General features: G+C 47.1%; 1 long non-coding RNA gene across 1 annotated transcript; it reads left to right on the top strand.

Annotated features, from left to right (window-relative positions):
• The first annotated feature begins 48,538 nt into the window (after positions 1-48,538).
• Positions 48,539-140,808, top strand: LOC138473791 (uncharacterized). The gene is made up of 3 exons (XR_011268917.1): positions 48,539-48,712; positions 140,271-140,356; positions 140,447-140,808. It is a non-coding gene; the product is annotated as an uncharacterized lncRNA (long non-coding RNA).
• The last annotated feature ends 3,371 nt before the right edge of the window (positions 140,809-144,179 follow it).

The following is a 144,179-nucleotide window of genomic DNA, read 5'->3' as shown; positions in this document are numbered from 1 at the left end:
CCATTACAACCTGCCTGTTCTGGCTGGTATAAATCACCTATATGTATGACTTTTTCCTGCCCTGACTGGGACCTAATCAAAATCCTGCAGGGATGATGATGATAAATGAGAACCAAGCCACAGTTGATGACATTTAGCAAATGTAGAACGCGGGGAAGAGATGCCATGTCTGAATGCTCCCTCTTGCAGTAGGTACGAACTAGGTATCAGCTCCCCTTGCCTCTAGGTGCCTCTGGCCCTTGATCTGCCCATTTTCCACTAGTTTAGGAGCACCTTTCTGGCCCAGGAAATCAGGAGTTCTACTCACAGTATTTACTCCCTTTCTCGCCTCCTTCTCAATCTTCCTCGTTCCACTGGTTGTCTCTCTGTGCCTCTTCCTCTCCCCACACCTATCCCCTCTCTTCTCTCTCTCTGATGTATCTTCTCAACCTCACTCACTCTAGATGTTTCACCATCCCTCCTCTCCTTCCTCTCTCTACTTTTCTCTTCCTCCTTACCTCCTCTTCCTCACTTACCTGCATTTGCCTCCTCTCACCTCTTGATTGTGCCTTCGTTTAAACTCTTCCAGGCATTGTAATTGGGCCAAAGAGTCCCATGAGTCGCACGAAAGATGTCTAGTAATAAAAAGCTGCCTTTTTATTGGGGGAAACTTTAGCAAAGTACAGCTTCCTCATGTGTGTTTGCTTCTGCTGTTGCGCTAGGCTGCTGCCCTGTGCACAGACAGATGTAAGGGATGTGCACCCTACTGACGTCAGGCAGCCCTTCCTTCATAGATGCCTGACCTTATTGCTGAATTCCTCTGTTTGTGTGACTGAAATGACTGTGAACTCCCCTGTCTCAAGGTGTGGCCGATTTGTGGTGGATCCCAGAAATATAAGTTTGCAAGTGTCCCTTCCACTGTCATCTGGGATTCCCTCATGAGAAGCATTTCCTTTACTCAACATGGTCTTCCTCTCCGAATATATGTCCTATTTCATGCATCATGGAGAGGGTTTTTGGCGTCATGCAGTACATGATACCCAAGGCTAGGGAAGGGATGGAGGACCTAGGATGTCCACTCTGTACCACCTCTCAGGCCAGTATCACAGTGCGTGCATCCATCCCTGGCCTTCAGGGTGTTCGAAACCCTATCTGCTTGCCCCTTAAATGTGGGTTTGTCACAGACCTTATCTACGGATAATTGGTGAAAACGAGTAGGCGGGATAGGGTTGTTTGACAGAATTACTGAGGGCTAAGAAGTGAATAGTAGTATGCAAAGGCAAGTGTAGTGTGAGAACTGGTGATGGGTTGGAAATAGTAGGATTAAAATGTCAATGGTTGGAATTAAAGGCGGGTGCAGTGTTAGAACAGCAGTGTGAGGATGTGGTAGGGTTGAGAAAGGAAATAAGGTAAATGGATGCAAGGGAACTGTCAGAGAAAGGACAGAGGTGAGACGTGATAGTAGTACTGCAGAGCGATAGTATTCCACAGCTGAGAATGGATTGGTGGTGGTTGGAGGAGATTTTCGTATTCCAAGTAGTGCAGGGTGGGTGAGTGGTAAGGACTGAGAACTAAATCGTTGGAGGCGGAGGGAAGTTGTTAATATTAGGTGAGATAGGGGCAGTGAAAAGTGTGAAGAGTGTGGGTGAATTGCAATCAGGTCTTAGATAAGGCTATGCCGTGGCTACGTGGGTACGTAATGTTGGCGAAAGGAATGGTGGATTTAAGTAGAGCATTACAGATGTGTTCAGGTGTTGAAGGGGTATGCATTACCTAAAATGTTTTGTGCAAAAGGGAATACAGCCTGAGGTCACAGATGTCCTGAAGAACACAAAAACTCTCAAAGACTGTTCAAGGGTTTTTATTCGTATTCTTAATGGGATTCCACTAATGGCCATCATTTTTTCTATTTTTCTCCCTTGTCGTCCCATGGGTATCTGTAGAATGATTTGAATTTTAAAAAAGGAATAGTATATTTCTTCAAATTTCAGCTGTTTTTTATTTTATTTTATTTTATTGGTTTCAATAAAAACCTTTAAAATGTTACACAAAACGCACAACATAAACACAAACAAACATCCCTCCCATCCCATCGTCCAATAATAGACCTACCACCCAGTAAGAACAATCCATCTTCTCCTCTTCTTAAAGTTAATTCATACTCAGATTGATTTTACAAGTTTAGCCTAGCTTCACAGCTAAAGATGTTAACGGCATTATTAGTTTCATGTCAGTGTCGTTATACATTCTCAACCACCACTCCTCCGCACACAAAGAAGGATGGCCCTCGCTCCATCGACCCAAATAAATTGATCTCACGTCTTTGAGTTTAGGGCAGAACAGCACCAAGTGTTTGAGTGACTCAACTTTATTATCACAAAGCCGGCAAGAAAGGTTCAAGCCTACATTACATGTCCATGTACTTGTCCGCTCTTTAGTTTTCAGAGCATTTAAGCGAAACAGCATGAAAGGTATTTGCGCTTTGGGATTCAGGAACAGATGTATATATTTTTGTAGAACATTGAAACCTCTTGCCTCAGCGGGAGACTTTCCCATCACTCTCGCTGCAGATCTCTCGGCACACGTGGACTCCCAATATGCTCGCCAGATCTTCAATTTCGCCACAGTTGGATTGGAATGAAGAGTTTCCAGCTTGATGTCATACTCTAGTAGAAGCATTTCGCAGCGTTTTACCCACAGTGAAACCATGTCCGCTCTATTCATTGGAGCGTTATGAAGAATTTGAAATTGAAAAATGTTCTCACTCACTCGTGATTTCCGAAATAGGGCCAACAAATTCCAACTGATGCGTGCATGCAAAGAAATTAGAGCCAAATCATACCTTATACAGGCTGTTGGTATGCCATTTGGTAAGCTTAAAGCTTTAGACCAAAAGATGTTCTCTAGCGATGCCCAGTGAGTATACGAACAACCCAGAGCATTTTCTGCTCCGTAAGTTAGAATAGGTTTTGTTCGTAAAAATTTCGTAATGGTCTCAGTGAGAACTTTCCAAATCTTCTGTGCAAAAGTAGAGCCTGACATGCTAATTGACCGCTTTCCTCTTTGATTCTATGGTCCACGGGCCATCATAAATGCTAGAATTCAACGTCATGCCAAGATATTTTACGCTTTTCGCAATACGTAATGAGTCATGGCCTAACATCCATACAAACTTTGAGACTTTTGCATGTTGTGGAGCAGTTAGGTTATTGAAAACCAGGATTTCGCTTTTGGCTTCATTAATCTTCAGTTTGTTCAGGGTCACGTATTTTTGGACTGCCTCGAGTTTTCATTGTAAACCAATCGGGGTTATGTCTAGAATGACCAAATCATCTGCGTAAAGTACCCAGCTGACGTGTGACAAATGGAGTTTTGGTGGAAATGCTGGCACCGAGTTTATTGCAGCACCAATATCTGAAATGAAAAGACTGAAGATTGTAACCGCCAATGGGCACCCCTGTTTTACCCCCTTGTTTGTCTTGATCGAAGCAGATAGGTTACCCATTTGATCCAAGCGGACTCTGATTGAAGTTTCCATGTGCAACTCTTTAATAGCCTCTAACAAACCAGCCGGGGAACACCACAAGCCCAGCTTTTGCCAGAGTATCTCCCGGCCTATCGTATCGAATGCACACAAAAAATCAACAAAAGCAAGATATACTTTAGTGTTAGTGCGTAATGCTTCCATCTTCAGGAGATTCAGGATTAGCAAATTCAAAGAACATCAGACGTTTTTCACAAAACCTGCTTGTCTTTCATCAACTCGTTTTGCTGATTGGGCCCATTTGGTCCATTTTTTTTTTTTTTGTTTAAACTTCTTTTTATTATAAAGCGTGGCAGCAAAACACAGGCGAACAGCGTCAGGCAGTTACAGTATGAAAACAGTGTACATAAAGTAGGTGCGCAGAGGTTACTACACATGGTGAAACAATAAAAAAAAACACAGTCACAGCGTGGAGAGGGCAACAGGAAACTATGATAGGGGTGAGGACCCAAACTGGTGGGGGGAAGCGGGAGGGGGGGAGGCATCCGGTGTCTCGACAAGGTCAGACATGTAGGAGCGGAACCTGAGCCAAATGTTTCTAGGTCTGGAGTGGGTGGGTTGCATGTGGGACCAGGCTTCCTCAGAATCAGAGGCCCACGTGACCGCTCTCAGCCATTGGGCGTGTGTGGGAGGTGAGGGGCGAAGCCAGCAGAGCAGGATGGAGCACACCGCGAGAAGCAGGCAGAGACCAGCTAGTTTCTTGGAATCACGGGGGAGGCCTGGGAGGTCGTGAAAAAGGCATACCACCGGGGAGAGAGCAATGGGGTGGTCAATCACAGCGGATACTGTCGAACACACATCCTCCCAAAATTGTGAGAGGCGGGGGCAGGACCAGATCATGTGAATATAGTCGGCATCATCCCGGCCGCATCTGGGGCAGCTGGCAGGGTGATCACCGGACATACAATGTAGTCTGATCGGGGTGTGGTGAAACCTGTGAAGCACTTTGAATTGAATGAGTTTAAACCGGGAGTTGAAGGAAACACGATGTGTGCGTTCGCATAGGTGTGCCCAGCGTTCATCCGACAACTCAAAACCGAGGTCTGCCTCCCAAGCGCGTTTCAGTTTAGCGAAGTCTGGGACAGATCTGGATTGTAGCATAGTATATAACCTAGAGATCTTACCCCTCGTGGGGCTGGGGGAGAAGAGCTCCTCAATGGCAGGGTCGTCTGGTGGCAATGCAGGGAACATTTGGTAATTACGCTTAAGGGTCCTACGAAGGGATGTATATTGGAGCCATACACACTGGTCGCTTCTCGAGGGCAAGGGGAGATCGGGCCACTCAACGAATACACCCTGGTCAAACACGTCACGTAGCAGCTCGTAGCCCGCGTCCGCCCAGCGGCGAACCGTGCCCGGTGGAACCCGCGGGACCCCAGGGAGAAAATTCCAAAGAGGGAGATTACCGTGGAAGGCATAGGTAGTTCCCGTCAGCTTCCACATTTTAGCCAGTGCGATGGCTGTGCAGGCGACCGGGCTCTGTGAGTCCTGTACCAAGGGAGCGGGTTGTAACACCAAGGAGCGGATGTCCCGGTCATATACCGCAAGCCTCTCAAGTCGGACATGCGGGGGGGGATCCGTAGTATTAAACCAGTAAGAAGTATATTGGATTTGGGACACCAGCCAGTATTTAAGAAAGTCAGGGGCACCGAAGCCCCCGTTAGACATGGGAGTGGAAAGGGTACCGGTTTTAAGGCGAACCGCACCCGAGTGCCAAAGGAAGGAATTCACGGTGCGGGTCAAGTCGCGAAAGAAGCCCACCCCTGGCCACAAGGGTATGTTGGTGAACCTGTAAAGCAACTGGGGCAACACCACCATTTTCAGCAGAGCTATCCTGCCAGCCAAAGAAATCGGGAGTTTATCCCAGACCTGGATCTTAGCTGTCAAGTGTGTGAGACACTTCTGATAGTTTTCCTGGAAGGTCAGCACCCGCTGGCGCGTCACCACTGTCCCCAAGTAGGTAAATGTGGATTGGGCCCATGTGAAACCGAGGGTGTCTGGGGGAGGAGAAGTGCATTCCGTGAGCGGGAAAAGAGTGGATTTCGAGCAATTCACTTTAAGGCCCGAAATTCGACCAAACCGAATGATGTCCTCTAGTATAGGGGGTAAGTTGGTGGAAGGAGAGCGCACAAACAACAAAGCGTCATCCGCATAGAGGGACACTATGTCCGTCTGTCCCGCAGAGCGGAGGCCCCTATGAGCGTGGAGTTGGCGGAGCATGTCGGCAAAAGGCTCGATTGCTATAGCGAAGACCAGGGGGGAGAAGGGGCACCCCTGTCTCGTCCCTCTGGCGATCTTAAAAAGGGGGGAGCAACAGTCGCCGGTGTGGACCCTGGCAACCGGAGCAGAGTAAAGCAGTCTGATCCAGGAGAGAAAGGAGGGGCCGAATTTGCAACCATCGAGGACCCGCCACAGATACCTCCATGAAACTGAGTCGAACGCCTTTTGCATGTCAAGGGTAGCAGCCACTGCGTGCGTCTCGGGGCTGATTCTGTTGATAATGTTGAATAGACGCCTCAGGTTCAGGGAGGTAGAGCGACCCGGGATAAAACCAGCCTGGTCAGGGTGGATGATAGATGGTAGGAAGGGAGCCAGCCGGACAGCCAGAGCCTTGGCGTATATCTTGACATCGCAATTTATAAGTGAGAGCGGGCGATATGAACCGCACTGCGAAGGGGGTTTACCAGATTTAAGTAGTACTGTGATTGTAGCCTCACGGAGTGAAGGGGGGAGTACCCCGGCCTCCACGGACTCCTCCCAAAGAGCCAGCAAATGGGGGAGCAGTTGTGACTTGAAATGTTTGTAAAATTCGACTGGGATACCGTCCGAGCCAGGGGCGCGGTCCGAAGATATGTAAATCAATAGCGTCTGACAGCTCCTCCCGCGTGAGAGGGGAGTCGAGGGAACCCGCGGTCTCCGCAGACAAAGTTGACAGAGGAAGGGCATCGAGAAAGGAGCTGATCTCCACCACCGATACCTCATCAGTGTTGGAATATAGGGTTTCGTAGAATGTGAAAAATTCCCTGTTGACATCCTGTGAAGAGACAGCCATAGAGCCATCAGGCCTCTCAACCCCAAGGATGTGTGGGGACCCCGTCTCGTGCCGGATCAACCGAGCCAGAAATCGGCCGGGGCGCTCACCCTCCCCATACCTCCTTGCCATGCCAGGGTTATCCAAGAACCTCTGCTCACGGTCCGCAAGGGAACGGAACTTGTCCAATTTCATCCCGATGTCAGCCAGGTTGCCCAGGGAAGAGTGAAGTGAGCATGTAGCTTCCAGGGTTGAAAGTCTAGATTCGCTGGTGGCAAGGTCTCTACGGATCGACTTAAGGACCCCATTCTCCTTGGACAACGCAATCCCTCTAATATAAACCTTGAAGGACTCCCACAGAGTGGCCTGAGACGTTACTGAGCCCGTGTTGGTCTCGAAGAACTCCTCAATCGACAGCTCGAGCTCGGAGCAGAACTCCGGGTCCAGTAAGGAGAGGGGTTTCAATTTCCAGTAGCGGGTACGGGCGGGATCGAGACCCCAGTCGACGGTGACGGTAACAGGAGAGTGGTCAGACAGGGTTCTGGGAAGGATCATTAACTGTGATACATTCTTAACCAATTCGTTAGAGATCACCCATCTATCGAAGCGAGAATAGGAATCATGAACAGATGAGTAGAAAGAGAAGATGCGGGAATCCGGGTAGAAGAATCTCCATGCATCCACCATGGCCAGATGGGGTAGGGAAGACAGTGCAGCGTAAACTGCCCTGGAGAGGCGACGGGGCCTGGAGCCTGATCTATCGAGAGCTACATCGAAGATCGTGTTGAAGTCTCCACCCCAAAGGATTGGAACAAGGGGAAAGCCATCGAGAAGGGAGGTGACCTGCACATAAAATTCTGGGTCATCCAGATTAGGGCCATAGATGTTCAGAAGAACCACTTCCTTGTGGTGTAGCATGGCATGGAGCAGTACATATCTGCCTTGGGGGTCGATTGTCGAGGAAATGAGGGTAAAATGGAGGCTCTTGTGAATGAGGGTCATGACTCCCCGGCTTTGAGTGGAGTAGTCGGTGAAAAACCTATGGGGGCCCCAGGATTTGGCGAAACGCATGCATTGTTCGGAACGGGCATGAGTCTCTTGTAAAAAGGCCGCTTGTAAAAAGTGGCGCTCGGCCTGCAACTGGAGCTGCCTCATCTTTCTGTAATTACCCAGTCCCCGTACGTTCCAGCTCATAAAGGTCAGGGCACTCTCAATCACAGTGTGGTGGCGTTTGGGATGAGAAGAATGTCAATGACCAAAGGGTCGGATTCGCGGTCCTACGACACCAGTTCCAGAGTGCCTCAGCACAGTCCGCCTTCGCTGCCAGCGCTAACGTTTCAATAACAAAAACCCCAACATGACCCACCCCCACCCACACCCCCCCCCAAACAGAGGGATGACAAGCCCAACTCCTTGCAGACAAAACCAAAACAAAGGCATCAGCGCCTGGGGGCCTGTGGGCCTGACTGGCCGTATCGCTCCGGGTTGCAGCAGAGCAAGTAGAACATAAGATGCCCACAATAGAAGTCACATGTAGCTTGGGCAAAGTACTCGCACATGGCGATCCGGGAGGACTCTGTTAGTTGAACTGAACAAGCAGGCTACGGGATGAAGGATCAGCGTGGCCCCGGAGCAGGAAGGCGGAAGGGCCCGGGCGCCCCCCGTCGGGAACCTAGGATAACTGCTGAATCGAGGTCAGAGGAGAAGGATCAGCCAGGGAAGTGTTCGTCAATGAATTTGGAGGCCTCCTCTGGAATCGTGAAGAACAACACCTGGTTGGCATGCTCTATGTGGAGCTTGGCAGGATAGAGCATAGCATATTTGATTGAGTGGTCTCGCAGCCTGCGTTTCACCGCCTGGAAGGTCTTGCGTTCCCGCTGGACGGCCGTTGAGAAGTCCGGGTAAAGATGAATCCTTGCGCCACCCAGTAATAGCTCGCCTTTGTGTCTTGCGGCCCTGAGGAGGGCGTCACGGTCGCGGTAGTTCAGCACACGAGCTATGATGGGCCGAGGTGGGGCGCCAGGCTTAGGTTTAGCCACCAGAGCGCGGTGTTCCCGCTCAATTGCGAAGTGTGGGGAAAGCTCGGGCTCGTCGAGGAGCGACAGCAGTGTGCGCTGAACAAAGTCCTCCATTGGCTCATGGATTTCATCCTCGGGAACCCCGATAATGCGGAGATTGTTGCACCTCGAGCGGGATTCCAAATCTTCGTTTTTCTTTTCCACCTCGAGGACACGGTTGGAGAGAGCGGCAACCTCGGAACGTAGGGCCCCCAGCGCATCCTCAGCGGAGCCGACCCGCGTCTCAACCTCCGATGCCCGGCTGTCAGTCCTCTCAATGTGGGCCTTGATAGAAGATATAGTGCCGTTCATATCGTCTAATTTTGAGTGAAGAGCAGTGAAACCCTCCCGTATAAAGTCCATCATATTTTGGGACTCCGGGCCTGCGTCGGACGGGGCAGTAGGGGCCTGCTCGGTAGCCTACCCAGGTGATCTCACCGCAGCCTTCGCGAACATGTTGATGGAGCTCTGCTTCCTCGCGCCCCCTTTGGTCATCCTGGCAGTATCGGAGGTCGAGGAAGAGGAAGGGGGAGATATAAGAACTTGATATTAGTGTGAGGACCGCTCCCCAGATCACCAGGACCGATGCCTGCACAGGGTCAGTGCAGGCGTGGGGCAACTAGTGGGCTCACCAACAGCCCGGGTGGTGAGGAGTAGAAGAGGCTATGACCCCTCAGGGGCTGGTGGGCAGATGTCGTAGAAATTGGTGGCGAGGGGAGACCGCAGGAGGGGGGCTGGAGGGCCGCCCGTGTCAGGCCAAGCGTGACCAGGCAATGAAAGACACAGTGGCAGGTGTGGTGCTCCAGTTGAGCCCGTGGGGGCATTAGTGTTATGTGTGCCACGACTCTGCAGCTCCAGGACGCAGACAACAACAGGGTGTGTTGCCGTGGAGAATGTACCGAGGTCTGGCGGGTCTCGGTGTTCGGGGCCCCCCAATCGGCCTCAGGTGGGGTCAGCAATGTCAGCAGGCAGGCGGGACCCAGGCAGGCGTGGGGGGGTCAGTACCGCATCAGGCCCAGCGACGGCGCCGGCCCGTGTGCAGGGAGCCCACTCACGAAACAGGAGAGAGAGTGAGTCCCTGGTCAGGGGCCGCAGTAGCCAGGCACACCCCCCTCACACGCCCCCTACCTTTGAGAACTCCGGTGTCGTCGTCTGATGGAGTGGAGGAGCGGCAGGGGGGGAGGGGAGGGAAAGCGGGAGCCAGGTCCGCCACCGGAGCGCCTCGGGTTATGGCTCGAGGGCCCGAAGCCGGCCGGAGCCGGGGGGGCCGCCGGATGAGGTGGAGGGGCCGGCAGTCACCGACGATCCGGGTCGGGACGTGTAGAGGTGCGGAGAGAGGCCCGGCCGGCCGCGATGGTCCGGTGCGCCTCGCCGGGCGGGCGCCCCTCCCCCAAGGCGGCCCGCGGCGCCACGGCTTCAGGTGGATAGGAGAGCTGATTCCGCCGGAGCCGTAGGGCGGGGAGAGCGGGAGGCCACAGCCGCAGTCAGGGGAAGGAGGCGCAGCCCCGTCCTCGGGGCACGCAGAGGCTCCAGACTTCGCACAGCCACAGCGGTAAGGCTCACGGATGATTGGAGGTGGCCCTGCAGGGTCACATGCAGCGACGGGCGGTGTTAATCAGGATCGATCGCTCTGCCAGTCAGGAGCGAGACGTTCAAGCGGCCATCTTGTTTCAGCGCAACAGCGCCCCCCTGGTCCATTTTTTTTTAAGCACAGACGCATAGATCCTGTCCAGAACATCGAGCAATGCCACCGGTCGATTTTTTTTTTTGGGGAGGTTCTGTCACCTTTCTTAAAGATTGGGTCAATTATACTAGATTTCCATGAAGCGGGCGTCTGTTGGTACAGATTAATTCGCTCGAAGAGTTCGAGACACAGGTCAGCCCAGAGATTAGGTAGCTGTTTGATTGTGAAGTTGGTCAGCCCATCAGGGCCGGGGGCCCTGGAGCTTTTTGCCTTTATTATAATGTCTCGAATTTCCTCTCTCGAGAACATTAAGTCCCACGGTAATGCCTCGAGCACAGATGGTAAACTGCTGTTGTTGTTCTTACTGTATAATATCTCGAAGTGAGACGCCCACTCCAACTCAGTTACCAGGCAATCTTGCAAAGCACTCTGCGGTGCTTCCATATTATTTATAATGCGCCAAAACACCCCACTGTTCTTATTTTTTAGTGTCTTCAACATTGCCTCAGCATCTTGCTGTTGCAGAAGATGTTTGTGACCCTTTATCCAGTTTTTGTAACCTTGTTTCGACACTTGGTTTATTGACAATCTTTCCCCCGGTGGCCCTTGATTATTTTGACAAATCTCAGCCTGCATCACTCTCTTACGCTGCATAACCTTTAGATCAAAACAGTGTGTCTTTCGAAACGACAAATGTTTTAGACCAATGTTTTTTTATTTAAACTGGGATAATAATGAGGCATATTCAACCTCCCGAGGTTCAGACTTGAATTGATTACAAAAATGAGCCACCTCATATTCATCCAGCCTCAGTCTTAGTCGATTTGCTTCAACCTGAACCTTTGTTGACCATTTACAACCTGGGCCAGGTTTGAGCGCTAAGAATTTCAGTTGCAACATTTCATGATCGCTGTTCTTCATTGCAAGGACTTTCAAAGATTTCACACGTGCATGCAGTGTGTCAGATATAAAAATATAATCAATCGTTGATGCTTGGTCGTAACGTTGCCACGTTGGCTTTGAAGGTATGTCGCCTTGAATACAGCCGTTTAACATCACTAGACCTTGTGCATTTAGTTCTTCCATCCAATTCTTTGCTAGTAGGGCTTTGTCTGGTTTCTGGGGCTTAAAATAATCAATATTCAGATCTCCACATATTATTATTCCCGCCCTTTGTGTTGATTCATGCAGGTTATCAATAATCTTTGTTACTTGATCAATGAAAGAATAAGTACCTGCACGACAATGATTCCAATACAGGTTTATCACCTGAATCACATCCTCTTCGTTCTTCAAGAGATTGATCTTACCTATCTCTGAGACTTGAATGTACGGTGTGTAATTGGTAGATTTTATTAGGCGGTAGCCTGAGGAACGCTTGATCATAGTTAGAAGGCCTGCCATTGGCCGACCCTTCTCTGCCTTGAGTGCAGGATTCAGGGCACATTCAAATTCTGAGGTGACAGGAGTCTCGCTCATCCATGTTTCTTGGAGACAAACAAGATGGATATCTTGCAGCCAGTCATTATTTAGTAAGTGGGGAAATCCACACGTGCTCCATGAGGCAAAGGTGCACACTTGCCCAGCTCCATCCGTCAGGCATTAGCTTCTGGGTTTGTTGTTCAACGATTTCGCGAGCCAGTTCCAGTCACGATTGTGTTCTTTAGACGTTGGGCTGCTTGACAGAACAGTTAAACTGATTCATATACATTTACATTAGCTCAAGTTGCCTGGCGGGATCCCAAGCTATAAGGACAACTCATGGAAACTAGTCACTTAACAAAGCAAACTACCACCCCCTTCCTTTGGTACCCCCCACCCTGGTCTATCCCCCAGTGGTACTGCTTTGGCAGAAGAAAGCAACGGGGACTGGCGCCTTGCTCCAATGGGGGGACATAGTTGGAAAAGGCAGAGGTGCTGATTTCAATAGAACTGCCTGGTGCTAAACGTTGCCTTGTAGCAACCCCAAACAATCCAATGGCCGCTCCGCGGTCCCTCAGTTCAACGTAGATGGTGTCATAAGGGTCTCGCCCCTTATATTGAGTTCTTGTCCAACTTAATATATCCTCTCGGATCAGGGAGGAGCAACCACACACCGTTCCTAGCCAATGGGTACACTTGTTGATAAATGAATCCCTTGATGAGTCAAGCTAGTTACAATCACCTCTGGGGACTCACGCAGAAATATCTGCCCCCCCCAACAGCACCCTCCCGTGTTTTCACACTTCATGCCTTGGTTGCACTGGAATCTCGGGCCTCTAGGACTGGGGTTGTTGGGGCAAATGCATGTTGGGCATGAGCAACCCCTCCACCCTGGGTGAAAACCCAGGATGAACTTCTTGCCCCCCCCCAGTCAGCCTGCCCCTGCACAGCCCATGATGGAAGTTGGGCTGGCAGCTGATTTGGAATTTCAGCACGAGAGCTGTTGTTCATTTGTAACAATGGCCCCTTCTTTGACTGGGGAATACGATTATGAATGGGGAAATTTTGGCTTGGAGCGCTTGCCAGGGTGCTGGATTGTTCCTCAACTGCTAGCCGGGGCGCCTTTGTGTTGTCGTCCAGGCTTGGCTGACTCTTACCCATCGCAGCAGGCCCCCGCAGCCGGCTAAAATACTCAAAAGCATGTTCTTTATGGCTTCCAATTCATTTAGGACAAAGCTGCATTTGCACTTGCACTCCATTTGAGGGTCTTCATATGACAGGGCCAGGGTGGGGGTAGGCCGCAGTTCAGTGAGGGCTAATTTGCAGGTATGCATCACACTTGATTGGAGGCTGTTTACTAAGCATGTTGCCTGCCCCTTGACTTTATGGTGTTTAAGATCACTGAGGACTTGGAGATCTTTGGGGTCTTCAGGATCCCTTAATAACCTTATAGGTGGGATGAGCTTAAATGGCATAGTACCTTCCCCCTGCAGCCTTTTATGGAGTGGGGTTGGGCTGAACACTACTTTCTGGGTTACAACATCTCCATCCGAGTTAAATATAGTAGAGTTAGCAGCACCTCGCTGCAGGACAGGGGATGGCAAAGCTGTGGTGATGGCAGGAGCAGTGACAGTAGCAGCAGCAATGGCAAGGGCTGTGGCTGAGAAGGTGAAGACAGAATGCTCATGTCCCCCTAGATTAGCCTTTTGTAGGTCAAGTCCACCTCTGTTGGATATATCCTCCAACGGTGCACTAAATGTAGCAGGGCCAGCCACGGGGCAATCAGCAGCACAACCCTGTATACCCTGAGTGTTTAAGCAACTGCCACTTCTGCCACTCCTGGTGCTGTTGTCAATGAATGAATTACCCACGTCCCTCAGTTCCAGGGACCTTTCACCCCATGACGTCCAGGGTGCTTCCAAGAAAGTGGTTAATTTCTCTTATGAGTTGATAAGCGTCACCTGTGAGCTTAATCAGGCTGTGGGCCTGAGCCCTGGTAATAGCAGAGGCCACCCCCGATTCAGGGGGCAACACCTCCCTCTTCCGGCTGACAGTTAAACATATCCTCTTGGGATTATTAAGCACTGGAAAGCTTTGGAGGAGTGGTGGGGGGAGCCAGTCGTGGACTCATTTGAGTCATGGCTAGTATGCTGAGGTAAATCAAATAAATGGAGTGGTGGGTACAACGAGTTGGCAGTTCAGCAATAGTTCAGTAGATCAATAATTCAATAGTTCAGTACAAGCAGAGCAGGCTGTTTAAAATATCCCCTGCTGTGCCCCCCTACACCCCTCTGAAACAACACCTCACCTTGACTGCTGGACAACACCTCACCTTGACTGCTGGAGTCCTTCTCTACGTTAATGGGCGGACTCTGTGGATACTGAACCCCTCCCCCCCTGCAGGTGCCTAACACCCTGTGGGAGCCCAACAACAGCACATTTGACCCTCGCAGGCTTCACCCAGGTGGCCCGGGGCTGCGGCAGAAGAAGGCGTTGGAGCGTGGTCCCAGTAAATCCCGGTATGGTGGCCCTCCTGGGCAAAAAGCAATGGTGTGCGAGGGTGGGAGCGGGAGCTCAACACCAGCAGGCCTCACCCTGACAGGCCGGGGCTACGGCGGAAGAAGGCATTGGGGGCATGGCCCCAGTAGATCCCGATATTGCAGCCCTCCTGGGCAAAAAGCAATGACGTACAATGGCGAGAATGGGAGCCCAACATCCGCACTCTTGACCCCCACAGGCTTCCATTTGGTGCCAATTATAGTGAACAAGGGGAGAAGGGGGTGTGGAGGAACCCCCAGTACCCTTGTTCACTATAAAGGCATCAAGGGTTGTGGGGGTGTCCCTCACTCCCGATACAATAAAGGTATTTAAAAAAGAAAAAAAGGACCCTGCAGCGCTGGTTCCCACCAACGTATGTCAGGGGAACCAGCGTCACAGAGGGATGGAGGAACCCGCAGCACACAACTCAGTGTGCCACCAACAAGTAAGTAGGAGGATGGGTGGGGGCAACTGTGATTTAGCCATGTCAGAATTTCGAATTCGGGATTGCTGCATTCAGCAATTTTGAATTCGAAATTTGGGCATTCAGTTAAATCATGGACAACCCTTCCCATGGGCTCCCTCCACCCTAGCCTTGCCTTCCCTAATCCCCAAGATGATGGTCACTAGAAATCGGTAGACCCTACTCTCTAATGTCTTCCTTGCTATGGATTAAGGATTAAAGGTTGGACCCTTATCGGTCTTTCACCCTCCGGGACTTCCAAAGTGCAGCCTAAGGTTTCCCCAGATATCAAATGAGGCTGTTAAGATTGTTGCAAACTCGAACATTGTGCTACTTTCAGTCTCCCCTGAATTCACTCAATCACTCACTGTCTCTTTCCTTCTGCTGTTCACCTGTCTCTCCCTCCATTCTTCACATACTCTCTTTCTCCTTCTCCTCTCACCTTTCTCCTCCCCCTTTCCTTGCCTTTCACTACACCACTCCCCTCACCTCTTATTACAACCCTCTCCTCACCTCAAGCTACTCCCATCTTCTCACCTCTCACAGTAGTAGAAGGAGGCCCCTTTTGTCTCATGTTGAATTTTGACAGCTGGTTATGCCCCCTCTTTCCGGTCTGAGTTCCCTCCCCCTTTTGGTGTGCTTTGATATACACTTAACATAAATTTGATATAAAAATGATATCAACAATGTTTGATATTGATTTTATATGGAATGTATATTTTTATAGGAAGTGTTTTCTAATTTAAACTAGTTTTGATATAAGTGAATTTACATTTTATATAAAATCTATATAACAATGGGAACAGTACTCGACTATGTTGCTTGTTCGAGCGCTGAGAGCGAAGTGAGCTCTAAAGGCAAGGACAGTGAATCTAGGGTTTTGCAAAGTGATGCCTTGATGATGTCACTGAGGGGTCCAGTCCTGGGGTGATAGGAAGCGGATATACATTTTATATCAAATTGATAAGCCTCCCAACATTTTTGATAGCAATTTTATTGAACCCCAATATTTTGTATATACTTTTTATAAAGTTTAAGAACCCTCGGAATGGTTGATATACATTTTCATCTAAAAGGACGGCCCTAGGTCTATGATGGTGTGGGGGTAGGGGCTTACAACCCAGATACATAGCCGTTGTGGTAGGCCTGGGAAACACAGGCGCTCTTTCAGCTTTCCAAGGGCTATTGAGGAAATTATGATTCTGTGATTAAAAACATAGAAACTGTTTCTCTAAAAATTGTTGACCCTGTTACTATCCAGCGTTACACTTCTGAATAAAATAACATTTTCTTTAAATCAACAAGCGATGTGTGTTATTATACAAAATAAACAGGACCATGTAATAATGAAGCAGACCATTTTATGAATTGTAAAAATATGTTATTTATAAAAAGATATATTGAATACAGAAAGGAAACAATTACTTACAATCAGTTTAATGCAGAGAGGAAAAGTATTTAATGCAGAGGAAAAATAAACATGCACATTCAAACACTCAACTCGCAGACTCTCAGCTAGGACAGGTGCAACGCCTGTCTGCCCTAGATGATTTAGAGGTGGAGACTTGACAGGGGCGCTGTGGAATACTTATGTGGTGGGCAAGAGATTAACACCAAAATATTTAATAGCCATAGGGATGCATCAATTTCCATGGTGCCAGCGTTCTTTTATTAAACACAGCATTGAGCATCATTTGTAGAGTGATGGTGCTAATTTCCCACTTTTATCACACACTATACTAAGGTGTGTAACGATGAAAGACTGTGGGGTGTTAAACGCGGCTTCCTGTAGAAAGGATTGCACCAGATCTTTGAAACTGTCAAAATTTATAGCAGCAGTATTGCTAACATTCAGTGTTATACCTTTCACCTTCATACTGACCATCCCTAGAGATGTGTGATAGGTGTATGTTTTGGGACCCGCGGATACAAACTCCAAAATGTATTAACCGGCAGCTAGCTCCGAAGTTAGAGCCCCTATATAATCGCCATTGGGCAGGTTGACATCCCCGGGACGGCTGACAAAAATAACGCTATCAGTATCGTGGTACAAAACCTGCTCTTGCAATTCATCCATCACAGCAAACAGTTTTAAGTGAGTGCGAGCGTCTGTGAACGCTAAATATATTAGTGTTATTTGATGTGGTTGGATATTCCACGGCATAGCACCAGCACAGACAAGCTGTTTCATCGTCTATGAACATGCAGCTGCTCACATCGTAAAAATGATCAAATAGATAGGCATGGAGCACATCAGGGTCCGTTACGATGGTCGTGTTGGGCAAATAACTCTTTGTGCATAGTTACCCACAGCAAATTAAGGCATAGTTTTGCCAAAAACCACTGAGCGGGGTTGTCCTCTATGTGTTCCATATGCATGCGTACGCCCTGGTGTTTAAAATAATCATCTATGTAGGCCTGTTTAGTGGCATCACCCACCATCCAACAGGGAAGCCAGAGTCTTCCTGGTTCTGCTGTAGGAACATGCAGACATGATCACAGACGAGATCAAGGGTGATTGTTTTAAAATGCCATATTTCGTGTAGGTGCCCCAGGCGATATCCCTGTTTCAAAGCTGTCTGTAACTATATCGTACACCAAGTCCCTGTCAGCCTTTGCTCTTCATCCATGTGACCGCACCATGTCTGTTTTAGCTGAACGCATGTATGGCAGAGTGAAAACATTAGTTTACCATCACATCTATAGGGTAAGATGAGTATGTAAAGACCTTGCGGTGGGTAGACCTTGCACCTGATTAGATGGAAATACTGGTCTGTAACACCAAAATTCCTACAGATAATTTCCGGTGTCCCACAGGATAAGGTTTGTCATTATTCACAGAGGGGTATAGACTGGTAAAATCTAGGTAGTGTGTTTGCTCACCCTCTGAGATGTGATGATGTTACTTTAAAGCTTTCATGCGGCCGCCGTATAACGCATCTCGGGGGTATGCGGGGTTGGGCAGATCCCTCTCCTTAAGAAAACGGTACACATCAAGATTGTTCTGAACCATCGCACACCACTCATGTTCCCATATACTGATGATGCAAACACTACAGCTAGTTAGGAAATTCTGTTTCAACAGGGTGCGTCTATGTAGCTGTTCATAAGTAGTCCCCATTAAAGTATTGAAACCCCCCAGCGAGGTAACAATCAGGAAAGCAGCCGCTGAATTTGTGTGCTGTTTCTACCCCCTGAACCACTGCATAGCCATCTAACCACCGCCACCAGTTAGGTCGTGTTGTATAGAGATGTTTTCGGTCTCTGAGATGTATAAGAGCCATTGAATTGATACAGTGGAATAGCTTTTCTGTCGCCCATGATATGAATCCTGGGGGAACAGCGCAATTGTTTTGGGTTTTAGATATAGCTGTCTGTAGATCTGCATACAGCAACTAGCCAATGGAGTGCTTTGGAAAGGATCGATGTATGACATGTGTACCCCACCCTTTATAGGTGTTTCACGACAAGTAATTTGAATGATCCCGTCCCTGAACAAATTACAAGCCTGTCTCAAAATGTTGACATCTTCTTGGCAGTAGGCCCTTAACTCCTGGCGAAAGTCAAACACTCTGTGTTCATTCACCTTGTTTCACACCATGAACTGATCTTTTTTGCTAGGCATCATGTATGAACGCTGTACTGGTCCAGGGGTGGAATCAGACCTATGTAGGCCTGGCTAGCTACCGTGTTGAAAAGATGTGGAAAGAAACTCTTTGAACCAGGGAAACAAAAAGCTCTTGGGAGTTTGCTGAGTTTCATTGGTAAAAAGTTCAAGGAGTCAATCAAGCGTATCTGTAGAGATACCACAAAGACGACAGCCATAAGCTTAGCACCCTGGGTGATAAGCTTTACTTTCATTTTTACCCGAGCCAATTGTCGCAACACAAAGTATCCATTATAGGATTTGGAATTATGTGCTAAAAAGGTATAACCTGTGAATTTGCCTGTTATAAAAGTGCTAACAAAGGCCGCCACACACAAGTCACTTTTAAATTCCCAACAGCCGTCAATGGTTAGATGTCTGGCTTAGATATAGTTGGGTTGGTGGGTGACATTCCCTTGGTGGGCCTCCATGTCATACACTATGTAGTGCTCATTTTTATTTTGAGGTCTACCGGCCCTCATTTAATACGTGTTCAGCTGTGTTGACAATGGAAACTCTGCACACTGCACACACACTACAGATTATTCCTTTACAGTTATAACTCTCAGGGAGACATTATTTGCAGGCGGTGAAGTCAATGCACAGTTTGCACATGGCCGACCCCAATGCCGCTTTCTGAATGTGTGTGTTTAGACAGACCTGGGAACCCATGAACACGTGACACTGGGGACATTTTGCACTTTCTTCTTTAAGCGTTTAAAATTCCTTAAAAACATGCTACAGTGATACTGACAACTGTGTTTGTTTGTTCGTGGAAATGTGGTGGCAGTGCTGACAGAGATTTTTAGCCCCTATAAAACCTTTTAGATTGATGACACTGTAGAAATGGTTGTTCTGGTTAAAACATACAAAGTCTTTTTAGCGGAAAATACCAGCACACCCCATTGTTAAAGTAGAGTATCTTGATGGGTCTATCAAAATACTTTTTGAAGAAATTCAGCTGTCCAAACCCTACAGGAGTGTCCTTCAGGAGCCCCAGCTCTTTGTGTACTTGCAGAGCTTTTGCATGTTTATCGGCATCTGTTATGCTCCATGGTTCGATTAAACCTATGAGACTACCATCTGCATTTGGATTTTATAATGTGGTTGTGCAGAATTTTGTTTAAAGGTTTATAAGCACTGCTGGAATGAGGTCTGACAACTAGCTCCACGATTCTTAGTGTTGAAAACCACAGGATCTCAGTCTTACTCTGCAGAAGTCTCTGCAAATTCTCCACAAATTGCAAAATGCAGAAAGTATCACAAGGGGATCGCCTTGTAAACAAGGGTCTGTTTGATATGATATGATTGATATGATATGATATGACATTTATAGCATGCCTAGACACAAGTGTTTCAAGGCGTGATGAGGGAAGGGGGGATCAAAGGGAGGACAAGACAACGATCTTACTAGGACAAGTGACATTGAGATTGTGCAAGTGCAGGGGCAAGGGAAAGAGAAAAGTGCCAGGGGAAGGGGAGGAGGAGCAAGTGAAAGACATATGTTTCAAAACATTGAAAGACAAGAAGTGTGGCAGTGCAGGGGTTAGGTGCAGACAACAAGTGTTAGATAAGTGCAGGTACGGGGACTGTAGAGTTGCAGATACAGCCCCCAAGTGCAGGGTTGCCAACAGGCAGTGCAGGTGTGGGAGGGCAGGGACCTGGGCCGATTGTTCAGAGAGTAGCCAGGTAACCAGTGCAGTATCAGACAGGAGATCGCAGGAAATAGGAAGAGAGGAGGCAGAGGCAAAGAGGAAAGACTTGAGCTACTTCCGGAACCAGAGATGGTTCTGCTCAAGTTTCAGAGAGGCCGGGAGTCTGTGCCAGAGGGAGGCACCAGCCAAAGAGAGAGATTAGCCCCCACCTCACTGCTTCAAAAGTGACTGACCCTCAGGGAGTTGGAGGTGAAGGGGTGAAGAGCTCGGGTAGGAAGATACTTCTGAAGAGAAAGCTGGAGATATTTTGGTGCCAGGCCCCAGAGGGCCTTGTGGACAATACAAAGGGTCTTGAAATTGATCCTTGCAGCCACTGAGCGTCAATGAAGAGATTTCAGTGCTGGAGAGATACCATCCCTGGGCTTGTGGCCAAGGACAAGTCTCACAGTCCTGTTCTGGATGAGTTGCAGGGGATGGAGAGTAGAGCAAGGCAGATTTAAACAGAGACTGTTACAGTAGTCAAGCCTAGAGAGAACCAGAGCTCTGGAGACAGTTAACTTCTGGGGGAAGGAGAGGAAAAGAAGAATACCTCTAAGGGGGTGTATTTGGTAGTTTGACTTCTTAGAGACATTGGAAATGTGAGGACAGAAGGAGACTGTGTAGTGGAAGATAACCCTGAGGTTCTTAGCCTCACAGGTGGGCGCAGGAAGAGGGCAAAGGGAGGCCGTCCATAGAGTGGCAGGGAAGAGGGGTGCAGGTGTGCCGACGAGGAGGATCTCCATCTTACTAGCATTCAGGCAGAGATCATTGACGGCACACCACTCCTGGATTGCAGACAGACAATCAGGGATGAGAGAAGGAGAAGAGGCGGTAGAGGGGAGCCTGAAAGTGAACTCAGTGTCATCTGCATAGCACTGGAAGTTGGAACAGAGAGAAGCAATGTGGTGGGCCAGAGGTGCCAGATATTGGTTGAACAACCAGGGAGAAAGGTTAGACCCCTGGGGAACACCACAGGTGAAGAGAGGGATAGAGGAGAGTTTAAACTCTCAGCCTCCATGCTTATTTGAACAAAATCAATATTCATAATGCTCCATGGCTGAGAATGTTTTATAACTTCTTTGATAGAGCTGCACCTTGTCCAAATAAATTGGGGCCTCTGGTGTCTGTGGGGTTGTTGTCGGCGGTGTGCTAGGCCGATCGCATTTGGATGTAACCAAGTAGGCCTTTATTAAGATTTTAAATATCAGACACCTCTGAGCTTGGGACCTGGCCCATTTTAAGTTTTGAGCTGGGTCTTTAGGACTCCGCTGAAATGAATATCCACCCCCACGCTGAACAATCACTTTGTCTGTGTCAATGTCTGTGACAATTGTTGTGTTTCTAATTTCACCAGCTCCTATGGGGCATAGAGGGATGTGTGCTTGGTCATGATTCGTTAGTTACTAGTTATGACTAACTCTTTGCACCTGTCTGATATGTTTGATATTTGGGATATTCCCTCAGCAGGAATTGACATTAGAGTAGCTGAGTTAGGACCCACTATCACTGTACTAGGACCAGGGGGTGGCTGGGGGTTATCGGTTGCGGTATGATTTTCAGAATGTGTGCGGTCTTTAGGGGTTAGTGTGCAGTTGTCAACTTCTTGAGACGTGTCTAGTGCAGTGGCAGGCTGCACCCCTGTGGATGTTTCACAAGATGCATTACAAGACAAACCTGTGACTGGTGTGTTGGGCTCAACAACTGCCCTGTTGGCTTGCAGGTATCGGTAATTGGCCCTATGGCTGTACCACAAGTTGCTGCTGTTAAGGCAACATTATCACCCCTCAAATGTTTTATTCGTGTAAACAACCTCTTCATAAGCACTGTGAACTATAGATTGTAAAATCTCTTTCTTTTTGCAGTACGGTTTTAAACTTTTGACAAGGGCATGCATTTATTTGTAACTTTGTTTTAAAGTGGGTTATTTTTTTTCTTGTTCTTTTGAATAACCAATACACACCTACATGTAACCGTAGTAATATTATTGGGGTTGACAGCATTTCAAATGTTAATGTCACCAGCATTGTGACCCATCCCTGCATCATGACCACCACCAGTCACAGTATCTGCATTGACACCCATACATGCACCTGTTTTACTCCACATGTTACTAACACCTAGCTCATGAAAATCAAATACAGACACTATCACATAACCCTGTTGTTCATTTGTACCAACAGTATCACTAGCCAGAATTGTGAGGGGATCGTTAGGATGTTTTTCAATGGCTGTATCGCTGCTAGTGTGCGCTGTTGCTGCAAGCTCAGGGGGGACATAGGCCTGCGGTTGAACACTTACCACCTGGTTATTTGCAATATTATCCCCTTCCCTTTCAAGCATACACTTACATAATTGTATAATTGCTTATTTATAACATGCTTAATACCAATGAGGTTTCTAAGCGCAGACCTGTGATTCGAACCTGTGTTGCTCTGCGTTGTCTTGCTTCCGAGACGAGTGCGTTTCCACTGAGCTATACTACGCGTTCCATCAACAACCCCAACACTCAGGGTAATTCATAGAATTCAGCGCACAAGTAGCGCACGCGGCTGGCGCACAGCGTGCGTGTGCGATAGCCTGCGCCAGCCGCGTGCGCCAAAACCGAATCCGGCGCACAGCGTATTCATGGATTTTAGCTTCCCCAGGCAGCCGTGGCGCACAGTGGCGCAGCGACTCGCTGCAGCGCCAGTTACGCCCCCAGGAACGCCCCTTGCGCTGGGAAATCTCATAAAAATCCCAAACCAGCGCAAGGGGCTGCGCTAACCCTGGACCATCACGGCAAGTGGCCCATGCGATTTTCAAGGGTGCGCGGGAAGTTTCACACGTCAAATCCCAGGCTACGTCCATTTCAGGGGTGCGCGGGAAGTTTCACACGCGAAAAGCTAGGCTACGGGAATTGCAGGGGTGCGCGGGAAGTCCCACACGCGAAAAGCCAGGGTACGTCCATTACAGGGGTGCGCGGGAAGTTTCACACGCGAAAAGCTAGGCTACGGGAATTCCAGGGGTGCACGGGAAGTCCCACACGCGAAAAGCCAGGGTACGTCCATTACAGGGGTGCGCGTGAAGTTTCACACGCGAAAAGCTAGGCTACGGGAATTCCAGGGGTGCGCGGGAAGTCCCACACGCGAAAAGCCAGGGTACGTCCATTACAGGGGTGCGCGGGAAGTTTCACACGCGAAAAGCTAGGCTACGGGAATTCCAGGGGTGCGCGGGAAGTCCCACACGCGAAAAGCCAGGGTACGTCCATTACAGGGGTGCGCGTGAAGTTTCACACGCGAAAAGCTAGGCTACGGGAATTGCAGGGGTGCGCGGGAAGTCCCACATGCGAAAAGCCAGGGTACGTCCATTACAGGGGTGCGCGGGAAGTTTCACACGCGAAAAGCTAGGCTACGGGAATACCAGGGGTGCGCGGGAAGTCCCACACGCGAAAAGCCAGGGTACGTCCATTACAGGGGTTCGCGGGAAGTTTCACACGCGAAAAGCTAGGCTACGGGAATACCAGGGGTGCGCGGGAAGTCCCACACGCGAAAAGCCAGGGTACGTCCATTACAGGGGTGCGCGGGAAGTTTCACACACGAAAAGCTAGGCTACGGGAATTCCAGGGGTGCGCGGGAAGTCCCACACGCGAAAAGCCAGGGTACGTCCATTACAGGGGTGCGCGTGAAGTTTCACACGCGAAAAGCTAGGCTACGGGAATTGCAGGGGTGCGCGGGAAGTCCCACACGCGAAAAGCCAGGGTACGTCCATTACAGGGGTGCGCGGGAAGTTTCACACGCGAAAAGCTAGGCTACGGGAATACCAGGGGTGCGCGGGAAGTCCCACACGCGAAAAGCCAGGGTACGTCCATTACAGGGGTTCGCGGGAAGTTTCACACTCGAAAAGCTAGGCTACGGGAATACCAGGGGTGCGCGGGAAGTCCCACACGCGAAAAGCCAGGGTACGTCCATTACAGGGGTGCGCGGGAAGTTTCACACGCGAAAAGCTAGGCTACGGTAATTCCAGGGGTGCGCGGGAAGTCCCACACGCGAAAAGCCAGGGTACGTCCATTACAGGGGTGCGCGGGGAAGTTTCACACGCGAAATCCCAGGCTACTTCCATTTCAGGGGTGCGCGGGAACGTTTCACACGCGAAATCCCAGGCTACGTCCATTTCAGGGGGGCGTGGATAGTTGAACACGCTACTCCGATCGTTGGGTCTTCACAGGTCTTCCCTGTACAGCCTCCACGTCCCCTGCATGCAGTCCACACCACAGGGGATTACCCTGCACACCTGCTCATGACTCCCACCCCCCAGCAGTCATGGGGCACCCTCCACCAGGCCCCCACCCATGTCTCCCACCACCCCCACCCCCCAGCACTGTGGGGCACCTGCCAGCAGGCCCCCACTTATGTCCCACTCATGTCTCCCACCAACCCCACCCCCCAGCAGTCATGGGGCACCCTCCACCAGGCCCCCACCCATGTCCCACTCATGCCTCCCACCACCCCCACCCCCCAGCACTGTGGGGCACCTGCCAGCAGGCCCCCACTTATGTCCCACTCATGTCTCCCACCAACCCCACCCCCCAGCAGTCATGGGGCACCCTCCACCAGGCCCCCACCCATGTCCCACTCATGCCTCCCACCACCCCCACCCCCCAGCACTGTGGGGCACCTGCCAGCAGGCCCCCACTTATGTCCCACTCATGCCTCCCACCACCCCCACCCCCCCAGCACTGTGGGGCACCTGCCAGCAGGCCCCCACTTATGTCCCACTCATGTCTCCCACCAACCCCACCCCCCAGCAGTCATGGGGCACCCTCCACCAGGCCCCCACCCATGTCCCACTCATGCCTCCCACCACCCCCACCCCCCAGCACTGTGGGGCACCTGCCAGCAGGCCCCCACTTATGTCCCACTCATGTCTCCCACCAACCCCACCCCCCAGCAGTCATGGGGCACCCTCCACCAGGCCCCCACCCATGTCCCACTCATGCCTCCCACCACCCCCACCCCCCAGCACTGTGGGGCACCTGCCAGCAGGCCCCCACTTATGTCCCACTCATGTCTCCCACCAACCCCACCCCCCAGCAGTCATGGGGCACCCTCCACCAGGCCCCCACCCATGTCCCACTCATGCCTCCCACCACCCCCACCCCCCAGCACTGTGGGGCACCTGCCAGCAGGCCCCCACTTATGTCCCACTCATGTCTCCCACCACACCCACCCCCCAGCACTGTGGGGCACCTGCCAGCAGGCCCCCACTTATGTCCCACTCATGCCTCCCACCACACCCACCCCCCAGCACTGTGGGGCACCTGCCAGCAGGCCCCCACTTATGTCCCACTCATGCCTCCCACCACACCCACCCCCCAGCAGTCATGGGGCACCCTCCACCAGGCCCCCACTTATGTCCCACTCATGCCTCCCACCACACCCACCCCCCAGCACTGTGGGGCACCTGCCAGCAGGCCCCCACTTATGTCCCAATCATGCATCCCACCACACCCACCCCCCAGCAGTCATGGGGCACCCTCCACCAGGCCCCCACTTATGTCCCACTCATGCCTCCCACCACCCCCACCCCCCAGCACTGTGGGGCACCTGCCAGCAGGCCCCCACCCATGTCCCACTCATGCCTCCCACCACACCCACCCCCCAGCACTGTGGGGCACCTGCCAGCAGGCCCCCACTTATGTCCCACTCATGTCTCCCACCAACCCCACCCCCAGCAGTCATGGGGCACCCTCCACCAGGCCCCCACCCATGTCCCACTCATGCCTCCCACCACCCCCACCCCCCAGCACTGTGGGGCACCTGCCAGCAGGCCCCCACTTATGTCCCACTCATGTCTCCCACCAACCCCACCCCCCAGCAGTCATGGGGCACCCTCCACCAGGCCCCCACCCATGTCCCACTCATGCCTCCCACCACCCCCACCCCCCAGCACTGTGGGGCACCTGCCAGCAGGCCCCCACTTATGTCCCACTCATGTCTCCCACCACCCCCACCCCCCAGCACTGTGGGGCACCTGCCAGCAGGCCCCCACCCATGTCCCACTCATGCCTCCCACCACACCCACCCCCCAGCACTGTGGGGCACCTGCCAGCAGGCCCCCACTTATGTCCCACTCATGTCTCCCACCAACCCCACCCCCCAGTAGTCATGGGGCACCCTCCACCAGGCCCACACAGATGTTCCCCTGCCAATAGGAAATCACAATACAGATCCCAGGATCCCATGGGCAACCACATCCCACCCCATGTCACCCCAGTCCATACACACATCCAAGGTACACATCCATTCAAAAATCAAATACCCATTACATGATACATAACCAATGAGCAGTATGCGCATGAGTCCAAGTCCGTCAGACTCACACAATGGCAACACATGACTGTGAAAACCCAGATTGTGACAGTCAACAAACCAATGAGAGAAGTCCACACAATAGAATCAAAAGAACAATGTATTAAAATGTAAGAAGGAAAAAAAAAGAAACACCTAAATGAATACACAAAGTAACAGGTAAAAAACAAAAAAAATCTAATGAAAGGTGAAATCCAAAAGAACGGGTGCAAAGTCAATCAAATGGAAATCAAAATCAAACACATTGCCCCATGGTCCAAATAATAAAATCGAAAATATCCACAAACTATGTACAAAGATGATTGTCCGGGTCCAATATCCCTAAAAACCATAAAATGAAACCTACCCAAAACCTAACTAATGCTAACTATATACAAAAAACGTGGGCCATTGTCCAATCAACCCAAATAATAAATAAAAATAAAGGAAACCTACTATCTACATAACTATATACAAAGGCGGCGGGCCAGTCCTGCGGCTCACTGAGAGATGTTATGGGCCAGGGCATCATCGAACTCCCTTTCTATCTCCCCGAGGCGTTCATCCTCAATGGCCCCGAGGGCCCGCAGGGCTGACGCAGTGTCCACCTCCAAGCCCCTGCGGATCTCCTCGAGGCACTCGGCACGCCTCAGGGCCCTCTGCATGGAGTCCACCGCCCTGACCATAGCGAGCCGCCCCTCTTCTGCCCGCCGCCTCTCCGCATCTATTGCGTGGCCTAACCGCTGCCACACGGAAGACACATTCTGTCCAGGGTCCTCCTGCCCTCCAGCCGATGGCTGCCCCTCCGATGTTGATGGCCCCGAGCCATGACGCCTCCCACGTCGCTGCCGCTGCCTCTGCAGCCACTGCCTCTGCCAGCACGACGGCATCCAGGCTGATGGTATCCACCGACGCCGTCGTGCACGTGCCCTGCCTGATGATGCCGGCACATCCTCCACCTGCAGGGGTCCAGTTGCCATGGTGTCCACACCAGCTGGACCACCGACTCCCGACTGTGGCAGGGATGGGATCCCCACTGAGCCGGCTGCATTGGTCGGGGCAGGTCCACAGGGGGCCCTGGTGTCAACTGGGCCGGAAGACGGCAAGGAGAACGACCGGCGCATACTTTCCACAGAGGAGGAGATGCCCGACACATTGGCCATCACCTGCAGAAAACCCGCGGCAATGGCAGATCCCAACTGGGCCACGTCGGCACGGTGCTCTTCGTGATGATGTGCGTGCTCCTCCCGGGAAGCACGCACGTCATCACGAATGACCCCCGTGCGCAACGCGACCCCAATCAGGACCTTTTCCATGCGCCCACGGGTCCCCTCGTCCGCAGGTGGAGGGGAGTCAGATGACATAGACACCCCCTCCACCTGCGGACGGGCCTGGGACGGGGCATCCATGCTTGTGCATGGTGGTGCACTCACAGGGTCAGGGACAGCGACATGCACAGGCACCTCCACGGCGACCTGTGCTGCCTCCTGCCCCTGGCCCTGGACTGCACCACTTGCACCAGCAGGGATGCCCCCACCAGGCCTCAGGTGTGCCTCAGTCTCGGCCGCCTCCTCCTCTGTAGAAACCACCAACCTGGATGGCTCCTTGCCCTCTTCCGCTGTAGCTGGCCCCTGTGGGGGCTCACCCACCCCTTCCGCCGCAGCCGTGGGGGCATCCCCGCCGTCTACCTCCACAGCGCCGTCTCTGCCCTCTCCATCACTAGCCGCTGCATAGAGGGAGACATAGAACACAAGCATCAGGGCACTGTACAATGGTCCCCTACACAGGAAGCAATATCAGATGACTGGCAATGGTAAAGTACACTTCTATCATGTCCCTCCACAACACATGGGTCAGGCAATACACACACGCAACACCCATGGTCCATGGCATGCACATCAACATACATGTCCACTGCACTCTTCTAAAGTACGATGTCATGGAACTCACATGCATCATTGGTCATGCAAATCACACGCACACACTTCACCTCTGTCACATCCATGTGGCCTCGTACATCACAAACACAGTGGATACAAGGATGATTAGGCAGCATCAGTGAATCTGTACAGTGTCACAGACATGTGTCATGCATCCATGCCATTCAAAAGTCACAGACATGCAGGTCAAGCACACCGACCTCGACACCATACATGTACCTGGCATCAGCATCCATCCCTCACCCACACCCATGTCCACGAACATACACTTGCATGCTCACATGTGTCCAATCTGCATAGGCCTCCTCAGGTTGCATAGCAACACATACAACAACCATGTGATCCACAAATTACTGGTCGCACATGCATCGCCATGACAACACTGCACACATACATGCCTACAAGGCCCATTCCACACATACAGCATCACACAACCAGCACACTGCAACATGCACTGTCTCACACAGCAATGCCTGCACACTTACCGCTCAACTCCAGACGGGTCTCCCTCTCAAGGACCTGGGACTGGAGCGCTGGGTGTATGCGTGCCAGGACCCTCATTTGGATCGAACTCATGTGGCCCCGGCCCCCCTCCACGAGGCGCCGGGCCTTTGAGAGGGTCCTGGACCTGCAGTCCTCCCAACGCTTCCTGACATGTCGGTTGTCGCGGACTGCCACCCCCTCCGCGTTGATGGCAGTCACGATGTCGTCCCAGATCCGAGTCCGTCCTTCATAGTTGGTGCGGCTACTTCCGAAGAGGGCATCATACTGCCCCAGGACTCGCTCCACCAGGACCCCAACCTCGGTGACACTGAAGCTGGGGCCCCTCTGCCTCTCTGGCTCGGGGTTGCCAGTGGTGCCAGATGTTTCAGTGCCCTACATGGCAACCCCAGAGGCAGGAGTGGGTGGGCAACTTGGTCCTGGGGCTGGGCTGTGGAGTGGTGTTCTTCCAGTCGGGAGTCTTCAGTTCCAGCAGGGGTGGACACAGCAACTGTACGCCTGCAGATGGCTGATGTGCAGGCACCAAATGGCAGGGCACGGTGGCAGCAGGCAGGCAGGCAGGCAGCAGCAGATGGCACGTGGGAGGCTGCTCGGGGCACTGGGGGGCAGTAACTCGGCCTTCTGGGCAGGAGCGTGGTCTTCCGTGTGTGAACGCGTGGCCAGCTTGATACGGAGTGAATTGGCACGTGAAAATCATGCACGTCTGCGTGGAATCCGAGGAAAGGCCCTCAGCGCGTAAGCACGTCAGCACGCGTACGCGATTTCATTGGTCCAAAGGGCCAGGCGCGTAAGCGCGCCTATGACGCACGGGTGTTTCCCAACCCACGTGAAAAAAATACACGTGCCGCGCGAGCGCGTCAGCACGCGTACCCGATTTCATTGGTCCAAAGGGCCAGGCGCGTAAGCGCGCCTATGACGCACGGGTGTTTCCCAACCCACGTGAAATAAATACACGTGCCGCGCGAGCGCTTCAGCACGCGTACCCGATTTCATTGGTCCAAAGGCACACAGCGAGTAATCGCATATTCAACAGCGCGCGTGAAAAACGCCCGGTTACCATTTACATCTGAATACAATTACAATATTAATAACGTACATTTAACCTGGTAAACCTCGAGCATGTAGTCACACACGCTCGGCCACGACACGTGCAAAATTACAACAGGCAATACGGAAAGACGTACGCCTGCAGGAAGCAGGCGTACGTGACCCGGCACGTCTAAATATTCACGTGAAAACATCCTACAAGCTCAGTGCAAAGATGAACATACCGTTCCTAGCAGCAGTGGCTGTGGGTTACCAAAGGAGGAGGAGGAGGAGAGTCAGGGCCAGAATTTTCTCACCCAGAACCAGCCTTTTCGGGATGCCTGATGACCAGGTGTATGGGAGGTACAGGTTTCCAGCACACATCATACTGGACCTGGTCAGTGAGTGGGAGGATGACCTCACATCACCCACCCTGTGCTCCCAAGCACTCAGCCCCCTGCAGAAGGTCCTGAATGTACTGCACTTCTTGGGCACTGGATCTTTTCAGCGGACAAGTGCCATAGTGGGTGGTGTGTCACAGGCCACGCAGTCACGCTGTCTACACCAGGTCTTGAACATCATCACTGCACGGCCATCAGTCCGCAGGCACATATATCTCCCCAGGACTCCTGCAGAAAGGCGGGCGTGCATCCAGGAATTCTATGGTGTGGCTCAATTCCCCAAAGTGCTTGGTGCAATTGACTGCACCCATGTGGCTCTACGTCCCCCCAGGGCAACAGAGCACATCTATAGAAACCGCAAGCACTGGCATTCCATCAACGTGCAAGTTGTATGCAATGCCAAGGGAATCATCACATCAGTATATGCCAACTATCCCGGGTCCACCCACGACAGTTTCATCTACAGAATGTCTACCCTAAGCCGGGACCTAGAGGCTGGCTGGCATGGAGATACATGGCTGCTTGGTGAGCATGAATGCCACTGCACATGCATGCATGTCAGATACAGGGTCATGTCACAACACCACTAATGATACCCATTACCACCTCCGCAGGGGACAGTGCCTACCCTATCAGCCCCCACATGATGACCCCAATCCGGAACCCCACCACGCCACCCGAGGTAAGGTACAACACAGCCCACTTTGCAACACGGGGCATAGTGGAGCGCACATTCGGAGTGCTGAAGTCACGCTTTCGCTCCCTTGACCGTTCTGGCGGGCAGCTGTTATATGCTCCCCCACTAGTGTGCAGGATCATAGTGGCAGCATGTGTCCTGCACAACGTTGCAACACGCCGGGGCCTGCCCGTGGACATGGTGGTGCCCCCACATCCACAACTACATGCACGCCCGCTGCGCATGGGAGGGGAAAGGGCACGGGGGGAGGCAGCCCGTACGCAACTGGTGGCCAACTTCTTCACCTAGGAATCACAGTGCTGGCTAGTGCACACTGCTCTGGCACATACCATCTGACGATCAATGATGACACTACCTGACAATGTCACAAAATTTCTTGACAATAAACTGTCAGAAACACATCAGCCTGAGATTGTTAACATGGAAGTGTCACTATGTGTGCACCCCTACCTACACATACACCAGCAATGCATAACTATGAAAAGACACAACTCCATTCATCAAATATGCATTGGCACAGGCGAATTGCTACATGACAACATTGCCATGTCACCCAATCCCTTCACAGTCCCGCCACAGAGGACACCATGTCATGGTATGTGAGAGCAAACAAACTGACCCTCACAACATGACACCGGTGTCACAAATTGCAGTGCCCCAAATGGAACATAGCCGCACTTGAACAGCTAACCGTGATGGAGGCACTACTACACACCTGTGTAAGAGTCATTTCAATCAAATTACACACCAACCCACCCTGAAGCCCACCAAAACAAGACACAATGCATGTAATCAATGGTAGTCTCAATACCTGATTGTGCTGGTATGTCCACACCGTCCAGATGTACAGTGATGGCGCCACGCAAAAGTGTCACTGCACATCTACCAACATGTAGTCTGACTCCAGAGAGTATGCCCGTGTGAAGAACTGTGTGAAATACCTGCAAAACATGAGTAACATATGTAAGTTGAGGCACATATCAAACCATCATGCATAGTTAGGTGCAACAACAATGTACACTATGAATGTCTACACAGTATTGACTATGGACTGCCCAACAGCTCATGGGAGTCCAATGTCACCGTGTAATTTGCTGTCACTTGGGCACACCCTTTGCAAGCCCATGGAAACGGAAGCAGGAGGGGTGTGGATGTCAGGTACCCAAGCATCGAAACCAAACTCAGGACAAGCCTGCATGTGCCCAGCCACAATACAGTGTATGCCCAGGTACCCACACAAGGCAACACACTTGAAAAAGAAAAATATGATAAGAAAAAATGGCCATGAAAGGGCCGGCGGGGAGGGGGGGGCCACCTATGAGGTCCGAGGACAGGATGCACGCCACAATCCACCTGTGTGGATCATGGGAAATAAAAACACCCCATAGGCTTGTGGCCCACACGGCTACTCTGTTGTGGGAGATGAGTCGCTATCGCTCTGGCCAGACCCTGCAGCTGACTCAGGAGGTGGGGGAGCTGCCTCAGAAGATGGTGTGACAATGGGAGGCAGCCCACGCAAAGCCCGAGTTTGCTCCTCCATGGCTGCAAGCAGGCGGGTCTGGAAGGTCTGGTTCTGGATTATAATCATGCGGAGGTCCCCATGCAGTAACTTCCGGGATGACCTGACCTCCGCACGAGTTGCCTGCATCTCGGCCGAGAGCGTCCGTGTCAGACGCTCCAGCTGCTCCTCTGTCCTTCTATGGGATGAAGCCTCAAGCTCTAACAGGGTCGACCTGAGGTGATAGAATTCTTCCCTCAGGCCTTCCCTGTGGCGTTCGGACTCCATGGAAAGTGATTCCCGCAGAGTCGCCAGTCCCGCCCGCCTGTCCATGTTGGACGCCAACATGTCCTCCCTGTGTGCCTGGCAGATGGACTCTGTAGCCTGCTCCAGTCGCTCCATCAGCCTTTCTGGGGGGACAATGGAAGTTGCCACCCTATCCATGGCCTGTGCAATCATCTCGGATGATGCTGCCTGTTGGGTGGCCATACCGTAGATGGATTGCTCCCAAGCGGTATTGCCAGGTGGCATACGGCCACCACGTTGGCGGGCACCACACCTGCCTGGGGCAAGGCGGACTGCGCCTTGCTGTGCCGGCAAAGCCTCAGGCTGCAGGACTGCATTCCCTCTCTGATCTACAGCCCCAGGAACAGGATCAGAGATTGTGTCGTGTGGCCCTGCATCCGTAACCACCGGAGGCTGAGCTGCCGACACTGACATCCCCATTGAGGGCAATAACCCGGCTGCAGGTGGGTCAGACAGAGGAGATTCTCTCCCAAGAACACTCACCTGCGACTGCACATAGGTGTCATCCTCCGAGTCTACACCTGAATACTGCTCGGGGGAGGAACCCCCAGAGACACCCCTCGACAGCACGACCTGCAGCACTTGTGGGTTTTCACCCACAAACACACCACGTCCCTCACTTGTGGAAGGTCGGCCCGGGTTGCCCTCCTGGGACGGCTCCACCACCACATCCCCAGCATCAACAAGTGCGTTGTCCCCTGCAAAGACATGAAAGAGAGAAATGGAAACAGGCATTAGCACCATGGCATACAACAAGGGCTGATGAACAACAGAGCCAGTAGTTCAATGACACATGTCCCACATGACTGGGAAACCTCCTATGCATTCACCATCACTGGGTCTGGAGGGGAGGCTCAGGGCACACAATGATGACACAGAGAATGGAGAGCAACGCCTGCTCCCCATGCTGCCTAGCACTGGCATCACACATTGGCCGGTGATTGCCATGTCAAATGCACATGCCATCACACACATGGCATGTGACATAGCCACCAAGTGAAGAGGGAGAGGAGGGCAACTAATTTGGATTTTGGCCACTCTGGTCCTGACATTGCTTCATCACATCAAGAAGTTAACATGTTGGACATGGAACTGCTAGTCCCAATTGGCCACGATGCACAGTGCCTTGTCAACATTAACAAAATGCAGTAAACAATGAGATTCCACCTCCCCATCACCTGTAATGGATTCATATAGCATTCGTGAAGCACCTGTACAGAAATGTATGAAGGTACAGCGGAGCACTGAGGGGTGGTGGGGCAGAAGGGGATGCCATTCAACAATCCTACTGGTGCTGGTGTCATTCATGTAACGCAAGTGCAGAGGTGGGTGGCACAATGAAGTGCAAGGGAAAGTTGCGGCTGGAAGTGCTGTACAAGGTAAGTAGGACTTAACGTCGAGGGCAGATGGTGGTAGGCGCAGACAAGTGCTGGGGGGGTGGCCTATAGGGGTACAGAGACAGTCATGCAGTGCTGTGGGCTCGGAGGGGACAGGGGAGGTACACACTGCATCTGGCTCAGCAAGGTCCTTGCAGATTTCAATGTGTCCTGCAGAGTTGTCAGATGCCGCAGATATGTGCCCTTGGATTGGGGCTCTCATCTTGGTGAGAAGGGTGAGACGCTATTGCCTTTGGAGCAGGCGGCAGGCCAGTTTGCCAGAGGATGAGCATGATGCAGGCCATTTCCTCTCTGCCACCCGGCACCTGTGTTTTGGGTTCACAAGATCCGAGTCATGCCAGGAGTCAGCATTGGCATGGGGCTTCAGGCGGATTGTCATGACCGTGGCAAAGACATCCAGTGTACCTGACATAGAGTTGAGCATGGAGTGGGCCCTGTCAGGATGGGAGTGAGCCTAAGGGGGAGCTGGATGGGGGGGAGATTTTGGCAGCATAAGCCTCGACTGACACACACTTCATGGGTTGGAATACCAAGAAGGTGTGTGACAGTGGTGAGGGTGGCTTTGCCTGTGGGGTGGTGAGGGTGAGGTGGGAGGAGAGGAGAAAGTGATCACTCCAGGAGAGAGGAGTGCAGAGAGGGATGGAGAGGGGAAGGTCAGATGAGATCAGAGCATCAAGAGTGTGCCCTGCAGAATGAGTAGGGACAGACGGGAGTTTAGAGGGTGATATGGAGTTGCTGAGGTCACGGAAAAGTCACGTGGGGGGGACAACAAGCATGCAGGTGGATGCGTACATCACCAAGGAAGAGGATTTCAGTGTCTGGGGACATGAGTGAGGAGGAGAGGTGAGGCCACTCAGAAAGGAAGTAGTACATTTGACCAGTTTTCCGATACACAGTACGCACAGTTTGTGAATGTCGAGGTGAGATGGAGAGAGACGTCACACAAGCCATTCCAGAGGGGAGTAGGTCTACGTAGGAGTGACAGTGGCAGGAATACCCTCAGGGAAGGCAAGGGCACACCCCCCCCTGCACAGTAGTGCCGGGCCAAGGAGAGGATCTCCTGAACGTCAGGTAGGAGTGTGTCAAAGATGCAGACAGAGCTGGCCGTCAGACATGTTTCCATGAGACCAAGGATGTCAAGGTGCATTACCTCATGTAAGTGACATATATTGGAGGAATGCCTGATGCAGCGGCAGAGTAAGGAGTGCAAATGTGGAGGAGGTTGACAGCCTTGTAGGACTTACGGGGAGTGCTACAGATCAGAGGTGCAGCATGTGTAGGAGTTGGAGTGGGAGGCGGAGAAGGATCATGGGAGGGTGCAGGGAGGCAGTGCAGGATAGATGAGGAGAGAGGAGGGGGGACAGCAGGAGAGGAAAGGAAGTTGATGAGATGTGGGTAGCATTTGTCAAGGAGAATAAGGTTGGCCTGAGGGCCTTGGACTGAGATGCTCCCATTACCATACACATCAATTGTGGCCTCTGAGGATTGGAAGGAGGCCAAGAGTACACCCCAACGGGTCACACCATTGATGGTGGAAGAGGAGCAAGGAGAGAGGACTGGGACCATGTGAAGGGTCCATGGGACAGGCAAAGGCATGTATGAGCAGATGTCAGTGAGAGTTAACCTTGAGTAGGCTCAGATGTACTTGTCAGCAATAGGGTGGGTCGCATTGGAGGGCAGGGTGCCCTCATTTGACTGTTTGCAAGCAGGTGTCGTGAGTAGGGCACGATGGTCTGAACAGTAGAAGTCAGGGAAGATAGACCATGAAGAGCAGCATGGAGTGTGAGGGAATGGGGCTTGAAACCAGACGGAACAAGAGCACACAGGTAGGAGGTGGGTGTCAAGGCAAATTCCAGAGTATGACAGCATGTTGAGTGCCATGCATATACAGAGGACGCATTAGCATGTGTTATCATTGCATGTCAGGCATGTGACGATGGAACTTGAATGGCTGGGGGAAAGTGTAGGAATGGTATGTAAGACATAAGATGAATAGACAGGGGAGAATGAGCAACAATGTCGTGACAAAATGACAATTCAAGGGGAACTTCCATGGTGTAGGGCCATATGTGCACTGTTGGCAGTAGGGATAGTGCTGTGGGCACATGGTGTTGCACTGAACATACTGGATGAGGCACATGGGTGACACTATCAACTCTGCCACACACCCCCTTGACAGGCACCCAACATGAAGGCTTCGCACACACACCATGCACATGGATATAACACACATGCATGTGCACTCACCGGATGATGCCTCGTAATCAGGGAGATCTCCCACACCTTGGAGTTGTCCCTCGGTGACGTAGGATCCAGCTACGGACTCGTGTGGTGTGAGTTCTATTTCCTGTGCTGGGGACCCACCTCCAGTCACCAAGGTTGCGGCATGACTTGAGGCCAGCTTATCCTTTGCCCTGCGCTTAAGGTCATTCCAGCGCTTCTGGCAATCACTAGCTGTGCGCCTCACTACTCCAAGGGCACTTATTTTGTCAGCAATGGTCTGCCAGTGTGCCTGGCGTCTGGCATGTGTGGTCTTGGACCCTGCAACGATGACCATTTCCCTATCATGGTCTGACACATACTGAACAAGTGCATTCAGTTCGGCGTCTGTGAAGCTGGGCTTCCTTGATGGGCCGGACTGTGCAGCCGTGCCTGGGGCATCAGCCTGTGCCGGACGTGCACTCTTCCTCTTCCGCTTGGAAGGGGTGGGGGATCCAGAGTGTCCTACGCCGCTGTGGACACTAGGGGCAGGAGCCGTGGTGGACTCAGTACTGGGTGTGTGGGATTGCACACTCAGCATGGGAGTAGGTGCAGGCATTGGGGGTAGAGGGATAGGGTCAGGCCTGATCTGAGGTGCATGAACTAGGACCGACACAGTCTTGGCAGGGTGTATGAGAGGTGGGGTGGATGGAGCCACACCCTGCCCACGGGGGGCAGCAGATGACCTATCTGGCATAGATGCGCGTGTCCTGATGACACCAATGTGCACCGGTGCACGTGCAGTGGACCTGCTGACCTGGATGTCAGCGATGGAGTCACCCTCGGACAGGTCTGGTGCCACAATGGGCTGGTCCAACAAGGGCTGATCAGGGTTGGTATCAGCCACATGACCCTCAACCTGGGGGGGGGTGAGGGGGGGGGCATGGGTGTCCCTGACTGGTCCTCCAGACTGGGGGGGACAGGGGCACCCTGCAAGTCACAACCACGTCCCCTAGTGGATCCTCCACGGCCACCACGTGTGGCTCGGCCACCTTTGCCACCCTTACGGCTTGCACGCCTCCCAACCATGGCACTGATGTTATTGTGCGTATGGGAGTGGGTGTGCACAATTGTCCTGGGCAATTGGGTGTCAAAGGGGTTGGGTACCAGATGGTATTCGTACCCTAGTGCAGTGGCAAGGCTATATGACACCCCTGGGGAAAGATGACGGGTCACGCAATGCACAGGCACCCCAAAAAAGTTAAGGAACGTGCACGATACCCCTCCTAGACCACGTGTGCGTATAAAAAACCCTGCACTACGCTGTGGCATCCAGTAACACAAGAATGAACGTATGCGTGTCACACGCAGCCTAGATTGACCTCTGAAGAGGTACGTGACACACGGGGCAAGCACAGATGATAGATGCGTGCGCAACTCACCGTCTGCCAGGGAGAAATGCGTCAAAAAGACGCGCGTGTGCGCGTTGGCAACACCCCCGCCAAAAGAAGAATGGGACGCTGTCTGAGGAGACAGGACAACAGTAGAAGGGAACGCTGTGTGAGGAAACAGGCCCAGGAAAAAGAGCAAAAGAGAAAAAGCTGTCAGAGGTAACAGGGAGTACGGCCTTTGAACGCCGTGAAGTAAATCGCGTGTCAACTGACAAGAAGTACAGAATACACCAACTCGCTCTCCACGAAAAGCACGTACAAGGAAATGGCGTTCTACATGTACCTTTTATGCAGGCCCACAGGTCCTGCGTCACTTCCACGTGTAGGCGCTGAAGGGCCAGCCTCCAATCACATGCATTGACACTGGCTTGTGTTTCTTTCACGCGGGATGGGAAACGGCCGTGTCATGGTTGCGCTTACGCGTCTGGCCCTTTGGACCAATGAGATCGCGTACGCGTGCTGACGCGCTCGTGCGGGAGGTTTATTTTTTCACGCGGGTTGGGAAACGGCCGTGCGTTGTAGACACGCTTACGCGCCTGGCCCTTTGGACCAATCACGCGGGTTGGGAAACGGCCGTGCGTTATAGACGCGCTTACGCGCCTGGCCCTTTGGACCAATCACGCGGGTTGGGAAACGGCCGTGCGTTATAGACGCGCTTACGCGCCTGGCCCTTTGGACCAATGAAATCGCGTACGCGTGCTGATGTGCTTACGCGGCCTTTCCTCGGATTCCACGCAGACGTGCATGATTTTCACGTGCCAATTCACTCCGTATCAAGCTGGCCACGCGTTCACACACGGAAGACCACGCTCCTGCCCCGAAGGCCGGAATCCTGCCCCCCAGAGCCCCGAGCACGCTCCCACCTGCCATCTGCTGCTGCCTGACTGCCTGCTGCCAACGTGCCCTGCTGTTTGCTGCCTGCACATCAGCCAGGGGTGCAGTTGCTGTGACCACCCCTGCTGGAACCAAAGACTCCCGACAGCCGTACCATCGCTCCACAGCCCAGCCCCAGGACCCAGTTGCCCACCCACTCCTGCCTCTGGGGTTGCCATGTCAGGGAGCACAACATCTGGCACGACTGGCAACCCCCGGCCAGGGAGGCAGAGGGGCACCAGCTTCAGTGCCACCGAAGTTGGTGTCCTGGTGGAGCGAGTCCTGGGGCAGTATGATGCCCTCTACGGACGGATGCGCCTCGACAAGGAAGGACGGACCAGGATCTGGACGGACATTGTGACTGCCATCAACGCAGAGGGGGTGGCAGTCCGAGAATTCCATCAAGTCAAGAAGCGCTGGGAGGACTACAGGTCCAGGACCCTGAACAAGGCCCGGCGCCTCGTGAAGGCAGTGGATGCCAAGGGGCGGTGGGGCCACTTGTCGCAAGATGAACTTCGGGTCCTGGAACGCATATCCCCAGCGCTCCATGTCCAGGTCCTTGGGAGGCAGACCAGTCTGGAGTCGAGCGGTGAGTGTACATGTATACTGATTGTAAGCTGTGTGTGTGGTGGTGTGCCAGGAGTGTGCATGTTGCACATGTCTTTGTGTGGCCATGTATAAATGTGTGTGTGCAGGGCTGTGAGACAAGCACATGTGTGCCTGTGATGTGTGAGACAAGGATGGTGCATGTGTGTGTGTGTGTGTGCTTGCAGTGCAAATGCTTGTGTGTGGGCACATGTGTTTGACTGTGCATGTGAGTTGGCATGCTTGTGGTGTGACACATGGATGTTGATTCCAGGTGCATTAGTCTGCAGCGTGTGCGTGTGTGTAGTTGTGAAGAGTGCAACAGTGTTGCTACATGGATGCAGGTGACACTGTCATGTTGGAGAGTGAATTGCAAATGTGACATGGATGTTCATCTCATGACTGACAGTTTGCGGAGTGGTACACATGCTTGGATGTGTGCTTTGCATGTGTGCATGTGTATTTGAGTCCGTGTGTATCATGTGATGTGTGGCTCACCTTTGTCTGCTCATGCTGCTGTATGTGAATGTATGTAGCGGGCTGTAGCAATATGGCTGTTGAATGACTCATGTGTGTGCGTTGAGGAGACAAGTGTGTTGGGGATTGTGATGCCAGGTCTGGAGTATGACAATGCCACTCTTGTACAACTGTTATGTGTGTGAGTCAATTGTACAGTGTCCTGATGCCTGTCTCCTGTCTCTCCCTGCCTGCAGCGTCATCTGATGTGGAGGGCGGAGAAGGTGCTGTGGAGCACAGCAGCAGGGATGCCACCGCCAGCCGGAGACGCAAGGCCCGGCTCCCCTCCCCTGTTGTCATCTCGTCGGGGAGTGAGGAGTCCGGTGCTGTGTACCAGGTCGCAGCTGCCGAGGGGAGGTCCAGGAGGCGCAGGAGGAAGTTGGACTCCTCGGCAGCAGAAGGGGCAGCTGAGACCCCACAGGGTTCCGCGGCGGAAGATGGCAGGGAGTCATCCAGGTTGGTGGTGGGTTTGGTGGAGGAGGAGGCCGTGCAAGGGACTGAGATGGGGTCTGGAGGTGGGCATTCCACTGGTGCTAGTGGTGCAGCACAGGGGCAGGGACAGGAGGCAGCACAGGCCGCCGCGGAGGTGCCTGTGTGTAATCCTGTCCCCGGTCCTGTGTCTGCATCATCTTGCACCAGCAGGGTTGCCCACGTCCGGACCCATTCTCAGGGAGACCAGGCTGTGTTCCTCCATACACTGGGCCTTGTTCCGACCCCCTCCTCACCTGAACCCCCTATGCGCCAGTCGTCCTCCGTGCCATCTTCCTACCCACCTGTCACCTGGGTGCCCTGTGGAGCTGCCTCTGACGATGGGGCCAGGCTGGTGGAGGACACATCCCTACCCCAGTCGGGAGTCGTGAGTCCAGCAGGGCTGGCCACCGCAACAACAGCACCCCAAACAATGGAGGATGTGCAGGCAGCAGGTGTCAGGGCACCGGCACCAGCACGTCAGCAGCAGGAGGAAGAAGGTGGGAGCCTTGATGGCTCGGGGCCATCACCATCAGAGGGGCAGGCATCAGCCGGAGGGCAGGAGGACCCTGGACGTCAAGTGGCTTCCGTGTGGCAGCGGTTGGGCCATGCCATAGATGCGGAGCGGCGGCGGGCGGAAGAGGCGCGGCTCGCTATGGTCAGGGCGGAGAACTCCATGCGGAGGGCCCTGAGGCGGGCCGAGTGCCTCGAGGCCATCCGCAGGGAGTTGGAGGTGGGTACATCGGCGTCCCTGCGGACCCTCGGGGCTGTGGAACGGGGCCGCCTCCGGGACATCGAGCGGGAGTTCGATGATGCCCTGGCCCGGAACAACAATCAGTGAGCCGCAGGACTTGCCCGCCGCCTTTGTATATAGTTCTGTAGTTTAGTTGTAGTTAGGTTTCCTTTGTTTTAATGTTATTATTTGGTTGCCAAAGGACAATGCACCACATTTTTGTATATAGACATTTTCTTACTTAGTGTAAATAGTTAGGTTTCATTTATTAGGGCTCATGGACCCGGATCATCATGTTGATAGTTTGAGGGATGTTAATATTTGTTTTAATTTTTCACATGAGGCAATGTGTTTCTTCTTTCATTTGTACTTGGATTTAATTTTGGACTTTGACTTTGGACCCCTATTTTACTTTATTTTTGTTAATTAGTGTTCCTGATTTTTTTGGTTGTACTTTTTTATTATTTAGTTTGCATTGCATGTTTATTGTTATTTTGGACATTCACTTGCAACATCTGTGTGTGACAGACATGTGTTCATTCATATGATTTACATTGGGTGTGTCACATGTCATTGTGTTTGATATGTGGGTGGATGGGATAGTTGTTTGGGAATTCTTGCAGGGCAGACTGTCCATTACGGTCATGATTGTGTGGGGTTGTGACCCAGGTGAAGGTGGACATGGATGGTACATGGGTGGGGGCCTTCTGGTAGGTGCCCCTGACTGCGGGGGGGGGTGGGGGTGGTGGTAGACATGGGTGGGGGCCTGCTGGAAGGTGCCCCTGACTGCGGGGGGGGGTGGGGGTGGTGGTAGACATGGGTGGGGGCCTGCTGGAAGGTGCCCCTGACTGCTGGGGGGGTGGGGGTGGTGGTAGACATGGGTGGGGGCCTGCTGGAAGGTGCCCCTGACTGCTGGGGGGGTGGGGGTGGTGGTATACATGGGTGGGGGCCTGCTGGAAGGTGCCCCTGACTGCGGGGGGGTGGGGGTGGTGGTAGACATGGGTGGGGGCCTGCTGGAAGGTGCCCCTGACTGCGGGGGGGTGGGGGTGGTGGTAGACATGGGTGGGGGCCTTCTGGCAGGTCCCCCTGACTGCGGGGGGGGGGTGGGGGTGGTGGTAGACATGGGTGGGGGCCTGCTGGAAGGTGCCCCTGACTGCGGGGGGGGGGTGGGGGTGGTGGTAGACATGGGTGGGGGCCTGCTGGAAGGTGCCCCTGACTGCTGGGGGGGTGGGGGTGGTGGTAGACATGGGTGGGGGCCTGCTGGAAGGTGCCCCTGACTGCTGGGGGGGTGGGGGTGGTGGTAGACATGGGTGGGGGCCTGCTGGAAGGTGCCCCTGACTGCTGGGGGGTGGGGGTGGTGGTAGACATGGGTGGGGGCCTTCTGGTAGGTGCCCCTGACTGCTGGGGGGTGGGGGTGGTGGTAGACATGGGTGGGGGCCTGCTGGAAGGTGCCCCTGACTGCTGGGGGGTGGGGGTGGTGGTAGACATGGGTGGGGGCCTTCTGGCAGGTGCCCCTGACTGCGGGGGGGGGGTGGGGGTGGTGGTAGACATGGGTGGGGGCCTGCTGGAAGGTGCCCCTGACTGCTGGGGGGGTGGGGGTGGTGGTAGACATGGATGGGGGCCTGCTGGAAGGTGCCCCTGACTGCTGGGGGGGTGGGGGGGTGGTAGACATGGGTGGGGGCCTGCTGGAAGGTGCCCCTGACTGCTGGGGGGGTGGGGGTGGTGGTAGACATGGGTGGGGGCCTTCTGGTAGGTGCCCCTGACTGCTGGGGGGATGGGGGTGGTGGTAGACATGGGTGGGGGCCTTCTGGCAGGTGCCCCTGACTGCGGGGGGGTGGGGGTGGTGGGAGGCATGAGCAGGTGTGCAGGGTAGTCCCCTGTGGTGTGGGTTGCATGCAGGGGACGTGGAGGGTGTGAATGGAACACCTGTGAGGACCCACCCAGCAGAGCCGCGTGTGAAACTTCCCGCGCACCCCTGTAAATGACGTACCCTAGTTTTTCGCGTGTAGGATTTCACGCGCACCCCTGGAATTCCCGTAGCCTAGCTTTTCGCGTGTGAAACTTCCCGCGCACCCCTGTAATTGACGTACCCTGGCTTTTCGCATGTGGAACTTCACACGCACCCCTGATATCGACGTGGCCAGGGCAATCGCGTGTGGGACTTCCCCGCACCCCGGGATACACGTACCCAGGGCAATCGCGCGAGTGACTTCTCGCGCAACCCGTTGTACACACACGCGCGAATTGTTGAACAGTGGGTGTCCGTGTTAATGGCGTACACCTTTGCACCTCATTTGTCCTTTGGGGTCACGGTATGGCCCATTGCTGTATGTGGGTGGTATTTGTTGGCGCAGGTTTTGGCGCACTTTCGTTAAGTGCGTCGGGACGCTACCGCCTGCTTACTTGTGGCGTACGTTTTTGGGCCTGTGCGCTGGTTTGATCGAGCGCTGTTTTGCCCTGTTCGAATCCATGAATACGTGTTGCCGGAGAGCATGTGGGCGTTCCGCGCACTTGCCTCCTGTACTTCCCCGTGCTGCCCACATTCTTCCCCATTCCGAGTGTTGTGCCCCATTTTATTCCCCATTCCGAGTGTCCCGCCTACTTTAGAGCTGTGCGCTGCGCTCGGAGTGATAGCGCAGTGGCCGTGGCGCACGCCGTTGGTTGACCTGTGCGCCGGCGTGCGCCGCGCACTTTTTCAGCGCACGTCCTATGCTTTTCTTACGCACGGACTTCCATGAATCGACGTGCGCTGGTTTCCCTGCGCTTTTCGCTATTTTTCGGCGCAGCGCACGTATAGGCCCCTCTGCGCCGGAATTTTCGGCGCACATTTATTCCATGAATCGGCCTGACTGTGTTCTGTAAGGAACTCATGATGGCAACAGTAAAGACAGACACAAGTGATCACAGTTCAAGGGTGTATTGAACTATAAAGGCAGGGTGGAAAAACGCCTAACCTAAACCTAAATCTAAGATGGGAGCAAGCATCGGCCATCAAATGAAAAATAAGGCTGTCCTTGTGGTGTTGTGTCAAAATGAAAGGGCCTATACCAAGGAAACCTATTGCCAATTCCTTACAGCTAATTACAGAAAAGAGTGTGGGATAGGATATTCAAAATAAAGAAGAGAGTGTTCACAAATAATAAGTCAAGATGTGATTGCCTCGAGGTCTCCCTTCCCCACGTTTTTTCACAGGACAAGGTGGGACTTTGGAGTACAGTACACGCTAAAGCCTTCCCAGCATGAGCTAACAGTTCTGTATCAACTATCAGGTTCTTTGATGGTTAAGTCTCTTTATAATGAAAAGTCTCCAGCCTTCGATGCCTGATACTCTCAACAAACAAACACAAACAGCCTGATTCATGGAATTATTTGCGTGAAAAACGCAGGTTGGCGCGCCTTTCTGCCCAAAAATCTCCATACCTCAGACAGGATTTACGGGCAGAAAAGCAGGCAAATCTGCGTTTTTCACACAAATAATTCCATGAATCAGGCTGAGTGTTCTGTTCTATGAACACTTTGGGTGATGGCTTCACACTTGGGTCCCCCTCTTCTGGGAGCTAACCCTGCAGACGTATTCAACAAATTAACAAGACAGTTCCTTTCTCAGTGAACTTTGGGTGATAACTTTCCATCCCTGGATCTCCCTCAGCTGGGTTCGGACCCCAGAAGACAAGGGGGACACTTCCCTTCCCCTTGTCTTGAAATGATTCTCGCTTGCACAAATCCTAATGTCTTTTTACACAGGTTTCGGCCTTTGTCCCTGGTTGTCAGCTTCCCTCTGCTGGGATCACTCTCGCTGACTTTTGGTTGCCAGCTTCCCTCTGCCAGGTTTGCTCTCGCCAACGTTTGTAACACACTGTTCATATAATCCCATAGAGTTTCCTGCGTGAGCACCCATGTGGTGCCGGACTACTCTGTATCTGGTTTTCCCCCTCTTTCTTGATAGTATCCTTTTGCTTTTCAAAGTTCAATTTAGCCTTCGACTACTTTTCATTCAACACAGTTCGGTTTCTTATCGACATTCCCCTTGACTCACCGGCTGTGATGAACTGCTGGACTTTCTGATGTCTTGGTGTCAAGGTTTGTAAAACAGAGACCAGTGTCTCTCCCCAGCTTGGTAATCAGCAGAGGAGGGTTTCGCATATGTAGTGCTTATGCGCAAAAAGAGCTAAAAACAACATAGTGCCGGTGTGCGGCGTTTTAGGACATTCACTTCCATTGCCGCGATGAAAGCCTACATTTTCGTGGAGAAGAGAATAGTTATTGTGTTGTCCATTGAAGGACGAGCCAGAAAGAGAGTCGGAGCGCTCTGCGGGTGCAGTGATTTGGGGCACTGGGAACGAAGGCAAGGAAGGGAAGCTGGGTTTTTCCACTTCTAGCTGGATTTTTCCACTCTTTGCTCCTTGTGCTTGTGGTCTGCTCTTCTGTGAAGGGCAGTCATAACCAAGAGGGACGGGTGTCCCCCATAAAGACAAGAGGTATTCCTCTTGGGAAGGCAGATAGAATCTGGACCCCTGGGTGATGCAGTCTCTCTGAGAGGGAGGACGCTCCGCTCCTGACCCCGTTAGCACAAGTGAATTCTCTGCCGACCTGCTCTCGGACTAAGCAGTGAAGGTGTCTTCTGCAAATATTATAACGGTGATGCATTTTCTTTATGTTTATGTATAAATGATTATATGTTATGTGCTAATTAAATGTGTACGTATAAGGTGTGAATAAAGGGCCTATAAAGCGCCATTTCCATTGTTTATAACTATTGATTTAAGTGTACTTTCTTGCTTGTCTGAGTCCAATAACTTGTTTTGTTGGGGCCTGGGGGAACGTAAGTATGAGATCCCTCCATGTGACCGAGCAAATTCAAACAGCATACCAGGCACAACTGTTGCAATACACGTTGGCTATTGTTCGCTGACTTATCCTTCCCTCTGTGGAGGTTCCACGGGCCTTGGTAGGAAAGGGCAAGGTCGACTCTCTCATTGTCTCCCTCTTGGTGTGCACCGTCTTTCTCCTTCTCTTGAACTGCCGTGTTAAATTAGCTCTTTCGTCGTGTGGTCTGTGTTTAGTTATGGGTTTGGGGTTATAAATAACCACTCAGGAGCCTTGTTAGGTTTAGGTATCTTTAGTAAGTCTACAGGAACACAGGTAAGTACATTAGGAATAATACAGGATAAATTCATAGGATAGAAGCACCCACCGGTCCCCCTGTGCCAAGCTTAAGTTTCCAACTGGCAATAAAGGAACACAGGCACTCACATCCAAACATTCCAACCAGAACACTCCATATCAAACATTCCAGACTCAGGCACACATACATACAGGGAATAGCCACATAGTCAGGATAGGTAAAACACAACACATCTCCCCCATACATAACCATGCAATCAAATGAAGAAAACAGAAGGAACAGTGTTACTAACATGTATGTATATAAAAAAAACGATCCTTCTAAACATCCATCCAGCAAACTGCTCCTAGCATAAAGCTATCCCCTACCAAGTCCTTAGAGTACCTGCCAATTGGCTAACACACTTCCAAAACAATCACTAGAACCATAACAGGCCTTTTATGGAACTCGCTACAAGGGAACCAGCCCGCAATCTCATACACAACCATTACCACCTACATCACAACAATAACCCTGCATCATCATTCACCAACAACAAGTTGTGCTAACACAATCTACAGGGTTCACCCTACTATCTGCCTAAAGCGTACTATTTCAACTCCACTATGGGCGTCCTCAAAACACCCTCTAGAGAAACCAATGCTCACAACTGAGCATATTACCGATAACCTCCACACCACCACTCCAGGCACCATGCCTGAGCTACTAACCTGAGCTACCAGATGCTCACCATTGAACATCCCATGCTCACCCTAGAGCAACCAATGCTCAAACTAGTGACCTCTACTCCACCACTCCAGGCACCATGCCTGAGCTACTAACCTGAGCTACCAAATGCTCACCATTGAACATCCCATGCTCACCCTAGAGCAACCAATGCTTACACTAGTGACCTCCTCTCCACCACTCCAGGCACCATACCTGAGCTACTAAATGCTCACCATTGAGCATCCCATGCTCACCATTGAGCAACCACAACTCGCACTAGTAACCACCACTCCACCACTCCAGGCACCATAATTGAGCTACTTAATGCTCACCATTGAACATACTACCACATTCCGCCAAAACACTTTGCTTCAAAACACTGGCAATTGCATCCCGCAACACTTTGCGCACTCATCAGCAATACCAATTAACATTTAGCATTGCACTTATACATTGCTCGCTACATAACAGTTGCAACCACTCATACACATTCCCATAACCAACAATTGAACTAATACAGCATTGAATTTACTTGAATTGTAAAACATTTTCAAGTTACACCATGAAAGAGTCTCAAAGTTCATGTTCGAAAAGTCCAAATTGGAACATACCTCTGGAAAAAAAATTATTGGGTTAATGGTGGCATAGCATGACTGAACATTACTCATAAATGTAGTAGGTCCACATTTTGGCATCCTCACTCTCACACACTTTAAAACACTATGTTGAAAAGTGCCTGAGGAGAGATGGTCAGGTTAATGCAAAAAAAAACATAACCGTACATTTCATTGAATGCAGTAGGTCCACCAAATGTTACATTACTTCTAAATGTGCTAAGTCCAGATAATCTTCGAGAAAAAAAAACTTGCCAAAACAACATTGGCACCATGAAATAAAACCTATTGCCACCACAAAACACCACTCAACTTGGCACTGTACCACTAAATAACTTCAAACTTGCCACCATTAAAGCCATCACACGCTAAATACAACAGCAATACATAACCTGGGAACCACTTCCCATAACCTCAAATAAAACTGCAATTCTACTAGCAACAAACGTGTTTTCACATAGTAAAATAAAACAAATAATGGCATCAATTAATGTGACACATTAATTCTCTTCGTAGACTAACAAACAGAATTGTTGCCACTGTCCACCATTAATTGGGTCCACAGATGACCTGAGTACAGCCGCTTGTTGGCTGCACCAACCTGTGACAACGAAATAAACATTTACACAATACATTTGAGGTGTATGTCATGACATTACAACGTCCGTTAGTCTTCACAAATCCAAATGGATAAGCATAACAGTACATGTAATGCTTAACACGGCAGCCGCATAACCCATGTTGTTTAAAAAAAACAATAACAGAATTAACATAGACACAGGGCACTCTGTAGTTCAAAAGACCCTGTACACGAGCTGTTAACTAGACATTCTCACTGTTTTTACTCTGATGATACTGAACGTGTTATTTTCTCTTTCTTTGCAGATCCGAACAAAACGTCTCTTTTCTTTTTTTTTTTTTTAAAGCAGCAGACGTCTTGAGCACGTTGGAAAACACTTTTCCTTTCACTTCCTGGTAATACGCAATTTCAGTGGAACTTTGAGCACGTTGAACATGCACGTTGAACGGTTCTTTACTCGGAACTCCCAGTCCTTTGCTGTGACGTAGCTTCCAATGCTACAGCTTGCAGGAACGTTCAAATAACATTCTATCACAGCCGGGATCGCCAATACTCCACGGATGCTTCTGACGTCACCATTGCAGAGGAGAACACAGGGTTGAGCACATCTCCCAGCCCCAACCGTCACCAGTGCCAGCAAGGCAGGGATCCCACAAAAACACCGACAGGCTGTCAACACGCACACACTGCAATTAGAGGCTGCTCCACAGGTAAAACCATCAGCATCTCTTCTGCCTTGATACATTGCACCCTCTCTACATTGTCGCAATGTTTTAATGCTGGCCACATTAATCCTTGATATCGCCCCCGGCCCCTTGTACTCTGTCTCCATTGACCGCTGCTCACTCCAAAGGGCAATTTAACAAACGCTGACAGACGTGCAGTGCTGCCCTGCAAAATCACTGAGTTGAGCCTTTCACTCATCCATACAGGCGCAGCGCGCTTACCTTGGGTGCCAGGGGGGTGGTGGATGCCTCTGTGGTTACTGCTCCTTGCTGATGGGCAACTTCCTTGCCCCTTTTGTGTCCTGGTAACAGTCCTTGTGTGTACTGCTTGGTTCCTTGTTCCTTTTCTGTTGCTGCTCCCTTCAGTTTCCAACAATCCTCGTCGCCAATGTTAAGTTATGGCTTTGGGGTTATAAATAACCACTCAGGAGCCTTGTTAGGTTTAGGTATCTTTAGTAAGTCCACAGGAACACAGGTAAGTACATTAGGAATAATACAGGATAAGTTCATAGGATAGAAGCACCCACTGGTCCCCCTGTGCCAAGCTTAAGTTTCCAACTGGCAATAAAGGAACACAGGCACTCACATCCAAACATTCCAACCAGAACACTCCATACCAAACATTCCAGACTCAGGCACACATACATACAGGGAATAGCCACATAGTCAGGATAGGTAAAACACAACAGTCTGCCTTGCTCATCCTGTGCTCTTGTGCCACACCTTTTATCACTGTCGGAAAATGAAAGAGCCATCAGGCGTGTGTGATTCCGTTCAATTGCCTAAATATGCCTAACCCTCGTTTTGGGACACGTCTGGTAAATGGCTCTGGTGTTAGTCCATTGTCTTTCTTGTTGTGCAAAAGTGTGTGGATAAAGGGAGTGCAGTGTTTTGGAATAAGGTGTTGAAAGAAGAGGGATACCGCAGCTCGCCCATCGGTGTCCCACTCCCCAAAGACCCCCCATCCAGGTGATCCTTCCTCACTGCTCCATCCCCAGGAACCGGATCCTATAGAGATGGCCGTGACCTGTCCACCTGGATGACAGGTCCCAGGGGGACTAACTAGGGAGATGTTTCTCACAGTTCTTCCCCATCATTGTGCACACTCACCCCTTGAGTACCAACAGATGCAATATGAATAACCCCAACACTGTATTCCTCCTCATCATTGTGCACACACCCCTCTTGAGTACCAACAGACGCAATATTAACAACCCCAACACTGTGCTCCACCCCATCCTTGTGCACACTCCCCTCTTGAGCAGTAGCAGGAGTATTATTAATAATGTCCACATCTTGAGTGTGAACAGTTTCACTGCCAACGTTGACAATGCCAGCATCCTTAAGAAACACATCAAGGGCTGTATAACAATTAGTAGACATATTGTCTGAAAACTCTAGGGGCAGTGGTGTGCCCTGCAAAGTGGTCATCTAACTCCTTTGAAGTGTTAATATGTATAACAGCAGTATCACCCACCACCACCACCTGTGTGCCTTCCTGTAGAGACGGTGCAATATCTCCCTGTTGGATAGATGGAGAATGAACAGATGAGTTGTCAACAGGGTTCATTGGTGCATTAGCTAGGTTATCTAAAACATTGACAACGGCGGAGCTGTCGCTATTATTATCGACTTCAAAGCTACCAACAGCTACACTCTCAGAAATAGTTAATGGTGCAATGCCTTCATTGTCGCTAATCACAACCACGCGCTTGTGACACCCCCTAGCTGTACACAGTTGATTGCAGTAAACACCCCTTCTGCTCAGGTGTAACACCCCAGACCCATCCCTTGGGACTATTTTTCTTGAGCCACAATTGGGACTCACAACCCTGTGGCTGTCCTACAACATTGGGTTTGTTCTCAACATTGTGTCGTAACTTTTGCTGCATCCAGAATTTATATTGTCACACCCACTCTCCCACTTCAATGCTTGTCTGGCCTGTGGTTGTACACTTTTAAAGCAGGTTTTCACCCCCAAACCAGCAGGGGGTTTTCCTAAAGCTGCTGATAATGCAGGGGCCCTGACCCCATCCAAGCCAAAGTGGTTTGGTGGTTTAAGGATCCAGGAATATCCACTAGGACCCTTATTCATGCTGGGGGTAGAGGGGCAACTCCATGGACAGGGTTTGAAACCAGCCTGCCCCCTATGCCGCTCCAGAGTTGTCGATGTGTGCTACTCCAATTGCCTGGCTCTTGGCGCTGGTAGAACACATAAGGGTGGCTTGTCCCACAGAACCCCTGTTAGGCATCCATTTGCCAGGCAATTTCCAAGATATCCAATATGGGTACAGCACAGACACCATAATACCTTGATTGGGTATTCAATACTATTCTGCCACTCATTGTGGCCCCCAATCCAGCCATCCCCATTCCAGTGTGTGAAGAAAGGTTGTGCTGCATTGCCCTGCCAATCCGGCAGGCCTTGCAAGAGGCTTCAAGCCATCACTCCCCATTGCTGATCTGGTAAAAACATGCAGCTCACCAGAGCACCCAGGGCGGGGTGCATCAACCAGACGAATCTGCATGAATCCAATGTGTGACGCTTGTTGGTTGCCACAGGTCATTTTTTCAGAAGCTACTGGCTGTGCCATCCACTTGTTGGAAGACATGGTGGTTATAAGTAGAAAGAACATGGAACCAGAATAGAACATTTTTTACACAAAAACAGTCCTCCATCAATAGACGGCACAGCCCCAAACATCTAATCCCGGTGTAACACCTCAATGCATGGCTGCTTTAAAAGATGTAAAGCTGTGGACCAACACTCTGTGCTTCCCTTGCAGGCGCAGCATAGACACATTTTGTTTTGTGCCACTCTGTATGCAGAATAAAATAAAATGTAACACCTACCTGGAAGGACAAAACGAATCTGGCACAATCTAAAACATGCACTGGCACAGAAGCCACCTTTTACACATCCCCAAACATATTAAGTAAGACTCACCTCCCTGAGCATTTTCATCAACTCTAGTACTTTGTCCCATTACATCGCGGCTATACCATTTGCGCAACATATGTGATCTTTGTCAAAAACTCAAATACTCTTGTCACATTGCACGCTAAGAATATTTCATCAACTTTATCAGCGTTGTGTTGCTAAAACACTGCATTGGGCACATGCAATTACGCTGCATCACAAAAAGTCAAGTATCCCAAAAGTGCAGTTGGGATTTATTTAATGTTTAATTTAATGTTTGGAATGGCTATAAGGGTGGGGTCCAAGCTTTATTATTGAAGTGTCTGAATGTGTGAGTCTCTGATTGATTGTATGAGTTTCTGATTGATTGGGTGAGTGTCTTATTGATTGTGTGAGTGTCTGATTGATTGTATGAGTGGCTGATTGATTGTGTGAGTGTCTGATTGATTGTATGAGTGGCTCATTGATTGTGTGAGTGTCTGATTGAATGTGTGAGTGCCTGATTGATTGTGTGAATATCTCATTATTTGTGTGAGTGTCTGATTGAATGTATGAGTGTGTGATTGATTGTGTGAGTGTCTGATTGATTGTGTGAGTATCTGATTTATTGTATGAGTGATTGATTGTATGAGTGTCTGATTGATTACGTGAGTGTCTGATTGATTGTGAAGCAGCGCTATAAACACTAAACACTTACAAAACCCTGTACACAGTTTCAACTTCTTCCAAAGCGTTGTAGTCAAACTCTCAAAAACAACACACATAAACAGAAATCGAATCTGATGCTATTGACATCTATGCGCTAACCTAGCCGACATTCATAACCACAAACCATTCTATGTAAACTATACATTTTGAAACATGTCATTGAAAACACATAGTTGCTTAGTTGAAAATGTGTAGAAAGGGCCTCTCTCAAGGCATGAGTCAGAAAGGTTAGAAAAATATAAAACCAATGAATAAAAGTATTGAAATACCCCTCAAACTCACCTTTTTGTTGTTGTTGAAATAAAACTCTGAATAGACAGCAGGCCCAGCTTCCAATTAAAAGGCTTTTCAGGGGTTCTTCTAGTGTCCACAGGCCCACAATCAAATCCAGCCATGAACCACAGTACCCCACAGAGTTGCAATCAAGTGCCTCAGGTCAATTAGCCGGTGTTCGCACGGGTGCATCAATCCAGGGCTCTGACACTGTGGTTGACAGCACCCCATTCTGGAGTCAGAAGGGTCATTTTAAAGGGGTGAGAACACATACCTTTTCTGTCCAGGGTTTGTAACAAATCTAAATTTTGCTGTTTCTGATGTCCAGGCTGTTTCCTAGGGGCCAGTGCCATTATTAGTATCAACACACACAGATTTTGTGAACTCATGTATGGGTTTAGTAACACATCTAATGTTAGCTGTTGCCTGTGTCCAGGCTGATCCTGGGGGTCACTGTCATTTTTCTTATCAACAGAAGCAAGAATTAGCGAGTGTCATTGTAGCTTGGGAATAGTTTGCTTCCTGTATCCTTATAGCAACATCTAAAATTAAGTTCAGCCTGCAGATGCTTCCTGTGCCGGACTTCAGTGATAGGTTAAAAATAGCCTTGCTTACTTTAATTAGTTTTCGTTGGTAGACATGTATTAACATGGGTGGTTTGTTTATACACCTGGCACAAACACCCTGTATTCCGGAGAGCTAAATATAAAGCCCACCTGTGCTTTTTGCTGATGTGGATAGAATGCTGCTCTGTGTGTCAGAACATTCCTAGGATTCCCCAGGCCTTGTCGTAGATATAAAACCCCTGCAGAGTTGAATTGCGGCTCTTTGGAGGTGCATAGAGGGACACATGTATGCCTAACACGAGATGCTGTAGACCCCTTAGAAATAATAGTTTGACTTTTGTACAGGCTCTGGGAAGCACACTTTACTTATAAAGTAAACTGCTTTTCATTATTTACACTCTATATCAAAGCCAGTTCAAATAAGATTGCTATACATTTTTATATCAAAACTGATATCAAGGGGTGTGGCCAGCAGCGAGGCAATGCTGACGTGAGTCCACACAGCTCGGCGGGCTGCCAAACAATCCTGCTACATCCAACCTGTTTCCAGAGTACAATTGAATGAATAAAGCATTGTGCTGTGACACGACTACCTAGAGCACAATTCTGGCAACTTTTGGGGCTCTGAAAGGCTGTTATCCGGCTCCCGGTGAGTCGAACCGCGGGTGGGGAAGAAAAGCCAAGATGGCCACAGTGTGACGCCTGAAGACACAGCACTGGCCGACTGTCACAGCAGGTGATTGATGCGAATGGCTGGGAGTGAGGACCCACTCCCGCACCACTGAGCGGAGCCCATATCGGGTGTGCCCCCCTAATGAAATCTGAAAGAGGAGCGATCCAACGACCAACTCCGAACAACAGCGGTAACGACTAACGGCTCGGCAGAGGGCGGAACTGTGGACCTGTCCCTCGGAGCTCCTGTGCATTTCTGACAACAAAAGACTGAGTTCCGGGTCACACCCGATGGTCACACTGCCTGGTGTGCTGTGCGGAGCGATGTGGAGTGACGCTGGAGCTGATCGCCTCCGGAAAGAAGCACTGGAGCACTGTGAGGACTGCAGACGGCTGCCACCTGTAATATCTGTGCTACGGGCAGCAGAAGCCAGTGACACAGAAGCACACCACAGGGAATATCGCTCCATCCATCTTGGTGAACCCTACTGTACTGGGAACTGCAGCAGTCACACCAATCGAACACACGGCCCGCAGACCCTGAGGTATGGGATGAACATGCATGCTGGGTGAACACGCAGCACCCGATAGAATCCAAAGGCGGTGCTGGGGCACGTGGCGTAAGGTGAGGCACTCCCTGAGGCAACAGACGGAGCCTTCTTGCCCATGTCAAACACCATGCTGGGGCCTCGCGAGACGCCATCACTGGCCATTAACATACGCAGCTAACAGGGCAACAACGAATAGGCTGGGGAGTGGCAAGACCAGCGGCAGATGCGGAAGGAACACAATACAACCACTTAGCCTCTGAGCCTATGAGACCCATAACACTCTAGAACAGGAGAGACCTAAGACCCGCAGCTCACAATATTATAGCGGTCTACGGCCGATGCCAAAGAGGCACGGGAGCTGGGAGCAAGCGGGGTGGTGTCTCTACCAATACCCGCCCTGAACTCATAGCCAGCTACTGTGGAGTCCTCACGCGGGAGGAACAGAGAAAAGTGAGGTACAGAGGAAAAGTGTGTCCCCTTGCAGACTCTAGGAAACAACACGCTGCAAACCCGAGGCAGGATACCCTATGTGAACAGCTAAGACCACACAAAGGAGGAAGACCAGCTGCCGGAGATCTGCAGCCTGACTAGCATGCATACGCAAACCGCAATCCCAGACGGCGGCGGGACAAGTGTCTCGCCTGACCTCCTTGCATACCATGGGCAAAGACAAGCAGAAGAAATTCACGACCCAGAGCAGGATTGACCAATTCACAGTGCAACCAGTGCCCAATCGGGAAGTACCAGACCCAGACAACAACACGGCCAACATGGATACAGCGATATCCCTAAAAGATGTCATGGCTGCCATAGCGGACTCACGCACGTCAATGGAGCAGAAAATGGATAGAATAAGTGTAGATGTCTCACTCCTCCGGCATGACTTGCAGAAATTGTCCTCCCACATGGGAGAAGCTGAACAACGCATCGCTGGAACTGAAGATGCGATACAGGAACTGAATCAACAAATGGAGGGCATCAAGGCAAAAATTAAAACAATGGAGGAAAGAGTGGATGAAGGAGAAGGACGGTCATGACATAACAATGTCAGGATCCTAGGAGTACCGGAAAACAAAGAAGGTCCAAGTATGGAACTCTTTCTCGAACAATGGATCACTGACATGTTCGAACCAGACTCCTTCTCAAAGTTTTTCTCTATCGAAAGAGCACATCGAATGCCCACGGGCAAACCAATCCCTGAGGCCCCACCCTGCACTATAATTGCTAAGCTGCTCAATTATAGGGACCGGGACGCACTGCTGCAACAGTCGAGAGAAAAAGGCACGCTAACCTATAACGGATCCAAGATTGCCCTCTTTCCCAACTACACACGGGAAGTACAGAAAGCCAGACAATCATTTGATCAGCTCAAAAGGCAACTGCAAGGTTGGAACGTTAAATATGGTCTGTTATTTCCCAATCTACCATAAGGACACAATGGTCCACTTTACTGACCCAAAGGAGGTGTGGGAATGGGCAGAGCTTCCCATCGACGGTGACTGGACAACAGCGCGAAACAACAGGCATGGGAACCAACGTGCTCGCCCAGATCAGAGACCACCCCCACCACAGCCAAGAGACGCCGAGCCCCCTGGTGCAGCGGGTGAATTAATAGACATAGGCCTCAGCCGCATGCTGCGGACTGAGTGCCCCTCCCACCGCATGAGACGCTACCCAGTTGGCCAACAGTATGCTAGACAATGTGCATACAGCACTGTGCACTGCTGCAGAGGAATGAAACGACCAAATAAATGGCGGCCCCACAGAGTTAGTTGTTTATAAACCAGGTTTGTTGTGTCGTGTGCCTCAGAAAGAAAGAACTGTGGTGCAGGGCCAAGCAGAGCCTCTGCTAAGGCTAGGGTGTTAACAATGTAATGTTCGTAGTCAGGAACAAATAGATAGTTGTCTTCCGACTACAGTTTGGGTGACAGATGCTTCAAGTTGGAAAGCAGTATAGGGTGGGGGTGGGGGAAGGGCAAGGTTGTGTTACTTTCAATCTCAAATTGTATGTTGAATGTTGGGATGATTGGAGGGTTATACTGAGACATGCACGGATTCGGTCAGAACTCAGTGTACACGCACACTCATAGATTGGCACTGAACAGAGACTCGCACTGCCGGCAGCTGCCTTACACAAGAGATCTGTTATTCACACTCAAGACCACCAAATGTCTACACGTAACACGAGGACCCGGGTCCTAAAAGTGATGACCTGGAATGTGAATGGGCTGGGGAGCAGTATAAAGAGGAGACTAGTGTTACAATTTTTAAACAGACACGCCGTGGATGTGGTCTTCCTAACAGAAACCCACCTGGCAGGCACATACAACACCCTCTTTGGACAACCTAACTACTGAATAGCGATACAAGCAGGATTCACGATGGGCTCAAGAGGGGTGCTTATACTTATACACAAGAGACTCCCATTCACCCTGTCGAAGGTAACACAGGATACAGGAGGTAGGTTCATATATGTTACAGGTACACTGTGCGACAAACCGATCTCTCTGTTGGTGGTCTACTCCACACCCACATTACTAACCACACTGATAAAAGATATATCACCACTATTGGTTGAGGATATGTCTGAGATCCTGATTTTGGGAGGGGACTTTAATGAGGTTCTGGACGTAACCCAAGACCACACACACCTATAAGGCAGAGACCCCAACACACGTACTAAATTGCCAACATTCGTCATTTGGACTTCGCGATGTGTGGCGAGATCTACACCCAAGCGATAGAGAATACTAATTTCACTCCGGGGCACACGCTTCACTATCACGATTGGACTACTTTTTTCTACAGGCACCCATGATACATATGGCCACACAGGCACACTTCCTACCAAGGGGCATTTCAGACCACTCCCCACTGTTTATATGGATAGAAACCTCCAAACCATCACCTCCACCATTGTGGCGTTTGAACAGTTACTATCTGGGCTTTCTGGAGCTAACTGAACGCATGCAAACCACAAGCAAAACATACTTTGAGCTGAATGTAGGGTCAGTGGAATGCCCCATAACACTCTGGGAGGCTTACAAACCAGTGCCCCGTGGAGAGATTATCTCCTGGACCACGGTGCACAAAAAAGCACACCTAAAAGCAGTGGAAGAGGTGGAAGAGGTAGTTAAACAAGCTGAAAGAGCCCATCTTGCTGTAAGCGATATTCAATCAACACTACAGCTAAGTCAATGCCTAGTCTGGGATGCTGAGGAAAACCCTTATTGATGTATTTTTATGTCCAGTGCAGTACTCTGGATGACAACCCTTGTATAACATCCCCCCCTCTTAGAATCCCCCTGACCCCACTGAGCCAAGAAATAGGTTTGTTTTGCAAATTTAAAAGGTTTATTTGGGCAATTCAACAATATATATCTATCACACTTTATAAATAAATTGATAACTGATATCACACTTCAGAATATGACCGTGATCAACAATGGATAATGTTACAGGGGTACACTGATTTGGTTACTTAGGAGTAGTATAGAGGATGAGGTAGCTGAAAATGCTGGATGGTTTCAATGACATGCAAGGTGGAATAAAATGCAGTACAGAAATAACTTGTTATGATTTTAGCAAAAGGTAATATGATCACTTTTTCTTTTGACAATTCACTCCCCCCCTATGCAATACAAGAAATGGAAGGAGAGCACACAGTCTTCACGAATCCCAACAAATCACACTTTATAATGCAATACACAGTTCCAGTTCCTCCAGCAAGCTTAGAGAAAACAGGGATGAGTTTGAAACACAGGCAAATTACTTTAATGTGGTTTGCAGGGAAGTGAAAAGGTGCTAAAATTGCTTTTAATTCCCTCTAGAGGTTCAGGGTGAGTGAGATATGCTTGTTGGTATTAGTTCAGGCTCACTTTAGCAATGCTCTATGAGTTATTACCAAGTTGCAAATGGATTATAACAAAAGAAAGAATGGAGCTGCTATTTTGACAAGTGGAGAAATTTAGCCAAAATCGCAAATTCGTTGGAAAGCCTAGAATGACAGCTTTAAAATAAAAGTTACATTTCGTTCCTAGCCCAAACGGTTCCAGAGATACGGACGATTTAATAAAGGTAGATTTTCGGATTTAAAGTAAAACACAAAATGAGAGGTGACAGCTTGCAGCTGCAGAATTGACAGGTGACATTTGTGCAGCTTTAAAAATGACAGATGACACGATTTCTAGGAGGCTGTTCTACTTAGGTTAAAATAGTTTGGATTAGATTATTTTAAGTAAGAGATTGGTTCTGCACAGTTCTGCTAGGTACTCACAATATCAATTTGAAATAGGCCTCGTCACGGTCTGGTCAGGTTGGACGGGACTTCCGGCGGGTGGTTCTGAAGTCCCGGCTATCTGGGTCAGCTCTGCTCTCTGGGTCTTTCAAGCACCGGATCTGCTCACAAGGGTCTGGTTTGTGGTTCTCTCGGGTTCCGGATACAGCACTGCTTTCTGAATAGTGCTACAGGTATTTGCAAAAATTCTTGGCAAAAATTCAAACAGCTCGCCCAGCTGTTGAATAGTTTGGTTGGTTTTGAGGCCTGCTGAAGAGGATTCAGCTGGTGGATTCAGGCCTCTCTGCTACAAATTCTGGAGTTAATTTCTGCTACAGGTTCTGGAGATTGATGGATTTGAAGTCTGGATCTCTGGATGTGAAGTCGTCGGTCAGCATGCCCCGCAGCAAATGGAATTGAATGTCTCTACCTGTCCCAGCAGTCTCTTTTTATGTTTTTGGAAAATGGGTGTGTGCCTGGGCCTAGCTAAGCCTGCCCCTCTCTACTTTTCATTGGCCCAATTCTCCCCTCTCCCATTATTGGGGGAAGGAAATGGATTGTCATCATGATGAGGTCTGTTTATGGGTCAGAGGATCCTCCCCTGGTCAATTTGCACACAAATCTATTTCTGACCCAAATACATATTTATCTATGTACCATTTTTCTAATATTATAGGTCCAGTTAACATATTTTCTGTAGCACCAAACCATCCGATCCCTGTCTTTGTACGATGTCGTGTCCACTGATGATAGAATTCTCCCTTTTTCATCCAGATAACGACCTCTAAACCTTTCCAGATTTTACACAAATGTGCACCAGGGATATGGGTTACAGATGATAAAGTGTCAGATTTTTAACATGCATACATTTGGAGTAACAACCTTTTTTTCCGCTACTATCCCCAGGAACATACCACAGGGTCCTAACACCTCTTAAAATGTGCACAGAAAAATCACAAGAATAATGATATTATTTATATAATTTTGACAGGTCCGTACTATGAATTATCCATCTTTTTAAAAGTATGCCCTACATGGTGGAATAACTGGTTTATCCACTTCCCCCAAGCTCAGCTGCTAGCAGAGGCACTGCCCCTCCCAGTTTCCCCCAGGAGGAATCCACTTTACGGCCCCCCCAATATAACATTTGCCTGAGTCCAGGACAGGCTTTTGTTCAACCTCCTGCGATGCCCCTCGCCTAATATAATCAGAGAGGTGTCAACTCCTTTTGGTGGGGAAGCAGGATGCAGCTAGGCCTGGGAAGAGTGGCTGAGCAGGTTTCTCCTGTCGGGGGTAGTTGTCAGGCAGAATCCAGTTTCATTAAGCCAGGTTTCAGCTAAATGTCACTTTTTGTTCCCAGTTTAAATCCAACTTACAATTTTTACATATGCATTAAATAATTACTTCCTTCAAGTCATTTCAGAATAAAGTTTTACATTGTATCCACCTCTTAGCAAGTCTTTCCTTGGCTTGGTTTTGTTTCATTTGTTCAGTTTTACACAAAAGTCTGGTGGTTTTAAAATGCCGGCTTTCTGATAGTGGTGAGTACCGGTATTGCAACCATTTTTGGGATTAAGAAAATGAATTCCCCACAGTTCTGAGTTGCTTTTTGGCAATCAGCATTGCCATTCCCAATGGTTTAAGGCTACTGTGTGTGTAGCCCAATGGTGGTTTTAGGCAGTGCCCTCCTGTGCTCACAACATAGGCAAAAATGGGTGGCAGCCTATTCTTCATGTTTTCCCTGTGCACTCTCTGGGGAGTTCTGGCCATCATGATGTTTTCCATGCCAGTACTGCACAGTTTTATGGTAGGGCTTGGATGCATGGGTAAAAACATTCCACAAGCCCCCCCTCTTGCGATGCCCATTCTGTCCTTTGACTGATGGAACTCGCAAGATCTGGGATGTTCACCTCCTCTTCTTCCAATTCCATAGATGGCACAGTTCAGCATCTTTTCCTCCCTCCAGTCGATCAATCAGTTCTCCTTGCTGGTCCTGATGGGAGGATTGGGTGGTACCCCGGGCCCCTCAGGTCTCTGCTCCCGGTCCCCGGTCGTCCCCCTTGGTCAGTCTCCATGGTTTCATCTCTCCTAGGATGATAAAGCAAAGCGGCAATACACATTCCTAGACATTTCTTCCCCACCATTGATATGGTGGGGTGGCATATACATCTTATAGTCAAAACATTTGCGTTCTTATTTTAACCAAAACAAGATATTTATTTTCCAAATCATAATATTTTAGAGACTATATGTGGGATATTTTAGTGTTGGAATTGAATTACTCTGGAGCGGTCCTCTCTGGTATTGCAGAGGACTCCTCCAGTTGTTGCAGAGTATGTCTGGGATGGCAACACTTTAGCTGATTTATATGGACCCACTTATCTTCCCCCTCTGCCAAACTGCCTTTGGGGATGCGGATCTTGTAGGCCACACGGGAGATTTTGTCTATAATTTCAAACGGTCCCTTCCATGTAGGCAAACATTTTCACTGTTTGGCCTGGTTCCTTTGGAAATTGTATAGATAGACCCGATCCCCCACAGTATATTCCTTCCTGGTGGTCTTCAGGTCGTAGTGGGTTTTCATGTTATCAGCTGATCTTTCTAGATTCCGCTGAGCATAGGCAAAAGCATGCTGAAGGTGTTTCCTTAAATTCTCCACATACTCATGAGTTGTGGAGGCATTTATCAGTGTCTGCTCTTGAGTCCTGTAGAGCAAATGCTGGGGAAGCACCATCTTTCATCCAGTCATCAACTCAAACGGTGACATTTTAGTTGCAGATGAAGGGGTAGATCTGATGGCCATTAGGACCAGAGGTAATCGGATATCCCAACTTGGCCCAGAATCTGCCACAAACTTTTTTAATATGCTCACAATTGTTCGGTTGTATCACTCCACTGCTCCAGAAGAAGCTGGCCGTTAAGCAATGTGTAGCTTCCTTTTAACCCCCAGTATCTCCCACATCTTTGTCATTACTGGTGAAGTGGCTACCTCTGTCTGACTCAATCCTTTGAGGTAGACTAAAACGGGAAAAGATGTGGTTAATCACCAGGGCAGCTGCTGTTTCTGCCTTGCAATTTGGGGCTGGGAGACATTCCACCCTCTTGGTAAACAAGCATGTAACGGTCAACATGTACTTGTTTCCTCTAGACGAGCGGATTACAGGGCCTACAAAGTCGATTTGCAAATCTGACCATGGCAGTGTCATCCCCCTCTTTTGGAGAGGCGCACGGTGTGTGAGGGATGATGGCTGAAATTGTGCACACACAAGACACCCCTTCAAGTATTGGTCGAGGTCCTGCCCCATGTGTGGCCAGTATGCAACCTCTCTTAAGATTTCCAGTGTTGTGTGAAACCCCCTATGACCGGCGGTGGCCGCATCATGGGCGTGACTTAACATCAGGCTTCCGAATGAGGTTGGAACCACCCACTGATCGTGGCCAGCTTTGGATTTCCTTACCAGCAAACCGTCTTGGATTCGGAACATTTTTGTACATTTCATCAACACTCTTAGGTCCTCTTTCCCAATGTAATCGGTATCCGTCAGGGGAAAGTTCTCAGGGTCCTCAAGGTGTTGGTAAAACTTACCAATAATTGGATCCCCCTTCTGAGCTGTAATTAAATCAGCATCAGGGGTCTCCTTACTCCATTGTGCAGTTGAAAGATCATTGTGAGCATTGGTCTGGGACCTAGTGATGGAAGTGACCTGGATTTCCCCCAACAGGGACTCTATTTCTATTAGATCCCCTTGGATGGCCCCGGTTTTGGCCAGCTGATCAGCTAAGTCATTTCCAGTTTTGTCTGGTCCCTCTACTTTGAAATGACCCTTGATCTTTTTCCAGTAGATGGTCATCCCATTCAATGTGACCAGATCATCTATGTTTTGGATTAACTTCCCATGTTTCAGGGGTTTGTTATTAGCACATAACATGCCTCTGGTTTTCCAATTAACCAGGTGCTCCACGAACCCGTTCCGTACATAACCCGAATCGGTGATTATGACCAGTTTGTGGAGTTGATGTTGGACAGCAGTGAGGATGGCCTGATGCACAGCCATCAACTCTGCCACCTGACTACTTCGGGGACCAATTTTGTATCCAGCGGAGGGTTCTGGAAACTTCTTCACCCAGGCATTCCCTACGCCGGCCACCAGTTCTTTCTCCCCGTTGTGGTCAACATGGTACAAGCATCCATCCACATAGACAGTGGGCATTCCCTCACACTTGTCTTCTTCAAAGACTTTGTGGGGGGAATTAAGGTATGCCTCCATGTTGTCCTTGATTTTTAGACTTTCGTCCTCGAGACAGTTTTCTCTGGCACAATCATGCAAGTCAGCCATACCTTGAGCGAGGGGACTCTTCTTGTTTTGGTCATATCTGACCTCCACAGGAAAGCCTTGCATTGACAGAATCCAGGAAGTAATTCGGGAATTACTCACATTTCCGGCCCGGATTCTGTCACTTTGGAGATATTGCAGAGGCTGGTGTGGAGTCTCCACTATGATGTGTTCCTCCTGGATAAACGGGCGGTAATTCTTCAATGCCCACACCGTTGCCAGGAGTGCCTTCTCACAATCGTTGAATTTTTCCTCCACAGAGGATAAAGTTTAGCTCGCATAGGAGATTATTTTATTGACCTTGTCATGCTTTTGGTATAATACTGCCGTCAAGCTCAAGCACGTATTAGAGAACTCTGTCTCCAGGAAGAACTCCTTGTTTCTGACAGGGTAAGCTAGGCAATGCGCTTGTGAGAGGCTTCTTTTGAGTTGTCTTACTGCCTCAGATTGTTCTGGACCCCATTCCCACTTGACCCCCCCTTCAAGAGATGAATCAGGGGTCTGGTGATCTCTGCGTAGCCCTCACTGAACTTTCTGCTGTAATTGGTCAGTCCAAGGAGGCTCCTTAGTTCCCGCAGAGTTGCGGGATCCTTCAGTTTCTGAAGTGCTTCCACTTTCTTTTCTTGGGGACAGAGACCCTGAGGAGTAATCTCATGCCCCAAGAAATGAACACGGGTTCTACACCACTGTGCTTTCTGGAAGGAAAGTTTTGCTCCGGCGGCCCTCAACTGTGTCAGAACATAACGGATCTCCGCTATGTGTTCCTCCACAGATGAACTTTTGATGAGGACATCATCTACATAAGCCAGGTTACCCCTCGCACCCAGGTCGGGCATGGCCTTATGTAAGAAAATGTTGAATTCATTGCCGGAGTTGAGGTATCCGAAGGGAGTACGGGTCCAGGTGTACTGCTGGCCCCTAAAGCTAAAAGCCAGTTTGTATTGGTCCTCCCTACTGACAGGCACGGTCCAGTATCCATTGGTCAGGTCTATTGCAGTGAATACTTGTGACCCTTGAATCTGGGCCAGCCCATGGTCAATGTAGGGCAGAGGCCATCGGGAAGTATGGACCCGTTTGTTGAGCTCCCTAAGGTCGGCACAGAGTTTCCACTGGCCGTTTGGCTTCAATATTCCCAGCACCGGATTATTGAAGGTGCTGTGTACTGGACGGATTATTCCCCGGGACTCAAGGTTCTTAATTATTTCAGTAAGGGACTCCATGGATGCGAGAGGCAAACGATATTGCTTCACAAACACTGGAGTCATTCCAGGGTCCGTGGGAATTGTTGTGGTGTGGATGTCGGTGCGACCACAGTCATATGAGTCTACCGCAAAGAGATCTTGGAAATCCAAGAAAACCTGTTTCAACTTTTGCTTCTGTTCCAGAGTCACACAGGCATCAGCTAGGTTGACTCTCTCTTCCACCATCTGCCTGAAGCCTGGAAAGACTTCTGGTTTGGCTATCTCAGCGGCCTCCTCCAGCTGGGTGGAGAAGTACCTGGTCAGAGTGCTGATTTGGACTGGAGGCTTCAGGTGGGAGAGGCAGCCCTCATGGACCTGGAAAATCACCTCATCCCTCCTGAAGTCACAAGTCACATCTTCCTTACCATAAGGGCAAGAAGTGTACACCAGGAAGTTCCCCCCATGCCAGGTGAAAATCCTGTCTGGTGTTGTATTGTCCTCACTGTCACTGTCAAAACAGTCCTTGGGGATCGGTCCTAACAGTTCATTTCCTAAATCAATGGAGAAATGTCGGTCATCAACCGCCATTCCAATAATGGTGCCTGCGGCTAGAGTAATACTCTTTAAGTCGCTGTTATCTACCTCTAATGGAATGGTGTCATGTTCTATGTTGACTAATGGTGTTGGGTTTACCCCCAACCCTTGCTGTTGGAGAGAAGCATTCAGATGTATATAAGCATCAGGGTTTTTCAATTTTTGTCCTCTTTTAACTTTCACTTCCAGGGAGAATTGTCGGGTCCTTTCTGGGATGGTGACTTCCTCTTTGAGCTGAATTTCAACTGCATAAGGTAGCAATTTGAGCTGACCTAAATGCTTTTTCCGGATCATCAAAGCCCATGGGATTATCTGCTAATCGGGATCAAGCTTTGAAGTTTATTAGGTCCAAACTAATGGCAAAGCGATTGACAATGTCATTGCCTAAGTAAAAGGCGGCAGTGACGTCTCGCACGACCCAACAATTATGGACTATGCTCCTGTTGCCAATGGAGATTTTGAGCATACACCTGCTTGGCAGGAGATGTTTGGAATTAGGTGCTTCCAGGTCCATTTCCCATTTGTCTATCAGTTTGAATGTGGGAATGGCTGGATCTTTTGGGAGTTGGCGAAACATGGCTTCGCTGATGTAGCTCTTACCGTTGTTCACACACACTCGAGTGAGAACAGAGTCCTTCCCCTCATTTAACTGAACAGGGATGAACAACTGATCTCCAATTTGCTGAATATCAGCCAGGCTCTGAGCTGATTTCACATCTTTCTGGACTATAGAAGTGGGAGTGTCTGATTGTGGATTGGTAAAGAATTTCAGAGTGTTTCCTTCCAGTGTGGAATACCACCTTAAACTGGAAGGAAGGTTGATTTTCAGAAATAGAGAGGACCCCCCACCACCAGTCTGTTGTCCTACTGCTATTACTGTCACGTCTGGAATTTGGTTGTTCTGGAAGTGAAATTCTACTTGGTCAGATTTTTGTTCAACCATGTGGCAGGTGCCGTTTAAACTAACATGATTGACACTCTGTTTTAATTTTATTAGTCTGGGTCCAGAGGACCTTGTTTCGCAATCTATTAGGGGTGACAACCTTCTCAGGAGGTCATTCCCTAGTAAACAAGGGATGTCCTCTGGAGTCACTACTATGACCGGGTGCTTCACCTTGTGTCGCCCAATTTTGATGTCCAAATCTGCAGTCCCCTCGACAGGAATTTCCTTCCCGTCAAAGTTCTGCAGTTGTCCAGGGAGAGAGGAATACGGTAATTACCCCCCTTCCTGCATTTAGTTCATCAAAGGCCCTTTTGGACAGAAGGGTAGCTTGGGATCCAGTGTCCACCAGTGCCAAAATTGTACCCTGCCCCTGTACTTGTACCGGGGCATAATTTCTTCCCTCCTTTTCCTCAATGGGGCACAGATAATGCACATTTTTGGACAACTGGTGGGCTAACTTTCTGGTTTTGGACATTGCTAGTGAAGAGATTTGGGCAGAATTCTGTGGAGAGCCTGGGGAATCTGAAAGAAAAAGTTGGCAACTGGAGATCAGAGCCATTGTGGGTTGCCCTGGTTCCGGTTCTGGGCCGCCCCCCCTTTTTGGAGGCAGTCACCAGGATGGGTTTGAACCAGGGGATTTCGGTATTGTGGGTTCTGGGATGAGATGATGGGCGGCGGTAGCTCAGTCTCCATATCTCCCCAGTCTGGATTGGAATCCCTTGCGACCCATTTTTCTTTGGGAGGAGTTCCCGCCTCTCTAAAGGAGAAGATCCTTTTCCCATGATCCTCTGAGGATCCCTCCCCCTCAAATTGGAAGATCTGTACCTCCTCCACAAACTGGGCCTGTTTGGGTACTTTGTTTCTCCTACCCCCCCTTTGCACCTTTGGAGGCAGACTTTCAGGGTCAGGAGATTTTGTTTCCGGTCCCTGGTTTTCCAGGGGCTGTTTACAAGTTGGGAAGGAAGCTTCCTCCAAGGCTTTACACCCCCCTTCCCCTTGTGCCTCCTCTCCGGGAACCGGTGGGTTATCGGGGTGCTGCCCCCGTCATTGTTCTGGAGCACCAGGTCCAGAGTTTGGGGCATTCTGCGGTGGCATGCTCATCTGAGGGTTCTGTTGAGCCTTCAGTATGTGACCTAGATCCCGTGCCATATTTTGGACCTGGCGCTCAAGTTTTGAAACCCGCTCAGGCTGATACGGGGCTCTATTTTCTCCCTTGGGCTGATCCCGGGAAGGGTAGCTATCCCTTCTCTGGTAGTACCCCTGGTTGGGAAGATTTTGGTACCCCTCAACCCTTGGCCTCCCCTCTCCCGGATTAGGTTGTCTGGGCTCAGGGAATTGGGGAAAGAAGGATGGATGATTTTGGGGCTGGAAATTGGGTGGATACCTGGGGAAAAAGTTCTGCCCAGGATTTGGTGAATTTCCGCCCTCCTGGGGGAAGTTAGGAGGGAAGTTCCCCGGGTCAGGTGCTTGGCTGGACCCCCCCCTTGGGCTGGAGGAGTCCACACATAACCCAGGATTGGTCGGTTTCCCTTGTAGCGGGGACTTACATAGTCAGGGGAGCGGGGGACCCCATTTGTGGGACTACCTCCTTGACTCCCTGTCTGTGACTGGCACAAGGGCCTTCTAGGCTGTGAATTATTTGGTGCAGGCAGGTTTTTAGGCCCCCCCATCTCCAAATCTAAAACAGGGGCAACCTTTACCTCTGCCACCTTGGCAGCAGCAGGGGTGCTGTTGGTTTTGGGGGGTTTTGGCGCATTATTTTTATTTTCGATGGGCTTCTGCACCTCATAGATCCGGGTAGCCTGTTCAATGACCCATTCTAAAGATCTTTTCTCATGAAAATCTCTCACGAGCTGGGTCATTATGTATTTGGGTAAGGCATGGAAAAACGTATTGATAAATTCTCTGCTATCCGTGCGCACCCTTCTGGTGGTCTGCGCAAAAGCACGCTTTAATTCTTGCACAAACTCTTGTGGGGCCTGTTCCTCCCCACATTGCAAATTGTAGGCTGCCTTGCGAGCCTCTTGAGGATTTCTGTGCACAGAAAAATGTTTCAAGATGGCCGCCCTGTATGTGGACCACCTTGAATGGTTTTGATCCTCCAGCCCTGCAAAGAAACTGGAGTATTCTGGTGAGAAGGTCCATTTGACGTACTGGATGCAGCTACTGCTGTCCTTCAAATGGCAAGTCTCCATCATTTGTTCATAGAGCTCCAAGTGTTCCCAAACATAATACTTGGCGTTCTTATGATAAGGCGTGATGACACTCCTTATTGCTTTTATTTGTTTCAATGGGTCCTTAAGCAAGGCCCTTTTTGCCTTATTGGCCTTTTTGGTTCGGGTATCCCTGGTCCATTCATCCTCTCCCAGAGGTGCATGTCTGATCTTCCAGGTGTTCCCGGATTCTGCGAGCCTGGGAATGGCTGGCAGAATGTGGGGAGCTGGTCTCCTGTGTCCTGTAATGCTCAGGGGAGTCTTCAGATCCCTCCTTGCTGCCAGGATTTGATGGGTACCCCCCCACTGACCTAACTGGGCACAGGTTTTCAGGATGCCCTTAATGGGCCTACTCTCCTGGGGTTCCCCACTAAATTGCACTGTGCTTGGGTGTCCATACCCAGATGTCCGCCCATCCATTCCTGGGAGGTACTGGCCTATGAGCCCCATACTTCTAGCTGGATAGTAATCTGCCATCCCCGTGGCCCTGGGCTCATGTGCGCGAGGGGACATGGGGGTGGCAGAGTCCAGGGACTGGGAGAGATGAAGGCCTCTGGCACTAGGGCTCCTGAGGTTATGCTCAGGAGTTTCTCTTTCCCAGCGAACCTCATCTCTATCCGCCCCTGCTTCCTGTTGCAAAGCAAGAGCCTGCGCTTTCAGTTCCTCAGTTAAGGCCTTACTAGACTCTATCAGTCTCTCCTGCATGGCTACCTGTTGCTGGAGCCTATCATTGTGCTGACAGAGAGCCTCATTTTCTCTCTGTGCCTCATGATTGGTCCTGGAGTACTGGGCCAGTCTCTGCTGCAGGAGTGTTACCTCCTCAGTCCCATCCCTACTGGCCTGCTCCTTTCTTGCCAGAGCCTCCTCCACCCTCCTGGTGTGATCTAGCAAGCCCAGATGCTCTTTTTGGAGGTCACCCAGCCCCTGGAGGGCCAAGTGATTTTCTTCAATTTTTCTTTTTAAATGGCAGACTTCCTAGCCTGAGGTATCCCTTTCCTGACCAAGAGCCTGCATTTGTGATGCCAGGTCGTCCCTCTGCCTTTGAAAGGCACCAGCTTTCTGGCGTTCTTCATCAAACTCTGCCGGGTATTCAGGTCTTTCAAAATCAATTTATTGCTTTCCTCTTTCTCTCTGTCTAGTTGGATTTGCAGGGTGGCAACCTGCTCTGTGCATGCCCTGTTGAAATTGATCTGTTGCTCCAGCTTTTTCTGGCTCTGCAGTAAGGAGTCCAAACTGTCTTGGTGCTCCTTCTGCAAAGCCAGAATTCTGGTATCCTGGTCTGTCTTTTCCTGTTGCAGTATATCCATGTCCTCTTTTATTTTAATGATATACTGCCTACTATCATTTTCTGACTCCTGGCTCCTCTGCAGCCTCTGCTCAGAAGAGGCCAGGTCAGATTGGGCTTTTTCTAACACCATCTGTTGCCTATTTGCCAGATCTTGGCCTTCAGCACATTTGTCCTGCATGGCTCCCATATATAGATACAAATATGCCGCTATCCTAACCATCTTGTCGTGTTCATCTTTAACTTTAGGAGCCATATATAATTCACTCAGGGCCACATGTAATGGACCCTGATCTCTTCATATATCTGACCCTGTTTCAGTGACCTGTTGCGCGATTGCCTGCAACCAGACCGTTTGGTCCTGATGAGTCCACTCACCTCTCACAAATAGGTTATGTAAGAAGTGCTCTCTGGCTATTTTCATATCTACCAAGGTCGTCATTCTGGGATTTGAGTTCCTTCCTGACTTACAGAAGTTTGTATTTTATTTTGCAAAACAGACCGTTTCCTTAGAGCGTTCCTTTGAGGGATGCTTTCACAGTGTAAAACAGCGTGGTGATCTAACTGGATATGTGTATCTGGTCAGTTGGCACACTGTATTAATCTGCACAAGTGGTAAACCTAACCCAGAATATCCCGGCTCCGAGCCCCCACTTTTGTAAGCGATATTCAATCAACACTACAGCTAAGTCAATGCCTAGTCTGGGATGCTGAGGAAAAGCCTTATTGATGTATTTTTATGTCCAGTTCAGTACTCTGGATGACAACCCTTGTATAACACCCCCCTCTTAGAATCCCCCTGACCCCACTGAGCCAAGAAGTAGGTTTGTTTTGCAAATTTAAAAGGTTTATTTGGGCAATTCAACAATATATATCTATCACACTTTATAAATAAATTGATAACTGATATCACACTTCAGAATATGACCGTGATCAACAATGGATAATGTTACAGGGGTACACTGATTTGGTTACTTAGGAGTAGTGTAGAGGATGAGGTAGCTGAAAATGCTTGATGGTTTCAAGGACATGCAAGGTGGAACAAAATGCAGTACAGAAATAACTTGTTATGATTTTAGCAAAAGGTAATATGATCACTTTTTCTTTTGACAATTCACTCCCCCCTATGCAATACAAGAAATGGAAGGAGAGCACACAGTCTTCACGAATCCCAACAAATCACACTTTATAATGCAATACACAGTTCCAGTTCCCCCAGCAAGCTTAGAGAAAACAGGGATGAGTTTGAAACACAGGCAAATTACTTTAATGTGGTTTGCAGGGAAGTGAAAAGGTGCTAAAATTGCTTTTAATTCCCTCTAGAGGTTCAGGGTGAGTGAGAGATGCTTGTTGGTATTAGTACAGGCTCACTTTAGCAATGCTCTATGAGTTATTACCAAGTTGCAAACGGATTTTAACAAAAGAAAGAATGGAGCTGCTATTTTGACAAGTGGAGAAATGTAGCCAAAATCGCAAATCGCGGTAAATTTCGCGAGTGCGTAAATCATGATTGCGGAAAATGTATAAGGAGTAGGAAGTTTCGTTCCTAGCCCAAACGGTTCCAGAGATACAGACGATTTAATAAAGGTAGATTTTCAGATTTAAAGTAAAACTCAAAATGACAGGTGACAGCTTGCAGCTGCAGAATTGACAGGTGACATTTGTGCAGCTTTAAAAATGACAGATGACACGATTTCTAGGAGGCTGTTCTACTTTGGTTAAAATAGTTTGGATTAGATTATTTTAACTAAGAGATTGGTTCTGCACAGTTCTGCTAGGTACTCACAATATCAATTTGAAATAGGCCTCGTCACGGTCTGGTCAGGTTGGACGGGACTTCCGGCGGGTGGTTCTGAAGTCCCGGCTATGTGGGTCAGCTCTGCTCTCTGGGTCTGTCAAGCACCGGATCTGCTCACAAACGTCTGGTTTGTGGTTCTCTCGGGTTCCAGATACAGCACTGCTTTCTGAATACTGCTACAGGTTCTTGCAAAAATTCTTGCCAAAAATTCAAACAGCTCGCCCGGCTGTTGAATAGTTTGGTTGGTTTTGAGGCCTGCTGAAGAGGATTCAGCTGGTGGATTCAGGCCTCTCTGCTACGAATTCTGGAGTTAATTTCTGCTACAGGTTCTGGAGATTGATGGATTTGAGGTCTGGATCTCTGGATGTGAAGTCGTCGGTCAGCATGCTCCGCAGCAAATGGAATTGAATGTCTCTACCTGTCCCAGCAGTCTCTTTTTATGTGTTTTGAAAATGGGTGTGTGCCTGGGCCTAGCTAAGCCTGCCCCTCTCTACTTGTCATTGGCCCAATTCTCCCCTCTCCCATGATTGGGGGAAGGAAATGGATTGTCATCATGATGAGGTCTGTTTATGGGTCAGAGGATCCTCCCCTGGTCAGTTTGCACACAAATCTATTTCTGACCCAAATACATATGTACCATTTTTCTAATATTATAGGTCCAGTTAACATATTTTCTGTAGCACCAAACCATCCGATCCCTGTCTTTGTACGATGTCGTGTCCACTGATGACAGAATTCTCCCCTTTTCATCCAGATAACGACCTCTAAACCTTTCCAGATTTTACACAAATGTGCACCAGGGATATGGGTTACAGATGCTAAAGTGTCAGATTTTTAACATGCATACATTTGGAGTAACAGTAATTGGACAGTAATTGTTCCACCGTTGAAATGCGCTGCCAGTTAACACAAATTGCACATATACTAAGGAAATAATGTTTAATGTTGCCAAAGATACAAGTCTTCCTAAATGCAACTCAAATAAGTCTCAAATATGTTTTTCAATATTTAATTTTGTCAATGTTCAAATGTCAGAGTTGTATGCCAACACGTGTTCCGAGCTCCGCATGTCTTTTTCAAGGCAAAGCTCTGCTCCAAATAACTAATATCAAAGCATGTGAAATCATAATATTACAATACATATTGAAACCCCAGCACATGGACAAGGGGATATATAACAGGGAAAAATATATACAAAATGGTAATCAAAAATAAAAACAGGAGGTCAAGTATACATTACCAGAACACATTGTTGTATTAAATAAACAGGAACATGTCATCAACAGCGCATAGAAAGAAAGAATAACAAGAGAAAACTTATACACAATGGGCATTTGAATGATCAATATGACATGAAATATGTATGCCATTTGAATAGTATGTGGAGTTAACTCAAATCCATGCAATAAATTAACGTGTGCCACCGACAGGAGCCCAGAGTCCACAAACGCAGTGCCTGCCACCGCACTCGCTAACCAAATAAAAATGCACCCTGTGTGAGTTATGAATATTAGCACGGTTGTCACTAGTCCCATGAGCCTAGTTAAAGTACCAATTCCCGGCAGTATGCATGCAGTGTCATAGTTGTGTAAACAAGTCAATTACCCAACATGAAATCTCTCTGATAAATGTCAGCTTCTAAGTAGATTCAAATGTTACAGCAGTCGTGATTCTGACGTCCTGTATTGCAGACATTAAAGCTAAAGTTAATCCAACCACTTCATGGGCCAAAATGCCAAATATCTCTAAATTCGTAGTTGAGCGAATCACATACCTAAAGCATTATCTACAAAGCTATAATGCTGATCCGTCGTGGAAAAGTTTGTTAATGGAGATCCAATCCAATGAGACACATCCAGCCTTTAATGGCAAGACCTTATAAAACATGAAAACTGTATGTATTAAAACTCACAGATTGTCACAGCAGTGACCGTAAATGTCACACGATTAGTGCAAGATGGTATTATCCCTTACCCGAATATACTGCCATCCACACTCGTCTTTCCTACCGCAACCAGGTCTCACAGCGTTCACTTCCGTACTCCATAAAAAAGAAAAAAAAGAACCTTGCGAGCATGTGACCCGATATGGTCACGTGATTCATATTGGATAGTCATTGGAACTAAGCGTTCTATGCGTGCAGGCTACCAATTCAATATGTAGTGAATACAGACTGAATGAAAAGTCTATACTTGAGAAAAATGTATCGCGCGTCCATGATCACGTGACAATACGAAAATACCAATGCCAGTCAGTGCTCGCCGCGTCCATGAACACTTGTTGTGATATCATTACCAAATGATTTGTGTGGTTACAAGACTCACGCAATCTGCAAGACTACTAGTATCACTGACATTATGATGTGTCCAGAAAGCATAAACAAAATAAGGAGAACACAATTAATTCAATAGGAAAATACAAATTCCTGTCACTGCTCGCAATACCCTAGATAAAGTGAGAGAGTGTATATAATCACTGATTCCACAGAAGTTTGTTGCAATTATATTAACAGAATATCATTTGTTATGAATACTCATTGAGATTAAATGAACTTGGGTGCTAGGCTGAATCCAATGTATTTGCCCCACAGGCGCAGCGCAGGCACCCCGTCAGTCCCCCAGGCTCCAGTGGTGCCACACAAATGTAATCCAGCACAATAAACATCCATTTGTGAGATGGATACCACACCCCATTACACACCTACAAGAAGACATGTAATTCGGTATCACTATTGAGACCCAAAGTGGTGCGTCATAATCTACATATAGTGCGAGCTTCCAGTTGTCGTAAAAGTGCAAGGCAGTCGCCCCCCCTAGGGTGAGATTGCGCTTGCATTAAACCAATGAACTGAATGTCTCTAACATTATCCATTTGATGGTGTTCTTGCAAGTGCATAGAAAGTGGCAGTTTAGAATCCGGTTTCTTTAAGCTTGCAAAGTGTTCTCTAATGCGTATTTGCAATTCCCTTATTGTGGAACCCACATAAACTTTGCCACATATGCAAAGAATTCCATAAACCACATATTTAGTCTTACAGTTAATGAAGTCACGAATTTGTATCGATAAACCATTGTGACATGAAAAAGAATCAGAACTTATAACAAACTTGCAGAAATTGCATGTGCCGCATTTGAAAAACCCCTTTGGCTTAGAAGGTAGCCAAGCTGTTGAGTCTGCAGGGTTAGTATGAGGTGCTAAAAAGGAAGGGTACAAATTACATTTGAGTGTCTGATTCCAGGTAAAGATACATTTTCAGTTTACCCGCTATATACGGACGTATATCCGAATCAAGCTGAAGTAAATGCCAGTATGTGGCTAACAGTCCATATAACATATCTGAATTTTGAACATTTTTAGTAATAATATGCACATCAGAATGGCTGGTGGGCTTGTGCGTCTTTTGCTCACAGAGCATATCCTCGCGTACTATACTACTAGCTTGTTGCATGCCATGTCGAATACTTTGGGTGGAATAGCCTCTACTCTTAAACCTATCACAGATCTGTCCACATTCACCAATAAAGTCTAATGTTGCACTGCCGTTTCTGTGAGCTCGGTGGAATCCCCGCAAAGGTATGTTTTATATAACTGATCATATGTGACAACTCTTAGCATGTAAAATTGAGTTGACAGCTGTCGGTTTTCTGAAAGTTTGTGTACGTATCTGACAGTCTGAAATACTAATGACTAGGTCCAGAAATCCTATTCTATTCAAACTGACATGTCCCACAAATTCAATGCCAAAAGTATTGTATTCAAATATTCTGTAAACTCATGAAAAATGTCTGTTGAACCATTCAAAATCAATAAAACATCATCAATATATCTCTTCCATACTACAATGTGATCTTTAAATGTATGTGGATTATAAATGTAGTGTTCTTCAAAATACCCCATAAAGAGGTTGGCTAGCGAAGGAGCATACTTGGCCCCCATAGCCACTCCTCTAGTTTGAACGCAGTAATGACCATTAAACAGGAACTGGTTATGTTCTAGTGTGAATGCTAGGAAATCTTTGATCATAGATATATGTTCTGCATAAAATGCTGAATGATTCCGGAAAGAAAAATCAATAGTATCCAGTGCAAGATTATGTTAGATTGCGGTATACAAAGATTTGACATCAAAACTTGCTAACATAAATTGTTCCGACCATTGGATGGAAGATAGAACTTGTAGAGTATGTGTTGTATCTCGCAAGTAGGCAGGTATTGTGGTGACCAAATATTTAATGGCAGTATCAATATACTGGCATAGACCTTCTGTGGCCCATCCCAAACCACTTAAAATGAGTCTAACTTGTGGCAATTCTTGGAACTCTTTATGAATCTTGGGCAAAAAATACATAGTTGGCATGACTGGAGTTGAACGATACAAATACTGTTTCTCATCATCAGAAATTAAACCCTGTGAGTGACAGTTTTGAATTAGGTTTGATAAATTGAGAACTGTTTGCAAAGTAGGATTACCAGGCAATAGTCGATAACAGCCTGGAGTGGCTAAATGATCATCAGCCATCTTAATGTAATCAGCTTTATTTAATATGACTATATTTCCACCTTTATTGGCTTTCTTGATGACTATACTCGAATCCTGCATCAATGTAGTAAGTGCTTGCTGCTCTCCAATCGAAAGATTGTTATATCGATGCAACGTATTCTTAGGATGATCTATGAGATGGTGTAGATCCTGTGTAACTGGGTGGTGAAATGTGTCAATAACATTCTCATTCTGTGATGCTGGTATACGTTTGGATGCCCTTTTGTGCTCTGGTAATTTCAAATTCAGTTGTTGGATACCTAATTCTTGTTGTAATTGACTTTCTTGGAAATCAGAGTCATCTGTCAGGGACAAGAGGAATACAGTATCTTCAATATCCGATAACGTGAGCTGACTAGCTGAGCTAGGAATGCTCCTAGGTTTGTATTGCTGTACCTGTGTATGAAAGGATTTTTTAAGCTTCAGCTTTCATATGAACTTGAACAGATCTATTTGGAAGTCAATAAGATCAGGCTTCCGACTTGGTGCAAATGACAAACCTTTATTCAATACAGACAACTCCCCCGGGGTGAGTACTTTGGAAGAAAGATTATGAACTAGGTTTTCAAAATGGATTTGGCCTGTAGATTCATGAGGCTGGCCCTTGCCTGACGTCTGTTTATGTTGTGCCCTATATCTAACCCTAGATCCTCTCCCTCTTCTTCTTCGGACGATGTGGTTGGTGTTGCTGTAGCTTGTCCTCAAGGGACAGTGAATCTTACATCTTTATTGGTGGCAGCATTGTAATTGGAAAAACTCCCTTTCTTGTGTCTTTTGATTTCTGCCATGAAGCCCCTTCTACGATGTGTTAAGGAGGGGGTAGGATTCTCTCCCCCTGTCCCCTCCATTGCATTAGATGGTTCTTCCTCAGATTCAACCTCAGAGGAGACCGGAGTTCCAGTAGGAGTTTTGACCTCTGGACCAATATTATCCTTGTCAAACTTAGCCTGAAACGTGTACACTCTATCGTTATTGTAATCTCTCTCGTCCCGAAAGAATTTTCGAAACTTCCGAATTTTAATCTCATCCTGATAATCTTTCAAAATGGTATGCATTTTGTCAAAGTTTTTCTCTTTGACTGCTGGTGAGTTCCCCATTTCTTCTATTTCTTTATGTAAAGCCTCGATTTGTGTGGAAACCATTTCATGTTCACGTTCAGCGTGTGTTATCAATAACTTTAACATTTTTTCGGAACTTAGTGTTAGGTTCTCTTCCCATTCTTGGGCAAGATCCTGGTCCGCATTATTGCTGAAATCAGGAAATATAAGTATACGTAATCCCCTGGGTATCATATTGTGCTCTAAGTAGTTGACCAAAGATACTTTTTCCCAATCCTTATTTGTTTCACGTTTGGCCAATCTTTTGAGTTTAAAAAATTTGTTAGCTAAAGTCTTTGGTTGTGTACTACTCCCAGCGAAAGCATTACCTGGGGTACCTTTGGGGGAGAACAATGCTACCCTGTCCCTTTCTCGATTGACTAAATATTCGGCCATGCTAAATGCTTACGGAATTGTATAGAATGCTCAGCAATGCCCCACCTAGCTTGATAAGGAAACAAAAAACAGTATAGCTGAGGTGTGCCAGGAAATGGAAGCACTTTTTTTAAAATTTAAAACCACACACATCACTCCATAGAGACATGTTGTCACAGACATCCAAAATCTGGGCAGAGATACATACCTTCATTGGATGGGAAAAGAAGGTCACACCACTACAGCCACAACGGGAGAATAGCAACCTCCCTGAGGTGAATAAACTGCCCTGATGGCCAACCTGGGTGGAGGTCGGTGTGCAAAAAGTGGGAGACGTAATAGCAGACGGGGCTCTCATACCCTTTGAAGAGCTAATGCTGACATGTGGCCTCCCAGTAACTGAAGGATATCACTACACACAACTCTGACATGCATTACAGCAACACCTACCTGCCCTGTCAAACATGCCAGAAAGCACCCCAGTGGAAAGAAACATAGTCACAGAACAGATTGCCACAAAGATTACCACGGTTAGGTATGCTGCCATCACCTCCTTTGCCACGCCTGAACTGTTGAGCCTGAAAGCCAAATGGAAAAGGGATGTGGGAGATATTATGCCAGAGGATTGGATTAAGGCCCTAATGTACCCACGTGAAGTGGTCATTTCGACAAGACTACGTCTGATACAATTAAAGGTACTACATAGGATGTACTATCCGAGAGTGGCATTGTATCGCTGGGGCAAGGTAGCAGAACCCAACTGCTTGCGTTGTCATACTGTGGAAGGAACGTTCTTCCATATATTATGGGACTGGCCAAGCATACAAAACTACTGGCAGCAATGCTGTGATATACTGTCAAAGGTCCTAGGTCAAACAATCACCAGGGATCCCAAGATGATGATGCTGGGAATGGAAGGGGAAGAAAACTTGTCCCAATACGAGGAATTGTGCTTGTCAACCGCCACTGCAGTAATTAAGAGAAATATTTCAAAACTATGGAGTGCTGCAGAAGTGCCAACGGTTGAACAGTGGACCACAGATGTACATCTATGCGCTGTTATTGAGCAAAGAGTATATAGAGCAAGAGGATGTCTGGAAAAATCCGGCAATATCTGGCAACGGTGGGAAGATGGAATGTAAGCCTTTTGTCCGTAGCATGGTGAGAGATGTCATACAGGATGATAAAAGTAATAAGGTCATGTTGCATGTGAAACTGATATCAACATTTTTTTATATCAAATTTTGGGAAGGGGAAGTTTATATAAAAATGTAAGTGAATATTTTATATGAAAAATATACATTTTTCATATACATTTCTATATAAAAATATGATTTTTAATATCCCTGTTTATATATATATTTTTTTGTATTGTGCATCCAGTTAGTTTTTACAAACCTTAAGCACAAAAGCAAATTACAAAACATTTAAAGAGTTAAAAAAGAAAAAAAAGAAAACTTTAAGCATTAAAATTCACCATAGCATATAGACAACACTTAAAACTTAAGCAGTTAAAAATGCAGCACACAATCTATTGATCATTCAGTTGCCTCTGTTCCAATTCAATGCTCTTGAGCCTGTTTATCAGTGAGCTGTAGCCTCTTTTGTATTGTGATTGTAAGGCTGGTCACCCAGTCAGCACATGCAGGCAAGCCTCAATTTCGTTTTGCCACCATCTGCATAGTCGATCTGCCAGTGGAATGCCTTTCCAGGATCCATGAAATTCTCGGGTTGGCTAGATATTTAGCCTGAGATACAATATGAAGTGCCTCAGATATTCTGAGCATGGCTTTTTAAGATACATACTTGGGCAGTTAGAATTGGAAGCTTGGTGCAAATATACATTGCATCTTCGCTTCCTGACAAGATTTGTCAATACCCTGGATCTTGTCCTGTATCTTGATCTTTTTCTTAAGTATATTCTCTATATTGGGAGTGTCAGAGAAATAAGACTATATACAGATCATTAGCGCTGACTACCAAGAGTTGCCTCAATTAATCTATGAACTTATTTTCCTTTATCACCACAGATTGTTTTCCTAGCAGTGCATTACAGGGGTGGAGGTTACATAAGATGATGTTTTTTTTTTTTTTTTTTTTTTTATTTATTATTGAATATAGTTGAAATATACATCAACTTTTTCAATTTATACAAATTAGAAATTTAAATATAAAATCTAGATAAAACAAACAAACAGAAATTATATCAATTCATATTATACAATCATCATCATTCTAGGTTCAAGGCCTGTAAAAAGTTAATAGTTGCAATTCTTATACTCATACATTCCGTAGCAGCCAAGGCGACCCATCTATTGTTTGGATCAATTTGTGCAAAGTAAGCAAAATGATTAACAAAGTGCAATCTTCTTAAAGTGCTAAGTGCAGGACATTCTAGTATTAAGTGTTGTAGAGATTCTACAGTCATAGTATTATTACAGAACCGACACCAGACAAGATCAACAGCAATTTGTTTCCTTCTTGTTTTGACCTCCCGCGTGGGCCAAATATTGAACCTTAACCGCAGAATCGCAGATCTTAAAGCAGCAGATGGTGCTAAACATAAATAGGACGCAATGGTTTTATAGCGTTTTGGACCAAAGATTGTGGGATCAAAGTCTTTATAAGATAGGCACAAGGTTCTGGTGTCAATCCAGTCCATCATGTACACCTTCTTCTTCGCCAGCTCTGGATGAGCAATAAGCAGATTTAATGAAATATCGGCATGTACCATGATTGATAGAATTTTTGTAGTCCAGTATTTTGGAAACAATTCTGTAGAATTAATCAAATAACTTGATATGGTTGATAATGTAGAGTGACCATATGTAGATAGTAAACATTTGCGAAATAAAGCACATAAACGCCAGTTATATAGTGCACTTAGAGATATTAACCCCAATTCGTATCTTATTAACACTCCTGGAATGCATTGAGGTAAATTTAAGATTGCACGCCAAAACTTGGCTTCTAATAACTTCAGAAACCCCAGGGGTACAATTAGTGTTTCCAGACCATACAGGACAGTTGCTACCACATTCTGGTCCCAATAAGTAATGGCCGCTTTGATGGAAAATTTACCATATTTAGAAGTAATTACTCGTGTCTGACAGATTGCTGTGGATAACTTCTGCTTAATTTTATTCAGATGTAAGTCTGACGTTGGGGTACTCTCAAAGATCAAGCCCAAATAAACATAGTTTGGTACCGTCCTTAAGGGTATCCCATCAATCTGCCAGTTCATTAAATGTTTGCGTGTACCTCTAGGAATATATGCAACAATTTGTGTTTTACTCGTGTTTACGATGAGCTCATTTTCTTTAAAATAGGAGCATAGGGCTAACAAAAGATTTTGTAAACCACTTGGGGTTTTTGATATTAACACAAGATCGTCTGCATACCACAATGCGCATATTTTTACATTGTTCAATTTAGGAGCATCAGTGATTACTTTATGAAAAATCTCCTGTACATCATTAATAAAAAAATTAAATAAAGCAGCTGCCAAAATGCATCCCTGTTTCAGCCCTCTAAACGTTCTAATAGGGGTTGAGAGGAGTCCCTCAGAATTTAACCTTACATAAACCTTGGTTTGTGAGTGGAGGGCAAAAATAATGTCAATAAGAGTAGATGGGCAATCCGCTTTCACTAGCTTGTCTATGAGTTTTGGTCTTGAGACCGAATCAAATGCAGAATGAAGATCTACAAACGCAAAATATCTGGCTTGCTTCTTATATATTGCTTGTTGTTTTATAGCATTTAAGGTAATCAAGTTAATACCCGTGCCCAGCCCTGATACAAATCCAGTCTGTGCTGGGTCACGTTGATTTACTTTGTTTGTCCAATCATTAAAATCTCTTAACACCATTCTACAGAACATTTTTCCCGGTACGTCCAATAATGTTATTGGACGATAATTTTTCGGGTCAGTTCGATCACCCTTTTTATAGACTGGAATGATTACAGAAGAACGCCATGTTTGCGGAATATTTTTAGTTTGTAGTATATGCCGAAACATATTATTCAAGATTAAAGACCACTCTGTTATATTTTGTTTAAGCATTACATTGGTCAGCCCATCCAAACCTGCTGCTCTAGATGACGAGGAGGATTTAATGAAGGTTTGGATGGATATTTTTGTGAAATATAAAGACCAACTATTCACAACCTTACTATTGTAAATGTAATGGTTCATCATAGGATCATTATACAAGGATGAAAAATGTGTAACCCACATCGATTCAGGTACTCCGTTAAGTTGCACATGGGGTTGGGATGAGATGTTACATTTATTCAGGAGTTCCCATACTAGGGCTGAGTTTTTACCACGGCAAGCTGTTAAAAAGCATTCACTATCTTTTTGATATAAGGTAGCTCTCCTTGCTCGGACCCAATTTCGGTATTTCGAAGAAGCGGTTTTAACAGCTATATTTCGATCAATTAATGGTAATTTCTGAGAAATTCTGATCTCTTTTCTATAGGCTTTCTTTCTTTCACATAGCGCAAGATCAAAGCCATGGGCATGTTTTTTACCTGGTTTACTGTGAGCAGGAAGAAGATTCGCGAAGGTGCTGAGAATTTCTACATAAGAGCCAGGCCTTGATAAGCTTTGATTATCTAGAAGTGCATCGTTCAAAGCCAGTAATTTGTTAGAAGACCATTTAAATCGATTTCTGCCATTATTAATAGTTAGAGTATGCTTATAGTACACTGCAGTTTTCATAGGGTCACCACTTTCTACTGACCAATGTAAAGATAAAAGGTGATGATCACTAGATGTTTGTTTGATTATCTCAAATTTGCTAGTGTTCATGAATATAGAACTTGATACAAAAATGTAATCGATGGTAGATTTAGAGGGGCCTCTTTCCCAGGTATTCATAGGTGGAATATCACCTGTTATTGCACCATTTATCATCCTTAATCCATGATCTTGCATAAAGGTATTCCATCTTGCACCTTCTCGTATCCAATTCCTCCCATTAGAATAAAAACAGGAAAAGTTCAAATCACCCATTAACAATATTCCAGCAATGTTATCTTGATTTGAAATAAGCTCAAAAATACACGAAAGAGCATCATAAAAACTATCATCAGTGATGCCTACCGGATTTCTATATAGATTAATAAGAGCGAATGTCTGTGAGTTGAAGAGGATCTTAACTAGTTGGATGAATTTATTAGGTGTTTGCCAGGGGAGGATTTTCAATCCCTTGCTCACTTTCGCTGCTACTAACAACCCAGCTGTAGGTCTACCTTTACCACCATGTGCTGCTGGCAATAAACTAATTTCATGATTGTCCCATGTTGGAGGATTAAGTAACCATGTTTCTTGTAGGGCCACAATATCATAACTATTCAAACCACTATCTAAATTCCACTGCAAATGGGAATAACCTCTAGTATTCCAACTAGCAAGTGAAAAAGTATTAGAGGAAACGGGTACTCGTGGTTACGACCAGGTATTGGTACCTGCATTGGGATCAGATGAAAGGTGATTAATGCAAACATTACAGACACATGTAGGTGCGGGTTTTATACCTCCAGAAGACTTATTTCCATAGGACTCATTAGATTGCTGACGTGCAGGGTCTTGAGCTAACAAAAAACCCAGATTAAATAACTCCATTCTGGCATTCCATATTGTATTACGTACAATACCAGATTTTATCCAGAGCCTAACGATGGAAAGGTTCTTATCACAAAGAAACTCCACTTGATCCACATCTGATGAGGAAATGGCTTCTAGTCCCTCTGTGTCTCCAAATATATTGAAGACACTAGCACGACATAAATCATATTTTGGGAAGGCCCCTTCGCGACATTTCAGGATCAGAGTATGATACTGATTAAGTTTCTTTGAAAATGCAGCACCATCGTCATTTACATAGGGTTTATTGCTGTCATTACGTGCATTTATCTGACACCTATTTCTATCTTTAGATTGATCTCGAAGGTGCTGCATGTGAGAGGAAGGAGGCATAGTTTCTGTACAATTTTCAGATCTATTTTTAAATACTTGAGCCTCATTTTGTGGGTTTTTAATGGCATTCAATGTATGAGAGTGCTGTTCAAAGGAATGTGGAGTATCAGATAGCACTTCAGATCTTCTATTAAGCAGATATGAGTCAACTGCATTTCTCAATGCAGTTAAACGATCTTCTCCTTTCGGTATCTGTGCGCTCGGGAGGGATACCTTTGTCGCATCTGTCGGCTCAACCTCCTTTAGGGCCACTAATTTTGTATGTGCATTCGTGCATGTTTGTATTGTCGGTATATTCACAGGATTAGATGTTAAAAGAGAGACTAGCTCATTCAAGGGATCATAGTTAGGGGATGGTTTAATAACTTCTGATAAAATCCTGGGCGGGGAAGCAATGTGTGGGAGTGAAGGGATATCTTGCAAAGTTTTACCAACATGCGTATTGCCAGTTATATCAACAACCTCATTAATAGGTGTCTCAATGCCTAAGACTGGCAAGGCAACAGGTTTATGAGGAAGAGGTGTGGTAGCATCTAACGGAAGGGATATCTGAGATGTTTTTTTTATCTCTGATAGAGCTTTTTTATTTCTTTGTATAAGTTTAGATGACAACAATTTAATTTTTCTCTTATTTAACAGAGAGCCTCCCACCTTCTGTGGATTTTGAATAGTGACCCCGTGTGATTGGGCTCGTATAGATTGACCCATAGTGCTCACGGGAGAGTCGACACTAATCCAAGATTCATTAGGTTTAGCTGTGTCCTCTTCCTCGACACATTCAATCGGCCGAATTATATTCGTAAACATTGGTAATGCCGGCGTAGTTATTAGCGGATCTTGCATCATCTTCTCTAGATGTGATATACGCTGAAGAATAGATGGTCCTGAATGTACATTTAAGCCTTGATCAATTGACCAGATGGATTCAAGCTGTACAATTCTTTGTTCCAATTTTACTAAGGATGACTCTTTGGTATATTTAAGAGAGGTGTCTTTCATCCAATCACTTATTTGATTTAATTTATCAGTTTGGGTAGCTAGCTTCTGATCTAAAGAATTAAAGAGCTTAAATAGAGTGGCCATAGTAGTATTAATAGCACCCAAAGTAACTTCTAATAAAATAGGGTTCGGAAAAGATTCGGTTGGTTGTCGTTTCTCATTAGGGATTTGGCAACGACGAGGAGTAGGTTGCAAAAAAGAGATTTCCTCTTCTTGTTTTGTTGATTCCATGGAACAAGCCTGTGCATAATCAGTCGTAATCGAGACTCTTGAACTTTCAAGGTCTCTACAATCATGAGAAGTTTGTGAGCAAGCAGAAAGAGACTCATTATTAGAGGTATGTCCCACGTCTTCGATAATTACTGAAGCTAATGAAGCATTCTCCAATAATGAGATTTGACATTCGTTTGTTGTCACATTCGACTCTAAGGTTGTTTCTTCTAGAACAGTAGTGAAAATTCGCATAGGTTTGATAATTCTAATCGGCGAATGAGGTACAGTTAATAGAGTTTGATCTGATACAGAAGAGTTCAAAGGGAGAACAGAAACCTCATTGGTCGAGTTAGACGTTAACATAGGAATCGAATTATTCTTAACACCATTTGATAATAACAAATCTGCACAACTCGATACAGAGGTAGTAGACGCAGTTAAATTAGAACTCAATAAAACCTGTGGTTTGGATTTATAAAAATTGCGTATATCATTTGGGTTTTTATTAATTGGGGTTAAAATGATGTTTTTTTTTGATGTACGAGTTCGACTTTTGGTTTTTTCCTGTAACATGGATAGGTTTTGATTAATGGGAGTTTGAGGAGGCATCACTAAATCTAGTGTGTTAGGTACAATGGATGATGTAATAGCCATAGAGTCTCTAGTTATCTCTCCTGGCATACCTGTACGTAAGGTGAACATGAGATAATCAAATACTTTCTTACTTAGGAAAAAACACTGTTTGAGAATCAGAATTATTGAATAACAACTTTAAATGTTAATAGCCTTGATATCTAAAATACGAATCCTGAGATCCTCAAAGTTATTGGTTCTTGAGTATGGGCTGAGTGATATCGCTAGTTGCGTACAGTACCTCTGGTGGACACTTCACTTTTCGGACCATCCGCCGAACAGCCACACAACAGCCGATGGACTTGACGCCACAGGGCTTATCGCCGCAAGGGTGGCTCGCAGCTGCTTTTAAAGCTGAAGGCAGTCACGTGAGGCGTCACGTGTCCCACGCAGCTCCGCCTCCTCCAGGAAGCGGCTATCGAGTAAAATATTGGCAAGAGCAACGGCTCGCAGTGCCAATGAAAGCAGGCTGCAGGGGTCCTCTCAGCTCGACACACGGAAACACAAAAAGCAGTCCTTTGCTTTTAAACTTCGTACGCCGCTCGGGCGGCTCGCAGCTGCTTTTAAAGCTGAAGGCAGTCACGTGAGGCGTCACGTGTCCCACGCAGCTCCGCCTCCTCCAGGAAGCGGCTATCGAGTAAAATATTGGCAAGAGCAACGGCTCGCAGTGCCAATGAAAGCAGGCTGCAGGGGTCCTCTCAGCTCGACACACGGAAACACAAAAAGCAGTCCTTTGCTTTTAAACTTCGTACGCCGCTCGGGCGGCTCGCAGCTGCTTTTAAAGCTGTAGGCAGTCACGTGAGGCGTCACGTGTCCCACGCAGCTCCGCCTCCTCCAGGAAGCGGCTATCGAGTAAAATATTGGCAAGAGCAACGGCTCGCAGTGCCAATGAAAGCAGGCTGCAGGGGTCCTCTCAGCTCGACACACGGAAACACAAAAAGCAGTCCTTTGCTTTTAAACTTCGTACGCCGCTCGGGCGGCTCGCAGCTGCTTTTAAAGCTGAAGGCAGTCACGTGAGGCGTCACGTGTCCCACGCAGCTCCGCCTCCTCCAGGAAGCGGCTATCGAGTAAAATATTGGCAAGAGCAACGGCTCGCAGTGCCAATGAAAGCAGGCTGCAGGGGTCCTCTCAGCTCGACACACGGAAACACAAAAAGCAGTCCTTTGCTTTTAAACTTCGTACGCCGCTCGGGCGGCTCGCAGCTGCTTTTAAAGCTGAAGGCAGTCACGTGAGGCGTCACGTGTCCCACGCAGCTCCGCCTCCTCCAGGAAGCGGCTATCGAGTAAAATATTGGCAAGAGCAACGGCTCGCAGTGCCAATGAAAGCAGGCTGCAGGGGTCCTCTCAGCTCGACACACGGAAACACAAAAAGCAGTCCTTTGCTTTTAAACTTCGTACATAAGATGATGTTCATTTGCAATACAATAGCAACCTTTGCAAAAGCCATGTGGCCTTGGTTCCTAGTGATAGTTTTGAATGCCATAGTTTCGAATGGCAAAGTTTTGAATAAAAATGTGTCGAAAAAATGCATTTTTTTAAAAAATGTTTAATGGGGGGGTCCTCACCAACCCCAATTGCTTTACCCCTTAGTACCCATTTAAGTTAAAAAAAACTTTACCTACAAAAAAAAGCATTTTTTCGATGCATTTGTTTCGAAACTTTTGTCATTCGAAACTATGTTTTCGAAATAATGCCTGGATACCAGGGCCCTGAAGGAGGTAAACCCGTATTCCAATCTCAGGGCTCCGACTGGGACAGATGATTGTACATTGATGATAGTGCGCAGTATTCTACCCTCAATCTTGTCAAGCCATAAGACCGATTTCGAAGGGAGAACTGCCAGACCAAATAATAGACTAGCGATCATGCTTACTCGATAGATCTCAGGTAAGCCATCAATGTTCAAGCCCCCTTTCCAGGCTGTGTAATGTTTGACTGCCATCCATTTGTTTGCAGATTTTTTGGTTGGAGATGGTACCATAGAAGTGGGCTGACGGTTTGTGTTTCATGGGAAAGCCCAAGTAGCTATACTGATCTACTATCTCCAAGGGCTCCCTGTTAATATGCCACTGAGATTTAAGGGGAAGTTTGCCGGCTAGACACATAAGCGGTCATTACAAGAATGGAGGTAGCCATGCTGCTTTTTGCGGCATGGCTACCCCCATTCTGGGTACCGGGTCTTGGTTATTGGAATGGGGAAATACCGGGCCATTCCGACTTTGGAGGGCCCAGTATTTCCCCATTCCAGGAGCCCATCCCCATTCCCATTTGAGCCCCCATAGGGCTCATTGGGAATGGGGAGCATGCTAACAACGGGCACGTTAATAACAGGCCCATTGTTAGCATGCTGGTCTGCTCGCGGGACACGCTAAGGCCGCCTGGTAATCCAGCGGCAGGGGATTAACGGGGCCGGCAGCTCTACTGGCCCCATTAACCCCCTACCGCCGGACTCATAATGACACCCATAATCTTTGTCTTTGTGATGTTTATCTCCATGCCATTAGCCTTTGCATATGCAGCCAGTTCATCTATTGATCTCTACAGGCCCACTGGGGTCCTGTCGAAGATTACAGTGTCGTCGGCATAGGTCATGCATAGCAGAGGCTCACCGTTAATCTTTGGGGTAATATTTCTTACAGAGCTGAGAGCCTCTGCCATATCAGCTACAAACAGGTTATAGAACGTGGTTGCAAGAATGCACCCCTGCTTTAATCCTTGATTGGTATCGAAAGCTTTACTTAACGTGCCGGAGTAGCTTAGCCGTATTGAGACTGTAATGTTGGAATGGAGCAGGTCAATGTAGTACAGAAGGTCAGGCTCTATACCCCAATGCCTTAGCTTTTCCCACAGAAGGTCACGCTTGACCAGATCAAAGGCCTTGCTAAAGTCTACAAAGCAACAATACAAATTGTCTTTTAAATCATTTGAAGCTTGCGCTACAAGATAGTGTATTACAGATAGATTGTCAATTATGTCATGCTTATTCCTAAATCCAGTCTGAAACATTGTTAAGATGTTATTTCCCTCAGCCCATGTTGGGAGCCATCTTAGCAGAGTTGTCGTGAAGATCTTCTGGCTGACATCAAGCATGGCCAACAATCTGTAATTCAACAGAACAGTTCTGTCTCCCTTTTTGAAAACAGGAAACAGTATGAATTGGAGCCAGCTCACAGGGAGATGGGCGCTACAGTAAATTTGGGTGAAAATGGAGTGCAGAATCCTGGCCCAGAGCTGTGGATTTTCTTTTAATACAATATTAGGAATACCGTCTGGCCCCGGTGCTCTAGAGGGCTTTAGATTTCGTATTATACTTTCCAACTCCTCCATGTTGGGGAGCAAACAGGCTCCTTGCGACCCCTCTCAAGCCCACTCCAGCCCATCTCTTTAATCTTGCAGGTAAGCATACAGCTCCCTTATGTGTCTTTCCCATGCAATCTCAGTGACTGGATTTAGATCTCTACCCAATGGGATTTTTTGAGAGGCATTGAATGGGACCAGAATTTGCGAGAGTCATTGGCTTTTAGTAGGGACGCAATGACCAGCCAATTGGCACTCGAGAAGGATTGTTTCTATTGTTTCAGCCAGTTCTTGCATCGAGTGGTGATTGTAGTTAGGACGGCCTCTTTTCCAAAATCGTGAGGGTCCAGTCTCTTCTAATACAAGCCCATCCTTACGTTTTAGTATTTTTGGTTCCTGTAACAGAGGGTCAAATGGTGCAGCTGGATGCCAATTACTGTTACCAATTGAGCTCTTCAATCTCGTCTGTTCACAGTTGGTTTGTGAACCGATGAGGCCTGCAAGGTCCCATATCTTTTCCCACCCGTCCTCACAAGCAAAGTGGTCATTTGAGAAAAAGTAATTGCTCTCTTTGATCTTCTCGGGCGACCACTGATGCGATTGCCTTTAGGATTGATGTTTATATTGGCTGCACATCTCTTTTGGCTGTAGGAGGAAAATGTATTAATAGCCCATGTGATATAAGTGTGATCGCTCAGATCAGCTCTATTGCTCTTTGTCATTTCACAGCACCGCACCATTTTAGAATCGGCTATTACATAGGCTATATGTGAATAAGAGCTACCATTCGACCACGTATGTGTGGTAGCTTCAGGTCTCGACATTTTCAAGGGGTAAGCATTCGAGCGCATAGATGGTAAAAAAAAAAAGTGTATTATTGCTATAGCCGTTGGATTGCAGGCTGAGATGCACTTCCTTGGTGTTTAAGTCGCCAGCAATTATGATAAGGTCTTTGGCGCGAGTCTAATGCCAGGCCGATATTGTGTGTATGCCAGTAGGAGGATCATAGATGTTTATGATCAGAATGTCCTTTGTGTCTGCTGATGGCATAGTGAGTGTGGCGCATAATGCGTAAGGAGAGGAGAAAGATGACATAAATGGTGCCAGAAGATAGTTTGATCTGGTGCCTATAGCTAGCCCTCTACTGGCTCGCCCCCTACTGGAAGGCTTGGCATAGTTATGCAATATCCCATTGCCACTAAGGAAGAAAGGGACTGTCAGCCAAATTTCCTCTAATAGGAAGAAATCCAAGCCCAAAATAAATGTTAGCCCAGCCGGTTGGACAAGAAAGGACTGATAGCCTCTCGTGTTCCCTGAGAGCCAAGACACATCTCAACATTCAGTCCCGTCTTGTCAATTTTCACTTTTGGGAACTCGCTCAGGAGCCCAGTATTCCATTTCCTGCTGTTTTGAGCTTTTTTGTTTGTTTCATTGTGCCCAGTATTCCATTTCCTTCTGTTTTGAGTTTCTTTGTTTGTTTAATTGTTGAAGGGCTCTTAAGGCATCCTCCTCCAACAGGGGGTTTGTGGGACCTGACGGGCGTGCCCAATTAGCCCTGCCGGGTGCTGGTACCAGGTTTGGCTTCTTTAGTTTACGACACACAGCGCAAAACCCAGATCTGCAAGCAATGAGGCATGATTTTTTAAGCAAGCCACTATAAGAGGGGTGGTAAACTTTATAAGTGCCCAGTTCAGTTTGCATCCGATTCTAGGTAGTTCAATAGACATGACATCGCCAGAGTTGATAAATCTCAATTGGCCTGTTTGTCTAAATAGAGCCAATATGGTGCCTTCCTGCCTGCTGCTCTTTTTCACCACTTAGCAAGCTGTGCCCACCTGGTGCCTTCCTGATTGCCGCTCTTTTTCCTACTTAAGGAGCCCTCCGGCCTCTTTTCCTTTGCAGATGGGGAGCAGGTGCAAGTGGATCTAGGTCACCTGGCCTAAGCCCCGCCCACCTGGTGTCTTCCTGCCTGCTGCTCTTTTTCACCACTTAGCAAGCCCCGCCCACGTGGTGCCTTCCTGCCTGCTGCTGTTTTTCACCACTTAGCAAGCCCCGCCCACCTGGTGCCTTCCTGCTTGCTGCTCTTTTTCACCACATAACAAGCCCTGCCCATCTGGTGCCTTCCTACTTGCCGCTCTTTTTCACCACTTAGCAAGCCCCACCCACCTGGTGCCTTCCTGCTTGCTGCTCTTTTTCCTACTTAAGGAGCCCTCCAGCCTCTTTTCCTTTGCAGATGGGGAGCAGGTGCAAGTGGATCTAGGTCACTTGGCATAAGCACCACCCACCTACTTAGCCCTGGCTCTTCCTTCCTGCTCTTAACTATTAGATCAAGGGCATCTTTCACCCGGGCATCTGCCATGAAGGGCAGACGAAGAAAAGGGCAATTCCTGTTTGGACCTGTTCGGACGAAGAGGACCCAGGGCCCGACCCCCTGCTCAGACAGCAGGTAAGCATGCACCAACATGTGTTACCCCCAAGGTCCCCACAAGCCACCCCCACCCCCTCTGGTCCCTGCCTTCCAAGCCCCAGAGACCTGCTTTTTATGCAGTTTTCCCCATTCACACAGCCTGGCTGCCAATCACGCAGCAGGGTGGCTGTCCTGGTGGGACAGTCACCACAGCCAATCATACAGAGTGCGACATGGGTCTCCAAGGAGACTCTGTGCAGGGAGTCTCAAACTCCTCCCTCACATCCTGTCCCCCTCAGATATTCAGGCGCCTGAGGGCTTCTGTGCAGAAGCCCGCCAAAGGACAGCGAACAAAGAAACCAAACCTGGTTTGGCGCGCAGAGTAAAACACAAGAAAGACCTTTACAAAATGAAATGGTGAATAAACCCAGCCGGAACCAAATAAAAGTAAATGGGGTCCAACGGATTTAAGATCGAGGCTACTAACTTAGCCTAAAACAGTACCAAGGCTATTTGGTAGGAAAAATAGGGTAGATACCACTGCCACCAGCCAAATCTTAACGAAAGGGGAACTGAATAATGTTCCATGAGAGACAGACAAAAAGGGATAACTACTAACCCTTTCCAGTACTCTATGGAAGATAGTTTGTACTGGGTTTGTGAATTTAAAAAGATTAATAAAGTCAATGGCAACTTCACATGTTCTGGGAGACAGTAGTCAGTCCCAGAATATGGAGTTTAAAGTGGGAAGTCTGAAAAAGACAAACCTGTGTCACTGCATTATAGGTGCTGTGTGACACACAGTAAGAAGACGATGCCTATGGAATAGGTGAGGCTCCACAGTCTGCGAACACAAAAAATGTTAAACACACACAGCAAAACACATGTAAGAGGGGGAAAAAAAGGCTCACACTCTTACCAGGTGAAAAACATAAATCCTAGAAATCCAGCAAAGCTGCTGAGGGACTCAGTAGGTAAGGGAAATTAGCCATTTTGGAGAATTCTCCCTAACATTGTCCACTCACCTTATTGCCCGCAAGACACAAGAGACTTCATCCCACTCAGTCCTTGCGGCGCACAAGGGAGTGCTCACTGCATTTCACCTCGCTAGCTCTTTTTTACTGATACAAAGTGTGTGCTACAAATTTGCTTAAAATGTGGATCTGAACACACTCTAAAATCACTCTTAGCATGCGCAACTCTCTGTGGACCAGAAAACACTAAAGACACAACACTATAAGCCCTGCTGGCTCGGTTCCCCCAGCTTACTCCCCTATCCCACTGCTGATGCTGAAAACGCTGGGCGCTGGGTGTCAGCTGAGGGCATCCTCGCGTCACGGCAGTACAGCTATATGCCTGCTCCTGCAAAGCCTCAGCTTTCCAGGGCCCCTCCGGGGGTGGGCCTGACTCGGTTTTTGCATTTGCATCTTCTGTAGTTTGCTATGGCAAGGTTTGGAACTCCAAATACCGGGACAACGAAACACTGGGGCTCGCTTTCACTTTCCCTTGCTCGCAGCTCTCAACACACAACTCCGCTGAGCAGCGTTCCACCCACACCAGCTCAGAGGAAAGCTTAGAGGAAAGCACCTCAAAACGTGTAGGCAACGTGAGTCAAGCCGGACCTCCAGTGAATTCAGTGATTCAGTGATTCAGCAATCACTCCAACAATACAGAAGCTGATATAGAAATATATACATTTCTATATCAAACCATTTACTTTATAATATTTTTTGTATACATAAGTTTATATCTCAAAAAATATTTTTTATATTATTATATACATTTTCATATCATAAAGATATCAAAATTGTTTCATTTCATTTTACGGTTCCTATAAAGTTTATATAACAAATATTGGGGTTCAATAAAATTGCTATCCAAAACTATGGGAGGGGTATTAATCTGATATAAAATGTATATCCACTTCCTATCAACCCTGGGGTGGAAACCCTCTGTGATGTCACCAACACATCACTCTACCAAACCCCAGATTCACAGCTCCCTGTCTTCAGAGTCCACTTTGCTCTCAGCGCTTGACCGACCAACATCGTCGAGCGCTGCTCCCATCTTTAAATAGATTTTATATAAAATGTATATTCACTTATATCAAAACTAATATAAATTAAAAAACACTTCCTATAAAAATATACATTTAATATAAAATCGATATGAAACATGTTTCATATCAAAGCATATCAAATGGGGGAGGGACTAAGACCAGAAACAGGGGGTGTCCTCCTCTCAAAATTTAACATGAGACAAAAGGGGGCTCCCTCTACTACTTCTCACTATAACCTTCTTCCCACCTCTCACTACACCCTTTTTAACTATCTATGCCAACCACACTCTCTTTTCCTATTTCTTACCTGTATCTTCAACCCCTGCTTCACTCCACCCTCACCACTGCTCCCACTACCACCTTGATCTCTCTCCACACCCATCCACCATACACTCTCTTTCACATTCTCTCTCTCTCTCTCTAATTCCCCCCACACTTCTCCCTTTCTCTATGTATTCCACTTTCTTATTTACTTTTTACACACCCTGTGACCACACTACACTCCATACAACTGGTGCTACTCTCTCTCTCTCACACGGAATACCTCACCTGCAATCTGCTCCAAATCTGCTAGCACCTTCTACAAACTCATCAGCACTCGACTCCTCTGACCATCCTCTGCATGGTCTCTCCCTCCACCCCCACACTTCCTGATGACCTAACTACTTCACCTGACTATGTTTCTCATTTCCCATTTACTCCTCTTTTAGTCTGTGTTCCTGCAGGTTCTGTCCCCCAACACCCTTCCATTGATTCCAGCACTCACCTGACTCAAAGGACCAATCTGTGCCTGTCATTTCCCCAGGGTGGAGTTAAGATGAAATGCTTTTAAAAAGAAAAACTCCAAGCGCCTCCCTCTTTTCCAGCATGTATTTTTTTGAAGTCTTTGATGGTCTATTAGCAGGTAGGAGCTCTTTCTGCTCGTTCTCCCTTTGGCTTCCTTCATATGCTTGTGGGTTGTGTTGCCAATACGGTTTGGGTGTCTCATTTCTGTTTCCAAGGAAATTCTCAGTTCATTATGTGTCTGTTTTTGGTTCTGTTCTCCTGGCTCTGGTCCGGGTTTTCATGGTTGCCCATAGGTGTTCTGTGGTAGTTCGAGTCCCGAAATGGAAAAGAGAGAACACTGGCCAGAAAAAGTAATGGGAGACATAACATGACAAAGTGTGATACCTATGGTAACATGGATGGCACGTAAGAAGGTAACAGGGACTGGGGGCTCCCAAAATTAATCTTCCACTTTTGGGAAGGGTCCCTGTTCCCCCTGACAGGGTCATCATCCTGACCCTGTCACAACATCCAGACACACATTCTTGCAGATCATCTCTTGCTAAAGAAACACACAGGTCCAGGTGAGAACCAACGCATAGTTCTAACAACTAGTTCACATTTCATACTAGCATAGTATGCACAAATGGAAAATGATTTTCTGAGTATGATTGAAAGGTTTTTTTTAAAAACATCAATGCAGGCTACAGCTCAGATTTTACAGGTTTAGGTGAAAATCACATTTGCACTCCAAACTAACCCGTGATCTCTGAAATGCCTACATTTGATAAGAGGATGTTAACTGGTTAAGGCAAAATTGTTGCCTAAAAGATGTATATGTGCTTTAATACTACTAAACAGGAACAAGTGCTGGTGGTGTATCCTATGCCAGTCTGGTGCTATGCATCACTCTATGGGGCTCATTATGACTATGCCGGTCTGGAAACAACGGTGCCGGTAAGCTTATCGGCACCGTTGTTTCCGGACCGGCATATTACAGGTCTGCCCACCGGAGCCACTGGGCCCGACATGTCGGACCCTGCTGGGCACAGCGGCCATGGTAGGCAGACCGTCACGGAAGCACCGGCACCTTTATTATTGGTGCCGTTGCTTCCGTGTTCCCCATGTTGATAGTCCTATGGGACTCTATGGGAATGGGGATTGGAAATGTACTGATGCCTGGCTTTCAGGACCGCTCGGGTTGTAATCCCCCGGTGTTACTAGCAAGTCAGGCGCCAGTAAATCATTGCGGGTCTGGCAGCAACCTGTCGGTAGTACCGGAACGGTTACTGCCGGACTCGTAATGACCATTGTCTCTATCTCTTTCCAAGTGGGTGATAGTTGCATTGTCAGGTGCGCATTTGCAAGAACCACCCCAGCTGTTGCTGACAGCTGCATAACCAAAGGAGAAACAAAATAGATACCTTATGGGGGTGCAATTAGTTTTGCAAAATCACACGTTAAAAAGGACTTTATTTAATTGTACTAACATTGTAAAATGTTACAATTTTTATTTCTAATGATCACTTCTAGTGTAAATATCGTGCTCATAATAAGAATTTGACACTTATCTTATTGACCAAAACAGATGATGAAAACCTAGAATAACCATATACATTATTTTATGATACATGGACTGTCCGGTACACTCCTGTTGTACTCTTTCAAAATACTCCTATGACAATGGGTAAAGGGACAAATAGCAACAGTCAAGGGCTGTACTCTTGAATCACTAAGGGCACAATCCACACTTGGATTGGTGATCATTTATTTTTCAAAACACTCGCCCCAACATTACAATGTTTGTAACATTGAAGCATTTATACTGATTTGGACAAGCCCAAGTTTTTGATGTGAGGATAAACTGGCTGAAATAGTAATTCCTCCATTGACTTTAAAGCTGAATGTTTCATTTCCCTGTGGGTCACTTTTTTAGCGGCTTATTACTTCGCTCCCCCTGGAGGAATACTCACCAAACTTTGCAAAAAAGTATATGGGCGGGTCTGAATTTTTTCGCCAAGTTGGGGGAGGTTTTATATGGGGGGGGGCAAAGTTATAGGGGGGTCCCAATTTCTTTTTTTTTACATAGACTGAATGGGGAAAAACTTTGCACACGGCTACAGGCCGAAGAGCTGGATGGATTTTCACCAAATTTGCAGCAGGAGCGGGAGCTTGGGTCAGAAAGAGTGCTTTTGTTTGGTGACCAGTAGGGTTGTTGCAAATAACTGATATGTATGTCGCAAAGAATTTGTGATATCTGGGTCCGCAGACCCATTTCCCTGTTCGCTCCGTGGACAGAAGTGTCATTGGCTCGCAGTACGGCATGCTGTTGGAGAAGTTTGGACATCGCCGGTGGATGGCTGGAGGGAAGTGTGGTGTACGTCAACATTTTTTTGGAAAGCCGCCATGGTGTATCGGAGGACAGTGTGGCGGCAGAAGGGTCTGGAAAATGTACCGTTGTTAGGGAGAATTTTCAAGAATGGCTAATTTCCCTTACCTACTGAGTCCCTCAGCAGCTTTGCTGGATTTCTAAAATTTATTTTTTTCACCTGGTACAAGTGTGAGCGTTTTTTCCCACTCTTACATGTGTTTTGCTGTGTGTGTTTAAAATTTTTCGTGTTCATAGACTGTGGAGCCTCACCTACTCCATAGGCATCATGGTTTTATTGTGTGTTTCACAGCACCTTCAGTGCAGTGACACAAGGTTGTCTTTTAGACTTCCCAAACTCAGACTCCATTTTCGGGGACTGACTACTGTCTCCCAGAACATGTAAAGTTGCCATTAACTTTATTAGTCTTTTAAAATCCACAGACCCAGTACACCCTATCTTACGTAGAGTACGGGAAAGGGTTAATACTTATCCCTTTTTGTCTGTTTCTCTTGGAGCATTGTTTCGGTCCTTTTTTCTCAAGACTTGGCTGGTGGCAGTGGTAACTACCCTATTTTTCCTATTGTTTTAGGCTACCTTGGTAGCCTCGAACTTAAACCCGCTGGACCATATAGGTTTTTATACGGTTCCGGCTGGGTTTATTCACCATTTCTTTTTTAAATTGTCTTTCTCGTGTTTTACTCCACGCGCCAAACCAGGTTTGGTTCCTTTGTTCACCGTCTTTTCACAGGCTTCTCCACAGAAGCTCTCCTTAGGCGCCTGAAAGTCTGGTAGGCAGGATGTGAGGGATGGGTTTTAGGACCCCTGCCATGGGTTCCCTTGGTATCCCAAGTCACACTCCATTTTGATTGGTTAGGTGACTATCCTGGCGGGACAGCCACCGTGCTGTGTAATTGACAGCCAGGCTGTGTGAATGAGGGAAAACTGCATAAAAAGCAGGTCTCTGGGATTGGAAAGGCAGAGTCGCCAATGGAATGGAAGAACCGACGAGGAGCTGACAGAAGAGGACCCCTACAACAACTGAACTGCCCGGTGAAGCCCTGCTGCAGGTCTGAATCTTCAAGCTCCAACGACAGAGAAGATCTACCAGGAATCTTCTTCCCCTGAGAAGGTGGAACCAACCAGTTCGCCCAAACTGCAAGCCAGGACTCCCTCCTCTGGTCGAATTTGCTGTACAGAGCTACAGTGAACTGGATAGCCAGGAAGGTCGGACCCTGCTTGGGTTTTAAGGAGCGCACCTTTTATTTGTTGCTTTGCTCTGCTGCTGGTTTCTTCCCTGGGCAGTGCAGGACCCTCCAGTCTTCCTACTTCATGTCAGTCCGACAGTCGCTTCAGGAACCGTGAGCCTGCAGGAACTACCAGGAACGTCCGCCTGAGCTACAGCTTCCTCTCCATTTAAAGGTACTGTGCAAATCCGGTTGTTTGTTTCGCCCAGCCGTGGTGAAGGTGTGTGAAACCTTTTGCCAATCCGAGGGCTTGTCCTTCTCTGCTCTTTAAACTAACTTTTCTGCCGACCAACTTCGTCCGGAACTCTTGGCAAAGACATAACCGCAAACTACCCTGAACTGTGTGATCTTGAGCAAAAGACTTTTGTCCTATTGACTTTGGCCCTAAGCCTTTTTGATTTGATTCCATCACTGTAGTTCATCTTTCTAGATTGCTCTGCTTACTTACCTGTTGGTGCTGCTCAATTTTTACCTAACTTTGTCTTTCCCTCCCTTTTTTTAATTACTGGAGTGCTATTTTGCTCATACTTCATTTTGAGTTTAAATTGTCCAGAATCTCTTGGGAGTGGTGTGGTGTATTAAGAGTGTGATTTTTCAACTGCTTTACTTTAGTGAGATGTTATACAACTGATGTGTAAATAAATGTGTATTCTTTTACTCAGAAATCTTTAGTCAAGTGTTTGTTTGAATCATAGTAATTGCTGTCCTTTGTGTAACCATTGATACTGCTCACTTGCTCTTGAGATAAGTCTGGCTGCTCAGCCATCGCTACCACTTTACTGTGTAGTACAGGCTGTACCAAAGGTGAATTTGTCACTTGTAGTCTTAATTGCGTGTGGTGTTCCCAAAGGGTACTGCATATAATTCTGCCTCACAACTGTATGGAATGCGTTGGCGGCAATAAGGGAGGGAATGGTTGGGGGAGTTAGAAGTGCTTAATGTGACATATATAGACAAGTACTGTGTGTGGTGATTGGAGGCAGCTGTTGTAACGGCCCCATAGCTTCTGCTGCAACTTGTTTGCGACAACCTCTTTTCGTGGTGAGTGATGGCAGGTGAATTGCAGAAGGGGAGTGATTTGCATATGACATAGGGTGGGTGGGAGCGCGGTTGTTTGTGCGCTGCAGATGGAATGTGGTAGTTGGCGAATTGGTGGCATTAATGGGTGAATGAAGGTGCAGTGGGTCTGTGGAAGGATTTGACTAATGGGTGCTGGGCGAAGGCCGTAGGTATAGGGCATGCACTCAAGAGCGTAGGGCTGCCCACCACAGGAACGCATGTTTGACTCTGCATTTGGTACAAGGTGGTGTTTGTATAGTGTGGTATGTGAAGATTGGTTGCAGTAGGGCTAGTGTTGCGACCAGAATGTGGGTAGGTTGGCAGTGACACATTACTTTGTCAATGGAAGTGGGGACGCCCATACTAAGTGAATAAAAGTGCACAGGGGTGCAGGAGAGAGTGTTTTCTTTGCACATTATGTTCACTGTTGCATTTTGTTGCTGCATAGCTGTGTGGCAGTGCACAGGTTGGGTAGGAGTGCTGGTGGCAGTGGTGTGTATGTGGATGGCGGTAATGGGTGCCATGGTGACATGCATGGTGGCATTACATTGCTGTGGGTGTGTTCACGCCCTATGATCTGTGCCGATTTCTTCAAGTAGGCCCAATGTTGTCGTTAGTGACACAACACTTTGTGAATGGCTGTGGGTAGTGGTGGCGGAGGCTGTGGTGTGTTTGTGGATTCTGGTAATTGTGACCTGTTTTCATGCATGGGTGTTTTGTTTGTGCTTAATGTTAGCTGCCCTCATGGCCGTTATGTTAAGTGGTGCAATTTGGTGTTGCATAGCCCCACGGCGCTGTACAGGTTGGATAGGAGTGCTGGTGGCAGTGGTGTGTATGTGGATTGTCGTAGTTGCTGACATGGTGACATGCATGGCGGCATTACATTGCTGTGGGTGTGTTCAAGGCCTAGACTACTGGGTGCATGGCCAAAGGCTGTAGGCCATGCACTCAAGAGCCTAGGCCTTGAGAACACCCATGGCAGTAATGCATTTTTGAATGTGCATCAGTTACAGTGTGGTGACATGTAAGGAATGGTTGTGGAGCACATTTCAGCCGTTATAGCCCAGTGTTGCAAACAGATTGTTGGTAGGTTGGAGGTGGCACAATACCTAGTGAACGGAAGTGGGTACGCCCATAGTATGTGATTGAAAGTGCACAGGGATGCAGGAGAGATTGTTTTGTTTGTACATTATGGTAACTGTTGCAATTTGTTGTTGCATAGCTGCATAGCAGTGCGCTGTGTTTGAAGATGCAGCAGTGAAAAGTCACGCAGTACGGGCTCTGGGTGCAGTGTTTGCATAATGTCAATATGGTAGAGCTGTGGGTGTGTCCAAGACCTAGACTATTGGGTGCATGGTCGAAGGCCGTAGGCCATGCACTCAAGAGCCTAGGCCTTGAGGACACCCATGGCATTAGTGCATTTTTGAATGTGCATCAGTTAGAGGGTGGTGACATGTAGGGAATGGTTGTGGAGCACATTCCAGCTGTTATAGCCCAGTGTTGCAAACAGATTGGGGATAGGTTGGAAGTGGGTACACCCATAGTATGTGATTGAAAGTGCACAGGGATACAGGAGAGATTCTTTTGTTTGTACATTGTGGTAACTGTTCCATTTTGGTGCTGTATAGCTCCACGGTGGTGCACTGTGCTTCGAAATGCGCAAGTGAAAGGTCACGCAGTGTGGGCTATGGGTGCAGTGTTTGCATACTGTCAGTATGGTAGAGGGTGTGGGTGAAGGGCAGCTTATATGTGGTTGGATAGTGTGCTGTGTGTACAATGCCTGCAGTATGGGCAATGTTGTAAACATTTTGTGGTTACGTTGGCAGTGACACAATAACTTCTGAGTGGAGTTCGGTAAGACAATAGTATGTGAATGAAAGGGCGTAGGGGTGCCGGAAACAGTGTCATGTCCATACATTATGGTAACTGTTGCATGTAATGCTGTGCATGTCCATTGGGGTGTGGAGGTTGGTTAGGAGTGCTGGTGCCAGTGGTGCGTAGGTGCATAGTGGTAGTTGGTGACATGCTGACATGCATGATTGCATTACGGTGCAGGGAATGTGTGCAAGGAGCACACCCACTGAAGCAAGGTTTGATTATGCATGAGGCACAGGGTGGTGATCTTTGGAGAATGGGTGTGGAGCACATTGTCGACGTGCTATAGCACTACAAGTGAGTTGCGAAGCATGTATTGTGCATTCCATGGTTGTGGTGGTAGTTGCAATGTGCTACCACATTTTGTGTGCAGCAGAAGATGGTGCAGTGAGAAGTTATGCAGTGTGGCCACAGGGTGCAGTGTGTACGTAATCTGAGTATGGATGTGGGTATGGTTGAAGTGCATCTTATATGTGGTTGGTTAGTGTGCTGTGTGCAGAATTATTGAAGTAGGCCCAATATTGTGCAGCTGTTGTGCATAGGTTGCAAGTGGCACAATACTTTGTGAATGACAGTGCGTAGGGGTGATGCAGCCTGTGGTATGTTTGTGGATTCTACTAAGTGTGTCATGTTTTCGTGAATGGGTGTTTTATGGTGTGTGGGAGTTGGGTGGAAGTGCCGCTTTGTATGTTACGTTTATGCATAATGGTAGGTGCCCACATTGTTGCTTGCTTGGATGTATAGTGTGCTGGTGGGTGTGGAAAGGGCTGCAATATTGTGTGCATGGCCAAAGGTGTGCTGGGTGCGTCTGAGGATCTTTGTGGATGCTGCAATTGTGCATTATTTAGCAGAAGTTTCTGGTGGAGGGGCTTTGCAATGAAACGTAACGTGTACTGATAGTGTTCAACAGTAAATATGGAGTGCTGTATAGAAATGACAGTGTGCAATGCAGAGCCTTTGTATGTCATTGCTGCTTGCGTGTTTGAAAATGTGACAGCACACAATGGGGGAGTGCTGCAAAAAGTGACTGTGCATAGGGAAGAAGTATTGTCTCAGCTTTACTGGGCTGTGGCCCTCACTGTATATGGGAAAGCGCACATGCACATCCTGCCATTATGAGCAGGGTGGAAACGGAATTGGAATTGTGGCAAATAGGCAAGTAGGAGTTTAGGGCGTGGTTCACAGGAAGGGGCGTAACCATTTCCTCCCAATACTGTGTTGTGAGGGTAGTCGAAATGGAGAGACGCACAGTGCTTATCGTCGGTTATACCTTTGTGTGCCATTTGCACATGTGTTGCGTGCAAAGAGGCGCTGCTGGTAATTTCGGGTTGGAAGGAGTGGACGCTCTCTGGGCCTGTCAGGGTGACTGCAGTTTCAGTGGGATGGGTCGCCTTTGCAGATATGTGGCGTCCGTCACTAATGTTGACTTTGTCGTGCTGCACTATAGAAGTCTACATTTGGGTTACATGTCGTGTGGACGATTAATCCGTCACCTGAAGAGGTTGCAGAAAGCAGTGATGCGTATTTCCCCTACTGCGAAGGTTGTTTACTCATGCATAACACCAAGAGGAGTTTGGGTCTATGACGGTGTAATTTGTCCGCAGCCAGAGGTCGGAAAGGTGTGCTATAAACAGAATGATGCGTGAGTTTATGCAGACTGCTGGCATGTTCTCCACCCACTATGAGATCATGAGGTTGCCAAATACACAGTGGTTCCGTAGAAATGGCATTTATTTGAGCGCCATTAGCAATGCAGTTTTCTTTTACACTGTGCAAGAAGCATTGACCAGAATGTGGTAAAAATGTGACGAGAGGCAAACAGAAATGCATATAAAGAGAAAAGTAAAAAAAAGTTGCTGGCACGCACGCCACAAAAAAAACCACTTTCATACATATAAGATGGAAGACTGAATCCCCTACACAGTTTGATATTGTTCCCCCCCCCACACTATCACGGAAAGGAAGTGCCTTATGCGGTACTTTCAGGATTACACGTGCCACATCCAGGTTGGCTATGTGGATGTACACAGATGGAGAAATCATGCATACTTTCATTGAACTTTGTAGTAGACGTGCTTTAAAATGGCACGACATTTGTACTGTAAATGTGTAATGGTACATTTCAAGTGTTGTACAAGAGTGACAGTGTTGGATGATGGCAGCTTCGATACGACTGGTGGATGCGTGTGTGCCTATTTACGAGTAACCCAATGACGTAGAGCTGCAGAGAACATATTGCAAAGGGAAGAAGGACTGCTCCAGCTTTACAAGGTTGAGACCCTCGTTATCCTTTGCGAAGCGCACGTGCCAAAATGTGCCTTTACACCACCTTGCCCAATTGCCATGGCAGTGTGGGGATTAGCCAATCAGGTACTGTGGGTTTGGATAACAGGAAGTGGAGGTTTAACTGTTGTACATTATATTCTGCATACTTAGGGTGACTGACATGGCGAGACGCATTGTGTTGACTGTAGGTGATCCCTTTGTCATAGATCTGCACAACTATGCCCTGCAAAGACACTTTGACAGCAATTTTCCTTTGGAAGGAGTGGATACATCGTGGAATGCTGTGTATGAGTGCAATTTTGCTGATATGCATGCACTTTGCAAAGACCTCGCCACTTTTCCAGTAGTAGATGTCATCGTCATCCATTACGGTGGCATGCATATGGGTGACCTGCCTTGCTTAAATTTGTTCCGTAGACTGAGGAGATTGCTAAATGTCGTGAGGACGCTTTTTCCAACCACCAAGGTGCTTTTCTCATCCATAATACCTTGAAGAGCATGGCCTACTGCTCATGGTTGCTGTTCTGAGCCAGACAGAGGAAGGTGTCTCATCAACGAAGCATGTATACTTTTTTGTATGCTTGTGGAATATTTTTCTGCAACAATGACCGCATTAGTTGTGGAAATGTAGAGTGTTTCCAAGAAAATGGCATTTTGTTGTCACCCATTGGCAATGCAGTTTTGTTTGCTCGTCTACAGGCTGTGGTGAAGAGTTTACTGTATTAATGTGAGCAGATGAACACCGAAAAAAGGTGTTTCTGTAGAAGCATCTAAACAACTAAAAAGAACAACTGTCTCTTTGAAGAGTCACCCCTTGCCACAAACTACCCCTACCCTGGTTGCAAGTTATTTGTCACACTCGCAGGCAGGGCGAAAGCTACATTCGGGGATTTTGCGAGTGGCAGCCACAGAAATGGAACTGTACTTGAGGATTTGCACGTGCCACATTCAGCGCTTCTCACCATGCTGGTCTATGGAAATGAGACTGCTGCAATTGTCCTATCAGGTGGTGCTCAGGGTGTGCGTCACAGGAAAGTGGACCAATACGAAGAATGACTCTTCCTGCTGTACTGGGGTGCCTGTGCGGTCCTTGGGAAGTAGCATCTGCCACATTCTGCACTTCTTAGCATGCTGGCCAATGGAAATGGGACTATGGCCTTTGGCCAATGAGGTGCACAGGGTGTACGTGCAGGAAAGAGCTCCAATAGGGAGAAGGAATCCTCCTGCCTCACCGGAGGGCAGCCCTTGGGCTCATTGGGGAAAGGCATGTGGCACATTTTTCACTTTTCACCATGGTGGCCAATGGAAATTAGACTATGGATTTTGGTCAATCAGGTGCTCTGAGTTTGGGTCACAGGAAAGGGCAGAATTCAGTTTCCCCATTAATTTGTGTACTGCAGCTGGCAAACATGGTAAGACGTACAATTTTCATTGTGGGTGATGGCTTTGTTGAAGATCTGTGTGTGTATGCGCTCCAAGAAGACTTGTCTGGCAATTTCGGTTTAGAGGGAGTGGACGCTTTGTGGTGTAGTGTCGAATCGTGCTGTTTCAGCAGACTGCTTCTAGAATGTCGACGCATGGCCTCTTCGGCAACTGTACATTTTGTGATTGTGCACTTTGGAGCCTTTTTTTTGGGTTACATGCCTTGTTCCCATGTGTTTAGTCAACTGAAGATTGTGGTGAAAGCAGTGCAATGCATTTTTCCTACTGCCAAGGTGCTTTTCTCATGCATACCCCAGAGAATAGTGTGGAAATATTCCAAGGATTCCTGTCGCCAACCAGAGGTCGGAAGGGGTCTCATTAACAGAAGCATGTGTGACTTCGTGAGTGCTGCTGGGATGTTCTCTTGTCGGAATGAGAACACTGGTTTGCGATACATACACCTTTTCAAGGCAAAGACATGCACAGTGACAATGAAATGTTGTTTTAACATCTACAAACTGCAGTGAAGACCCTATTATAAGAACGTTCAAAACGCACATTTACGTATGTGATTTCATCTTTGATGTTATGGGTGTTAGTCTTAGTCGTGCACAGTGGTGGCGCGAGTTATGGTTGCTTAGCTTACCATAAATGGCAGATTTCAGGGTTTTTTCAGTTTTACCTGTGGCCATAACACCCCTGTAACAACGTTTTTCCATAGAATTCCATAGGTTTTTGCTAGTATATACATACATATATATGTGGCCATCAGCCCATTAGAAGAGCTGATGTTTAGTACTTTACAACACACAACATGATATCACTGTGTGTTTCACTGCAAGGCAGCTGTAATTAATACAAGTTATCTAGCAATCCAACATCTGAATTGCAAAGCAAAACATATGACCTTACCATTGATTCTAAAAGACAAGCTTATAGCAGTCCACATATTATTATACTTTGATAGCTTTCTCCCAAGTAAGGCACTGCCATGTTCTACTGTGAAGTAAAATAAAGTCTAGCATAATAGGATATGGAACAAATGGAACAAATGTCTAGTAAAACCTTTTTGACATCACGGTGCCAGGCCTTTTCCATTTTACTGCACTAGTTTTACCTGCTCCCTTCCCTTCCCTTTTTATTACCAACCACATTCACCTTTATATGCAGTACATTCTACAATCAATGTATTTATGTGATGGCTTATCCATTGGAAAATTAATTATACATCAATAAACTGATAAAAACAAATAATCATACAAAATCCAATAACAACATAAATACAAATATGAAAAGCATATAGACATATAACTTGCATAAAATGATTAAGTACAGATAGAACCAAGCCTGGCAATAAAACATATTGCAATCAGTAATATGTATTCCCCCTCTTTTATTAAACTTTGACTCAGTGCCTTTTTACTTTTTACACTAGGATCTCCATAACAAATTGCACAACTTCAAACGGTACTGCTTTATCATAAGAACAACGTGCAACCTTGAAGACTGCTAAAACTGTCTTGACATCAATCATCCTAAGTGCTGGTATCAACCACATTTTCCTCGGTTCAGTATGAGGACAAAAAAGATCATATGTACATGGGTCTCCAGTGATCCTTGAACACATGTGCAGCAGGGAGATCCTTGAGGAGTATACGCCCCAGCCCAGGCACTAGTATATGGCTTCAGCTACAAACAACCAAGATTTAACTCTAAATATAGCCTAAGCATTTCTGGTATGGTAAATGAATCAAAACATGCTTCCACTGGCTGATTACACTTCACTTCAAGATCGTAATTACCTTGCCTGGAGCTCTATAGAATATCCAAGTAGGCTGCTTTCCTCTGTTCACAAAATGCTGAATTCAAAATGTGTGTATCTCATCTCTGTATCAGCTCTAGAGACCATCACATATATTCCAAGTCAAGCGATATTAATGGATTGTAATATATGTGAAAAACAGCACATTCTGTCCTCCTTCCACTGACCTTAATAAATGGACATGCTCATAATTTAGTGCTCCATGGGGGGTAGTCAGCAGCCTAATCCAGTATAACAAAGGTTTCAATGGTGCCAGGTCACTGTGGTATGGGCCTGGGGCAGTACCTATACGCCGCGTGCGCGGAGGATTGGACAGAGACACAGACACAGGCTGGCAAGTACAGGAGTGGGAATTGCCATTTGGCGGGCACCGCACTTCTCTTTATTTCCTTGTCCACGTGATCGCGATCACATGGACATCACATCCCTCATCAACTTTTGGATAAACATTCAAACATGTAAACCATTAACAAATATTCGAAAGATTGCAGCTGGAACAACGTCTCATTTTTCTGGCTAGGACTGGCTCCCGGTTCCGCTTCTTGGTCGCACGTAGATGCCATTGAGGACGTAGCCTTTTAGCCTCGTAGATGGCATTGGTCGTTTCTGGAGTGCATAATGCCCTCCCGTTCTTGGTGGGAGTATGATGTGTGTCACTGTTCCTTTCTTCTTCATTTTGGTCTGGAGGCTCCTGGGATGATTCTTCTGCAAGTCTTTCTTCCGGGTTATCTGTTTGTGGCAGTTGGTCCTCTGCAGGGCTGCTGTCTGCCTTTCTTTCTTCCCATTGGGTCGGTGGGACTTTCTGGAAGTGTGAGACGTTTCTGGACACCGACTTGTGCCCTCGGGTGGCTGACACGAGGCCCTGCTCTCGATGGGAGACTGTCCATGGTTCCGACTCATATGGGAGTGACATCTTTCCTTTGTGGGCTCTGGTCTTTACCAGTACTGTGTATCCAATTTGGAGATCATTAGGGGTGGCCTTCCTGACCAGGTCCTCCTTGGCGTTGTGCCTACGCCTTCTGGCTTCCACACTCTGTAAGTCGACTGGGGCTGGCCTCCAGGAGTGGTGTAGGGGCAGGCTCCCTTGGATGGGGACGCCAAACATCATGTCTGCTGGGCTGACATTCGTTGAGGAGTGTGGTGTCAGCCGGTAAGCGCGTAGGAACCTGTTAAGCTCTGGGAGCCACCTGCGACCTTTTTCTTTGGTGATTCTTACAGTCTTGTTAATGGATGCCATGAATCTCTCGGCATCTCCGTTGGCTTGTGGCCAGTATGGGGTTACATGATGGTGGCGTATTCCCAGGTTGTCCATGAAGTGTTTGAAGCCCCTGCTTATGAACGGTGGTCCGTTATCACTCCGGATCACCGACGGGATGCCGTGTGTTGTGAACATTTTCTCTAGCGCTGTGGTGACGGCTGTGGCATCTGTGGAGAGGACAGCTTCAACCTCGGGGTACCTGGTGTGCTCATCAATCGCCACTAGCAGGTAGGTTTCATTGGCGATTGTGCAAAAGTCAATGCTGATGGAGTCCCACCTGCGGTTGCTCCGGGGTGGTCATTCCATGGGTTCCTGGTGGCCCTGGTCAGCGCGTGGTCCGACATGCGGAGCAGGTCTCTACTTGGGCTATGACTTTTCGTTGAACTTGGGGCAGCCATAGGCGTGATTTGAGGTATGCCTGTGTTTTTACGACGCCTTGATGCTCTTCATGTGCTAGTTGTATCGCCCTCTTGTGTAGGGACATTGGTAGTACGATCTGTGTCCCTTTAGTATTAGGCCGTCCACCAACATGGACAACTCTTGGCGTATTCCGAAAAAGTGCATGTATGAGTTCTTGAGCTGGGGGCGTCTTCCGAGCGACGGCTGTCACGAATGTCTTCCATTCACCTGACAGGATGGCGGACTTTGCTAGTTGCAGGCACGGGTCTTTGTCTGTAGCTGTTTGTATCTCCTCCAATGTCATGGTTCTCGGTCTGGCATGCTTGACGATTTGGCAGATGTGTTCCTGTGTGATTTTTGCTGCCTCTCGTTCAGTCGTGGTGGCTGGACGTGGGTGGCGGGACAAGTAGTCCGTTGGGTTGTCAGCGCCCGCTCGGTATTGGACATCTAGGTCAAACTGTTGTGCTTGTAGTAGCCAGTGCTCGATCCTTGCGGGGGGGTGCAGTGCCAAGCCTCCGAATATGGGGATGAGTGGCTTGTGGTCAGTTAGTACTTTTGCTGGGTGTCCCAAGATATACACGTGAAAGTGTTTGCACCCCCAGATAATGGCTAGCGCCTCTTTTTCAATATGGGCGTAGTTTCTTTTAGTCGACGTGAGTGCCCTGCTTGCGAATGTGATGGTGTAGACTGTTCCGTTCTTGTCTCTCTGCGTCAACACAGTCCCTAGCCCCACCGGGCTGGTGTCGACGAGTAACTTTGTGGTGTGGTGGAGGTTGGAAAACGCCATGGCGGCATCACTGGAAAGGGAGTCTTTTATCTTTTGGAATGCTTGTTCTTGAACGGTGCCCCACTGCCAAGGAGCTTTCGCTTTTGTGAGTTCACGTAGAGGGGCTGCGGTGGTGGCTAGATCCGGAATGAATCGACCGCAGTAAGTGGCCATTCCTAGGAAGCTTCTAACTTCCGACGCCGTGGACGGTGCTTTTGCATTTTTGATGTCGCTGGCCTTGCCGGGGTCAGGGGAGACCCCCTGCTCGTTCAACATGTAGCCGAAAAAGCTGATTGATTTCTTCGCAAACTCACATTTTTCTTCGTGGAGTGTGAGCCCTAATTCCTCCAGTCGCTGGAGTGTCGCCGCTAGCCGGGTAGTGTGTTCAGCTTCTGTTTTTCCGTAGACCCGGATGTCATTGCTGACGTTGGTTACACCTGGCAGGTCTTGGACTCTGCGAATCTCGTTCTGAAAAACTTCTGCTGCAGAGGAAATGCCAAAATTGATGTGCCGGTGGCGACGAAGTCCCAAGTGTGATGAGAAGGTAGTAATGTAACGTGATTCTTTGGCTAGGTGGATCTGGTGTTAGCCTGATTAAAGGTCAAGCTTGCTGAAGACAGTTGCGCCTGTTAGGTGTACGATCAGTTCATCTATTGTTGGCGTGATATGTCTCTCTCGACCTATTGCTGTGTTGGGGAGACGCATGTCAATGCATATGCGGACTGCATTGGGTTGTTTGGGTTTCGCTGTGACTACCATGGAGGAGACCCATGGGGTGCCCCCGATGTCTTCTCGATGATTTTGAGGTCTTCCAATTTGCTGAGCTCGGTTTCCACGGCAGCTCTAATGTGGAACCATACCCTCCTCTGTCTTACTGCCCTGGGTTCAATGGTCGTTGAAGAGTTTCTTGTGTTTCTTGAGCAGGAGTTCAATATTTTCGGGCTGGATGGCGACGTTGAATTGTATGACTTCTAGGCGTTCCACAGTGGTGCAGCCACTCCGGCGTCCACAACACGGATTTGTGCCCTGCAGCTGATGCCTCGATGCAAGAGTGTCGTTTTAAAGTACTGTACTACTGGGAGGGGCTTTTTGCATACATAGGCGTAAAGTAGAACTGAGCGCCGTAGAAGCGTCGGCTTGGGCTCGAGTTTGGCAAACTTGGAGACAGGCATGACGTTCACGGTGGCCCTTGTGTCTATCATCATGGTGACAGGGGTGTCTCCTACCAGTACTGTGCATTGTCGTGATCTGGTGCCACTGTGGTTGTTGCTGTCTCCTGGTTTCACTGCTGAGATCATGTGCACTCTCTCCTTCTTGTTGTTGAGGGTACACCTGTTGTTGTCAGGGGATGGCTCTCTGCTGGATTGGTCTTTGTCGCTGCTGCTGGGGCTGTCTGAGTCTTCGCCATTGATGGCATGGGCGCGCCCACTTCTGCCGTACCGTGGCCGACCAGTTTGTCTCTTCTGACGGTGGGCTGGTCTCTCTGGGTGCCTTGTGTGTCTTTGAGCTCTGGCGTCGTCTCTGCGTCGCGGGTTGTCCTCCCTGCGGGTAGTGTCTCTGGGCTGTCTGGAGCTCAGGCACACCGAAGCGTAATGATTTTCTTTTCCACATTCGTGGCACGTGGTGCCTTATGCCGGGCATGGGTCACGTCTGCCGTGTTGTCCTCTGCACCATATGCAGTCCTTCGGTCTCGTGCTGGGCGGTCCTGCTCGTGGTCTTTGTTGCTCGTCGGGGCGTTGTTCTTTGACAGGTCAGTGTCTAGGGGCCGGTGGCTATGATCTGCTCCATTTCCATCGCATGCTCATCCATTCTTTCTCGTAGACGTTCCATTGGCTAAAATGGTATTGAGCGGGAGGTCTTCTTCTGCGAGGATGGCGCGTCTTAACTTCTCTGAGGACAGCCCATGTATGACTTGTTGCCTCACTGAAAATTCCTCGTTCGGGAAGTCGCACGAAAGCGCCATTTCTCCCAGGCGGCTGTGAAAGTCATCTATGTTCTCCTGTGGGCGTTGTCTGGCTTGGCTCATTTTAAACTTTTTGAAGTCATGGCTGGCTTTCGGCTTGAATTTCTTTGTGAGAACGTCCTTGGCAGTTGGGTAGTCGTGGACACGTGTGGGTTCAGATCCCATCCTCATCGCCAGTGTGGTGTGGGCCTGGGGCAGGGTCTACACACTACGCGTGTGGGGGAGTAGACAGAGACACAGAGACAGACTGGCAGGTGACAGGAGCGGGAACTGCCATTTGGCGGGCTCCGCGCTTCTCTTTATTTCGTTGTCCAGGTGATCGCGATCACGCGGACATCACAGTCACTAATTGCATGGATGCCCAGTTCACAATGCAGTAGAAGCATGGGCATTCATTGATTCATCTTTAGAAGTACACTTAAAAACAAGTTTTCTTCCACATCCAACTGGCGAAATCGCTCTCTGTATATATAAAGCAAATAATCTGTTAGTTTGTTCCTTATACAATTCCAATCCAATCCACCAATCTGCACCACATTTTGCAGTTATCTGTTAGGACCCTCCGGACATTACTGCTTACATAACATGTGGACACCCCACCCCTTTCCCTGGGTTTCAGCTGCTTCACACATGAGACGGTTGCCAAAAATTGGCGAAACATCAAGAAGGACCGGACAAAGCTTATTTGAAGTGTCTCGGCTCGAGAAACAAAACTCGAAGGCTCGAAAACCGGGTTTCAAGGCCCAAGGATGCACTGTTATATCTGCAGCGCACCACAGCACACTGCAGCAGGGTGAGGCACCATGTGGGGAGACCGACCCAGAAGCTGCAGCATGCCAACTCTCGCCTCCCCTACACATCTGCCATAGGGGTATGTCAGCCAGCCACATGCACACATTTTCAGTGCAGTTTACTTCAGAGTGCAAAGCACATCAAGCAATAAGCGACTCGGAACAGCGACCTACAGGTTCATTCCTTTTTAACAATTGATGAGAGTGTTTTCATGTCTGCCTACAGAATCTGTGTGAAGAACTGGTACTTTTGCTAGTATTATATAACACTGTAGCTCTGCGCTGTAAATAGCACTCAGAACTGCCTTAACCTGCTATCACTCCAAGGGATGAGAAACTCAAACATGTTGGTTGACCTTTAATTTACTAGCTGCACAATACAATAACTAACTAGAACTCTGTATTCACATTTTTACATTAATAAGCAAACGTGTTTTCCTACAACCTCATACGAATAACCAAAAAAGGAAGTCATGTCTGTCAAATGCTTCATAGATTATGAAATTCGAGTCAGTGCTACTATTTGAGATTCACATTAATCATTAAATGGTCAGTCAAAGGTTCACAAGGCTCCAATAACCAGCCCAAGCACCGGCTGCGGCTGCAGCGTGTGGTGGGTCCACTTTTTTCAAATATTCCGTAGGAAGTTAAATGATGCGAGTATACAGGGGATCACTGCACTGATGTGAGGTGTATTCAGTGAAGTGTATTCAGGGCTTACAGGGGCCGCAGGATTCACAGGCGTTCTGTTTACTCGTTGTGCGAGTCTCTGGGCCCTCCGGCAACTGTGGTGACCGGGATACTGTAGGACTCATGGGCTGAAGTGTGCTTTGTTTTCGTTGAATTGGTACATCTCTATGGTATCTTGTTGGGATAAGCACACCAAGGGATGGCCATGATGGCACACCCTCGGGTTTATATACATCTAATATTTTGCTTTATACTGGTGTATTCTGACGTTTTGAAGTGAGGGTTAACATACCTCTAGATGGCACCATCCAGCACCTTCTACAATAGAGATGAGAGACATGAACGACTCTCTGTTACAGAGAGTGTCTGTTTCCGTTGATGGGCAATAGCGCCAGGCAACTGCACCTGAGTACTAAGAAATGCGTTCAGCCCATTGGTTTATGCCTTTTCAGGTAAAGCATGCTCAGTTTTCTTTTTTCCCCTGTTTTATCTTGAGAGATATTCTTTAGTCTAGCAGTGATTCATGAGCGAGTCAGGACTGCATGTCTGAGTTCCCGTTCTGTTGTTTTTACAGACACGAGCCACAGGAAACGGCCCCTTAGTGTTAACCTGCATCTGTTGACACATCCGGCTTCCAGAACTAGCATGGTGTAAGACATTTAAGCACTGACAGTGGGAGAAAGACTAGGACAGGGACCCCAGTCTGGATTTATTTATTAGAATTGCATTTCTGACAGCATTGAGGTAACAGAGCTTCTCTTTTACTAGACAGGTGATATTATTGTTTAAGCTCTCTTATATAGAGGCTAATCTTTGGAATTGATGGCTTGCTCCGCATTATGCCAGTAGATAGTGGTGCTGATATAGTGACTTTTAGTGAACCTCTGTTGGATATCTAAAGAGAGTGCTATAGCTGAAGTAAATTGTGCGCGGTTTGTGCAAATGAAATTAATTTATTGTCCACGTTTATAATACACACCATATATTGGTGTGACACTAATGTGGGTGACTAATTATGTACTACTTTTGCTTAAATGTACAGATTGAAGAGGGTATTTTCCCTAAATATGGTCCCTCTTTTGTTGAATTCTTTTGAACTGTTGTATAATTAATGCCATTTACTGTGCTTTTCGCTTCTCCTTTGGAGGATAACAGAAGGTAACTTGCTTTTTGAACTGTTTTATTCAATATAATAATGTCCAAATGTATATGTAGACTTGGAGGTAAAAGGGCTATTTGATTAAAGATTGTGTTGTGGAATATGTTGTTTATTATGCAGACTTATTCAGAATAAATGTTTTTGAGAGTTTAATGTAGACATTAGTAGGACCTTGTGTCCACAACACAATTAGTGTGCAGGTAGAGTTCCGGTCTAGGACTGGTCTGGACACACATATTAGTATATTTAGTTTTGTGAAAGGATTGGAGCCACCCTTCTTTTTACCAGCACCTCTAAAGATTATTCGAATATATCTAATTTGGTTTAACATAGCAAGTCACAAGAGAGTGAATGTCCAGTCCCCATTTTTTGTTTATTTACCTATAACCAGTTAAACACATAGTAAAGCAATTTTGTGCTTTTTGTTTTATTACAGAATACAACAAATGGTCACTGAAACAATTTCAACAGTGAAACATGTGTTGGGGAACTTCGGTTTGTCAAAAGACAAAAAAGGCAATATGAAGTATTTGTTTAATGTTGATAAGAAATAATGCAGAAAATGAGTGATTGTTCAACAGGAACTTAATTAAATTGAAGTAACAAAAGAAAACAATATATTCAGAGTAGATTAATGGAGAATGCAAATTAATCTCACATAAATTACTCAAAGCATGTAGCAATGCAAGCCAAGCAGAAAGGCCACTATATGACACATTCAGATAATGTTTTATATTTCTGCACTAATCCCACTAAATTGTATTATGGACACTTGACCAGCAGAGCAGTTTTCATACCTAATATGCAATTTATTTGTATTTCATGCCCATGCTAAAAGATATATATTGGTAAACTTATATATACAATTCAGATAAATAATTTCTAAACACAGGTTCATGATATGGACTGGTAACACGAAAGCTTCTATAATACGGTAGAGAAGCTGCTGCAAATGGATCAAGTTCACGTGACCCCTACATTCCCCAGCCAATTACTATATTAACATATCTTTTTTTAAAGTAAAGGTTACTATCAAGTTAAAAATCTATATATTTTGGGAATGCTAATGTTAAAGTTTAACAAAGTATTAAACACTAAACATAAAATAAAACCAATCAATTTTTGCCCTATATCAGGTGGTTTTGTGGAGAGATTTGTGTGATTTTTGCAATAGTTTTGTGCCTAGTTTTTGGTATTCTTTGGGGTTTATCTTGTGTTTTATGAGCTGGTCTGCATCTATAATGCAGCAGTCACTGGTGTATAATCCTTGGTTCTGGCTTTCTTACTGTCTCCACCCACCCCGTTGCAATTGGCTGGAACAGTCAGGTGTCTCTCTGCTTCTGTTCCTGGCAGCCATTCCCACTTTTCTTTCTGACTGTAATCTAGACACATCCTGAAAGGAAACCACCTGAAGAGCAGTCTTATGGGCTGGTTGATGCTCATTGAGCAGTTTTACATTGCTTTCAATCCATGTTTGGCCTATTTCAGGGGCTTTATTGGAGATATTTGTGTAATTTTTGCAATCTTTTTTGCCTAGTTTGTGGTATTCTGTGGGATTTATCTTGTGTTTTTTGTGGACTCCAAAAAAGGTGTAGACAGGGTAGGGCCTGAGCAGGCAATGCCCACCCAAATTCTGTAAATGCCCACCCAGCAGCGCTGTCTCTAAGGTGGGCCCAACTACATTAGCTTCAGGCCCCACTTGCCAGACAATCATTGCTATGCTTCTGGACTGCAACCCTGTTTTCTGAGTTGGTCTGCATCTAGAGTGTGTGGTCTCTGGTGTGTAGTGCTTTCTTACTGTCTCCGCCTTCTCCCTTGCAATTGGCTGGAACAGTCCAGTGTCTCTCTGCCTCTGTTCCTGGCAGCAATGTCAACTTGCCTTCCTGACTGTAATCTAGAAGAATCCTGCAAGGAAACTACTTGAAGAGCAGTTTTAGGGGCTGGATGATGCTCAGTGAGTAGTTTAATACTGATTTCAATCGATTTGTGTGCTTTTTGAAATCGTTTCTTTACCTAGTTTGTGGTATTCTGTGTGGTTTATCTTGTGTTTTTTGTGGACCCCAAAAGAGGCGTAGACAGGTTAAGGCCTGAGCAGGCAATGTGTTAATGTCACTGCAGTGGGCCCAAATACATTAGCTTCAGGCTCCACTTGTCAGACAATCATTGCTACACTTCTGGACTCCAACCCTGTTTTCTGAGATGGTCTGCATCTAGAGTGTGCGGTCTCTGGGGTGTAGTCCTTTCATTTCTGGCTTTCTTACTGTCCCCACCCTCTCCCTTGCAATTGGCTGGAACAGTCCGCTGTCTCACTGTCTCTGTTCCTGGCAACCATTTCCACTTGCCTTTCTGACTGTAATCTAGAAGCAACCTGCAAGGAACCCACTTGAAGAGCAGTCCTAGGGGCTTGTTGATGTTCAGTGAGTAGTTTAACATTGATGTCAGTTTTGCCCTGTTTCAGGGGCTTTTGTGGAAGGGTTTGTGTGCTTTTTGCAATCGTTTTTTGCCTAGATTATAGTATTCTGTGGGGTTTATCTTGTGTTTCGGTAGACTCCCACCCCATTTTCTGAGGTGGTCTGTATTTAGAGTGTGCAATCTCTGGGGTGTGGTACTTTGTTAATTTCTGGCTTTCTTACTATCTCCACCCTCCCCCTTGCAATTGGCTGGAACAGTCAGGTGTCTATCGGCCTCTGTTCCTGGCAGCCAATTCCACTTGCTTTCCTGACTGTAATCTGGAAGCATCCTGCAAGGAAACCACTTGAAGAGCAGTCTTAGGGGCTGGTTGATGCTTAGTGAGTAGTTGTACATTGGTTTTAATCAGGTTTTGGCCTGTTTCGGGTGCTTATGTGGAGGGGTTTGTGTGCTTTTTGCAATCGCTTTTTGCCTAGTTTGTGATATTCTGTGTGGTCCATCTTGTGTTTTTTGTGGACTCCCACCCCATCTTCTTAGATGGTATGCATCTAGAGTGTGCAGTCTCTGGGGTGTAGTCCTTTGTTTGGTTCTAGCTTCCTTAATGTCCCCACCCTCCCCCTTGCAATTGGCTGGAACAGTCAGGTATCTCTCTGCCTCTGTTCCTGGCAGCTTTTTCCACTTGCTTTTCTGACTGTAATCTAGAAGCATTCTGCAAGGAAAGTACTTAAAGAGCAGTCTTAGGGGCTGGTTGATGCCCAGTGAGTAGTCTTACATTGATTTCAATCCGTTTGTAGCCTGTTTCAGATGCTTTTGGGGAGGGATTTGCATGCTTTTTACAGTCGTTTTTTTTGCCTAGTTTATGGTATTATGTGGGGTTGATCTTGTGTTTTTCGTGGACTCCCACCCCGTTTTCTGAGCTGGTCTTCATCTAGAGTGAAGGATCAACATATGTCACATTTAAATAGAACTGTTAAAGTCTAGCATGCGTCACATCGAGACTGAATTTTGAAGATAATCTTGCATCACATCCAGATTGAATTGTGAAGATAATCATGTGTGACTTCTAGATAAATTTGTGGAGATTAGCCTGCATCACGTCTAGAATTAATATGGAAGATAATCATGTGTCATATACAGACAGAATTGTGAAGAAAATCATACGTCACATCTAGATAGAAGTGTGAAGATAATCATGTGCCTCATATATATATAGAATTGTGGAGATTAGCCTGTATCATATTTAGATAGAATTGTGGATATAATCATGCATCACATCTAGATAGAAGTGTGAAGATAATCATGTGTCTCATATGCAAAGAATTGTGAAGATAATCATGCATCACATCTAGAGAGAATTGTGGAGACTAGCCTGCGTCACATTTAGATAGAATTGTGAAGATATTCATGCATCACATCTAGATAGAACTGAGGAGATTAGCTATAATCATGTGTCACATCTATAGATAGAATTGTGGAGATAACCCTCCATCACATTTAAATAGAATTGTGAATATATTCATGCATGACATCTAGATAGAAGTGTGAAAATAATCATATGTCTCATACACATATAATTGTGGAGATTAGCCTGTATCACATTTAGATGGAATTGTGGAGATTAGCCTGCATTACATTTAGATAGAATTGTGATGGGAATCATGCATCACATCTAGATAGAATTGTGCCGATTAGCCTGAATTACATTTAAATAGAATTGTGAAGATAATCATGCATATCATCTAGATAGAAGTGTGAAGATAATCATGTGTCTCATACGCATAGAATTGTGGAGATTAGCCTGCATCACATTTTTATAGAATTGGGAAGGTAATCATGCATCACATCTAGATAGAACTGTAGAGATTAGCCTGTGTCACATTTAGATAGAATTGTGAAGATAATCATGTGTCTCATACACATAGAATTGTGGAGATTAGCCTGCATCACATTTAGATAGAATTGTGAAAATGATCATGCATCACACCTAGATAGAATTGTGGAGACTAGCTGGCATCACATTTAGATAGCATTGTGAAGATAATAATGTGTCACATCTAGACAGTGATGCCACTAACCAACCCTACTAAAAGATCTCACCCCGCTGCATACAGCTATCAAACTCTAACCAAACACAACCATACCTACACTACAAACCGCATACACTTCACTAAACTGCGACAACGAAAGAAGCCACACATACCCTCGCACAACAGCACATGACGGCTACCAACCGAAAAAAAAGCACACCTAAGCTCAGCAAACAGTGTTAACTGAACTGATGCTGCCAACAGCACATCACTGCTCTCTTGCACTTTTCCCGCTCAATCGTACTAACCCATTCCACCCTCTTTCCTTTCAGATCTGCCAGAGCACCAGAGGACCACTTCGGTGGTGATAGTGCACAGTATAAATATCCTTTAACATTAACATAAATCTATTGCTTGCACGTGAATACAAGTTATTGTTAGATGTGCAATGCAGTATGAAGATAGAAGAACACATTTTTGTTTTTGTGACATAGTCATTTATGCAACTGTGGGTGTGCACATGTATGCTATTTAATTTGATTATTGCTAAACTGTAATTCATGTTTTTAGCATGTATTTTATGTTTTCTATGTATTTTGTTGTATTGTTGGTATATATGGTAAAGATAGACAAATGCAATTACCTTATACCTTACATTTTGACTTGTTATTTATGAGGATGAGTTAAGGTTCCAATAATGTTGTTTTCTTTTATGGTTAGTGTTTAATAATATGTGTGTATACTTTGTGATGAATCTGAGGATGTCGTCCCTTCTCCGCTAAGGAGAGACTTTTCCCATGGGTAAGGGTGGTGTGCCTACAGTACGATAGTACAATAGTCTCCCTGGGGGTGGTGCACCGAGGAAGGATTGCATGGGGAAGGAAGCCCCCATGTGATTTTTAAAGATTATTCTCAGAGAACGTGGTATTCTCCCTTTTCAATATACCCAATCTCTTCTCCATTACCAAATACTGCTTCCCCTTCTCTAGATAGAACCCATATGTTCTGTTGTCAAGTCAGTCAACCTAATATACTTGACAAGACTAAAATACTAAAGAATACCAAGTATGTTGCATCTGGTTTTAAAATAAGTACTGTGAAGAAGATGACAGAGAGTCTGAGGATCACTCTGGTGGGATCACTCTGGTGAACCAGAGTAAGCAGTCTACCTTCTCACTAGAGCTGGTTGGCCCGAACGAATACAACAATCAGGTGTGGGAGTTGAAAAGGAACTCAGCTGGGAAGTGCACCGGGCAAGCAGACAAGAGTCGAAAGGGAAGCCGTGAACAGAGAAGACGGAAACCCGAACGTAGTCCAGGAAGTAAGGACTACTCTGGCTGCTGCCGAGACAAACCTCTGGGCACCCCAGGCAGCAGCAAAGCGTCCAAGCAAGAGGACTTGCAGCCAAGCAGAGTCAGATGTCTGCAGAGCCGCTACAGACCTCGCCGACAACCCGAACGCTATCGGAGCCTCAAGAAGTAACGCAGCTGCTTTGGAAACACTGGTACATGTGAGAAAGAAACAAACAGGTACACAGGTTACCCGAGAGATATTAGAGGTCTGGGGGAAGCAATGGGTGAACATAGAAGCTGGAACAAGAGGGTCTGGGACCCTGAGATGAGATTGCGAGTCTGGGGCCTGCACACATATGAAAGACAAAGTATAAAAGTGTCTGGACCCTGAGAATAGCCAAAATAGAGGAAGAGGAATGGTATGTCAGGCAGGAGAGTGAACCAAACGGATACAATAACGGATTGCTAGTCAGGGACCCACACCCATATGAGAAGCCATGAATAAGTGGGTCTCTGACCCTTATTGCAAAATCAGCAAACAAGAAAGACGTGTATGCTTGGCAGGTGAGTAAACCAAGTGGATACAATGCTACATTGTGAGTCTGGGACCTGCACCCATGTGAAAGCCTTAAGCAACAAGGAATAAGAAGGTCTGGAACCCTGTGGGAGAAAGAGAGACACTCCATGAGAGGACAAATGCTTGGCAGGAGAATAAACCAAGCCGTTCCGAATACTGCGAGTCTGGGACCTGCACCCTCATGAGGACAATTCATGAGAGGACAACTGCTTGGCAGCAGAGTAAACCAAGCCAGTTAGAATATTGCAGGTCTGGGACCCGTACAAACATGAGAGTTTGGGAACACATGGGTCAAGAAACCTGGAACTGTAAATAACGAATTAGAAGGATCTACCCCTAGGCTTGGTAGGGAAGTGTACCAAGTTGGTGGGATAAAGAACTGCAAATCTGAGAAGTCTATCTTTGTGAATTGCCAAGTGACATTTACCTAAAAAGGATACAGCTCTCAGAAGTCCAAAAGGAAGGAACGTAGACTAAGAAGAAGCCTAGGGGAAAGGAGCACAACCCTAGCATTGGAATCCTATATTTGGGAACATTGTTTACTTCACCAGTTTTGATTACCGGAGAGACTGAGAACTTTTCTGTTGGTTGGAACCACCATGAGCACTTTACTTTGAGAAGAGATCACCCTTTCACAGTTGGTTTAAGTTAGAAGTCTTAGAGACAGAGGTAGGCTTTCGAGACACGACCATGACAGACTTTTTGGTTTTGGACATCCTGACAATTGCACTTGTTTTCTTTGAGGCAGGGACCCCCCCTCTTAGCTTTAGCCATAGAGAGGCCTTTTCCCAACCCTTTCTTGATGAATAAAAGTCTGTACTCAAAAACATGCCACCATTGTGTCTGAGCCTTACTTCTGCACCCTTACAACTTTAACATGGTATAGGCAGTAAACGTAACCTTTTTTTTTTTTTATTAAAGTCTATAGTGTGATTTGTATTTCAGTTATATTGACAGTGTTGAGGGCAGTGAATAATGCGTTTTGCGGTATTTATTTAATTGTGTTGTTTTTCTTTCATTTCATTTTCTTCAGTCTACTCTACTGTGCATGTGCAGGGGTCCTACTGTGTGGTGGAACATCTTGTACGTTCCACTGAATTTTTCCATTGCATGGCCTATATTTCATTCTGCTTTGACCCTTTAACAATGCGCATGTATGGCAGATTTATGTGTGACAGCTTCAGCGGATCATGTGCGTTTTGCAAACTATTTTTTATTTCATAATACATTTTCCAGTTTCTTTTGCGATTGGCACTTACCGAGCATGTAGCGATGTAGCAATACGTTTTACATCCAAACATAATGTCTCGAGTAAGGCTGATCTGGATTTTGAAATCTTTCAACATGCACTAATTCAGGATAACAGTTATGTATGCGTCAAAAATCACAGGAAACAGTTAAAACAAAAGCATGAAGCGTTCTGTGAAACCTCACCAAATTTAGCATTCACGTTTTTAACTGGCCAGATCTCTTGCATGTTATGTTTGGTGAACTTTCACAGATGCGAACGAAAGTTACAGAGGAAACTGTTAATTTCATATGTAAAATGTCATGGAAACTTATCACTGTACGTCTAATATGACCACATTTGAGCACTTATGTCACTTAGGCCTTTCAATTTCTCCATGTCAAAATAGATTGCTGAAAAAAAAATGTATGGGTTTTCCATGGAGGTTGCAAAATGTACTTTTAGGCCACACATTCTCAAATTGTCAACTCTGACTCTTGAGAGTTTTTGCACACACACCTCGGCACTAAGCTCAAGCAGTGCGTGGTAAAAAGACTTGAAAACATCTCAACAGCCAAACTCCAGATATTCACTTGTTAAAGGCCAAAAATGTATACATGTTTCTAAACATGCCCTTGGTTGTGGAACGCCAAATGGAATGAAGTTTACACTGCCTAAACATGTGCAGAAGGTGCGATGGAACAAATGAAAGAAAAGTTTGTACTGCTAAGTGTACACAAACACACATCTGCAAACGGCACACTGTGGTAAGGCCGAGCAATGAAACATGGGACACAAAAGTAGTATATTTATCAAATCTGACTTTATAAGGTATAGGCTCGCGGAAGGGTTTGGACCAAATGCCTATACGGGCTAGGATAATATCTGGGAACACTAAGGATTCTTTCAAGGCAAACGGTGTCCGGAATGATTTAACGCAAAGTGGGATTGTTTTAAGTGTCCAGAAGTTCCAAGGTGAGTGTCCAAATCATAAAGTTCATTACCTATTCCTAAGAGTCCTTGTCCCTCCTTAGCGCCCCTACTCTACAAACAATGTTTAAATATGGAGCCAACAGAACATTCCAAAACTTAGCGTCCTAGCTATATAATCTTTTAACAGAAATGTTTAAAGGTTTGGACTCCAATCATAATCTCAAGTGTTCAATCCTACTGTAATAAACAAAACAAATACATTCTCCTGCAAAGGCTCTTCCAGGTACTGTGCTTCCAGGGCTCTTCCAGTATGGGCCCCTCTTCCGACTTCCTGCTTCCGCTTTTCCTCTCTGGGCTTTTCCCAACTATCACTCTTCTAAAGGTTCTGTTTCTCATGGTTTGCTTCAGCCTTTATTTATTTATACGTGTTTTCTGGCAACATTCCTTGGGGATGTGGGTTTTCACTGGTCATTGTAGGGCTGTGCCAGACTGTAGTCTTCTTTACCATTCTCTGTAGGTCCCTCACAGACCTTCAGTTTCATCAGAATCCAGTTCTTTGCACACACCGGAGGTCCTCCACCGATCTTGGATTCTTTAGCCTTCACTTCTTCTGCATTCACTTCAATGGCTATTCTGCCCCCCACATTTAGGGTCCTTTTCAGGCAGATGATATTGTGAACACAGTTGTAGGAAGCACAATGGCCTTCTGCCTCTCGCTCCTTGGCTCAGGGACCAGATTCTGCGTCTGCTATTTTCCAAGCAATGCCCTTCTATGTGGGCCAGTTCTCTCCATAGCAACTGCCACATACTGGCCAGGATATGTTCTCTTTCCAGGTACAAGGTTACCGGTGTATACATGGATGGTTTGGATGTGAGTAAACTTCCAAACTTTACCCCAAGCTTCTTCTGGATCGGTTATCTCTCCCCAGGTAGCTGGTTTCTCATGTACATAGGAATGGTTTGGAAAAATACCAGCTTACGTCCAAATGACTTCTCCACTGCTCATTTCGTTTATCTGCCTTTTATAGATTCTTCAGACTGTTGGCACTTGCTTAGGCCCTTGGGATTGGCTCAGGCCATCAGGATTTGGCTTCATGTTTTTAGATTGGTTCCTTTTTTGCAATTCCCCAAATGGATGTCATCCACCTTCACTGGCTCCCATTGCACACAAAAATCACCTTCAAGTCTTGCTGCATCATCTATAAGGCAGTCACTCTCAAATCATCCAGCTACCTCGCAGAGAAACTCAGCATCTCTGGCGGACAGTGCACCACCTGAAGCTGGGACACGTGCAGACTTGAAATCCGCCGCTGCAAAAAGGAAAGGACCAGAAAACAAGCCTTCTCTGCCTATGCTCCAAGACTATAGAACTTCCTCCCCATCAGACTCGCCCCAATGTTCCTATAATTCAGAAAAGAGCTCAAGACAAACCTCTTCAAGGAATCTCAATTCCTCAACACCTAGACTATCGCATCACCCCTCGGACCCCCTGACTGGCTAGGTGCTGCACGACCCTCTCCTCCCCGCCACGGGGTACAGCTGTACCCCTCCTATGTGCCCCTCTGTATCCTACCCCCGCTGTATATCTGTTCTGTTGTTACCTCTGAAAAGCACTCTGTTATGCATCTGTACTGTTGTATACCTCTGTAAAGCGTTCAGTTATGTATCTGTATTGTTGTATACCTCTGTAAAGCGCTCAGTTATGTATCTGTATTGTTGTATACCTCTGTAAAGTGCTCTGTTGCTTCACAAAGCTAGATAACCGCTCAATCAATACAATAATAATAATAATAATATCAATAATAACCTGCTTCTGGAACAAAACCTGCCTCTCTTCGAGCCATACTGCTGGCAGGACCTCAACTTGGTGAAGCATCCCTGAAGGTGTGCACAAGCCTTTCTTGCTGGGAGTTAAAGAACAAGGACTGAACTTGTCCCTGAGACCTCTGAGTGTGACTTCCCGCATCCAGAGAGCCAAGACAGCATAGAGACCTCTGCCTTCTCGCCGCAGAAAATTCAAACTGTCGCTGAGCCGGATTCACTGCAGCTCGCCTCCGTACCATGCTAGCTGATTGCGTCATTGCCTCAACTCGAACTACAAATTCTATTGTTGCATCTGCCATCGCCAAACAGCCACTCGTTCCACCAGCATCTTCGCTGCTGATCCTCATCACCAGTCAACTGACCCTGGTGGATCTTCGAGCTCCAACCATTGGACGCTGCATCCAATCACTCAAACCATACCTGCACATCCAGTCCCCAGTGTCTTCACCTTCTACATGTCCATCAGACCGACCTTGGTGCTCTCTCGATCTACATTGCCTCTAGCACTTCATCAAACACTTCTGGCTGACCAGTGTAACCGTCACCAGCTTCTTTAAACTGACCATCAGACCGACCATCAGACTGACTCTGGTGCCCCCTGATCCACTCACCTCCTCCCATCACCTTTGAGCCACAATGAGAGCCTTTCGACCCCAGCTCAACACCACTCTCAGTCTAGATCAGCGCGACCGCTGCAATTGAACAGCCAAGAGCCGCATGAACGGCACCAAGCAGCCTGGTTTGCCATAATCAATACCGGCAAGAAGATACCATTCACACATAACTGCCCTTTGATCCATTTTTGGCTCTAGAGAAAGGATAAGTCACCTGTGCATCTTTTTCCAAAGACATTACAGGTGACATCACGTATGACATCACATATGACATCACTGGAAATTAGAGCACACTGATGAGTTTGCAATACTCCAACGAAACATCTTTATGTTTGGCTATATGGTACAAAATTATCTCTGCACTGACACTACCAATATACACCATATATTCCTGACTAAGATCCTTGGTACCTTCTCACGTCTTTACTTCTGCCCAATTAAGTCTAAACTAGCCCCTTCTATGTGTTTTTCCATAAATGGCCTATATGTAAACATCTCAATGACATATTACGATGTTTACAAGACAGAGGCCATTGAGATGTGTTCCCAACCTGATGAGAAGTGTGTACCCATTTCAAGTGACCCATAATGCCTTTACATTCTGGATGGCGTATGTCTAAATTCAAAAAGTTCCTGTTTTCCTTTATTTAGCCACTTTTCCCAGCCCCAATTCTCCTCGTTACACAAATGAAATACGTCATTTCAATTATAATTTGAAAGCAATCTCTTCATTTTTCAAAATATGTGAGTACTTCCTAAATGTAAATAAATTATTCATCACTCGCCACCTAGGCTTTTCTTCAATACCTTTTTCAATTTTCATTCATAATCTTTTTTTTAATGCGTTTTCTAGCACGCTTGTAAAACATCGAGTGAGTTCTTACACCAAGATAATGGAAAAACGTTCGAAAAAAAATGATTTCTAGCCACAAACGGCAGTCCTTCCCTTATTCGCCTCTAGAACATTCCCACATCCCCATTACCTTTCAACACAGCTCAGGAACCCCGCACATACCATTTTAACCACGCTTTAAAGGAAACATTTAATTTTTTTTCTGGCATCAAGGATAAACTAAATTAATTTTTAATTACATAGTTTCAAAAGTGAAAATCCTCTACTCCAGCAATGCATCATGAGAGATGTGCAAATGTTTTTTGGTGCCAGGGGCACCACACTTCTACGAATTTTTGTAAAACTACTAGACGGATTTTCACCAAAGGGATGCACTCACACGACTTCTGCTGCAACAACTTTGATGAACATCCATCCCTGGTTTGGGCTGGAAAATTGACTAAAAACTACATTTTCTCCACAGGAAAAACAATGAAAAAGGTAGAATGTTTACATAGTGTATATCTTTTGAACCACTGGATGGATTTGCACCAAACTTTCCAGTTTGGGGGCCCAGGCCAAACAATGTTTTGGAAAATGTTAAAAGAAAATAACTTCGATTATCTTTGATTAAAGGGATATTATGATTACATTTCCTTAAAAAGACATTCAAATTCAGAGAACATTTTTTTTAAAGGGGCTGTCATCATGAAGTCTCTCTGGGTCTTTTTTTTTAGAATTTACTGTACCAATATGTGGGTCAGCAGATTGTACTAGAAATGTCGTCATTAGTGTAATTGTGTGTCTTGTATCTGCATGTATATGTGGGTAGTAAATGCTGTTGTGTCTTTGGTGATTGCTTCACTGTAGATGGGCTAGGTATACAGGAACCTTATTATAACTTTGCTGGTATCCTGGTGGTAATTCCACCAGGATAATGGAAATGGTAACACTGTTACCAGCACTCGGTCTGGCGGTATTACCGCTGGGCTACGAGTGTTGGTAAGGGTCCCTGGGGAGATTTGTCGGTATTACCCGTGCCGGTAATACTGGTGCCGGTAATACTGGCTATTTTTGCCAGTAAAGTGGTGGAATTACCTCCAACTGTTAGTTGGAGGTAATTCCTCCACCCCCACCAGCAAACTTGTAATTTGCCGGTGCAGAAACATGCTAGTATACGGTAATACCGGCACGTTAATTCCACACCCGAAAAGTTATAATGCGCCGCAATGACTGCTGTGGTCCTTTTTACATCTTAATGGTGTGGCACTTCAGAGTATTCCTATGCATTCCAAAACACTAGAGTACAAGTTCCCAAAATGTATAGGCCAGGTGACAAATGTAGTGGTGAGATATTCGTGCTTTTGGATTTATCAGTTGTGTGATTGGGTATTTGGGGCTTTTAGTAGGGGTGGAGTTGTTTTGTGATTGAGGGATGGAGTGCGTTTTAAGCATTGTTTAACTGTGAGTGTGTGCATACAGTAATTGGTGTATTGTCAGCAGTAGTTGTCTATATGTGCAATGTGTGAGCCATGAAGTCTACATTCATCATGGATGGAGTCAAGTTGAGGTTGTTTGTGAGTGTTCCCTTAGCCAAGGTCACAAACAGTTGAAGCGAATATATAAAGCAGAGGAACATAGGTTATGCTTTTGTTATGTTTGTTGTTTTTGTTTATGCGTTTGGTTTTAATGTAATAATTACTTGAACTTGCCATAGATGTTTCCTCCACAGCAGCATACTGGCTCATAGGAACCTCAAGGGGTAGGAGTTTGTCTGTGCAGCTTTTAAAGGTGTATCTGGAATAGGATGTGTACAGGATGCTATTGACAATGTTTTCCTGTTAATATTTCCAATACCTCTTAAGGTAATTAGTGGTTAAGTGCTTGTAATGTGCTGTGACCATCTTGCTTGGTTGCCGATGCTGTAGTTGTTTGAGGTACAGTGGATTGCATGTCATTGGAAGTTTTCTGATAGTGGCACACATTGATACAAATTTTAAGTTGCACAGTTATGTTTTTATACTAACACATTTTTTGTTTTTTAAAGTTGCATGTCTTTGTATGTTTTTCGTTTGTTTGCTTGGTAGTTGAATGGTTCGCTTATTGGAATAATTGCTCTGGTATGTCCGAAACCTTTGTTTCTCAGGCTTTTTTCTTTCTCAAGCTGTGTTTTTAGCAGGTTGGTAAATTTTTTGCTGTTCAATGTACAAAGGTATTATGCGTCAACTACGTTTTAGTGGTGTGATATTGTTTTTCATGAATGCTCATTTGGTTCACTTTTATCGCACAAACTCAATTGATTCAATTACCACAAAGTGCATGATTCATGACTGTGACACTTTACTTCAGTGCAGTGGTCATTTGGGTGCTTTTATTTTGATGTTTCTTAGGTGTTCCGGGGTAATCTTTTTTCAGGCATTGTCCATTATTTGTGCTGTTTCCTAGATGTTCCTATTTTCTCTTTTCCCAGAGTTCTCAGCTTTGCGTGAGGTTTTGGTGGTGTTCGTAACTGCCCTTCTCCCAGCTGTTAATACATGTATAGTGATGTTTTAGTTGAGAACATTCTATTTGGTATTACATGAACTAAGCACAATAGTTATTTGTTTTACTACTAGTGTTCATTTCTTATGCTATTGACAAAAGTGCATGTTAATTAGAATGTATTGTTTTGTTGATTTTACTAACTCAGTTATTTTAAATCATAGTTTATGGTGACTTTTAAATTATGACTTTTTAGGAATTTGTGTAGTCTTCGTGTGGTGGCTTACCTTCTTTGATTACCTGCTACTCTTTTCCTCTCTTGTAACTGTAATGCATATAAAATTGTGCTCCCAGCCTTGACAATTGGCTGTTTGGGTGGGGTGTGGATCTGATGTATTGACAAATGCCATATCGCAGACAAACTGGGCACTAGGCAAAGCCACATTGCCATACCATCTTTGCCTGCTTTGAGGGTGTGGGCTGTCACAGATGGCCTCATAAACACATCAATTTCCAGGGACAGTTCAAGGGTTTTTATTTTTATTTGTAAAACGGACTCCAAGGGCCTCCCCTCTCTCATCTAGGAATGAACAGTCCCTAGCCCTGGTATCCCTACACCCCAGGGTTGTCGCTATTTATCAGTCATCCCTATAGTCTCAATGCTATGTATCTCCATGTGACAGACTAAAGGCAAATGCCTTTTCTAGCTAGTCTCTAGGAGAACATTCCAGGGTTCCTATTCAACGACTCCCCGATGTGACATTATTCCAGGTTATGTGCCTTCCAGACACTCAGGTCCCACTCGGTTCCATCCTTCCTTGCTCTGATGTTCCTCTCCATATATCTCACTGTCACTCTCCCTTCCTCCTCCTACTCTCCTCCATCCTATTCCACCCTCTGTCTTCCAACTCTCTCCCTGGTTCTTCCCCCTCTATCCCTCTGATCTTTCCAATCTCTATGGTCAACCTCCACCCTCTAATCTTGCTTCCTACTACTCTCTTCTCCCACCTCCTCTACTTTTCCCACCTCAACACAACTCTGCAGGTCAGATAACACAGTGAGCTAAGCATTCGCCCTTAATATCTGTGTGCAGTCTACTGTGGCAGGTTTCAATCCTGCCAGCGCAACTCAGCTTTTCATCCTTCTGAGGTTGATAAATTGAGTACCCCCCTGTGGGATAATGATGTCTTCTGTTATTTCAGCGCTCTGAGGCCTATGGGTGGGTAGTGCTATATAAGAACTACATTTTTATTATTATTATTACTACTATTCCGACATCCACAGTACTACTACTATTACCATTCTTTCACACCTTTGCTACTACTCCTCATCTTCTCCTCAGTCACCCTCCTTTCGCTCCATTGGTTACTCTTTCACTTACTCCCCACTTTACCATTACCAATCTCACTTACCCAACTTGCACACACATTCACGGCACATTGCCACTTTCTCTTACCAACCAGTATGTTGCCATGATCCTCCATGCCATCATTACACTTTCTGGTCTCCTGGTCTGCCACCTCCTCCTCCTCCTCCTGCTTCTCTCACCTTACCTGAACAACCCACACCTTCTCGTTTCCTGTGGTCCTTTACATCTTACCTCTCCTCCCTCCATTAGTTCTCTCATGCTGGTTCCCCAGGCCAATCATTCCATTATCTTCCTCGCCCGGGAGGTGTTGCATACATTAAAATACATATAAGGGGTCTAAGACCCACCCCCTTCTCATGTGTTGGCTTATAATGCATTCTAGGATAGACCCCCAAAGGTGGGGAGACTATCAGCCCTTGCACCGTCCCCAGTAGCTGCAAGAAAAGAAACAAAGGACAGGTTAACACAAATATAGTATAACAGAACCCACATGAACCTGTAATCCCGTACACTATACCTGAGAGCAAACAGGTCTTCATAGAGTATAGACAGGGGCTATGTCAATAACCAAGGCTTCCTTAATATTAACCATGCTATTTCTTTATGCAATGTGGTTGTGAAGCAGAAGAAAAAAAACATGTCTGATTCTTCTCAGGGAGAAAACGTGAGTAAAAACAACCCATTAATGTCCAAGATCCAAAGTCCAGCTAGGGGGTGAAGGCGCTTGGTAGAATAGGAAGAAACAAAAAGTCCAAAAGAAACCAAAGTGGTCCTGTGCAGTAGCACCTTTGAGCGTTCTTATGCGCAGAATCTGGTTACCATAATAAATAATCTCAGACACAAATAACCAGACAGACTCAAAGAATTTGGCTGTATAACTCGATGTGCATCAGCTATGAACCTCCATGGCAAAATATAAAACCTATTGAATGGAGGGATTAGTTAGAGGAACATATCTACTTATAGTTTGTTTAAGTGTTACAATCATCATTGGATGCCTCTTATGTAATAGGCACGCCTTGAACAGCCTCTAACTACTTAAAATACAGATAACGTAGTACTAGCAGCAGATAGGTTTGTGCAACACTGTTTGTTCCACCATTGCATAGGCCCTCTGATTGGTTGGCATTCTCTCCCAACCTTGGACATTTGGCTCGTTAGCAGCACGTGAGCAAATCGAAACCCAGGTGCAGAGAACAACGTTGGACTACTGCCCACTTGCTAATTAGGCTACCATCTCTCATCAGCCAAGCCTTCAGCCAAGGCTCCTTCTCTGTACAGGACCTTGCTGAATGTTCTCTTCCCTAGCACTTTAAGGGGAGTAAATGTACATCATTATCTTCGTCTGGGGCTTATGAATAGGCATTATTTTATGGCCTTGCACCACGTGTGATGTTGTCAATCTCACCTTTCCATTATTGCTATTTGATGAAATTATCCTGGGTGTCATGACTTTCTTCGGCCTCTGGAGACTTTGTTGCTCAGTTTCACATATACTTTATGCATCTTTAATTGTCCAATACTTGCCATTCACAAATGTTCACTCAGTTACTTAATCTAAGAGAAATATGTCCTGCGTATATTGCTTATCCTCGTTGACATCCTTTGTACCCTGCAGTTTGATTCTTGCTGTGGCATCCTTGAACTCTGTCCAACAGCTATCCTTTGTTCATGCACAAATCTACTTACAGCATCCATCAGCTCTGCAGCCCTGGTCTTTCCCTTTAGAGCTTTTCACTTTACTGATTATTGGGGAGGAAGACTAGCTAAGAGGCAACGTGTTTGTCTTGGAAGCAAGACAACGCAGCGCAACACAGGTTTTAATCTCAATCGCTTGCTTTGAAACCACTCATTGGTATTAAGCGTTTTATAAATGAACAATTATAAAATTATGTAAAATTATAATTCACAGCCGACGTCCATCCTTTTAACATGGCCGATTTACCCATGTCATATGTTCTACTGCAGCAATCTTCTATGCGACTCATCTACCTTGCATTTCTGCATACATACATTTGCTACTCATTTGGTTATGTGTCTTCTGTGTATATTGGGTTTCTTCTCACTCATATATATGTTTACTTTGTTTCTTCAGTTGCATCTTCATTCTTTGAGTATCCTCATATCATTTCAGTGTGTCATTGTGTCTTCTTATGACATCACTTTGCACCTGTCAGATTTTCTTTACAGCTCTTCGATGTTCAGTGGTGTCTGCAAATCTCCTGATACCACTTTGGTTCAAGGGTACATTCGATACGGCTGTCTGGGTGCATATCGTCTCTCAAACACCCGGTGCAGTATTGGAATGATACCTGGTGTCATGCACAGTGTCTTCTTGTCCTTCATCCAGTATGTCGGAGGAGAGGGGGCGGGTTCTATCAATGACATACATGCATGCTTCTCTACAGTGCACACAATGAAGTCAATAGATCCATATGTGTCGTCTCAAGGGCAATAATCCAAAGAAACAGGTATTATTGAGGAGCGCTGCACTTTGGTTTCCGCTCTGTATATCTGCGTAGATTGACGTCTACATCAGGGTGCAACATCACGTGACATCTCAGCACTCTGGTAAATAGAGTGCAAAAGGATGCTGCCATTGCCCCCAAAAGAGTTGTGAACTGCTCCCAGGGCACACGGTCCGTCTGATACCACAAGGGGTGGGTTTCTGGCCATGAGTCTTGGTGGGGATCCTGACATTGTGTGGTTTGTGGGTGCCCAGGGCATGCCTGAAGGCCATCACCCGGGCACAGTGACCATTGCCCAGGGCATCATGGTATAAGCATCAGACACTGAGGGTGGATTGCAGTATCAAATGTGATAAAATAGCATGACTTCAGGCAAAGCCCAGTGGGCACATCAGGTGGCTTGGGGGCTCCTTGGGCACAGACAAAGTGCATGCCCTTGGCAAAGTGTACACTGGGCATCAATGCTGGCCATGCATAGTGGGTCTATAAGATGACTTGTTGGTGCCTGGTGCATTGCCAATGCCATGCCCTGGAGAATGAGGCCAATGGGTATGGCTCCAGGCCTTCCCAGTTGGTATATTGGATGGCTCAGCGGGCCTGGGGCGTGGCCAAAGGGCATTCATCGGCCAAGTGTGCACTGGCATACTCACAATATATTCTAATAGGGCTCTGGACATTATATATCATTAGAAAACATCTGTGAAAAATCTTTGATTAAAGGGACATTATGGTTGTGGCTCAAAACCACAAAACATAAGAGAGGTGAGTAGGTACCACCAGTGAACTCAAAAACATAGAAGTAAGGTTGATAAGGGATAGGGGAGCACTACAAACCACCTGACTTGGCACTGTCAAGTATGTGAGACTAGTGATAGTGATCGAAGGAGACTCCTCACTCTCTAAGCCGCTGTGCTTATATGCAAATTCAATGAAGTTCCACTAATGTGTACTGAATTATTTGAGTCCCGATATTAAAATAATCCTTTATTCCTCCCAGGGCTGGGCAAAATTGTTAAATTCAGTTCCACCAGCCGCGGATCCATTTCACCCCAATCCGCCGTTCGACCACCACAGCATGAATCGAAAAGAGCGGCGTGAAGTTGTTGTGCCGCTGCGCGAACCTAGCTTGAATTGAACAAAAAGCTGTGCAAAGTTTCTTGTGCAGCTGTGCGAACCTAGCATGGTTCTAAAAAAACGTGCAAAGTTTCTCGTGCTGCAAGGCAACGCTAGTTCAAAACGACAAAAAGCCTGCGCAAAGCTTCTCCTGTAACTACACGAAACTAGCCCTGATCGTCAAAGAACTGCACAAAGTGTCTCGTGTCGCTGTGCAAAACTAGTACGGTTGAAAAAATACCTGCACAAAATATCTTGTGTCACAATACTAGCACAGATCGAAAAAAGAACAGCACAAAGTTTCATGTCTCACTGTGCAAACCTATCACAAATCAAAAAAACATGCAAAGGTACTTGTGGCACTGCACAAAACTAGCACAGTTTGGAAAAACCTGCACAAAGTTTCTCATGTCGCTGCATGAAATCGCACAGATCGAAAAAAAGACCTGTGTGAAGTTTCTCTTCACGCTACCCGAAACCAACACAGGAACGAAATACCACACTCAAAACCACTCAAAACTGGGCAAAATTACAGTGGTGGCAAAACCGGTTTGATGATTTTGCAGATCGGCTGAAGTGGATTCCAGAGCAAATTCCTCACTTTTGCAGGTGGAAATTTTGCTTACCCCTAATCTTGATGATATACATCACAGAAGCAGCCGTACAAGGATTGGCCAATGCATTTCAGAGACATCTCCTTCCTCAAATAAATTAGGGAATAAACGGGAAAAAAAGAAAAATATAGTAGACCAATGGTAATAATCAAAAAGAAAACCTCACTGCAAGAATACACCTTGATATACCATCTGATAACATACCTATCCAGGCGGACAGAACTCCAGCTCCTTGATAGGAAAGAAAAAACAAAGAGGTGATGGCTGGAAGGTTTAGAATTAATCTTAACCACTGGCATTGCTATGGGCAACCCTCCAGACCATCGTTCTTCGCCTGCCAAGCCATTACAGAAGGGGAAAGACCATATGCAAATCAGATTTGTTTCCACCCCAAGTGGGGTGGTCCAGCCCGAACTGCTAGGTCACATCTCTTCTGCACGAGACCACAAGCATCCCCAAACGGCCTTGTTGGGCCTCATCAGTGAGGAGTAGCTTGGGTCTCCAGGCCCAGCAGGCACGGGACCCACGTCTGGGCATACCCGTCCCACTTGGGGTGACAAAGCAAAAACAAAGAGGTGCTCTTGTGCCAAAAGTGAAAAGCAAAAGGCTCACTAAAAAACCTACTGGAAGAAACATCAAACTATCAATACATCAAAAGTTAACACTAGGATAGACCAGCATATTGTTGGGCAAAAGGTACCCCATAAAAACATGGCTCACCAACAGGTTGAAGTTGATCAGCGCCTACCCAGGGTACAACGAAAAACGGTAACACAACGCGTACCTGTTATATATATGTTCGCTGTCTGGAGGCCAAATGGCAAATATGTGATTATGTCACAACAAGTGACATCATGTGTAAATTATGGGATACGTAGCGGTATGGGCAATGAAGTCCTAAAATGAAAAACGATACACTTGAGAACACAAAGTATAGCCAAACGTGTGGGAGGGGGACAGACAATAATGTAAGTGATATCTAAAAAAGGGGGATAATAAAAGAAGAGAAACAGGCCATATCGAAAGAGAACGATAAGTGATTGCACGTGGATAGATGGAATGGGGAATAGTGCTATAAGAAAATGAAAAGATGTTCAATACAGGAAGAGAGAAAATAAACAAGCTGATATAGACAAAAAAGGATACAGACGGAAAATATTGAGGTGATGAACGGAAAAAGAAAAAGCAAGACACCAAGTCATAACAAAGTCACAGTAGAAAACAAAAAGAACTATAAGAAAAATAATAAAGAGAAAAGCATGCTACAAGCTGTGCAGACAACATGGCACGATTATAGACTCTCTGAGCCCTCTGAAAAAATAGTGTGCAAACACCATAGCACAACTGTAGTCTCTGAAAACACTCTCATAAAACAACGTTCAAACAACATGGCACAATTATAGACTCTGGGAACTCTGTCGGAAAAAAAAAACATGAAGTTCCTAGTTGGAGAAAGCAAGCCAGGCTACACTCTTCCTTCATACCTCCCGAAGAGACCGAATCAGGCTGGTAAATCCAGAGTGCTTCTTTGCAGTTCAAGGTCTTGCTAATGTCCCCATGAGGTTCGAAATGTATTTGTGAAAGTTGGCATCACTGTTCCAGAAATGTTCGATCTATGCCCATTCCAACGTAATTTTGCTGGTCTCTTAGTGTGTCCAACGAAACAGGTGCTCCCCTGCTCCGCCAGAACTATTAAGGACAACATTTCCTTTCTCGCTCCTTCCTTGACTAATTTCTGCAATCACTCCTTTGCCACTGTCTCCTTTCCACTACACCTCAAGCACTCCTTGTGCAGCCTCTCCTAAAAAGGCTGTGTGCCGATCCTTCCTGCCCAGCTAACTATTGCCCTATCTCCACCACCCATTTCCTGGGCAAACTCTTTGAGAGGTTGGTCATCTTCCCATCTGATCCACCACCCTGAATCTGTGGCCTGTCCCTATGACCACCAGTCTGGCTTCGGCCCATTCCGAGGCACGGAAACTGCTCTCCTGAACACCCGTGAAGACCTGCTCTCAAACCTCCATTACAACTCTCCTTTCGTTCTCATCCTCCTTGATCTTTCCTCTGCCTTTGACATGGTTAACCATGCCACCCTCATAAATGGGCTCTGTGATGCCATAGGCATCACAGACCTGGCGCTGGATTGGCTGACCTCCTTCCTATCTAACCTTACCAACCATCCCAGGTGTAACTGGCCCTTTCCTCTGATCCCCTTTATTCTCTACCTGTGGCGTCCTTCAGGGCTCTATCCTAATGCTGTGGCCGTTCAACATCTACCTTGCCCCTTTGGCACACTTGAAATTAAATGAAATCATATTTTATTTATATCGTGCTCGTACACAAGTGTTTCAGAGCGTGAGAATTTGGAGAAACTTGATCTCCTCCTTCTCTGCTCACTTCCAGTGATACGCTGATGACGCACAACTCTCGTTCAAGCTTCCCTCCACTACCTCCACTTCCACCTCCCTCATTACTGACTGTCTGACTGCTCTACAGGCATGGTGCATGGCTAACGATCTCTGTCTTAATGCCAGTAAGACGGGGATCCTTCCGCTAGGGATCCCTGCTCCTTGTTCCCCCCAATCACTGCCCCCCCTTGGATCCTCTCCCCTCACCATCCCGTGAGGCTAAAAACCTTGGTGTCATCTTTGTCTCCTTTCTCGCCTTCTCCCCTCACATCACAGACCTTGCCAAGGAGGCCCACTTTCAACTTCACCTCCTCAGAGGCATTATCCCCTTCCTCACGTTTCCCCAGAAACTCAATGTGTCCAGAGCTCTGGTACTCTCTTGGATGGACAACTGCAACAGCCTCTTCCTCAAGTTGCCTCTTTCCTCTCCTCGCTCCTTCAAATAATCCACAATAGGGATGCAAGATTTATCCTTGGCCTCAAGCCCAGGGAACGCATCTCTCCACTGGCTCCCTGTGGCTGCAAGGATCAAGTGCAAGACCCTCTAAATCAGCCACGTGGTTTTCTGGGGCCTAGGACCCCCTACATCCAACTCTCTCTCCCTAAATACCTCCCTGCTAGAGCCTTTCTGCCCTCTAGCTCCAACTCTCTGCTTATCAGATGTTTCTCCAACCAGAGAGTGAAGGGTAGATCTCTCTATTCGGCCGGTGTCTCCCTCTGAAATGGCCTCCCTGCCCCTTTCAGACTTGAGCCAGATCTCCTTAAGCTCTGGAAGCTTCTCAAGACCCTGCTTTTCTCTACTTCCTTCGCTCTCGTCCTCCCTTGCTAATGCCCCCTTCTGCCGCTACGACTGGCGACCTGGCCCTCTTATGAGTCTTACAGGGTATCAGGCCCCCCTGACCAGTCTACCAGCACCCCGTCAAACCAGCACCGCCCGGCCAGGCACCCCTCCCTCACTAGTCTGGGATGTTTGGCATCCCTCCTGAGTCTGGTCCTAGCCCTTAGATGGTGGTCCTTACCACTGGCATCCCCTTGCACGCTTAACCCCCAGGGTTTGCTCAACCCTTGCCTAGCATTTGGGCCCTCCCCTCTCATCCTCCCTCTCCTGACTTTCATTCCCTCACTACCCTCCCGCCTGCACTTTGGTTACTGCACTTGCACGATCCGAATGTCACAAGGTCTAGAAGGACCATTATTTTTACTTATCTCCCTTTCTCCCTACCTTTTTTGTCTTGTGGCCCCCTGAATCACAGTTTGCTGTATTGGCGTCTTATAAATATTCAATAAATAAATAAATAAATAAAATAGATCCTACAAGGGCATTTGATTGAGTAGATGATCTTTGCTGTGTCACAGGATGCAAAGTCTTTTTGAAAAATCTTGGCGCCGGACCTTGGGTGATATACAAGGTTACCTTTGATGACGTTGTTGCAAATCCTACAGTTCAAACATGGGTATTGTGACAAATCCCCGGATAGCATCACTTCTCCCCCAGGTGGAGCCCCTTCCCCTGAGGCCAGGGCGGTGAAACCGCTACACAACAGTCCCCCTGCGGATGGTACTCAGTGGCTGAATCTCATGGGGAAGGAAGGCCCTTATGGGATTAGTGCCACCACCATCTCATGTCTTCTCCCACCATGATGAGCAATATGGAACATTGGATCTCAACAGTTTGGAATACTACTGTTTTTCTTTACCTGTTTTTGTTGACCATGTCATGTAAAATTGTGGGCAAGTTCATCTCCTTTGAGTTTGCATATGTGGCGTCATGCGGGCATAATAAACATCCGATCAATGAAATGACAGAATATAGTTAACAAAACATACTTTTGTTCCCTGCTGCTTTTTCTTTCTTCTAAGAACATCCGTTTATTCAACTTACTTCGCCCCCTATGCTTTCTCCCTCCCAAACGAAAGCATAATCTAAGGTAGATGGTTACAGAACATTTCTCTGAGTTCAAGGGCACGAGAGTCCGGTTGGAGCACAACCTTGCATAATCAACATCCCAATTCCTTCACAGTCCTTTCTGTCCCTTTTGTCCGCTCATGTGCCTCTTTTATCTCTATCTTTGAACACATCCCCTCTCCAGTTCAACTAGCATCCCCTCCCGTACTCAGGGGGACTTCAGGTCCGCCAAGGAGTGCAATTAATTTAACAGTTGGCTCCAATTCACCACCATCCCTTCTTCCAACATTGGGTCCCGTGTTCATTGCAGGATATCTAACTCTGCCATCCCCCATCTACGGGTATCTTCCATCCACTGCATCAAGGACGGACCCTGGGGAGTATTCCATGCTATTTCCATCCTCCTTTTGGCCAGTACTAGCACGAACTGAGCTAGTCGTTTCTGTATTTAATAGAGCTTCTTACTTGGCAATAATCCCCATAAACACACTATTGGGGTGCATTCAAAACTAGAACCCAATAATGCGTTAATTCTTGATATTAATGCTTGCCAGAAGTCCGCAATCACTGTGCATTCCCACATCATGTACCAGATCCCTGCTAGCCCAGTCCCGTATCTCGGACAATCTGCACTCAAAATATGGTTTATCGCGTGTATTTTCACTGGGTTATATATACCTTATGCAGGACATTGAACTTCATCAATTGAAATCTGGCATTTCTGGATACTTTTTGGATCTGTTCCCACATTACCCCACATTCTACTTCTGAGATCTGCTCCCTGGCGTTGCTCTCCCACTTAGCTTTAACTGCTAGCTCCCCCTGGGGTACAATTCACCTATTGTCCAGTAGATCAGAGAAATCCTGGCCCTCCTCTCTTCCTGCATCCATAGCACTTGCATTAGTGGATTCGTAGCGGGTTCCTTCGGGGTATCCACCCATATTTTTGCTAAGCGATTAACCAATGCCTGATAGGCTAGGAACTGCCCTCGGGGGATACCTTATCGCTGACTCCATTCCTCAAACGGTAACACCTTGCCTCCTTTAAACAAGGTCCTCACTGAATTGCATCCCTTCTCCATCAGCCCTGGGAGCCCCACCCTTTTCATGGCCAACCAGAGTCCTGAGTCCGTACTCCATGGAAGGTCTGCACTATAAAGTCCCAATACCTGCTTACTACCTGGAAAACATTTGTGTTCCCTTTTCCCACAACAATCCCTCACAGTCATTCCACTCCCCTTCGATGTCCTGGGAGGCCCCCTAGTAAACCCGACAGCAGCTCCCCTACAGTATCCGCCCACAACAGCACCGCCTGCAGCTGTGCTGCCATAAAGTATTGCACGTAATTCGGTAAATTTGAGACCCCCCCTCCTGACTCAGATGCCATAGTGTTACCAGTGAAACCCTTCTTCTCTTCGAATTCCACAGCAATTCCCCAACCCGTTTATCCAGCATCTTGAAGAAAACCTTTTTGATGGCATATGGGATGTTAGTGAAATAATAAAGGAGCCTTGGAAGAATTAAGGAGTCCCCAATCCCTGAGAGTGCTCTACCTGTGTTGTGTACAAATGTCTCTTCGATATTGTGAAAGATCTGGATGCCTAGCTACCGAAATTACCCCCTTCTCATCGGAGTCCCCAAGCAGGTAGTGTGGTCAGGTCCTGATTGCGAAGACCCCCTAACGGGAACAACGCTGATATTTCGATGTTAATTCGATAGCCTGATAACTTCCGGAAATTGCCCAGCACTTCTAATAGGATCGGTGAGTTGTCCAGTGGGTTCCCCACATATAACAACAAGTCATCAGCATATAGGGAAATCACATGTCGCACCCCTCCCACCCGTATGCCTGTATCCCCCATTTTTTTCCTGAGATATATCGCCAATGGTTCTAGCAACATTGCAAACAATATCTGGGAGACCGGGCACCCCTGTTGCGTCCCCCTACTTAACATCCATCGCTGCAACACCCAGTCATTCATTTTCACTCTTGCCATTGGTTCATTATATAAGAGTCGCAACCACTGGCATATAATGTCCCCAGACCCATAGGTCTCCAGCACCCAAAACAGCCATTCCCATTCCAGGGAGTCGAAGGCCTCCATGGTATCAATGGAGGTCACTGCCATGTCCTTTCGGGAGTCTCTAACCTGGTCCATCACGTGGTACAAACGATGGAGATTCATAGTGGTAAAGCTCCCCGCACAAACCCGCACTGGTCTTGATGTACCAGACGCAGGGCCACCCCAGAGAGTCTAGTAGCCAGCACCTTTCCCTGAGTTTTTGCGTCAACGTTTAATAACGAGATTGAGGGATAGAATGCACACTCGAGGGGGTCTTTACATTCTTTTAATAAGACTGTTATTATCGATTCCTGCATTGATTCTGGGAGAATCCCTACTGCAAAAGCCTAGTGGTAGACTTTCTTAAGTCGTGGGACCAATAGTTCCTCAAATGTGCAGTAAAATTCCGCCTGGAGTCCGTCCCCTCCCTAGATTTACCCTTCTCCATCACCCGCAATGCCACACAGATTTCAGATTCTTTGATTGGCTTGTCTAGTTTCTCCTGACCTCACTTGCCAGGACCGGCAAGTCTGCCATGTCTAGGAGTTCCTGTACATCCTCACCCAAGTACGTATTTTCACTTGTGTACAAGGATTGATAAAAGCGTTGAAAGGTTACATTGATCCCTGCTTGACTGACGGTTAGGTCTCTAGAATCCAGTCTAATCTGAGTTACGGTGTGCCGGGGCTGCTCTTGTCGGAACAGCCAGGGCAATAATCTCCCTGACTTGTCTCCCTCCCTGTGAATCCATGTGTCTCTCTGGCTCCCATCAGATTTGTAAAGTGAGTCCTGTGCTCCCGGTGAGATGCCAATGCGTTAGCTAATTCCGTGCCCTTACCCTGTCCCATCTCTTTTCCCTGTCCAAGGTTAGTTATCTCCCCTTCCAGTTTCGACAACTTCTCCTGCAGATTTCTCCTAACACCTGCTGACATAGTATACAAATTTCCCTAACCGTAACCTTGAACGCTTCCTATACGGTTCCCCACTTTTCCACCGACACCTCATTGTTTAAAAAAAAGCTTGAGATCTGTCCCCTAAGCATCTCTCTGAATGCCCTATCCTCGTATCCACTACCGAAAGTCTCCAAGAGCCCAGTGTTGACTTCCGCTTTATCCACCCCTGTTTGTTACCAGGAGTGAGTGATCCGAGAGGTTCCTTCCTAGATATTCTGTACCACTAAATTAGCAGAAGTGTTCCGCTCTGACAAACAGGTAATCCAGTCGTGAATACGATCCATGCACACCAGAGAAATAGGAGTACCCCCGGTCTTGTCCTTGAGTCTCCCTCCACAACTCCACCAAGTGTTACACTCACCTGGTCTTTGCGGAGGCTTTGGGGCATGGTTGCAGCCCTTCCGGGGGTGAGGTCGCTCAGGTCCGACTTCGCCCTCTGCGCTTATGTGGTGACTGGTGGTAATAGGGGATGCTGCTCGTAACTGCTCCTGCGTGGAGAATAGGGGGCGTGAGTATGCCAGCTTGTGTGCCTGTTCCCCTTCCATACCCCTTCCTCATCTGTTTTTGTTGTATTGTAAAGTTTGTAGTCTTGTATTGCTGTCCGTTCCACTTTTGATGTTTGCTCTTTTGCTTTCTTCCCTTGCAGGTGATGTTGCCGGCCCGGCAAAGCTACGTAGCTCAAGGTGGCAGCCGGTTGAAACGAGGAACGAAGCTGCAGCGTTACAATAGCCGGTAAATTGTTAACTAGGGGGTACGCAGGGTTCAAATGCGGCGCGGCCCTAGGACTGATATTCTAACCTTGTCTTTCTTCTTCTTCACAAGGTCCGAGTTTGTGTATGTGGAGCGCGGTGCTGTAGCGTCGGGATCAAGATCACTGGATGTCAGGATATGGGTCTGCAGATGAAGCGATGAAGAACCGGTTTCCTGGAGGTGAATATGCAGGAGAACGCCTGGTTTCAAAGGGAAGTAAACCAGTCCAAACGGCAGTGAGCGTCACGTTGCACGCGAGTGCACAGTAACGCGAAGCACCTGCCTTAAGGATGGAGCAGCTTATATAGCTGAGCTTCTGAAGCCATGCCCACCAGGTTCAGCCACACCCTGCCACACCCAATGAGTCAGCACATGAGGATATCCTCTGGAATAAAGGCTTTCAGCTCCTGGAAGGTTCTTGTAAAATAAAAGCACTCCTGCACTGAAATAAAGTAAAAGCACTCCTGCACTAAAATAAAGTGGTCCTGCTCACATCTATATATGAGCCTGGCGCCAAAGGCGCCAGGACTGAGTCCAGCCAGGTCTGCTGTGTTTATGGGTCCCAAAGGGACATAAGTGAGTCAAGTGACCCATTGCCCCCATCAGTAGATGATGTGTTTTTTGTGTTCTGGGGCCTGTGGCCATGACACTAAGTCCCAGTCCTCCACTATCTTCCTGCTTCAGTAGGCCTGAACTCCCTGTACTGTCCAGGCTAGGGTTTAAGAGGCAATTAAAATCCCTTCCCCATATAAACAATCCCTCTCGATAGCCTCTCACCAATTGCATCACCGATGGGAAGTACTCTTTGTCATCCACATTAGGAGCATATAAATTAACCAGACATGTCTCTGCATTCCAATACACCTGAAGTACCACTGTTCTTCCAACCTCATCAGTCACCACCTTACCTACCTCTAAGGGCACTCCCGCCACTACCCAAATCAACACCCTCTCGCATATTTAGAATGAGATGTTCTGACTAGTGTTCCTCCCCACCACCTTCTCAATAAATCCAAGTCCTTGCGTACCATATGGGATTCTTGAATCAAAGCCAACTATATCCCTTGCCGCTTCAGGAACCCCTCTACCCGCTGACATTTCAACTTTTTACCTAGACCTTGTACATTTCAGGTCCCAATTTTCAAACAATCACCGCCCATTCCGAAGACAGTTGTCCCTTTCCCTCCTTATGCTCCTCTCCATCTCACTGCCCCCATGTTCTATGTGTACCGTCTCAACCTGTTTCATCAACTTCATGCTGATCTTCAACCACCTAGGCAACCGTGCCCAACTTGTTTGCTCACCCAACTACCCCAAACACTTTATTCCCCATCTCCCAATGCCCCCCTCTGTCCCTCTCCCCTCTCCTCCCTTCCTGACCTCCCTTCCCAACAGTTTCCCTCTACTCTTCCCTTATTCTAAACCCCCTGCCGTTCCGTTCACATTCCTTCTCTTACCCGTGGACAAAAGACCAGGAGCCCAGGGGGAATGCTCCCATCGCCCCCGCACCATCCATCCTTAGGACAAAAGAGGGGAAAAGGTAAAATTCCTTCCCTCCTACTGCTCCCCTTTTACCGCATCCCATAGTCCGCAACTATCCTGTCGGCACCAGTGTATACTGTCAGCCGATTCCTACATCTCCCCCTTTCACTTCAGGTGAGAGTTCAGTCCCCTGATTGTGGTGTTCCTTCCGCTCCTTCCTTCCTGGAAGTCGGGTGTTGTGGCACAGCTTCTAGCCAGTCCCACTCTTCCTGTGGCGATGCAAAGAACCAGGATTTCTCATCCACTATGTCCTTAAGCTTAGCTGAAAAAAACAAAACCTCATATACTTGATGTTGAGTTCACAAAGGCGATGTCTCACAGTGTCATAAGTTCTCTGTTGCCTTTGCACCTCTAACGTGAAGTCCAGAAAAATGCCTATCTCATCTTCCGTGACTCCTGTAGGATTGCATCTCTGTCTCGAAAATTTAGGATCTTGGCCATTATCACTCTCAGTGGTCCTCCCAGCGGCTCCACTGTAAAGAGTTTGGAGAGTCCCTTCACCCCCAGATTTTCCCCAAAGAGTTCCACGCTCATTTCCTCTTCCCTTTCAGGGACTCAAACCAACCGGATGTTACAGCGCTAGGATCTTCCGCTCTTGTTTCCAGTGTTCTCGTCGCTCCCAGTAGGCCAGCCACCTGTTTTTTAAATGCTGCAGGTCATCCTCCATATTGCTCACTCTTTGTTGCACCTCTGTGACTCTTTCGCATACTTTTCTGAGGTCTGCCCTCACCTCTACTTCCTTGATACTCCCCTCCAGGGAGGTTTTTGTGACTTGAATGACCTCCATTAGGGCCTCTAACGTCACCCCTCCAGTCCCTTCAACAGCTGTCCCCGTAGGTCCCAGGTCTCCTCCTTCATTTTTCAGCTGTTTGTTTTGACTCTAGCCATAGTAGTAGTTCACCCTCTCGCAGCTTCTGGGCACTGTCCCAATAGTCTCTGGGGACCCTACCACTGCTCTCCGTGTCACTGGCCTTTTCTTGTGGGCTGACATACACCCTCACTGGAGTTTGCTCTAATTTTCCAGGTTTCACCAGGTCTGTTGCACCATTCACTACCAATTCCTACCCTGGGGGACCCTGCTTTCTTCTCCCTGGCAATAATAGAGTGTTCTCCAGCTTCAGAGGGATCTGAGTGCTGAGCTGCCCCTGCATATCTGCCTCTGCACACCCATTAATTCAAGTTGTATACTAGGGCCATGGTTTTCCTCCTCGTAGTCCTAATAGGGGTGGTACTCCAAGTCTCTGTTTTTAAGTTTCCTTACTACTACGACGCGTTTACCAATTCCAGCGCTCTATCAGTGTCGCTGTGCTTTCACTTCTCCATTCAATCTTCTTTAGGGGCAGCACTCTGTGTCTCAGTATGTTATCAGCGTTCCCAGCTGGGCACCAATCCACCCTCCTCTAGCCGTATCTCTGAACCTTGCAGTGCCGTTAAGGATCGTTCGGCCATCTTATTACTGAGCCTGCTTGTCCCCTCTGCATGCAGTGATCCAATGCACCCAGCAGGAAGCTCCTTCACCATCTGGGTCCTCATTCCGAGATCTTGGCCACGCTCCCAACTGGAATCTTCATTGGCTGCGCTCTCCCTCACCTCTGTCCTCACTGCGTATTCTGTTTAAATGCTGTCCCGCGGCGGCAGCCATCTTAATCTCAGCCCTCACCTCTGCGGGATCTGATGCTTGATTCTATGGGGGTCCTTCCCAGCCGACCCACACTTTGGAGTTCTGGTCAGTGTGTGCACTCCAGGGTGACCAGGCTGAGGCTTGTCCATGGATGCGGTTCTTTATCCCCAAAATGTAGGATTTCTTCAGGATTTCGTTGGGCGGCCCGGGAGCTACAGAGAACTACGTGTTCATGCTCCAACAGCTGGCCACGCCCCGAGTTATGGATACTTGATGAATCATAACTGGTGAATTTGTTTGCTTTTGTTACGTTGCGCTCGAGCTATAATGTCCTTATACAGTCAGGGAAAACAATGCTGTAGCTGGAATGCAGAACATCAAATCCCCCAATTAAATGCCATGTATGGTTACTCTAGGAGCCCTAACTGCAACACCACCATCATAAAACAGCCATAACTTGGCAAAGAAATGCACTACTCGTGACATTGTTCAGTGAGGAGACGCCTCTCAGAAATCAGGTCATCAGTCTTACTTCCTCCAATCTTGCTCCCTCACTGGTACCTTCACCTTCAGAATTGTCACTCCTCGTGCCCTACAGCCTTTGGCCAGTACTGACCTTGGCTAGGCCATGGCCTTCAGTCA

The sequence above is a fragment of the Ambystoma mexicanum genome, chromosome 8, assembly GCF_040938575.1.
Source record: "Ambystoma mexicanum isolate Mex_15411 chromosome 8, UKY_AmexF1_1, whole genome shotgun sequence".
Lineage (NCBI taxonomy): Eukaryota > Metazoa > Chordata > Amphibia > Caudata > Ambystomatidae > Ambystoma > Ambystoma mexicanum.
The sequence above is the reverse complement of the archived record's forward strand: the minus strand, read 5'-3'. Positions and strand labels throughout refer to the sequence as shown.